The 112,332-nt window shown below is 41.6% G+C and overlaps 7 protein-coding genes and 1 long non-coding RNA gene across 17 annotated transcripts in view; 5 read left to right on the forward strand and 3 right to left on the reverse strand.

Moving 5' to 3' along the window:
- iqsec2b (IQ motif and Sec7 domain ArfGEF 2b) overlaps positions 1–15,620 on the forward strand; it is a 25,558-nt gene extending 9,938 nt beyond the window's left edge. Inside the window, exons 2-14 of one of the 2 annotated variants that reach the window (XM_039800152.1) lie at positions 8,052–8,349; positions 8,511–8,828; positions 9,132–10,186; positions 10,303–10,464; positions 10,802–10,924; positions 11,014–11,180; positions 12,533–12,657; positions 12,754–12,879; positions 12,988–13,087; positions 13,182–13,343; positions 13,536–13,727; positions 13,934–13,983; positions 14,302–15,620. In XM_039800152.1, coding sequence (XP_039656086.1) covers positions 8,052–8,349; positions 8,511–8,828; positions 9,132–10,186; positions 10,303–10,464; positions 10,802–10,924; positions 11,014–11,180; positions 12,533–12,657; positions 12,754–12,879; positions 12,988–13,087; positions 13,182–13,343; positions 13,536–13,727; positions 13,934–13,983; positions 14,302–15,486 — 4,063 coding nt within the window. In that variant the 3' untranslated portion in view covers positions 15,487–15,620. Of the gene's footprint in view, positions 1–8,051; positions 8,350–8,510; positions 8,829–9,131; positions 10,187–10,302; positions 10,465–10,801; positions 10,925–11,013; positions 11,181–12,532; positions 12,673–12,753; positions 12,880–12,987; positions 13,088–13,181; positions 13,344–13,535; positions 13,728–13,933; positions 13,984–14,301 lie in introns of both variants that reach the window. The other variant, XM_039800154.1, reaches the window with a different exon arrangement.
- Positions 15,621–19,158: 3,538 nt separating this feature from the next.
- kdm5c (lysine (K)-specific demethylase 5C) lies at positions 19,159–39,420 on the forward strand. 3 transcript variants are annotated; one of them, XM_039800095.1, is made up of 29 exons: positions 19,159–19,509; positions 21,265–21,412; positions 22,412–22,489; positions 22,599–22,721; positions 22,828–22,998; positions 23,204–23,338; positions 25,148–25,204; positions 28,568–28,691; positions 28,915–29,195; positions 29,778–29,936; positions 30,062–30,181; positions 30,283–30,441; positions 31,199–31,380; positions 31,574–31,736; positions 31,827–31,946; positions 32,031–32,225; positions 32,405–32,586; positions 32,684–32,808; positions 32,906–33,053; positions 33,128–33,218; positions 33,381–33,763; positions 33,886–34,024; positions 34,766–34,945; positions 35,133–35,261; positions 35,362–36,111; positions 36,308–36,350; positions 36,453–36,652; positions 38,069–38,257; positions 38,389–39,420. In XM_039800095.1, the coding sequence occupies exons 2-29, from the start codon at positions 21,269–21,271 to the stop codon at positions 38,395–38,397; spliced, it is 4,779 nt and encodes a 1,592-aa protein (XP_039656029.1). In that variant the 5' UTR covers positions 19,159–19,509; positions 21,265–21,268; the 3' UTR covers positions 38,398–39,420. The 3 variants fall into 3 exon arrangements, with proteins under 3 accessions (XP_039656029.1, XP_039656031.1, XP_039656030.1); XM_039800096.1 differs by having other exon boundaries at positions 19,160–19,286; XM_039800097.1 differs by lacking the exon at positions 25,148–25,204.
- Positions 39,421–43,192: 3,772 nt separating this feature from the next.
- LOC120558830 (PDZ domain-containing protein 4-like) lies at positions 43,193–63,802 on the reverse strand. Of its 2 annotated transcripts, XM_039800098.1 has the most exons (8): positions 60,959–63,802; positions 52,394–52,447; positions 49,485–49,795; positions 49,247–49,334; positions 49,056–49,154; positions 48,911–48,973; positions 48,368–48,469; positions 43,193–45,472 (listed from the first exon to the last, which is right to left on the reverse strand). In XM_039800098.1, exons 1-8 carry the CDS (start codon positions 61,016–61,018, stop codon positions 43,430–43,432), a joined length of 2,820 nt encoding a protein of 939 aa, XP_039656032.1. In that variant the 5' UTR covers positions 61,019–63,802; the 3' UTR covers positions 43,193–43,429. The 2 variants fall into 2 exon arrangements, with proteins under 2 accessions (XP_039656032.1, XP_039656034.1); XM_039800100.1 differs by lacking the exon at positions 52,394–52,447.
- Positions 63,803–74,787: 10,985 nt separating this feature from the next.
- Positions 74,788–79,027, forward strand: LOC120559891 (zinc finger protein OZF-like). 2 transcript variants are annotated; one of them, XM_039801969.1, is made up of 4 exons: positions 74,788–75,082; positions 75,226–75,313; positions 76,588–76,744; positions 76,875–79,027. In XM_039801969.1, exons 1-4 carry the CDS (start codon positions 74,884–74,886, stop codon positions 77,760–77,762), a joined length of 1,332 nt encoding a protein of 443 aa, XP_039657903.1. In that variant the 5' UTR covers positions 74,788–74,883; the 3' UTR covers positions 77,763–79,027. The 2 variants fall into 2 exon arrangements, with proteins under 2 accessions (XP_039657903.1, XP_039657904.1); XM_039801970.1 differs by having other exon boundaries at positions 76,600–76,744.
- A 1,608-nt stretch (positions 79,028–80,635) lies between these two features.
- LOC120558314 (protein-serine O-palmitoleoyltransferase porcupine-like) lies at positions 80,636–86,560 on the forward strand. Of its 4 annotated transcripts, none has more exons than XM_039799238.1 (15): positions 80,636–80,847; positions 81,591–81,733; positions 81,837–82,029; positions 82,179–82,222; positions 82,379–82,560; positions 82,687–82,817; positions 82,922–82,942; positions 83,280–83,294; positions 83,395–83,520; positions 83,607–83,707; positions 83,843–83,919; positions 84,027–84,090; positions 84,297–84,382; positions 85,609–85,719; positions 86,017–86,560. In XM_039799238.1, the coding sequence occupies exons 2-15, from the start codon at positions 81,598–81,600 to the stop codon at positions 86,116–86,118; spliced, it is 1,389 nt and encodes a 462-aa protein (XP_039655172.1). In that variant the 5' UTR covers positions 80,636–80,847; positions 81,591–81,597; the 3' UTR covers positions 86,119–86,560. The 4 variants fall into 4 exon arrangements, 3 of the variants coding, with proteins under 3 accessions (XP_039655172.1, XP_039655173.1, XP_039655171.1); XM_039799239.1 differs by having other exon boundaries at positions 81,596–81,733; XM_039799237.1 differs by lacking the exon at positions 80,636–80,847 and adding an exon at positions 80,863–81,081.
- A 2,143-nt stretch (positions 86,561–88,703) lies between these two features.
- On the reverse strand, positions 88,704–89,494 carry LOC120558434. Its single transcript, XR_005639121.1, has 4 exons — positions 89,350–89,494; positions 89,154–89,185; positions 88,984–89,053; positions 88,704–88,780 (listed from the first exon to the last, which is right to left on the reverse strand). It is a non-coding gene; the product is annotated as an uncharacterized LOC120558434 (long non-coding RNA).
- A 1,232-nt stretch (positions 89,495–90,726) lies between these two features.
- Positions 90,727–98,646, forward strand: wdr13 (WD repeat domain 13). The gene is made up of 10 exons (XM_039799438.1): positions 90,727–90,854; positions 91,373–91,460; positions 91,588–91,819; positions 92,219–92,328; positions 92,595–92,725; positions 92,844–93,151; positions 94,781–94,961; positions 95,084–95,225; positions 96,579–96,697; positions 97,835–98,646. The coding sequence occupies exons 2-10, from the start codon at positions 91,420–91,422 to the stop codon at positions 98,017–98,019; spliced, it is 1,449 nt and encodes a 482-aa protein (XP_039655372.1). The 5' UTR covers positions 90,727–90,854; positions 91,373–91,419; the 3' UTR covers positions 98,020–98,646.
- A 3,992-nt stretch (positions 98,647–102,638) lies between these two features.
- LOC120558433 (probable G-protein coupled receptor 173) lies at positions 102,639–107,917 on the reverse strand. Of its 2 annotated transcripts, none has more exons than XM_039799439.1 (2): positions 106,899–107,917; positions 102,639–105,853 (listed from the first exon to the last, which is right to left on the reverse strand). In XM_039799439.1, exon 2 carries the CDS (start codon positions 105,680–105,682, stop codon positions 104,468–104,470), a length of 1,215 nt encoding a protein of 404 aa, XP_039655373.1. In that variant the 5' UTR covers positions 105,683–105,853; positions 106,899–107,917; the 3' UTR covers positions 102,639–104,467. The 2 variants fall into 2 exon arrangements, with proteins under 2 accessions (XP_039655373.1, XP_039655374.1); XM_039799440.1 differs by lacking the exon at positions 106,899–107,917 and adding an exon at positions 105,948–106,827.
- Between the last annotated feature and the right edge of the window lie 4,415 nt (positions 107,918–112,332).

Genomic DNA, 112,332 nt, shown 5'->3' on the forward strand with positions numbered 1-112,332 from the left:
GTGGTTTCACATTTTCATGATGATCCACAGAAGAACCCCGCAGTAGACCAGTATAGAGGCTTTATGTAATCCATCAGAGCGTGGTTGGAAGTATCTCGCACAAAATTCTCGTTTAATAACTCTGGCTGTGAGAATTGTTTTCTTTCTTGATCTTGGCCTGAACTCTTCTTACACCTTAAGACACCGAATGTAAGCTATCTGCCAGGAGTTGATTTCAACAAAATCCGCGGTGTTTGTGACAATACATCTCTGGAAGATGATAGTCACCTTGCTGTCATCAGAGTCTGTCACACATCTACCTTCCTTTTCTCCTTTTAAATGTGTCATTCATTGTACTACCATTGACGCTGTATGATTTGCCACTATCAATGTGCAGCTTCAAATCAGTGCGCTCTCTTTCACCCTCTTGTTTTGTCTATCTTTCTGCTTTGCCACTGGCTGATTGTTTGTGTGTCTGTTTCTCTGCTTTCTCCATGTCTCTATGTGTGTGTCGTCCGTCTCTGGTCCTTCCTGTCAAGTGTCCGGCCGCTGTCTTTCTCAGGGCAGCCCATCTCGGCTCCCACCACTCCCACGCCAGCAGGCAGCGCCGTCTATGCTACTCTGTTCCCCACCAGTCTGACCGTTAACAGCTTCGTCCGTCTCCATCAGTACTGCTGCCCCTCTACTGACCAAAACTTACAGCAGGAGGACAGGTAAGGGCCCCTGCAGGGCCTAAGTACAGTGAGTACGGCACATTAGGAATAAAAAAAACAACTTCAATCTCCATAAGAAGTCTTGCAAGTCACCTGCAAGAACCTCCAGATCTCTCTCTCTCACACACAGTCACCATCACTAGCTTTACATTTCATTCTTCTCTGCTTTACCTTTCTATCCCCGCCCCCTCTTAATCTAAGCGCCTGTGCTTCAGTCTCCCACCACTCCCAGGTGTGACTAATAGCTGGAGTTAGGTCCCTTTTTACCGGCTTGAAAAACACATAGCTCCTTCACAGAGAGCAAGAGGATAGCAGTCATCATCTTCTATAAGCTATGGGACCTAGGTGGACTGAGTCACAAGTGACCCTGGTGAATTCTCACCCTCTTTTCTCTCCTTCCCTTCATTTATCCTCAACCTGATGCTGTTCTCAGACACATCAGCGCATGATGCTCCAACACTGCCATCTAATGGCATTTGACAGCTGTGTGATGTCCACACACTCAGTGTATGGTAAACACAATTTATTTTTTAAATAAAGATGCCTGTTAAGTCCCCCCTTTTAGCTAAGAAATGCACCCCGATTTATGCTTTTCTAGTTTCTTTTTTTTCTAGTTTGCTTTCTGCTTTCTTTTTATGTCACATGCTGTTTTTCACTCAGTCCTCCTCTTTCTTTTTCTCTCTGTCTTGTCTGTCTGCCTTTCTTGTGTTTCTTTCTGTGTTTTGACTCGTCCCGTGTTGCTTTCCAAGAGAGGAGGGTGAGGATGAGGGTGCCCATCAGTTCTGTTGTGCTGCCTCAGGCTGCAGTAGCCCCTCCTCTCGCTGAGCTGAGGTGTGACTGTCCGTGCAACGACTCACTCGCCCATTTGCTTGTGAAAAGACTATCACAGTTTATGCTGCCAGAAAAACTGATATCTCACTGTGTACCAAAAAGGCAAAGACTTGCTGCATTTTAGTAGGACAAAATAGAAATGCATGAAACTTGTAGTCATTGTGACATTGTGTTATGTACAGTATGTGCTATCATTGATTTATTCATGTATCACATGGTTTGTGCATTCATTTACATTCTAAGGAATCTTTTGATGTTGTCTTCTCTCTGTATTCTTTGCAATGTATTTCTTTTCTTGGAGCCATAACAAGATGTCAGAACGCATCACCATCGTGTGCTCATTACTGTCGCTCTCATGCTTATCTTGGATCCACTAGTTGAGTCATGTCGGTTCGAATGTGCTCAGTAGTCACCCTTTGTTATCTGTGCAAATAGCTTTAAAGTCCCGTCATGCAGTGTCAGAGAAGCTAGCCTCCTATGTGATTTAAAGACATTAATTGTATGCAGTCTGTTTAACATGCTCGTTTGATGTATTCCTTAACATCTGATAATCAGTCTTATTGATAGTAACATTAGTCATGAAGATATTGGTTTAATTCTCAACAAAATAAAGATCTCTAGTTTTGGAAGACACTTCATTTCTGTCTTTTTAAAATGTCTGAAGGTGAAATATGTGTTGCTGTAATTGCTTTGTGTTATTTCAGTCATGCTGGAATGCTGCTCGTACACACCTACCTTACTCATCTCCACCTGGAGCGCAATGCACTCGTCCACAGGCAGAAATTACTTATAGAAATTCTATTTTCAGTTTTATATTATTTGGTGCACATAATCGTTGAATGATAATGCTCGTTCCTAGCGAACACAGTATCTGTTTAGCCAAATGTTGTAACATTTTCTGTGTGTGTGTGTGTGTGTGTGTGTGTCTTTCATTTGTAGGTCAATCTTAAATACTTTTGCAGTTGTTGTTTCTCAGGACATTTACTTTCTGTGTACACTGTAATATGAACTACTGAACCACAAAGAGCGTCATTTATTTTTATCTAGAGTTCATGATACTTGCATATTACAGAAGATTTTTTTGGACAATATTTTCAATGTTAGTTTTATAGTGCATCTTTAAAAATACTCCTGGTCAATTCCATCCACATTGATTATGTCTCATTTTCCGACTAAAAGCCGTGTCGTCTATCTCAGGTGCTTTAACGCATTAAGGGTCACCATGTGTCCTTACTTTCAGCTGCATCCATGTTGACAACCCAGACGTCAAGGTTAACCACTACAGTGGGATATGAAAGCAGAAGGGAAAACAAACAAACATTTCTTATATTTCACCTTCCATTTTGTTTGTTTTTTCAATAAATGAATGCACTTCTTCTATGTGTCTCTTCATCTGTTCCTATTGTTGCTGTGGCGTGTTTTTGGTATGTTTGGTGTTGTGTAATAAAAGTGACTGCATGTGTCAGTGATCTGGCACACATAGGAGGGTGGAGGGAAGTTCATAGCTGTCAAAAGACTTGTCAAGAATGTAGCTTGTACAGCTTTGCAGGGCGAACATGAGCCACTTTGGAAGTGTGTGTGTGTGTGTGTGTGTGTGTGTGTGTGTGTGTGTGTGTGTGTGTGTGTGTGTGTGTGTGTGTGTGTGTGTATGAAAGCGTGCAAAAGAGTGAGAGTGTCAGAGAGAGGGTGTGTTATATTACGGTGCTCCAGTTAGTGCGGGACCTTTCTATGACAGTAGCAGCCTGGTAAGAACTCAGCTTTTTCCACTTTTATTTCGCAAACTGTCACAAAAGAGCATTTAGTTTGGCACCAGTGAGAGATGACATTACTTGTTACACCGGCGTGTTTGTATGGTGGCCCACGCTGCAGTGATGTAGTGTCTATGACATGCGGTTTGTGCTGTAGATCACCAGTCTGTGTGTCATATGTTTTTAAAAGAAATAACTGTTTTGTGAAGAAACTGACACACAACTGGAGAGGTACCTGTGTGTGTGTGTGTGTGTGTGTGTGTGTGTGTGTGTGTGTGTGTGACAGAGCGTACATGCTGTTCAGATGACAGATCACATACCTTTTAAAGTCTGGATGTGCCAGCCGTAACTGTCATGGATGTCACTACAACGCATGCACAGCATACAGAAGTGCAACAATTAACAAATTGCTTCTTGGAAAATGTTTGTCATGACAGTTTGAATTAGGAGGATTTTTAAACTACGCAAGAACAAGCTCTGGAGAGGACAGACAAAAACCTGGAAGTGAATCGGTCAAAACATGTCAAGATTATGCATTGGGAACATTGTCAAAAATAGTGGATGTCAAACACAGACAAATTATCAGTGCGCAGAGAAAGGAGAAGTAACTTTCTAATATCTACTTTGTCTACCTGCCTGTTTAGACAAGACTCCATCTCGTCATTCCTTCATGCTCTGTGTGCCAGAGATTATCTGATAAATTTATGCTTACAAAAGACTTTTTTCCAAGCTACATCACTCTGTGGCCCTGCAAACAATACAGTTGTACAAGGCTTTTTATCTCTTTTTTTTCACTAACTGGATTCAACATGAAGTGGCATTCTTTGCTGACAAAACCACAGAGCCTTTTTGAGCTTTGAACCAGAGGATGGTGTGTATTTGTATTGTATTTGTGTGTGTGTGTGTGTGTGTGTGTGTGTGTGTGTGTGTGTGTGTGTGTGTGTGTGTGTGTGTGTGTGTGTGTGTGATGGGAAGCTTACAGCGAAGTGGCAGAAGAGTGTTGGCGGTGGAGGAATGCTCCAATCTGACCCATGAATGATTTGATTGTTTCTTTTCAGTTTGGCCATTTGAAAGAATGGTAATCACATGTGACAAAGAGAATACAGATTGTTCCGCTGGTAGATTTATTCTCATGATGGAAACCATTACTTACATCTCTTTTTATCTCGTTAAGCCCTGACATTGATTGTAATTATCACGTCACCAAAGTAGTTAGCAGAGATCTTGCTGTAGGCCTTTCTGCTCCTTTAATCATTCAGAGTCCATATTTGTGTCACAGGGGTTATTTATATTGGCTGGTAAGCTTTGGAACAAATGGCAGAATTGACACAAAAGTTTAAGATGAAGAGATTAGAGAGGATATGACATAACTAAACTGAGTCAATGCCCAAGTGGAAATGAGTCAACAGACAGATCGATGCAATAATTCGCTCCTCCATGGCAGGCAGGCATGAGAGGTTAATCCCCCAGCCTCCTTGTCTTGCTGCGGGTTCGACGCACACACCACGCTCTTTCATACACACACATACACGCACGTCAACATATCAATATTATATGAGCGAGGGACAGGAGGCAGGGGACTGCAGTTGACATTTTACTTCATTGCGCAAACCCCTATTCACTTTCATTTTCTCTCACTGGAGCTCTTGTCAATTTCTGCCCACGTCTTTTATTCTCATAACACTATCAGCGATCACTTTCCTGTTTATTATATTCCAACCATCTGTTTCAGCGCCAATTAAATGGTTGGAGGTAGTGAAACTCTGGGCTGGTCTTTATGATCGAGCCTCGAGAGAGAACCTCTCTCTGGCACTGTAACAGGAATACAGGCTTTCTTACATAAGTAATGAGGTGCAGATGCCAGCTGCGATATGGCCACACTCATGTTTTATACAACAAACTTTTTACTCGTATATCATCCTCACCTTGTCTCTCGCTGCATATTACCGCCTGCCTCTCGCTGCGGGCAAAACCAAATGATAGTCTTGTTTAATGCATGCACACGTGCAGGTCATGCTGATTGATTGCAAATCAATGCTGAAACCGAATTGATTTTTATTTCAAATACTTCACCAAATTTGAAGAGTTTTAATTGGCATTCCTCAACTTGAAAATCTTCCTCCTAAAGCTCAAAAGAAGAAATTCAAATCTGTGACATTTGCACAGATCTTGCTGCGTATAGACTGTGGAGATGAGAACCACTGTGGATACTGTCAAATAACGCATACAGTTGATTTCTTTGGTGGCAGCTGCAGAAAATATCCATCTTGTCTGAAGTATTTAGATTTTCCTTCTTCATGAGATATGAACAGATGACAGCTGAAGTTCATAACGATTATTATGGAGGTTTAAAATCAATCCAAGGGACAGCTGAGAATATTCAGAGACAAATTCATGAGAGTGACTCCCTAATGTCATGTTGCATGTATTTTAGGTTTCTGTCACTCAGTCTAATGAAAATGCCATCTGCTCCTGCTGATGTGCATGACAGGAAGCTACAGTGAAGCTGAGTCCCTGCTTATGTCTACCTGTTGGCACTGTGCAGAGGCACTCATGTGGCTAGTTTCCATTCCTTAAAAGGAGCAGTTTTAAGCATCTCTGAAGAAGACCGAACTTTCTATTCATACAGTTTGGACAATGTGTAAATAGGTACTAAGAGTAGATGATTAATTCAGGCTTCCATTTTTAATAAACTAACATGTTGAGACAATGCTGTATTTGCATGGTTCACTGCGCAGATATATTCTGTTATTCTATTCTTTTTCAAGATGACTATTATGCAGACTGTCATTCACAACCTGTGGAGCATCTTCAACACCCACATCAATGGTGATAACAGTCAATACATTGCCATGGCAACTACGCTTCTCATCCTAACAACTGCCTCACCGCCCACAATGGTCCCACAGCAACCGTCACCAAGCAACCCCCTCCCGCTTCTCAGTTTCTCTATTTAAGGAGCAGAGGAGGAATGATAAATGATGCTGCAAAGAGAGAAAAAAAAAAACACTTTTCAAGAGGAGATTGGAGTTGTGCGCAACAACTTGTTGCTCATAATTAATTTGTTCGAAATAGAAACAAAGCACAGCTTGTTAATGTTGTGATGAATTCCCTGCAAACAGAAATATGTGGCGTTGCTGTTGAATATTTACAACTTAGCCTAGCTGCGGTGATATGTGTTTTCCTGCAGATGTCAGGCTTGTGTCTATTTATCAGTGGGCTTTTGCATGACTCTTGTGTTATGCAACGTAATGGAGTTGTCCTCAGCGTTGCTGCTGGACTCGACGATAATTTAGCAAGTGTTGCTTGAAAGCACAGGATGTCCTGCTGTAAGACGCGGCTGCATTGTACAGCGTTTCCCCTTCTGTCCACGCCAAAGATCCTCTTAGAGTTTTAGTATAGGAACTGACATGCGGTGTGTTTCAACACCTACAAGCTCAAGACTAACAAATTAAAATACCTACCTAAGTCATTTCCCTGTTCCCTGAGAAGCCTTTTCCTTCTTGTCCTGTTTTTACCAACTAAACACCAACACAGGAAGCGTCTACAATCCAGTGGAACAGTGAGAACACAATGAGGGAGGGAAGAGGACATTAGCTGACCCACTCAAAGCAAAAATGGTTATAGTCAACAAGGCACCATTTCAGTCCCTTTTTGTCATCTGCATTAATGTGTGATACAGAGCCTAAATTATGCAAAAGGTAGAAACAACATGAGCAATTCAAGATTCGCATTTTGATTTGATTTCATGTGCTGAATGTAATGCTCCCACACATCCCTGACCCTGGCTCTTTACTCACTCTCTGCCTGGTAATGGAACAGCTGACAGAAGGGGGTGTGGCTAACACAGAGAGGAAATGTAGGCAGGAGAATGTGACTGTAGCTGTTGTCCCAAACACAGACTAACTTATTGACTTGGAGTGGATTTTGTCTGGGCAAACGTGCGCAACAGGACACTTGAGGATCTTTGGACTTACTTGAACCCTGATAAGTTGTGTGGTTTTTGTTTTGCTGACTGCAAATAGGATTGTTTCCATTTGAATCCAGCTAAACTTTGTTGGTAGCTGCTGGCTTTTGTGCTTTTGAGGAGATGTGCTTTGTCATATGTTTTGTCTCACGATATTCCACGGTGTGCTGAAGTCATAGTATAGTTTGTGTGGCAGCAGTTTTTTACTTTCACTTTGTCTTGTTGCATTTTACACCTGCTGCTAACATTACTATGTGGTCTTTCCTGTCAATATGGTGTCGCTCGTATGTGGCAGCGGAGGAGTGCGTTTCAGTGGTTGATGCCTCCTCAAAATGTGCTGTCACTGTTGTGTTTGTCAGACAATGATACACTGAGAGCAAGACAGAGACTGAAAGAGGGAACAAGAAAGTTAGAAGCAGACAAAGCCAGTGCATAAACACTAGTAGGCTTGGCTAAATGTAGTAGTATATTAACTCATCCTTGTGACTCAATAAAGGAAGGAGATAGAGGGCAGAGATCTTTTTGGTCTATTGCATCATCAACTCTCAATGTAGACAAGGAATGTTGTCAGATCTCAGGCTTTGCAATTGGAATTAACAAGTGATATAAGTTCACCATGAGTTCCACTAAGAGATGGTTAACTTCTCGCCGCTCTAAACTTTACACGTAAGTCCTTTTACGTAAGCTCTTCAATACTATTCCACATAATTTAGTGACGCTGTCTATATTTTGCACTTAACACACTTCAAAGTGTTTGGTGTAATATTTTGTCAATGAATTATTCTAAAAGCTTCTGCTCATTCTCTCCTGTAGTGTGGAGGGGGATTCCCAGTGTCCAGAGACGGGCACCCACAAAGACAGCTCATTCAGCCAGACATCTTACCTGCGCGGCTCAGAGCGCTACACTGACAGCAGCACCAGCGGCGCACCCTCCGCATCCAGGGACCCTTCATGCGTGTCGGCCTCCAGTTCAGCCAGCCTGGCCTGGGCACTGCGAACTCGCCACCAACCTGCGAGTCTGGCCCTCCGCAAGCAAGAGGAAGAGGAGAACAAGAGATGCAAGGCGCTTTCAGACAGCTATGAACTCTCAACCGATCTGCAGGATAAGAAGGTATCAATGCTGAGGATACTGTTGTCAGATAACTTGTGTTGCAAATGTTTGTGTTCTTTGGGGTTTCCTAGAAGCCACGGGCACTAGCAAGCATTATGTAGGTGATGGATTCCTTTCATTAATCTGTCTTCTTTGTTCTTCTTTTGCCCACTTTTTGCCAGGTGGAGATGCTGGAGAGAAAGTACGGTGGCTCCTTTGTAAGTCGCAGAGCAGCTAGGACCATTCAGACGGCTTTCAGACAGTATCGCATGAACAAGAACTTTGAGCGCCTCAGAAGCTCGGCGTCAGAGAGCCGCATGACACGCCGCATCATCCTGTCCAACATGAGACTGCAGTATTCCTTTGATGAGCGACAGCCTCAGCAGCAGGCCCAGACACAGACGAATTTCACCCACAATGTGGCAATAGGGCCTCCTCATTCCCCTATCCCAGAACGCCCAGGAGACTACACCCACTTAGAGGACTCCTTCTCCAAACAGGTAACGGTGTTCATTTATTTATATTACTCTTTATGACATGAAAGTATCAAAGGTCTTTACAGTGACCGAAAGAAACACACAAAGAAGATTAGTAAAACTTTAACAACTCGTTAATGAACTAGACAAAGCAAAACTAAAAGACATATCTGATTTTGTCCGGTTTACCACAGCCTTAGACCCTCAAAGCATGCTGTAGACACTGAATTTTATGTTTAAGATCTGTAACAAATTTACTATAATAACAAGTTCTACTTTCTGACAAGAAGGATGCTGAACTCCTACCCCACTTTGTGTTCCCTCCAGGTCAAGTCCCTAGCTGACTCCATAGACGACGCCCTTACCTGCCGCGCGGGTCGCGATGACTCCCAGGAGGGCAGCAGGGAGGGTGGAGGGATTAGTGAAGACTTTGGGGAGTGCGTGTGGAGCAGCAGCAGCAATCCCTCCTCCCAAAGAGGTTTGGGAGAACGAGCCAGGGGAGCTGGGGGAGGACTCAGTATGCATGGCGACAGTACCGCCACCTCGTACAGTGACGTCACCCTTTACATGGATGATGGCATTCCGTCATCCCCGCTGTCCCTGGATCGGGCACCCAGCAGCACAGACACAGAGTACTGGGGCCCCGGGGGTGGTGTCGGAGGGCGCGAGGACAGCAGGGATACTGAGGGAGGGGGCAGCAGTAACAGTCGGCGCAGCACCCCGTGTACCGAGTGCAGGGACTACCGTCTAAGGGGCGCACATCTGCCTCTCCTCACCATTGAGCCGCCCAGTGACAGCTCAGTGGACACGAGTGACCGCTCAGATCGTGGCTCTCTGAGCAGACAGCTGGTCTATGAGCAGGAGCCTGGGGTAGGGGCTGGCTCCCCTCAGGGAACCCTAAAACACTCCCCCAACACAGGCGCCCGCCCTACCTCCACAGCAGCGGCCCAGGGTCAGACCCGGGCCCCTGGCCGACCCATACCCACACACATCCCTCATCAGGTGGCTGCGCTCCACCACCATCACCACCACCCTATCCACCACCATCAGTACCCTGACACACCGTCGTCGTCGTCCTCCCCCCAGCAGCCCCCCACCACCCCTCTGTCCTCCTCCTCCTCCACAGCTCTGCCCCCTGGTGGTCTGGAGCAGCCCTGCTGCTCGGACGGAGACAACGACTCACTCAACTCCACCACCAACTCCAACGAGACAGTCAACTGCAGCTCCGGCTCCTCGTCTCAGGACAGCCTACGGGAGCCTCTGCCACCTCTGGGAAAGCAGACCTACCAGAGAGAAAGCCGCCATAGCTGGGACTCGCCGCCCTTCAACAGTGACGTGGTGCAGAGACGCCAGTACCGCATAGGTCTCAACCTCTTCAACAAGTAAGATGCTCGTAGTATAAAATATACAGAAGTGCCAATGAGAGACCATTTTTATGGTGATCATACAATGAAACTGGTGAAGTTGTAGTGAGCAAGTTCTTTTTCGTTGACTATAGGAAGCCAGAGAAAGGGATCCAGTACCTGATAGAGAGAGGTTTTGTATCGGACACTCCAGTTGGGATTGCTCGCTTCATCCTGGAGAGGAAGGGCCTCAGCAGGCAGATGATTGGAGAGTTCCTGGGAAACCGACAGAAACAATTCAACAAAGATGTTTTAGAGTGAGTATGGGAATAGAAAGCACAGAAGAGGTCATGAGCAGGTTTTTCGTTTTTAGAAGGACAGTTGTCATAGATCAGAAAATGTAAGACAAACATTTAAAAAAGTTGAATATATATCTGTATCTTCAGAAGGGAGAAACAATTAAAGTTAGTTTGAACACAGTTGAGCAGGAGTGCACACCACATATTAGAAGTCTGAATGGATGCAACCTTGAGGTAAACCCTCCCCACACACACAGACATGGTATTCAATAATATGTGACTTGGCGAATGTTACTGAGTTTGCAGGCGTGCGTTAGGCGAGGTTAGACTGTGTCCTCTGCTGTGTGTGTTTCAGCTGTGTCGTGGATGAGATGGACTTCTCAGGAATGGACCTGGATGACGCTCTCAGGAAGTTCCAGGCTCAGATTAAAGTTCAAGGAGAAGCCCAAAAAGTGGAGCGGCTCATAGAGGCTTTTAGGTTTGTATATTTTGGATGAGGGGTTAGGGTTGTAAATGTAAATGTTTGAACGTGTTGTTTCAAACATGTTGTTTCTGTCCCTTATGCAGTCAGAGATACTGTGTGTGTAATCCAACGCTGGTTCGGCAGTTCCAGAACCCGGACACCATCTTCATCTTGGCCTTTGCCATCATCCTCCTCAACACAGACATGTACAGTCCCAACATCAAAGCTGAGAGGAAGATGAAACTAGAGGATTTCATCAAGAATTTGAGAGGTGCGGACACAACAGAAAAGACACATACCCTTGATACACAACACGTATTAGGCAGTAAAAGTAGTTAATGTCTTTCCAACATGCTGTCTTTATGGACACTATGAGCAACAACGGGACAAAACATTTTAAAACATGTTAGTATGCATTAGATTAGTAAAAAGGGGTGTTTGAAGTCCAACACAATTTAAATTGCATTATTTGTCTGTTAGAGCATACATATCATAGAAACCAAAAGGGATTTTTATTTTTGTTTCATGATGGCGCCCTCTGGTTTTGCATTAATTCGACAGAATACCATTCCGGTATCCATCTACGTAGATGGATATCTTATTTTGATTGAGCAAATGAACTCACGCTGAGCAAGACAGCAGCCTGCCACACAACACAAGAGCCACAGACTCAGAACAGCAGTCCTCATTAGTCTTACTGCTATAGCGTCGTTGCTATTTAACTTACAAACATGACCACACGTCTTCTCCTGCACCTTAGCTTGTTGAGCGGCATCCAAACAAACATTCACTGTGGAAAAGTGTCAGTTTGCAGGCTAGATAGCTAAATAACGGCTCAGCAGCAGCACATTAAACCACTGGTTCTTAAACTTTTTTCAATAATGTACCCGCTTCAAAATATTTTTTCAGTAGTACCCCCTTACCAGTGTAAAACATTTTTGGTAGGGAAAAACAGCCTATTTAAACAGGTAGAGAAAACACATAAATGATATTTAAAAAAAAATCTAAATTAATTCATTCGAGTATTTTAGTAATTATGCATGACTGATATTTTTTTTTTACATTTAAAAGAAATCTTATGTAGCCCCAGTACTCCAAAGTACCCCTAGGGGTACGCGTACCCCCACTTGAGAAACACTGCATTAATTAACATGTTTGGTGTGATGTGGTCCTTACTCTTTCATATCACATCAACACGCTGTCTGCCCATGACATGTAGGCTACAGCGCAATATAGTTTACTTTGTCTCTTCTCTCCTACGACGCTCAACAGACGCAGATACCAGTACAGCCCTCCAGCCTTCTGAGGAGTATTTCTAATATTTCCCCCCAAAAAAACCTTTTTCTTCCTTTTCATAATAAGAATACAATAAATAATACATTTAAAAACACTGTTTTTAAAACTAGAAACAGGGGTGACTAAATGTGATTTCAATTAGACTTTGAGTGGTGTTTATTTTTTGTCAGCAGCTTTGAAACACGTCTTGCTGCCTCTTGTGTGTGAAAGCGATACATATCACAAGACTTTCTGCATCAGATACGCTGTATCATTTAGTGATTTATACAGTGCAGTTTTAATGAACATCATTTCCTAAAACCCTCCCTTTCCCTGTCTCCACCCAAGGCGTAGACAATGGTCAGGATATACCCAGGGACCTGCTGGTTGGGATCTACCAACGGATACAGAAATGGGAGCTACGGACCAATGATGACCACGTGTCCCAAGTGCAAGCAGTGGAGAGAGTCATTGTGGGCAAGAAGCCTGTGAGCAAAATACAGGACTTTGTAATATGTTGCCACTACTAGTTAAAAGTTTATTCATTTGTACTGTATTCGTCTGTGTAGGTGCTGTCCCTTCCCCATCGTAGACTGGTGTGTTGCTGCCAGCTCTATGAGGTCCCTGACCCCAACAGACCTCAGAGGACAGGAGTGCACCAACGAGAAGTCTTCCTCTTTAATGACCTTCTGGTGGTAAGACTCCCAGTCATCACTTTTTAAGACATGGCAGACAATAAAATCTATTCCATTTAAAAAAAAAAAAATAAAATAAAAAAAAATCCCATCTGTCTGTCCCATCAGGTGACCAAAATCTTCCAAAAGAAGAAAACCTCAGTGACTTATAGTTTCAGACAATCTTTCCCTTTGGTTGAGATGCAAGTACACATGTTCCAGAACTCGTGTAAGAAGCCCTTTTTCCTTTTGCACACTCTAACTATTCCTAATTACCCTGTATGATTATTAAGTATTTTATTTCTCTCTTTTGCATCTCTTAGACTACCCTCACGGTATCCGCCTGACCTCAGCAGTCCTAGGCGGAGAGATGAAGGTTCTCATTGTCTTTATGGCACCCAGTCAGCAAGACCGCACCCGCTTCGTTAGCGACCTCAGGGAGAGTATTGCTGAAGTGCAAGAGATGGAGAAATATAGAGTGGAATGTAAGTACCCCATCTACTGGCCATTACTGTGAACTATAACTTTAGTGGGTGGAATGATTGTACAGCTTTTAACAATGGCACATTTGATCAAGAAATGGAGTGCTGGTGGCACCAGTATATGGCTTAGTCTTCCCCATACAGAGTCTCCCCCCTCATTTTAAATTCCCCTGTACCCTTTGTGTTAATTTACAGCGGAGTTGGAGAAACAGAAAGGTGTGATGCGGCCCAGCTTGCTCACTGGAGGTGTGGTTGGAGGCGTAGGTGTGAAGAGCGATGTTGTGAATGGCACCATGGGAAGGACAAGTTTTGATGACAACTGCTCAGTGGGTGAGGGTCTCAAACGCACGGCACTCAGCTCATCTCTCAGGGACCTATCGGACACAGGTGAGAAAACAGCACCTCAGAGGCGGGGTTCAATTCCATTTCCTTCCAGTCAGCGGGGGTTGAATTGGGTAGCACAGCTTCTACGATGATTTTGTTTTCTGTCTCTATTACTACATCGTGTTCCTCTTCCACACTGACGCACACATGTGAACAAACTTTCCAATCTTCCACTCTTTGCTAACCTGACTCTTCCTGGTGGGGTGCAGGGAAACGTGGTCGCAGGAACAGTGTTGGTTCTCTGGACAGTACCATGGAAGTAAGTCTCAAAGACTAGATATTGACCTGTTACCTTTTAATAGACCTACATTTCCCCCTTACTGGTGCTTCATCTTCGCGAGCACGCTCCGTGTGTGTACAGTGTACATATAGAGGGTGTGACCGTGTACATGCATGTGCGTGTGTCCACATGTACCTTTCCTTCCCTTTGCATGGCAGTGTGTGTTCATTCTTGCCCAAGCATGTCCTTCACCTCCAGATACAAATATGTCCTGTGTGTGGTGATGTACAGTAAGTGTGGCTTTAGTGCAATCCTTCAGTGATTTTATTAAAACATGATGATGCTTTATTCTCCCAGGGCTCTATCATTAGCAGCCCACAGCCTCACCAGCGCTATCAAGTGCCAGGCGTGGTACCTGGCTGCTACACAACAGAAGACTTCCGGCCTCACCGCCCCATCCTGAGCCCCGGATCGGGGGTGGGGGGTGGGCCGGGGCAGCAACATACCACTGCTGGGACAGGAGTTGGGGGAGTCTCCAGCAGTGTAGAGAGAGCAGGAGCGGGGAGCGGCCCTGGGGGGAGCAGCAGCAGCAACAACAACAGCGGCTCCTTCCTGGGCTCCCTATTCGGCAGCAAGCGTGCCAAACCACCAGGGCCCCTTATTCCACCGGGGCCACCCTACCCCGCACCTGTACCCCCACCGACTACGGGAGGGCCCCCTCCTCACTCCCCTTCATCGCTGTGCCAGTTGGACGGGGGGCCTTCCAAGATCCAGGCGCTGCACGCACAGTACTGTCACATGGGCACCGTGCAGCCTCCACCACCTTACTACCATCACCATCGCTACCACGTCCAAACTGTCCCTCCTCCTTTGCAAGGGGTGCCCCCTCATACCATACAGAGAGGCCCGCTACCCTGTCGTCCACCGTTCGGCCCCCCACACGGCCAGCACCCGCAGCTGGCCCATCTCTCCCAGCTCTCCCAGCATGGGCTTCCGGGTCGTTACGCCAACATGGTGGTGGGATGTCCCCCCCCCCTTTCTCCTCTCTCCCAACATTCCCAGAACCCACAGTTCGCCCTGTACCATGCGCAGCCTACACACTCCATCAGAGGGGTCGGCGTCCCTGGTACCAAACTTCCATTAACCATGTCTCTCTCCCACCCGCACCCCCACGCACACTCCCAAACCCACCCCGGACACGTGCACACACCACACCCAGCCAGCCACTCAACCCACCAAACACATTTTATATTCGGCACTCTGCCCCACAACCTACCCTCCGCCTCCATCAATGCGCATCACGCAGCAGCCGGCGGCCAGTATCTGCCCCAGTACCCTCCTCTTTCTTCTATCCCCCCCCCCCACCACACTCCCCTTTACCCCCCTTTGTCCCCCCTTACCCCGCTTACACCTCTCTCCCCTCTCCCCCCCCAGCACCCCGGGCAGCCTCAGCAGGGGCCGCAGGTGACGGGGGCTGGAGCAACAGGTACAGGGGGCAGCTCGAAATCCAAGCCTATCAACCGGATAAGTACCGTGGTGTGAGCAAGATGTGGGGCCCCAGGGGTCAGAGGTCAGATGATAAAGTGGAAGAGGTTGGCAGAGCTAGGTCTAGGACTAAGTCTGCCAGGACAGAAACCAACAGCAGCAGCGCTAGTGACAAGAAGAAACGCAGTTTGCTTCGTCTCTGTTACTTTCACCTCCGTTTCCCACATATGTAGGTGGAGATAAACAGCACAGCTAGAGTTAAATAGCATGTGCATACAGCTTTGAAACCTGCACACAGAAACAAACACATATGCACATCCATAACACTCCACACACAATATCAGAAAAGTCTATAGCCATATAATTTAAGATGAAACTAAATCTATATGTTGATATATTGCCTGAGTCTGTATGAGACTATTTACATGTACAGTACCAAGATGTGATAATATGACACTGGAAAAAAAACGGAGACCATATTTATCCAGCTGCTAAAATGGGGATGTAAATAATTACTAAACCACCAAATGCATTCTAGTGGAGTTTGGCATTAAAAATGGAAGAGAGTTGCAAAAAAGTGTCCCTTGACTTTGCAATAATTTACTTGGCTTCATAATGTCTCTGTCCATATTTGCAGGTTCCGCTTTGCTGACAGGCATCTTTTTTTCTAAAGAAGACCTCAGATATGTTGCTTTGTCTTAAACTTCTAAAACCAGTGCACGGTTTCCTGACAGTCTTTTGCTTAATGGTCTTTTACATGTCAACAGGAGCCACCTGGCTTTCTAATGCATTCCTTGTGGGGTATGGGAAATTAATGATACAATCAATAATATATTTTGAATGTTTCTGAAGCTTCTTGCTGTTTTATCGATATTATAATATACCTGCTATGAGTATGATGAATATTGTAAGATAATTGTTTTGATCAGTGATTAATTATATCAGCTGATGTTTGTACATGGTTATAGAGACTATATGCACATATACATTCTCTCAGTTTGCCATAACCAATAGAGGGTGTTCCAATATGTGAAATCTGATTTATTCCGTACTACCATGCTTTCTATTGAGTTCATCTTTTTAATAATTAGTATTATTGGTTGTTGAAAATAATGAATGAGGTTTAGTTTTGTTCAAAATGATTTGAACACCAACAATATTCCTCCTTTTCTGTTTTGTTTGATGTGAGCAAACAGGGGCACAATTTCTCAAATGGGATATATGTTGATATAAATATATAAATATATATATATATATATAATGAGGCTCCCAGTATTGGAAAAAAAGCTTAAACATGGTTGTGGAAATTGAAAAAATTCCCTCATATTTATATAGGGCACCTGTGCTCACTTCCTCGCAGTCATCGGATTTAGTCATTGTATGTGTTTTCTATGTTTTCAAGAAGCACGCTTTTACATGAGGTTTTGTGGTTTTGCACAAGTGATGTCTTAAGTCAGAAATGGCCTTCTAATCCTCCCTCTTCTGCCACTTTTAGAAATCCCTTATTACATTTTCTGATGCCATGGCATCCTGCTGAGGGCTTCTTGTTCAAAAACATAACAAGAGTCAAGAATGTAAAATAGCCTACAGGTACACAATGTATTTCCCCTTTTTTTTCTGTGGGCCTCGTGTAAGTGTTACCCCTTTTGCTACTGCAATTTTTGAGGACGTAATTGAGCGCTGATGTTGTTTACCTTCAGTGCCATTGATTACCAAGGGAAAACTACAAATATTCTGATTTAGGAGAGGATGAATGGGTGAGAACAAAGTAAAGAAGTCTATGAAACAAACTACTGACAGAGGTGGCAAAGTTTAACAAGGTCTAAATCCTCAACAAAAGGATTTTAATGAGGTTTGGAGAAGGTCAAAAATCTCGGATGAAGATTTTATAAGTATGTGTTGGCTAGCCTTTTCTTTTTATTGTGTCCTTTTTTGACTGTTCTTGCATGAATATATCTGCACTTATTGAATAGATTGTACTGTATAAATCAGAGTGTACATATAATACTATACATAGGCTTCTTATCATAACTATGGGATGAAATACTCCCATTCTGTATTCAGGTGCGTGCATGTGAGTGCCACTAAGTATGTACATAAAAAAGATGGACAGAGAAAGGAGATGTTGGCCACAGGAATGTTGACTTCTTTTTCTTTTCCTATTATTTCTGAGAAGAAGGTGAGAGAATGAGTTACCATGATATAAATTAAAAGCCTAAAAAAAAGTTAATATGTCAGTGCACTTACTGATATCATTTAAATCTAATGATTTCAATTTTTTTCTTTGTGTATGTATTATGTGTACTGAAAGAATAGAGAATTGAGATGTGAATATTTATTGCTTCTGATAAATTAAAGTGTCCTTGCAGTGACTGGTCTGTGTGTACTTTTTATACAGCTTAACATGTGCTTGCACCATTAAATTGCCCTAAACAACGAATGGTTTATAACATAATTACCTAAATTTAAAAAATAAGAAAAGAGTATGACACATTAAAGATCTTTGATGAGATGTAGGCTACTTTGCATATTAACTCTTCACAGAAGATAGAAAAAATAAGATGATAATATTAAGTGACATTGCAAATGTAGCAAATACCAAAAAACTTCAGGAGACCTTACATTTATAAGGGACTCCTTACTCTGTAACCTCATCACAACATGCATGTGCCAATGGATAAAGGGTATATCCCACAGGAGGCTATTTATTTACTTTTTTTTATTGTGTACAAAAAATTAAAGTTAATTAAAGCTGCATGTCAGCGGTGCTAGTGGGATGATGGTTGTGTCAGACAATGTGCACATTAGTCAGACTGTATGAATTCTTTTTTTGCAGTCTATGATCAGACTGTATTTCCTGCATGGAGTGTGTGGCATTATGAATTGTGTACTACTTCCTGTGTCCATAAGTGTTCCTGGTAAAAAAAAACTCTGCTGAGTGCAATGATGCTTCTTACAAGATTCTAAGACAAACGGTTCATGAATTATGAAAGAAGGGTTGGCTAAAGTAGGGGCGGGGCAAACCATTACCAATAAAGAAGGGACCCTGCTGAGTGCAAAGATGCCTTCCACAAGTGTCTAAGACAAAGAATTCCTGAGTTATGCAAGCGGCATGGTATAGGGGGCGACATATGAGATACGCATTTTGATAATCAATATAAAGTGTAGCCCACACATTGTAATATTCATGGATAACAATAGGCCCCTGGCACTTTCGTGCTTGGGCTCTAATCAAAAAATAAAATGGTTTATCACGCTATACTGTCCACTGCTACCAAACTAACTTATTATCAAATTTGGAGGGATAAAAAAATATAAAACTGTGGAACATTGCCAATTAGGCATGCAGTGTTAATAAATATTTAATGCAATTTAAAGAAAGGGAAATATTGTGCTTTTCAATTAACATTGATATAGCAACCAAACAGTATGTACATACGATAATAATAATAATAATAATAATAATAATAATAACAATAATAATAATAACAATAATAATACGAAAAGGGACACGTTTCTTTTAATACTATATGTATTATTATTTTTTCAATTAAATTATTAGCATTTAAAAAAATATTTTCAACGTTGGGGCATTGCTTATTTTACTTACGCAAAGGCTGCACCGCTCATAGATATATAGTGCACGGTTCTGCTGTAGTTGCATGACTTGAATTGGCGTACGTGGGTACTACTTTCAGGGAGTAAATGTGAGGGACGTGATGTGAAGATTTGAGGCTGTGCTTCGGTCGTGAGAAAAAAACTAAGATGGCGTCTCATCAAGAAAGATAGGAATAGGATGGCTTGAAGAGAGTGATGATGTTGGTCGGAAAATGATTGATAGCCACATAATTGATAAGGTTTGAGACTCTCGCTTACAATTAAACGAACCTGTGTGTTTGACACAACGGAGTATATGGAGTACTAAGGCTGAAAAACGGGTCAACTTTGCTAGCCGCGTCAGCTAGCCAACTGGAACAAGCACAGCTGGCCAACGTTAGCTAACTACCAGTCATCACAACAACAGAGGAAGGAGAACGGCCACCAGCCCTATCATACCCCGGGACATCGAGGTGTCTTCGGGTCAGTTACGGGAATGAAACGAAACATTGTAACGTTAGTGTAAAGGGTCAACAAATAACCGCTTGTGGCATTTCTTCTTGCACATACATCTAACGTTAGTTGAATCAATCAACTAGCTAGCTAACATTAACGTTAGCTAGTTGTTCGCGTCAATTTGAGTGTGCATTGTTTGCGGTTATATTGATGACTTTTTCCTCAGCCACCCAGTCAACGTTAGCTAGCTAGTTATCTGAAGCCGTGGGAGGCTATGGGACTGTGAAAAAGTGAAGGCCTCGATGCTAACGTTAGCTGCAAGCGGCTTTATCGCCACTTATAGCTTAACAATGGACACAAATAGATTCCATGATTGCCTGAAGAAAATAAATAAATGACACGTAGCTAGCTAACCCACTAGAAGTGATTTATTGGAGACATTTTCTTATTCTTTTGTTATGGTTGTCACTGGACGGTTAGGTTAGTTTTAACGCCAGTTCGCTCAAGTTTAGTAGCTAACGTTAGTAGTTAGCTAACAGTTGCCAGCTAATGTATTATTTAGTAATGTTAACAAGATGTACATCGACATTGAAATTTAACCATTTGGCTTCTGCAATCTAGTGATTGTGTATTTGTTTTCTTATTAATGAATCTAGCCCAGCCCACTTGCGAGTACTGCTGCCTATACCTTAGGGTTCATGGCCTCCACGCCATTGTTTGTCTGAAGGCCTTTAGAGAATCAGATAGATAGCTAGGACACTTGTCACTGAAGTCCCAGAATCAAGTTTTGTTGATTTAATGTTTTTGTTTTTTTAATGAGGAATACCCCAGGACAAAATTCATATAAGACTATTCTATTAACACTCTTATGGTAACAAATTCCATGTATCAATGCTTATTGCTTAAGTGCATACAGACATCTTGCTATCACTTCTGTAATCAAATCATTTAATTGTTTCTCTGTAATGCGACTGATTAAGCATCACTTAAAACTTTTGCCCTTTTTCACACTGGGCCTTGTTAATTCAGCAGAGCATGGCATTTGTTTTGTTGTGTCCATCTGATGTTGGGGGAGGGGATTTTAACAAGGACTATTTTGGGGACAAAATAAATCCTCATCCTGGGATTATCCATGTCTCTTGTTATTGACTATTATGTAAAGTTTGAGGGGCAATAATAAACTGTGAAACATGTAGAGGAACTAACTGCTATATAGTAAGATGACAATATTACAATTCCCTGCTAGACCAGGAAGTAGTAAGAGCATAAGTAAACTAATGCCGTGACCTTTTGCGGTAGCTGTATAATATGCTTTTTATTTTCTCATACACTGGTCCATTTTACTCATCATTAAATTAAGATGACATGTTAACTTTACATTGCCTTTTGTTAAATTTGTTTCAGTTGACTGTCATTGGGAACATTTATTGAGATAAGTGTGTTATGTAAATGTCTTTTCTGAAGACAAAATGTTGGCCAGTGAACATAAGTTTGTCAAAATTATAAGTTTCCCACAACTTTGTGTCCTTGCAGCACTCTGACCTGTCCTAGAGTACCGGGAGGTCATACAGAAAATGCATATAAATTCAGAAAAACAAAATGCTTTAAATTGTCTTTTAAAACTATGCAAGGTGTTAGGGTTTTACATTTTCCTCTACAAATTAAACAAGACTTGTGTACATAAAATGCTTTTTGGGATGCCGTATTGATGCTGTCCTGCCCATTAGTGAGTCTGCCAGAGTTCATTAACTTGTTTTGCATTGTCGATCTTCCTGTTGTCAGGGCAATGGAAGGGGAAGAGTTTATACCTCCTCCGGAGTGTCCCGTATTTGAGCCATCATGGGAGGAGTTTCAGGACCCCCTGGGCTACATCGCCAAGATACGTCCAATCGCGGAGAAATCTGGAATCTGCAAAATTCGTCCTCCACCAGTAAATATTTGCTTATGCTTGGATTTTGTTAAAGAAATGACATGGTCACTGTGTGCTATGTGCAACATTTGTTCAAATTGGCACTGGGTTTAAAGTGTTTTATAAGTACTAAGTAAAAGGCACATGGACTCACAGTTTTAGTATAACCAAAAAAGAGCAGCATGTTGAAATGAGATCAAATGACTGATTCCCATTGGGGTGTGTGTTGTTGCAAAGGCAAAAATAAAGATTCAGAAGGGTTAAATGTGTAAAATATTTAACCAAAAATGAGCTATAAAACGGCTATAACAAGTAATTTTCTTGTTATAGCCGTTTAACAAGACATACTCCCCCATTTACACTTATGTTCAGTTTGTTACATAGATTAAATGTTGTGCTTTTTTCATAAATACTATAATAAGTTATGTTTAACAAATTCAACTAGTAAGGAATTAAGAGTTACATTACAGAATAAAATATTTTAACAAAAGTAAAGCTGTTTTTGCAGTAGAGGATAAGGTAGGAGTACTGGAGGAAAACTGCAAATGGTGCAAGTGTGTAAATGAAAGCCTCATCACTGCTCATCTTAAGGGCTTGGTGGACATAATAATGCAGTTATACATATAGTTGTTCTACTAAATGCTGGCCACATTACTTAGGGTGCAGTTTTTCTATTAGTTTTGTCAAGATCTTGTAAGAATTATAATTTCTTCGGGAATGATTGGTGAGAATGCAGGCCTTTGATTGTTGATAGTTTGAGCTTCACCTGCTCTTGAGTATGTGACCTTAGTTATCCTTCCTGGTTAAAGCTGGGTCAAGTTCTTGAGCCTGAAAGCCAGAATTAAACCCAATTAAAGTCCATTCTAATCTCACTATCTCAGTAATCTCCCATGTCAATGTTTATTTTTTGTTTTTAAGTTCCTTGAATGATAAAAGTCACCATCAAAGCAGGAATTACCCAAGTTGTAGTTTTAGCATACAGGTTTACAAGTTTAATTGCATATCTTTGCTCCCAAATAGGACTGGCAACCCCCGTTTTCAGTGGAGCTGGATACCTTCCGCTTCACACCCCGCATCCAGAGGCTTAATGAGTTGGAGGTAAGTTCTTCTCTTTTCCCTCAAAGCTGTATATTGTTGACATATAATTGAAGTCGTTGTTGGAACTGGCCATGGTAATCATGGTGGTCCCTCATGCGTCTCATTTTAGGCAGAGACCAGAGTGAAGCTTAATTATTTGGACCGCATCGCCAGGTTTTGGGAGATCCAGGCATCCTCCTTGAAAATCCCACATATTGAAAGACGCATCCTTGATCTTTTCAGCCTATCAAGGGTAGATATACATTGAACTGTTTGTACTTAGTGCATTTTGAAGTTATTTTTTGGTTCTCACCTATGGTTTCTAAACTTGAAAATTAAAAAATGCTTTTCTGTTTCAGATTGTGACAGATGAAGGAGGTTTTGAGATGATCTGTAAGGAACGGCGCTGGGCTCGTGTGGCCCAGAGGCTTGGCTACCCTCCAGGCAAGAACATTGGTTCTCTGCTGCGCTCGCACTACGAGAGGATCGTCTATCCCTTTGAAATGTTCCAGTCTGGTGCCAGATTGCCGGTATCACATTCTCTTCTCTCCTTTTTGTGTTACCAGGGGTGATCAGTTAATAGAAAGCATTCAAAATGAGTCCATCGGCGAAAAGTAGCTTAATCACTATATGATGCATTATACACTTCCTTTTGGTTAGAATCAAAATTATTACGGTAGATCATCTGTATATTTACATCTTTTCATGTAAACTCTCTTTTTACATCATTTCTAGCATTGCAAGCCGAAGCACTATGATGGTGAGGATGTGGATAAGGAGTACAAGCCCCACTCCATCCCTCTGCGACAGTCTGTGCAGCCATCCAAAATAAGCAGTTACGGACGCAGGGCCAACCGCGGCCAGCCTGATGTGAGTGAGAGTTCCTATCCTTACTAAATTTGCATACCTATATGACCAGTAACCCTATACTGAACCCGTACTTTGGGCACTTTTTGGATCACATTTCCATATGTGCCTTGCCTTGTTTATACATCTGCTTTTCAAGACCATAGAAATTGGATTGGTTTTGTGCAACTGATCTAAGGAATTTGTTTCAGTGTGGCACTGTTTGAATTTCAACCTGCAAATTAATTTAACTACCAGGTATCCAGGCTTTCCTGCCCTATGATTACTATATCAGTGATGGTTTCCCACAGGACTTAGACCACACATCAAAATTTGTAACACTGATGGTATTATCTGTATTTGTTGTTTTAGTAATTCCAGACTTGTAATCACAGTTTCATCTTACAAACAGTGAAGTTCCACTAATTAATGTGCAAACTACAGTGTGTTTTTATGTTGCAATTGAAAGAAATCTGCAAATCTGGGGTGAACAGCAAATGTACAAGGCTGTCAGCCTCTTACCATGTATGCTAACATGTATGTAAGTTTTAGTGTACCTTCTGTTATCTGCCAACTGATTAGCCAAATAAATAACAGCAAAGCTTCCATCATTACAGGCAAACAGAAAGTCAAGCCAACAGTGTACTCAAGTGTTTGTCCCATGCTGTCGTGTTAATAACTTTTCTGTGCTTATCCACGTGCCCTTTTGCATCGGTTACAGTGTAGTGTCTGGAAGATGTGACACATGACCGCGCTTACTCTCCATCCCACCATGCTGCTGTGCTTAACTCTGCTGTTTATGCTCTCTGCTCCATGGCTTATTTGGCTTTCTGCTTTGTTTCCGCCACTTTCTTCCATCTCACTGGTAGACGCACAACTGTTTGTTTCATAAGTCACATTGCTACACAATCTTTTTGTATATATTATTATTATTACCAATATACAGTACAACTTTTGGACTGGCCATCATTCTGTTATCTCATGCTTGTTACGTGCAACCTTACCTAAGCTTCACTTTCTACCCTAACACCCCCTCCCCCTCCCTCAATCATACATTGAGTAAGTAATGCTTGCCAGTGGATTTGAGTTTTTTCATTTATTATGCTGGAATACATCTTTTGTTTTGCATATTTAGTTATTTATTTAATTTATAGGAACAAAACTAAGCTTGGTGCAGATTTTTGACAAAAAAGGTTTGCATCAGATGATTGAGGTGATAGAGAATGGGCTTTTTCATGAAAACCAGTACATTTGGTATTGCTTTATTTTAACTCAATTTAAGATCCAGTAGATATATTTTCTATTATGTAGCTGGACTACAAGAATTGTCCATGATAACAAAACTTGTCAGCAAAATTACATTCCCAAACACCTTCCCAACCCCATTTCTTTTTGATGCCAAAGCTGTCCCATTTAGATTATATAAATGATGTTAGTATGTCAGCTGAGTTACCTGCCAGTTGTTGGCAGCAACTTGTAAAGTCAGTGATGAGATAACAGAAATAGGGTTGTCTCAAATAGTATGCTTTTTATAAAATTTCAGCTTGTATTAAACTGAAGTTTATGCAGCCCTGTCCAAAACATTACTAGATGTACCAAACATTCAAAAAGATAAACTTTAATGTTGCTTTTGAGAGAGAAAATTGAATATCTAGATCCACACCATTTCCTGTTTGGCCGTTATAGGTCCTACATTAAATGTGACCATTGTCTCATAATGTGTCCCAGTGACAACTAGTGGCTCTGTTCTTTCCAGGCTCTCTCCCTTCCTCTTTCATCTCCTTCTTGCCTCTTGTCTTAGTTTATTGTTGCTGTTGTTGTCTCCCCTTGCAGGGTCCAGAGGATCTGGCCCCCCATCCTCTCACCACTGGTTCTCAACTCATCTCTGCGGTACTGCCTCTTGAGCATATGAGCTCACCTTCCGCCCCCGCTTTCTTCCTGCCTCTTTTCCTAGACCACCTCACCCTTACTGAAGTTGTCTAGATGTTTTGTTTTTTCATTTTAACTAACCACTAAAACATTTTCATGCAATCATACTCCTAAACCCATCATAGTCACATAACTGTTTCAGACATAAAAAGCCATAAAAACTCTCTGTGGCATTACAATAATAGTTGGTGCAAGTTATTAAATTAGCATCATTCTAGACCAGACAATGAACACAGAGAGAAATATTTCCCTGGCTGGTTACTTCTGTTTTTATTTAAGCAGTTTAGTGTTTTGTCAACATGCTCTAGGACTGTTAGTAAAATTAGCCATTTTGTCTTATGTTGGACAAAGGTGTTTAGCGGCCTTGTCTGTGTTTTTAGGCATTATATTACAGATTTGAAAAATCTGCAAATGTATGCAAGTTTGGATCCCTGTGACATTGTTGTTGAGAACTAATGTTTCAGATGGCCTTGATGGCACAGTTCACCATAGGCCTCTGAAGAAACTTTCACTCCATCTCCAATTGCCAAACACACTTTTCTAGTTTAGTTGTCAGGTTGATGCACTCTCTAGCTTTCTCTCTTTCACCCATGCGCTTTCTCTGTGGTCGCACTTGGCTTGAAATGCTTTGTCCCTGGGCTGTCTGTGTGCCTTCTGCTGTGTTGCCTTGCCGTGTGCTCACTACAGCAGCTAACAGTGTGGCTGCATGCATTCTCTTTTGAGTGCACTCACAGAAAAATACTTAGTGGGTTTAAAGCTGCAGTAGGTAAGATTGTGAAGAGCCAGGACTTTGCCAACAAATTTGAACATCGACAACTTCTCAGTCCCTCCTCCCTTTCTGCTGCAGCCCAAACCGTCTCCTAAGCCCCTCCCACACAACGGAGTTTGACAGAACTGCCGGCATGTCAGACATGTTCAATAACTAAACACCAATACAACGTTAACTTTACTCACCAACAGTAAAACGATGCTAACTAGTAGGCTACCGTTAGCCATTTCAGCATCATATCAGACCGACCACTGTGCTAACGTTACTATCATCATCACCAATGTAGCTTTGTGGACTTTTGACTATTAATAACAAAGTGAAAGATAAATCACTCATGGTAATTATTTTACCTGTCGAGAAGAAATGTGGCCACATCTGCATCGTTCTTCAGATCTTTAAAATCCTGCAGCCACGCCACCTCTGAAAAGCCACTCCATTATTCACGGAGTTTTGGAAAACCTTTCTGCAGCTCGTGCGCGGGGAGGGGAGAACGCTATATATGCGTGTACCTGAGCAGTGATTGACAGGCAGATAGACCACCCCCTGTGGCCCTGATTGGAGAAAATCGAGCGGGAGCGGTGGAATTTTGCCAATGGCACTACAGGCTGTAGAAGGTGCCAGAGGAGCTGTCTTTTTTTTCTTTTTCTTTTTTTATACATAATTCATGTAGTTCTACTGGAACATAGGGTCAGTTTCAGCAAATATGACAGAAAGTTAGTTTTATAAGACTTACCTACTGCATCTTTAATTTAATAAGGTTTCACTTGCAGAGCACCATAATCTGAGGAACAGTAAAGTATTGGAGTCTTAATTCTTATGACCCTTTTTGAACATGTAATTGTTGTTAGCCTTTAAGTCTCTCTAGGTTTGCTTGTTTGATTGCCCTCTACTGTCAAAGCCCTGCTTATCTGCTGTGTTGTCCACTGCTTCCAATCCCTGTCCCACTTGTAAAGTCCAATTGATCTACAATGTTGGGGTGCCAGAAAAAGGTGCCTGTTTTTTTTTATCTACACTGATAATATACAACAATGTATGGGCAGCTGGAGTTAAATTTTCATGACTGAAGGGAGTACAATTGCATACAGGTGGTAAAGTCAAAAACAAATGTTCTTCTTCCATAACCTTGAGTCTTGAAAGAAGGAGAAGAAAAAAAAGACTTAAATGGTCTCTTTTTATGGTATTGTATCTGTCCAGTTGTTGTGCCATGAATGACACTAACGTCGTTGTCATGACTGTCTTGTGGGAATACTGGTTGCGTTCTGACTGCACACAGACTACTGATTTCTTTGTGCACACATGAGTAGAAGCCAAACCTCTCCCAGATTAGGACTAAACTGCCATTGTGAGGAAAAAAAATATATATATATATATATATATATATATATATATATATATATATATATATATATATATATATATATATATATATATATATATATATATATATATATATATATATATTAATTATATATATATATATATTAATTATATATATATATATATTAATTATATATATTAATTATATTAATTATATATATATGAACTGTGAAAGTCCTGCTTTTATGTGCTTTTTAGATCTACTGACTGGTTATTGAAAGTGACGTTAAGACCTACTGTGTTTCTGTCATTGCTGATTACACGTGACTTGTGTGTGTACTGTTTGTAATCATACGGCAGACTGGAAATAGTGCCCAAAGGTGTGGCACAAATAATAATTAGCTCAAGAGCAAATGGAGGGCAAGACCATGTTAAAACAAAAAAAAAGGGTACCTACCTATTCAATATTCTGTATACTGTTGTCTAGAAATTATAAATGTCTGGTCTCAGGCTACTCAGAATCCGCTACTGCTAACACGTCCAACTAGGGCTGGGCGATATGACGATATATATCGTCAGAATGATATAAAATGTCTATTGTGTATATATTGTTTCTATTGCGATGTCCAAAAACCAGCTGCCAAACTGTGTTACGATAATATAACAATTTACGTTCTGATCCTTGCACGTTAGTTCTGAATAAAATGAGAAAATACTCGCTACTTTAAAGTGTTTAATTCCCACAGGAGTATGCAAAAATAGGCTTTACCATGTGGTTACTATATAGACTATTGAATTACCAAAAAAACATGCTATATTGTGTTATGAAATGAATTGCCTATATCGATAGCAACATTTTTATGTATTTTTTTTAATGTTTGACAAATTACAGCGTAAATTAACTTAAAAATACTTTTTTGTAATATGCTTATAACATTATCCAAGGATTTGATAAAAACAAGACTCATAATTACTTAAAATACCCTTCTCTGACTGTATGGTTGCAACTGCTGGTGATTGTGTGTTCTGGTGATGGGTCTTAACGTTCAAGCTTTCACTGTGATGTAGGCTAACTTTTCCTTACTTTCTAACCAAGCACAATCCCTTCTTGTGATGGTATTATGCTTTCATGTTTTAACTGTTTGTTCTGCATTTGGCATAGACCCTTTGGCTCTTTGTGCTGTGGAGAGTAGTTGTCTGTCTTTGCCTTCATGAGGAAAATGTACTTTCATCCACAGCCTGAACCCACAGAGGAAGACATAGAGAAGAACCCAGAACTGAAGAAGCTACAGATCTATGGCGCAGGGCCTAAGATGATGGGACTTGGGCTGGTGGCCAGGGACAAAGGCATCCGGAAGAAAGGTAAGTGCCATAGCCACAACCTCATTTAAACACATTCTCAGACACACAGTTAAACCTATAACGTCATTAGGTCTGCCAACAATAATGTTGAGAAACCTGGACATTTGGAGGCAACGCTGCATCAGAACAATTAGTTTTGCAAGTAAAGCAATTACTTGAGAAAGAGGCAAGTCCTAAATTAATAACTGGCTAACTCTGATTCTGAACACATCTTACTTTTTAGATGAACTGCCTCAAACCGTTACCATCAAGGACAGCGTATCTCCTGGTTCTGGTGATACGTCAGTCAAAGCGGAGCCGCTGGAGCATAAAGAGAAGCAGAGTGATGGGAGTACATCTAGCCATATACTGCCTCCTCCTACCATCACAGTTAAGACAGAAGTGAAGAAAGAAGAACCAGAGGAAGAGGGTGGGAAAGGGAAAGTGGAGGAGGAAGAAGATACAGATGGACCTTGTACCAAAATGACCATGAGGCTAAGACGCAACCTCGGCAACTCGCAGTGTGTAAGTAGACCAAAGAATGCACCCACGTGGCAGTCAAAGTTAAGATGAACGTTACATATTTGAATATTAAATGTCACGGCATAACCACAACCCTGGGAAAACTTGATACTATCGTTACGTCTAGGGCTTCCAGAGTTTTGTTAGCCCGTGCAAATGAAACTACAGAGCTAAGCACTAGCCCGCCTGGCTGAAGGTAAAGGTGAAAGGCCTACCTCTCGTAGACAGGGCTCACTTCTTGGTCTGGCGTTAATCAGCGTCGACGCTCCGTTGACGGACAAAACACAACTTGATGGGGAACCATTGGGTCGGGAGTGACTAATAGATGGATTTGTGCTGTGATACAAACTACCATGAGAAGTCGAATGATTGTACAAGGCCTGTAAACACAATGCACTTTGCTCTTTATCTTTGACAAAGTAGTGACTCCTATTCCCCACAATCTAATATTTTGTTTAATTTTTCATCTTCCGTGTTTAATAGGCCACCGTGGTTGTCTGCTCCAGTTAAACGTGAGCCTCACTCATCTGGCTCCAAGCCCTAGAATGAACGTTTTGTACTTTTCTTTGTCCCACTTTTTCAAAGGTGGATTCTTTTGTATGTCGGATGTGTGGTCGGGGAGATGACGACGAGAAGCTCTTGCTGTGTGATGGCTGTGATGATAATTACCACACCTACTGTCTACTACCCCCACTCACTGATCCTCCAAAAGGCAACTGGCGATGCCCTAAGTGTGTGGCAGAGGTTAGTAAAAATGTTTGGAAGCACTTGTTTATGTCTGTAATACTCGTGGCATGTTTTGTTGGATTTCTTTGAACCCCCAAGACTAATCTTTGTTTGGATTCTCCTCAATGTGTAACTTTTTGTAGGAGTGCAAGAAACCTGCAGAAGCATTTGGCTTTGAACAGGCTACACGAGAGTACACTCTGCAGAGTTTTGGGGAAATGGCAGATGCCTTCAAGGCAGATTACTTCAACATGCCTGTCCATGTAAGCGCAACCACACAAGACATCACCTCTTCATTATAAAGCACCCTGCCCCGACTAAAGCGGGAGACTAATCTCAAGCCTGTGTGTTGTTGTTGGTGTAGATGGTTCCCACTGAGCTTGTGGAGAGAGAATTCTGGAGGTTAGTCAGTAGTATCGAGGAAGACGTGGTTGTTGAATACGGTGCAGACATACACTCCAAGGAGTTTGGCAGCGGCTTCCCGATGAACAATGGCAAAAAGAAGCTCACAAAGGAGGAGGAGGTATGCACGTTGTTTTCTTTTGTAACAGTATATATATATATATATATATATATATATATATATATATATACAACAGACAGACAGACAGACAGACAGACAGACAGACAGACAGACAGACAGACAGACAGACAGACAGACAGACAGACAGACTACGGTATCATGACTGTAAAAGACCAATTTGGCATTCTGACCATTACGATAAGAATGTACTCTACAAACTAATCCCTACTCAATTCAGCGGTGCTCTTGACAATAACATGTTTGCATTAACAAACTATTCACTGCACAGTTTTGATTACAGTGCTAAATGAGATGAGAGAACAGCGAGTTTGCCAACTGTCTGGTTGTTATGGAGATAAGTAGGCTCTTGGTTGGCATGACAATAATCCCAATACCTCTAGAATGTATGACAAATGGCAGTTTATGGCAGCCAAATCTGCTGAAAAATAAATCAGAATTTTGTTTACTTAAAAAAAATATGTCAAATCAATCTGAATTTATAAGTAGAAATCTAAACAAACTCCAGAAAAGTAGTTTAAAATGAACGTGGGCCTTAGCAGCATAACTATGGGTTACTCTGTAATTCAGAATGTTGAATTGAGAGAAATATTTCAGCAAATGGTATTGATTTTATAATGTTCTCATAAAAGTACTAGTGTAGTTTAGATGGTACCTGTAATTAGGGTTATTTATAGACCTTTTAATAATCATAGTCCAGTGCTTATTTTCAGTGCAGTCCCTTTTCTTTGTTGGTCAGGAATATGCCTGCAGTGGCTGGAATTTGAATGTGATGCCCGTGCTGGAGCAGTCACTCCTGTGTCACATTAATGGAGACATCTCTGGGATGAAGGTGCCCTGGCTTTACGTAGGCATGGTGTTCTCAGCTTTCTGCTGGCACATCGAGGATCACTGGAGCTACTCCATCAACTACCTGCACTGGTACAGAATGCTTTTTTTGTGTATTGTTGTGGGTTTGTTTGGCATTATAGTAGTCAAAGGTTTAATCAATTGCAGCTTTTAACATAGAGAATATGATAATGTCATGTGCAAGGGTACTTTGACTGAAATACTATAACTTTCCCTCTCTGTTCTCCACTTCCCTATTCTCTCTTTTATGTATTCTATTCTGCAGGGGGGAACCCAAGACTTGGTATGGGGTTCCCTCTGTGGCAGCTGAGCGACTTGAGGAAGTAATGAAGAAGCTGACGCCAGAGCTGTTTGAGTTTCAACCTGACCTCCTGCACCAGCTGGTCACCATCATGAACCCCAATATCCTCATGTCTCACGGTGTACCGGTCCGTCTCACATAAACACGCATGCACACAGCAGAAATATCGTTTGTGAAAATAAATTCTTTGATTGACTTCTGTGTTTCCGATTGGCAGGTTGTACGTACCAACCAGTGTGCTGGGGAGTTTGTCATCACCTTCCCCAGAGCCTACCACAGTGGCTTCAATCAGGGGTATAACTTTGCTGAAGCTGTTAACTTCTGCACTGCAGACTGGGTACGTCCGTTTACACTGTCTGTCTCGAGTTCTCATTTCCGATCGTTCACAATAATCAACATCGCTCTTCTCTTTCCCTCTCAGCTGCCTGCCGGCCGTTCCTGTATTGAGCACTACCGGCGTCTGAGAAGGTATTGCGTGTTCTCCCACGAGGAGCTCACCTGTAAAATGGCTGCCACCCCAGAGAAACTAGACCTTAACCTGGCAGCAGCTACACACCGGGAAATGTTCATCATTGTTCAGGAGGAGAGGAAGCTGCGGAAGGGTCTGATGGAAAGGGTGAGACACAGAAATAGATCTTAGACATTTTTTGTTTCTCTATTTATTTATTCAGTCTATATGTGTAAGTGAATAATAGTTTAGTTTGGTACCGTTCGGAATTTGTCTGATATTGTAATGTTCTGATGAGAATATGGGAAATCTGTTTGTCTAATGAAATCTGTGTTGTGTACCTGCAGGGCATTACTGAAGCAGAGCGCGAGGCCTTTGAGCTGCTGCCTGATGATGAGAGACAGTGTGATAAATGTAAGACCACGTGCTTCCTTTCTGCCCTGGCATGCTCAAACTGTCCAGAGAGACTGGTATGTCTCTACCACACTCAGGATCTGTGCAACTGCCCCACTGAAAAACTCTACCTCAGGTATTTATCTCTTGTGTAGCTGTCATTGTTTGTGTATGCTTTGCAGTGATGTACTGGGTGAAAAGTGGCTGTGTTAATCCTCCCCTTCACTTTGCAGATACAGATATACCCTGGATGAGCTGTTAGCCATGTTACACCGATTAAAGGTTCGGTCGGAGTCTTTTGATTCCTGGGCCAACAGAGTGAAAGAGGCACTTGAGCAGGAAGAGGGAAACAAAATAGGTGGGAAATCAACATAAATGTATCCCATGAACTTGGTTTCAACAGAATATTATGATCTTAAAAGACACTGGAAGACCAAATGGTTATTGAATTGCAGGAATTAATGACCTGGAAATGCTGAAGACGGAAGCAGCGGAAAAAAAGTTTCCTGACAACGAACTTCTGCGGAAACTCAACACTGTTCTTAAAGACATCGAACGCTGCCAGCAGACAAGTGTTGAACTCCTCAGTAACTCAAGGACCAGGTAAAATAGAACACATACTTAACATTTACACTAACTGTTCTGTTACATGCACTTACAAATTTCCATCTTTTTAGTGAAAGTAAGATGACGTTGGCAGAGCTGAAATCCTTGGTAGAGACGATGCAAAACCTGCCCTGTGTGATCAGCCAGTTGGAGGAAGTGCAGGTAAGTGGTTATGTTACACTAAGCAAACTAGCTTTTATTTTTGTCATATCCTTCCAAAACTAATAAAAACACTGTATAAATGTGTTACAATTTTCTCACCTTAAAAGTTGTACCCCCACTTGGTGCACTGACGGTCTACCTCTGTACCATCTGGTTTTCAAGGCGGTTCTGCGGACAGTGGAGGATTTCCAGAGCCGGGCTCAAGTACTGGCCAATGACAGGGACTGGAGGAGGGACTCTCAAACACCTGAGCAGTTGCAGACTTTGTTGGAGCAGGGGGCCAAGCTGCTTGTTGTGGTGCCAGAGTATAATTTACTCCAGGGCCTTAAGGAGCAGGGCCATTGGCTGGCAGAGGTGAGACGCACCCTGGGCACAGAAGGAGGGGAGAGGCAGGAGGTGATGTTGGATGTTTTGAGAAACCTGATGGAAGCCGGCTGCAACGTGCCCCAGAGTGTGTCTGTGGAGACGGCCATGGCAGAGCTTCAGGAGCTGCTCACAATTGCAGAACGTTGGGAGGAGAAAGCACAGATCTGCCTAGAACAAAGGTAAGACAAACCAGTCAAACCATACAACATTTCAGCTGCCGCAGGTTTTTTTTTTTTTTTCTCACTAGTTTATCGTGTTGCAAAAATGTCAACGTTTCTTTGTCATGGTTTTGTTCTTCCAGGCAAAAGCACCCTCTTTCTACTCTGGAGGCAATAGTAAATGAAGCCCAGCTGATTCCAGTCAAGCTGCCCAACATTCTGGCTCTACAGGGCTGCCTCACTCGGGCACGGGCCTGGGTAACAGATCTAGAGGAAATCCAGGTAATAAAATAAATACAAATAATTATCCTCTCTGGTGTCTTTTAGCCCCTTGACACCTGAATTTATTCACAATTATATAAACAAAATATTATGTGTGTTTCTGGCTCCAAGCTGATGCTAAATTAAGTTGAGATTGTTAATTTGTCTATAGCATATGGAATAGATATAAATTTAGGTATGATGCAAATTAGCGACAACAGGCATTATGGTAAAATTCTTTACAAAACAGTAAAATTAATAAAACACATAGTAGATTTCATTCATGTCACAAAGTTGTTAGAACTTCTAAACTGTAATTGACAAATACATGGATCTTGACAACGGCAAGAAAGAAAACACTCTCCTACTCCCTAACATTGACAGTAGTTTCTTTAGGGGTAGGGTTAGGTGTAGGGGCAGGGTTAGGGGTAGGGGTAGGGTTAGGTTTAATTTCGCTTCCGTGAACCGGATGTATCTCCCACTCCGACCGGTCCTACAAGAAACCAGTGCATGTAAAAGGTTCCGAGGTATGTATCGCATGTAAACAAACCGGCATTGGGGGGAATACACACGCTATCTCGCCTGCAGTCGGAATGGAAGGGGTTTGATGCAAATTAGCGACAGTCGGCGTTAAGGGGTTAGACATCCATTTTTATTCTAACCCCTCTGTAATGTTGTTATTTGAAATAAATTGAAATACCCTGTAATTGCAAAATATGCTGTCATGTTATTTATTATTATTCAATATTTTATTTGTTGTAGAATGGGGAGCATTACCCATGCCTGGATGACCTAGAGGGCCTGGTGGCTATTGGAAGGGACTTGCCAGTCTTCATGCAGGAGTTAAGACAGCTGGAACTGCAGGTAGCCAGCGCTCACTCTTGGAGGGACAAGGCCACCAAGACCTTCCTGAAGAAGAGCAGTCAGCACAGTCTGCTAGAGGTGGGCAACTCGAAGGAAATCGGAAATTATTTTAAAACTTAAATAGATTGAATTTCTGTCAACAATAGGCAACGAGATAAGTTACCTGTATACTTGTATCAGTACGGCATTTCACTTTAGGAGCCAAGCAAGTAAGTAAGGCAACCTTTTATGAAAGCAAGCACTCAACTCCAGTGTTGCCCTGCAGGTATTATGTCCGTGTGCAAAGAGAAGAGAGAGCCGAGATGAGATGGAGACGTTAGATGAGCCTTTAGATGATTCTGATACCAACACTCTGGGCCTCTCTGCTCAGGACCTGAGGGACCCTGCCGCTATTGTGAGTTTATTTAGCGTGTCGTTGTTGTTGTTTTTTGTTCTGTCTTTTTACATAAATACTAGTTCTGTATGTGAACTTGATTTGTGAACTTTGTCTCTAGGTGATGGCATTCAAAGAAGGGGAGCACCAGGAGAAGGAGGCACTACTGAGGTTACAGAAATTGAACATGTGTAAATCTGGACTTAACGCTGCAAGTTGCAAGGAGAACGGGAGGTGGGAGGATGCCATGGAGACGGACACATCCATCCACTCAGAGAACTCTGTAAAAGAGAACGGTAACAGTAACCACACCTGCACCACCCCTCCTCAGTCAGTGTGCGTGTGCGCTGGTCAGCCTCGTGCCCCTCAGCTTCGCTGTCATCTGTGTAAGGACTGGTTCCATGGGGGCTGTGTTCCTTTCCCCTCCCTGCTCTCCTCCTCTGGACCACCAGAGAACCCCCTCTGCTGGTGGGACTGGGACTCGCGCTTTTTGTGTCCGCGGTGCCAGCGGTCACGGCGCCCACGCCTGGAGACTATCCTGGCATTACTGGTTGCCCTGCAGAGGCTACCAGTGCGTCTGCCTGAAGGAGAAGCGCTGCAGTGTCTCACAGAGAGGGCCATCACCTGGCAGGGCCGAGCCAAGGAGGCCCTGGAGACGCCAGAGCTGCAGCAGACACTTCAGAGGCTGCAAGAACTCAAAGAGACTCTCCATTGTGAAACGGAGAAAGCAGGAGACATGGGAAAGGAGACAGAAGGGAGTTCAGTGATTGTCTTATCAGACTCTGAGGGAGGTGAGGGAGAGGAAGGAGTCATTGATCTGACAGACGAGAATTCACCTAAAAAGAACACCAAGGAAAGCAACGGCACTCAGGTTAACGTCTTATTCTGACTTTGTTTTAATACTAAACCACATATAGACTAACTGTAAACTGCAACTGACTCAAATAATTATTCGATTTTATTTTATCTTCTGTATAGTAATAATTGATAGAATAATTGCTACTTCACACTTTCTTATTATACTGTATCCAACCTGCCCTTTTAACACAATGATTGTTTGTCCCCAGGCTGGATGTGAAAATGGCATCAGCAAGAAGTCAAATGTTACAGGTAAGATGGAGTGTCTGTTTCAGAGTAACCGCCGACTTGTGCAAAGCGTCACACAAGATACCAGTCCTCACAAAGTTTTCCTTCCGCTGCTCACTTTTTCAGGGGTGGGGTCTTTGCTGCCCCTGCTGCCTTTGCTGAAAGGCCAGGTAGTGGAGCTTTTACCAGCCACCAGGGTCCAGCTGGAGGAGCTGCAGCTGGAAGGAGATCTGCTAGAGGTGTCCTTGGACCAGACACTCATCATCCACAGAGTCCTGCAAGCTGCCTCTGTTCCACCCAGAGAAACACTGCACACGCTTATTCAGGTCAGGAAAATAAAGTGTGTGTGTGTGTGTGTGTGTGTGTGTGTGTGTGTGTGTGTGTGTGTGTGTGTGTGTGTGTGTGTGTGTGTGTGTGTGTGTGTGTGTGTGTGTGTGTGTGTGTGTGTGTGTGTGTGTGTGTGTGTGTGTGTGTGAGAAAAGACATGTACCACTAAATTGAACAATATAATATTAAAGCCAAAACTACATTAGTGTAATCTAACCCAAAAAATAAATAGCCACAGTCATCAATACAACATACTAATAACTCTAGACCTTTAATTTTTACTATGTTGAAAAAATGTGCAACAGCTGGAAACTTATCAAACAGAGTTTCCGCTGAGTCTTAAAAGTCTAACATTTCTAAATCAACATGGAAGGCCTTAAAAGTATTGTGTTCTACGTCTTAAATAATCTGTAATAGCTTTTAATTTTCCTACCTCTAAAGCTAAAGCTATTCTGTGGGGTTGTAGTTCTTTCTGATGCTATTCCAAATATAATTTGCTGTATAAGGACTACAAATGAGACAAACATGCAACTTATTTTGCAGCCAATCTAGACACCAGTCCTATAAAGCCAATGAGGAAATCAGGGAATTGTTTCAGGCAATATTTCCAGACTCTGACATCAGACTTTTTTATTTTTATTTTTTTTATGTTGTGATATTGGTCTTAAATTTCATTCATCTTAAAAAGGTCTTTAACAGTCTTAAATTTGACTTGGTGAAACCTGTAGAAACTTTACAGTGCCATGCGTGTATACTTAAAGGTTCCCTGTGGAGTTTTCTTGTAAATATATGTTCTATTTACATTCAGTGTTAATTCACCAAAACACACTGTGTGTATCCTTAAGGCATAGCAAACATTTTGAATGCATTTCCTTCCTCATAAAACATTTGCAAAGCTAATTTTATCATCAAAGTTCAAAACCTGCATTGTTTACATCCATTTTTCCTTTTGTAGCAGTCTTCTTCTTCTCTGCTTTTGCTGGTATATTGCTGCAGTTCATGGCACATTACTGCCACTTCAGTCAGATTAGTGAAATGGTGTGAAACCATAAATGTGTACCTAGACTCCACAGGGTACTTGTAATATAGATCACATTGGTGGTAATAGAAGACTGCCAGTGTCGCCCGTTTTAATTATGATTGATATTATGAATTCCAGATGTATTAGGAAGTCTGTTTAAAAGTCCTTAACTATAATTAATTGAGTGCTGTTTTATGATCGGATTATGTACAAATATACAAGAATGTTTTTCTGTTGTATCAAGAACAAAAGTCTGACTGATAGAACTGATAGCCGTTTTTATTTAGGAAGAAATTGGAAAATGGGCTGCTTTATCTATCGCCTGTATCGCCCCTGTCCACCTCAACGGCTTCCTCTCTGATCTTCTTGTCCTCTCCTTCTCTCTCTCTCTCAGATCGAGCTTGAAGAGCAGAGACGAACGAGCCGCGGACGAGCCAAGGACTCCAAAAGGAAGCGAAAGAGCCACCGAGGCGGCAGTGGGGAAGGGGCGGGAGAAAGGTCTCTGGATGCCTCGGAGTCAAAGAAAACCTGTCCCATCAGCCACAGCCTGTCCCCTCAGTTACCTGTCCAGACCTATCCACAGGTAACCGCCCCATGTAGCCTGCTTTTGCTTTAGGCTTATTTTTTTATTCATTGTCTCGAAATTGTAGTTTCAATGCTTTGACTTAAGCTTCATTTGAGATTAACATTTTTGCTGTTTTCCTTTTTTGACAGATTTTGTGATATATTCAACGCTGTAGCTCTGTTTAAGCGGATTGGCCGGAGGAATTGAAGGGACAGAGCATTCTGTGCCAGAAGACAGTGTCAAGTTCTAACAAGACGCAGGACTTCCCCAGGCCTGTGTCCTACGTCCCTTCTCATCCCTCATTCACACATTCAGACACTAACCGTGCGATGACTCTTCTTCTACACTCCACCGTCTCATCCTAAACTCAGCCATATCTCACCCGTCATGATTTTTATTTTATTTTTCTTCAGACTCGCTGTCTTAACCAAACTTTATTCTCCTCCTCCCCTGGACCCATTTTTGTCCTGTGAACATGGTAAGACTGTGTTGAACCGATGTGGGACTTGCCGCAGTAGGAGTGTTTTTGGTCTAGAGTTGTCTCTGAGGTCAATCAGTATGCTACGTTATCCCCACCGTATTAAATGTTAGTTCAGCTGAAGCCTGTCTCAGCACCAGCTGTTGCAGTTTCACTTCACTTGAGCCCACTCGTTGAAGTTGGATAAGCTATGGAGTTCATTTAGACCGTTGTATTCGGGCATGAATCCTGAACCTGAGGTACAGCCGAGGGTTTTGACTGCTGATCTTAGACTACAGCACCGTGGTTCCACTTTTTTTTTAGTTGTATTGAATCTTGTGTTTGATGCTGTTTTGAGGGGACATGCATTTTGAATAAACTGAGTAGATTTTGGGAAGTGTTAAAAACAAGCATTAATGTTTTTGGTGCTACTTTCCCAAAATGGATATCTGTACCTCTTTGGCTTGTTTCTCCGCCCTTCCCTCGATGCCTTTATTTTCTTTTTCTTTTTTTTTTTAAAAGCGCTCATCCTTTTGACTCCATATTGTATTCCTTTTCAATTTTTCCCTCTTTTCCCTCTCCCTCATTCTCTTGCAAATTAAGGTAACTTCACTGTATCTCACTTTGTCACAATTTATTTTGTTAAAATATGGGTGGGTAAAAATATTATTGATATTGCAGACACACAGTTGTCGTGAGTTTCTGTATAAACTTATCATTTTAATGTTGCCTTTGTTTCTTTTCACTCTTGTTAGAAAAATAAAGGTTTAGAATTGTTTAGGATATGTTGACTCATTATTTCTTATCTTGAAAAGCTTTAGTCTAAAGATCTATAATGAATTTTCTCACAATGCACTTAGCAGCAATTCCATACTGCCAAAAACAAATGTCATGATCACAGCATTTATTTAGAAAAGCTTTTACTGTAAAATGACAGACACAGAACAGACATCACAATATTGAACAAGTACACCATGTTTTCTTTAACTATGCTAGAGTTTTAAGCAAGTTCATAGACACATCCACAATTACAGTATGTTAAAGGCTTTTAGTCGTAAAGTAAATGGGTGGGGGACACAGGACATTTATGCGTCAATATCAAACATGCATGTAAGCCAAAGGAAGAATCTGCTTTTGTTCACAAGGTTTTATAAACACCCTGTTCTGTCATTATAGGTACTTTAGCTGGATAATTGTCCAGAGGCTAGTTCTGAGAGCACATAATAAACAAGTGAAAACCTCTGAATCAAGTTTGGGAATGACATCTGACAGGAAATGAATAGAAAACCCCACTGTTAGCTGCAGACCCAATTAACAGAGATTCTTTTGTAGCTAAGAATAATCTTCATTTGCAATGAAATAGCCTTGTTCACAGTCAACATTGAAATAAATTATATTGCATACTGGCCAAAACTTGGTCCAGAAAAAGTATTTTGCAGTTTTGAAATAGCAAACAGAGAAAATCTTATTTGATATTTTATTAATTTAAATGGCAAATGATGCCTTTCTGAATGAAACCACATCAGATGGTTGCTGTGCTTTTGTACGACAAAATGCGCAACGTGCCCTTCTTCATAAAACATTGAGCCCGTCGGTGGCTCTGTGCTTTAGTGTTTAACTTCTCAGCTACGGTAGTTCAGCCTTTTTGTATTGTGCTATACAGTCAAGTCTGCCTGAAAGGAAGGCACCGCTCAGCTCCTCGTTATCAAAAAAAGCGTCTGTGGTCTGACAATGATGTTGTATTTCCTGTATCAAAACAAAGGAGCATTTGTACATGAACACGACAAGAATGCAACAAAAAAATGTCGTCACTACATTAACTGGCACACAATTTTTGAAAATTCCCTTCAACAAAAGTCTGTTATGGACACTAAATATACAGTTTTATGGCACAGAAGTGGCTTTTTCTCATAATATTTTCAGAGCTGCATGGTTCTTACACTTCCTTGTCCTTTATAAAAATGTAGAGGCCTGCAAAGATTACTATTGTGCACCAGTCCTCTAATGGCTAAACAGCAGGTGGTGCCATGCTGTCTCTCCTTTATGTGAGAAGACAGAACTCTAGTGGTGATGCATTTCTAAATGGACTCCCTCTGAATTGTATTGTTTCAAAAATGCCATTCTTCATGTTTGTAGGTCTGTCATCTTGTCCAACTGCACACAGTTATTTTTTTTAATCTTGTGCATTGAATGTGACGTCCGGATTTTTAAATCGGACAAGCTGGTGCAGGTTTCTGTAGAAGGTGTTAGGGGTAAAGCATTATGGAAATGGCAGGTTTAGGTCCATTCAACCAGAGGAAGTGAAAGAGGGGATTCAGTGTATTTAAATTATACTTCAGTATATGTGAGACATGTATGACTTGTAAATCTGCATTTGTGATAGCTTCAATTTGACAATTGTGTAAATGTATGCATTGTCTTTCTGTTCAGGGCGATATGGTTAAACAAACCATGGCAGTCTCATGAGCTTTTCTCCATCTTAAAGGTCCCATGACATGGTGCTCTTTGGATGCTTTTATATAGGCCTTAGTGGTCCCATAATGCTGTATCTGAAGTCTCTTTTATATAGACCTTAGTGGTCCCATAATGCTGTATCTGAAGTCTCTTTTATATAGACCTTAGTGGTCCCATAATGCTGTATCTGAAGTCTCTTTTATATAGACCTTAGTGGTACCCTAATACTGTATCTGAAGTCTCTTTCCCGAAATTGAGCTTTGGTGCAGAATTACAGCCACTAGAGCCAGTCCCACAATGAGCTTTCCTTAGTACAGTGCCTTGCGAAAGTATTCGGCCCCCTTGAACGTTTCGACCTTTTGCCACATTTCAGGCCTCAAACATAAAGATATAAAACTGTAATTTTTTGTGAAGAATCAACAACAAGTGGGTCCCAATTATGAAGTGGAACGAAATTCATTGGCTATTTCAAACTTTTTTAACAAATAAAAAACTGAAAAAGTGGGCGTGCAAAATTATTCAGCCCCTTTACTTTCAGTGCAGCAAACTCTCTCCAGAAGTTCAGTGAGGATCTCTGAATGATCCAATGTTGACCTAAATGACAAATGATGATAAATAGAATCCACCTGTGTGTGTAATCAAGTCTCCGTATAAATGCACCTGCTCTGTGATGGTCTCAGAGGTCCGTGTAAAGCGCAGAGCATCATGAAGAACAAGGAACACACCAGGCAGGTCCGAGATACTGTTGTGGAGAAGTTTAAAGCCGGATTTGGATACAAAAAGATTTCCCAAGCTTTAAACATCCCAAGGAGCACTGTGCAAGCGATAATATTGAAATGGAAGGAGTATCAGACCACTGCAAATCTACGAAGACCCGGCCGTCCCTCTAAACTTTCAGCTCATACAAGGAGAAGACTGATCAGAGATGCAGCCAAGAGGCCCATGATCACTCTGGATGAACTTCAGAGATCTACAGCTGAGGTGGGAGACTCTGTCCATAGGACAACAATCAGTCGTATACTGCACAAATCTGGCCTTTATGGAAGAGTGGCAAGAAGAAAGCCATTTCTTAAAGATATCCATAAAAAGTGTCGTTTAAAGTTTGCCAAAAGCCACCTGGGAGACACACCAAACATGTGGAAGAAGGTGCTGTGGTCAGATGAAACCAAAATCGAACTTTTTGGCAACAATGCAAAACGTTATGTTTGGCGTAAAAGCAACACAGCTCATCACCCTGAACACCCCATCCCCACTGTCAAACATGGTGGTGGCAGCATCATGGTTTGGGCCTGCTTTTCTTCAGCAGGGACAGGGAAGATGGTTAAAATTGATGGGAAGATGGATGGAGCCAAATACAGGACCATTCTGGAAGAAAACCTGATGGAGTCTGCAAAAGACCTGAGACTGGGACGGAGATTTGTCTTCCAACAAGACAATGATCCAAAACATAAAGCAAAATCTACAATGGAATGGTTCACAAATAAACATATCCAGGTGTTAGAATGGACAAGTAAAAGTCCAGACCTGAATCCAATCGAGAATCTGTGGAAAGAACTGAAAACTGCTGTTCACAAACGCTCTCCATCCAACCTCACTGAGCTCGAGCTGTTTTGCAAGGAGGAATGGGCAAAAATGTCAGTCTCTCGATGTGCAAAACTGATAGAGACATACGCCAGCGACTCGCACTGCGTAATCGCAGCAAGAGTGTCGCTGCAAAGTATTAACTTAAGGGGGCTGAATAATTTTGCACGCCCAATATTTCAGTTTTTTATTTGTTTAAAAGGTTTGAAATATCCAATAAATTTTGTTCCACTTCATGATTGTGTCCCAGTTGTTGTTGATTCTTCACAAAAAATTACAGTTTTATATCTTTATGTTTGAGGCCTGAAATGTGGCAAAAGGTCGAAAAGTTCAAGGGGGCCGAATACTTTCGCAAGGCACTGTATGTGCCATTTCTGTGTATGTAGCTGTTGAGGAGGAGAGGAGGGGAGCAAAGTTTTACACCTATCGCCATTTCTATCCACTAGGGGAACATAGGCAGGCTGGGGGAACTCATATTAATGTTAAAAAAACCTCATAAAGTGAAATGTTCATGCCATGGGACCTTTGACATTTTAGCTTGGTGCCTAAGGTATATTACCATCATGGACTTCGTGTTTCAGAGTGTTGCTGCATTCCTGCTGACAAATATTTGTGTACTAAAGCATCTTGTGATATCCTATAGGCCCTATCAAAACCCTTTCTTATCTCTCCCCAAACTCTCTGCTTCCCATCTTATCTCAGACTGTGGTGACGGACAGCAGGGGGTTATATACTTTCTTCCCATCAGCAGACCTGGTCCCATGGGCCAGTAGCTCTTGTATGGTGATCCAGTTGTCCAGGATTCTGCGACTCCGCTTCTTCATGCTCCTCCGGTGGCACAGCTCCAGGATGGAGGTGGGTTCCTGCTGCTGCGTGGTCCCCTGCTGTCCTCCGCCGCTGCCGCCCTGCTCCCGCTCCCGCTCTCTCAAACAGTCGAGACGGCTCTGCATCATGAACTCCCTGCGACGCCGCTGCTCTCGGGCCTTCAGCAGCTGCTGCTTGCGCTCCTCTTTGCTCCAGTAACGGCCCATCTTCATTTCACTCACAGCATCGTCATCCGTTGTCATGCCGCTGCGCTCCTCTCTGATCTTCATGGCGCGTGCCTTCAGGAGGCGATCCCTCACAGGCCGCTTGGCCACGTAGCGCGAGCCATCGCTGCGGATCTTCACCTTCCACTCCATACGAGGGGAGGCAGGCAGCAATGGAGGGGACATAGGTACAGCTCCTGGGGCTTGGGCGACATCTTTACATGTGCTACCCAAGCTCATGGGGCTGGCGTCGCCCCAAGTCTCCATGCTGCCCTCTCTGGCAGCATCTCTGAGTCCACCAAGCCGCTCAGAGGCGGAGGGAGACCTCAGCTGCATGCAGCTCAGGTAGTGCTGAGGCGGCTTTGTGTCAGTCTGACGGCGGGACAGGTAAGGGCTGTTGTCTGCACTGTATCCCCCGGCCCTCTCAGCTGTCCCATTGGCTTTGGGGTTACGTCTCACCTCTCCGTCTGAGCCCCGCCTGGTTCCTCTGTCCCGGGACAGGGACCTAACCTTAGCTCCGGGGCTGGATGTCTTCGCCTCGGCTCGTCTCCTGTGACTGTGGGGAGAGTAGGGCTGGTTGAGGTTGGCTTGGGTCCTGTCCCCTCTTTCGGCCCTGGTCCCTCTCTCTCTCTGTCTAGTGGAGGTTGGTAGCTGCATACCTGCTGGGAGAAGGGGTTCTCCTCCCTCCAGGCTCTGTGAAGAGGGTGAAGGATACTGTTCATTGACCAGAGGGGTGCTCCTGCAACTTTCCCCTCCAGTGTTGTAGGCACTCGTGCTGTCCTTATCTGAGCGCTCCCTTTCTGGGAGCTCGTTGATATCCGACAAAGCGTGGTGACAGGAGTCCTCGCTGACCAAAGTGCCGCTGATGTCTAAGCGTCCAGCTCCTACTCCAGCCCCTGCACTCGCTCCATTCTTCTCCTCGAGAGGCCAAGCCTTCAGACAACGCTCCCTCAGCTGCTGCATCTTCTGTGCCCTCAGGATGTTGCGACACTTGAACTCCAAGTGGCGCAGTTCTTCTTCCAGAAGGGCCATCTCATGCTGCGTCAAGCTCTCATTCCTGTTCACATCCAGTGAGACGCCGCCTTCCTCTTCTGCCGGCCCCTGACCTTCCAGCAGCATCAGAGCATTACTGTTCTTCTCATAGTAACACTTGATTTCCAGGAGCTCTTTGTACCTCTCACACTCCTCCTCGGTCAGCCCAGGCATCATCATCATCCTCACAGGATCGGCCGCGTAGGCCCTCTCCAATCGCTCCACCTGTTCCAGCCCTCCTCCATAAACACAGTCCAGCCCTAAGAGAGAGTCCGTGCTGAACTGGAGGTCCTGGGAGTGCAGCAAGGGCGGAGTGTCCCCTCGGCTGGACAGAAACTTGCGCATGCTGCCAGGCGTGTTGGTGGCGTTGGTATTGGAGGCACTGGTGTGGTCGTCTCCCAGAAGGTCATGTTCTGAAGACTCCTCGTAACGTGTGCTTTCATCTGTACGGCCCACCCCGCTGTCCAGCTCCTGGCTGTTGCTCAGCACCGTCTGGAGCAAATCAGGTGAATCCCTGTTCATGGAGCGGCCATTGCTGCCAAGTACACCCCCGCCAGCAACACTGCCCGGTCCAGCACCCAGGACGGAGGTGCCGTTCCACACTCTGTGGCTGCTGGACAGATGAACAGCGTTGTCCAGTGGCTCCAACTCCAACTCGTCTGGGTCCAGCTGGTTGTCATTCTGACAGGTGAAGGTGTGTCAGGCACAGGTTGTTGAATTTAGTTGATGGCATTGTAGTGGAGGTGTGAAGTTGTTGAAGAGACAGAAAGCACAAGTATGTGTTAGAATGTTGCTGTACATTTGAAATCTTAAAGGCTCCATTCACTCAAAAATGGGTTTTGCTTGTTGGCCTACTTGGATGTTTGAGCTTTACTGTGCAGAATAAATGAATGTCCATGCTTACCTTACAACATGTCTGGATAGGATCTTTAATATTTATTATAATAATGTTTTAAGCTTTTAAAGACATTTAAAAAAAACATGTATAAACCTGCATTTATTGACATGTTTGGCCACTTGGGGGCAGGGGGGACAAGCGCTAAACACAACATTGACATATCATCACCCTTACGTTGATATGGTGAACTTATAAGCAAACTGTTGCCGATTTACACATTCTGTAGATGTGGAGCAATATTAGTATTAATTTGGAGTCGTAAACAATGGAAGAACTGGCAGCAGCATTGACGTCAATGTTGACAGTAGCTAAGATGATATTGGAGTCAATGGATGAGGAAGAACAGCTGCTTTTGAGCCTGCTAGCAAAAACACGAAGAAAAAGAAGGTGGAATGTTCGTCCTTTGAATCACGCCAGACATAAATATGGTAGGTTCAATATCCTCGTGAAACAAATGAAGATGATAGACGAAGAGAAGCACTTTGAATACTTCAGAATGTCTGCACAACGATTCGATGATCCAAAGATCCAAAACAGTAAAGTTGCTTGCCAGAAAATAAAAAAATAAAACAATTAACTAAACACTAAAAGGCCTTATAGAGTTGAGGGGAACTGATAAATCTTCATCACAACCATTAAGCCCAGTCATTTGAGTCATTGCGTGAACATATGTATATATTATAGCAGCTTTGATGTTGAGTGCAGCACATTTGAGTAGTGCTTCTTTCTGTCAACTAGATGGAGCCGGTACTGTGTGAGATTTTAACATGTCATTACTCTGCTGTTGCATTTGGTTTCCATTGAGTCATTTGTCTATAGAGAAAAACAAACACTCATAGCTCATGTCTAGACTACATCTAAACATGAGCTACGAAGGAAACAGATTTTTCATAGTTAAGTATTCAGTATTAGATGATGAATGCCCATCCAAAATGATTTGATCTTTAGAGATGAATAATACTTAATATTTCATAAGAACTGTTGTTGTTTCTGAGCCGTTTACTCTGCTGTTTTGATTGGCATCTGTCTCAAAAGCTGATCAAATATAAAGTGAATACCTGTGCTTGTATAAGTAAACAGTTACCTCTTCGGAGCACAGTTGATCTTGGCTAATTGGTTTGATTTGAATGTGAGTTGCATGCAGACTACAGACCAAAGTATTGATTATCTTCATTCTTATTCTTCGACAGCCCCTTCACTTCTCTCACTTTCTCCCTCAAGACAACAGATCGAGCTTTTACATCTGCTTGTGCATTTCCCTCTCCGTGCAACCCCTCGCTCACTTGAATCTTAATGTGGGACCATGCCTTCGCAATATAAATCTTGTCAGCCTTTCACAGGTAATACCTATGCTCATCTCTCTGAATACAAGGATGTTTAAACAGAGGAGAGGTGTGTGTGTGTGTGTGTGTGTGTGTGTGTGTGTGTGTGTGAGAGAGAGAGAGAGCGCCATTTGACCATTTTAATGAGTGCCTTTTAAATCTGCCCTTTAGCTCCTTCTGCACAAATGCAGCCAGCATACAGATTTTCGTATTCTCGCAGATACTGCCTCTAGCTCGCAGCTCGTTTGTTTTACAGTGGTATGCAGTGAAAATCCATTTGGTTGCGTCGACATGTGTCAAGTTGTGTTTTTACGAGCCATTTGGCAGAGGTGTGTTATTGAGGGGCATCCGGTGTGTGCTACAATGTCCTCATATCTGCTAGAAGAGTAACCTTGAAGGGAAGCAAAGCGGGGGCCACATTAGCACCGAGAGTACAAGCACGATTTGTCTTTGCCTCTCTCGTCACACAATCTGTGTACTCATCGTGTTTTTGCACCTCTTCGCTTTTCTGCCTCCGTACAGCTTGCAGGATAGAACAAAGCTCTTTCTTGTGTCCTCAGCTTCTTTTCTTTCTCTTCTGAATCTCATAGTTTTATGTTTACATGCAGCACTACCTTCATATAGAGCTGGGCAATATATCCATATTATATCGATATCGTGATATGAGACTAGATATCGTCTTAGATTTTGGATATTGTAATATCGTAATATGGCATAAATGTTGTCTTTTCCTGGTTTTAAAGGCTACATTACAGTAAAGTGATGTCATTTTCTGAACTTACCAGACTGTTCTAGCTGTTCTATTATTTGCCTTTACCCACTTAGTCATTATATCCACATTACTGATGATTATTTATCTAAAATCTCATTGTGTAAATATTTTGTGAAAGCACCAATAGTCATCACTACAACATCGTTGCGGTATCGATATCGAGGTATTTGGTCAAAAATATCGTGATATTTGATTTTCTCCATATCGCCCAGCCCTACCTTCATATACCCAGGCATGTAAACTCATTTCTTTTGGTTACACTTTACTTGAAGGTATCTACATAAGAGTGACATGACACTGTCATGAACGTGTCATACACATTATAAACAAGTCATAAACGTTTATGACATAACGCTTCTTTTAGTAAGTGTCATTCGGTTTTTGTCATGACAAGTTATGATTAGGGGTTAGGGTTTGAGTTAGGGTTAGGGTTAGGGTTCATGTGTCATGACTGTGTCATGTGTTCATGACAGTGTCATGTCACTCTTATGTAGTTACCTTCAAGTAAAGTGTTACCTTTCTTTTTAGGTCAGTATTCAGACTTGCAGCGCACTCCCCCAAGACTGCATATCCAATTTCCTCACCTCTATTTCAGGTCGTGCAAGGAGCAGAGAGACATTAGTGCTGTCCTCTCTGGTGAGAATAGCTACTGCCTCCTCTCTGTCCTGGATGTCCACTCCATTTATCTAAGAGAGAAAAAAGAGGAGAACCAAATTGAGCTAATGCCAGATAACAAAAGAGCCTTTCCACCAAGGCTAGATTCAATGAAATTACTCAATTTAAGAAATAGTCAGGAAATAAATCTCTCTTTAGCGTAGTAGCAGAAGCAATGATATTCAACCTCTTATTATATCATTAAGAAAAAATGCTGCACTATTAGCAATTTCCTTTAATATGTGAATAAGGCTGGATTAAAAAGGACTCCAGCTCTACTGTGGACCAGGGGGTATCTAAGACTTTGGTGTCATGCAACCCTGCAGTATTGATAACATCAATATATGTTGACCTTGCACTTTGAGCTACTTGCACATTTTTTCCAATGTGGGTTACACTGCAAATGGCTAATAAAGTGAATCTGAATCTGAATCTGGATTAAGGAATACAAACCCCCAGTGTGAAACCTGTACCTGCAGTATTCTGTCTCCCTTGCGAATGCGTCCATCTATTGCAGCGATACTGTTTGGGTTCAACTTGGGGAGAAAAAGAAGGATTTGTTTAGGAGTGTAAAGAAATGGGAAAGATATATTGAACATTTCATTTCCCAACACTTACCTCTCCTACATATATTCCCAGGTCCTCCTCCTCATCGGTTCTGTAACACACTGTCAGCCCGAGTTTATCCTGCTGCCGAGACTTATACAACTCCACCTCCTGAAGCAGTTAGAGAAAAGTTTGAGGACGTCAGAGAGAGAAGAGCGGGGCAGCTTTCTGTGCCAGAGTTTGAGTAGCTAAATGGCTCTCACCTCATATTCCAGCTCATCCTGCCTGTCCACTTCATGATGAGTGATATCAAAGTAGTCAGTGGGGTCGTAGTATACAGGCTCTATAAAGCTGAGGATGATAATCATATTTCAATAACTGGGGTAGCTTCAAACTTCACATGTGTGAACAGAATGGCATGGACTAGAACCAAGACGGCAGATGAGCTCTGGTCTGACAGTTGGACATGCAGCAGAGGCCTATTATACTACTCGCACTCACAGTTCATTGAGTAAATATGGCTCCAGTAACGGCGGCAGTGGAGGCGACGGCGGAGGGTCGGGTGGGGGTGGAGCTCCACAGGGATGCTGGCTGCTCTTGCCCAGAGTCAACATATGCTGGAAGCTGATGTCTGTTTGGGTGCAGCTGTCTACACAGTCGGCCATGCCCATGGTCACTGGCACTAACCCTCCAGGGGCTCCCGCTAGGCCTGCGCGTCTGCGGGCCCCCCGCCTCAGTATGTTGGACAGCACGGGGTCCCGTATGTCCAGGGTGGGATCCCCGGAAAGGCAGGACAGATCCTTTCCATTCACCTGGAAAACACAGAGTCAAGATCAAATGGTGGAGGAGCAGGAGGAGAAGAGGAAGAGAAAAAGAGAAGAGGGGCAAATAGAATTGAAGAGGGATTGGTGCAGGGATAAAAATAAAAGAAACCAGGTGTAAAATGAGTGATTTTCAAAATCTTTTTTTTTTCTTCTACGTAGAACACAGAGGAACCACAAGAAACAGACAAAGATTTGGAAAATAGGCAGCAAACGGAGTTGTAGATAGTGAAAAGATAAACTACATAGATGCTGACATGAATAACAGCAAGGCAGTGATGGAAAGTACATCTACACAAGTACTGTACTTAAGTTAATTTTGAGGTACTTGTACTGTATTTGAGTAATTCCATTTTGTGCTGTACTTTATACTTCTACTTCACTACATTTCAGAGGGAAACTTTTTTTTTTACAACTTTTTACATTTGTCTGACAGCTTAAAGACTCTAAACACCCACACAGGTGATTTTATTATTATTTTATTATCATTATTATTATTAGACCTCTGCTCAGGCTGAAGGTGGGCCGGCGCTCAGATGGGAATTTATTAAGTCACGTCTTTTTTTCTTTTTACCAATAGACCTTTTTCACGGCAGACATGTTGACATGTCATGGTAGGAAAAGCAAAGGTGTATTCAAAGGATAGGATAGACATTATTAATCCCACACTGCACTGCACTGCACTGATGGCTGCATTAGTGATGGCTGCATTCCACCTAGGAGAGGCCCTGGTATTGTGTATGCCAGAGAATGTCTAATAAGGGGAGAACTTCCACTCTCGGGAAAATTCCAGGTTGGTACAATGGGGCTTATAGGGAGTGAGATAGGGAGTGAACAGGCTCTCCATAGACAGGCTCTGTGTATGCTGACTGACTCACTGAAATAGCTTACTGGTACACTTGATGGAATTGAGCCATCGTTAAGGTTATCAATTTCAGCTGTGCTTTTCCTACTATGACAAGTCAAAATGTCTGCTGTGAAAAAGGGCCATAAGAATGATAAAGGTGTCATTTGTCCCACCCTCATAGGTGCAACAAAGCTAACAGGAGACTCTGGAAGATGTCAGTCCATCAGTCTAAACACACCCACGCAGTCCTGGGAAGAGGTCCAATCCAGCCAGGTTCAATGAAAACACCTGTATTGGTGTTCAGGGCCTTTAAAGGTGCTCTAAGTGATGTGACGCGTTTTTTAGGCTATAACATTTTTCGTCACATACAGCAAACATCTCACTATCCGCGAGCTGCCTGTCCCCTGAACACACTGTAAAAAAACAGTCTCTAAAGACAGCTCAGGCTCCACAAATGGCAACATAAACAAAGTGGTCCAACCTGCCCCACGAACCATAACAAACAGTGTTCCAGCCAATAACCGACAGGAAGGAGCTGGTTGAGCCATTACTGCAGCAGCGTTAGCACGTAGGCTACTTCCACAGTGCATATTCATAACTCAACCAACTCGTTCTTGTCGGTTATTGGTTGGAACACTGTTTGTTATGGTTCGTGGGGCAGGTTGGCACAGTTTGTTTTTGTTGCCGTTTGTGGAGCCTGGGCTGTCTACAGTGTGTTCAGGGGACAGGCAGCTAGCGGATAGTGAGGAGATGTTTGCTGTATGTGACAAAAAAATGTTGTAGCCTAAAAAATGTGTCACATCACTTAGAGCACCTTTAAGTTACTTTGCAAATTAAAGTCTCTGTCTGCACATCCACACAGGTGTTTTCAATCACCTTAGCTGATTAAACCTCTGCTCAGGTGTTTGTTGGAGATGACGATCAAGTGCAGTCCTAATGAGGCAAGGGAAAACTATTGGTGTGCAGGGCCTTTCTAACACTGTGGTATTACTACTTTTACTCGAGTAAAATCATACTTCTTCCACCACTGCAGGAGGGGAGGGAGACAGACATGAGGATGGACAGACCCACATCAGCAGTTTTATCAACCAGGCAAGGTTAGTTCACAGACATAATAGCCCTTTTTCACGGCTGACACGTTGACATGTCATAATAGGAAAAGCACAGGTGTGTTCAAAACCATTAATTATGGCTGCATGCCACTTAGGAGAGGCCCTGGTATTGTGCATGCTGACTCACTGAAATAACTTGATGGAATACTGGTGGACTGATGGACACTTGATGGAAGTGAGCCATAGTTATGGTTATCAGTTTCAGCTGTGCTTTTCCTGCTATGACAAGTCAGAAATGACTGCTGTAACAAAGGTCCATAACGCTGCCTCACGAAAACACAGAGAACAGGAGGGGGAACTACAGCTACACACAGCACACGCACACACACACACACACACACACACACACACACACACGCACACACACCCCGAAAGAAAGAAAGAAAGAAAGAAAGAAAGAAAGAAAGAAAGAAAGAAAGAAAGAACTAGAAAGATACACTACAGCAGACATATAAGGTTATTTTAACTGTCACACAGCTGATAGTGTTCCTTCAAACACACACACACACACACACACACACACACACACACACACACACACACACACAAAAAAAACAATGGCTTTGTATCTAAAAGGTTTCGACGCCACATCACACAAAAGCAGCAAAGCAGGAAGCTTTGTACAGAGACCTTTAATCGACCGTCAGCGTCAAAAGAGCACAACATGTTGTTTATGTGACCCTTCTGTGGAGAGAGGGAAAGAAAGCAGGAACATGGTGGAGTTAGAAAGTAATTACAGGTGTGAAGGCTTAGGAAATGGCGAGCTCTTCTTGAGATAAAGGAGAGAAGCAGAGGTGGAAAAAATATATTCAAGTTAACTGTCACAGAGATAAAAATGAGTTTCTTTAGTACATTAGTTTTGTGCGCTCTGGTCCTCCTGAACACTCTTGTACAAAACACTGTTATCTTTCCTTTGTGTGAATCAGTTTCACTCTGCAAATATATAACAAAACGTAATCATATTCTGGAGAAACTAAATCAATTTCCCCCTCCTTTTTTTGAGCAAGGGGAGCTTGACTAAGAAATTATTATAATGTAATTTCTGCTGGAATGTCACGCTTTCAAACATTTTGATTTGGAGAAATAGAACACGCTCCAGAGCTCTCTCCCTCTATTTGTGGACATTTAAATAGTTGTCATATTTAAATAGTCGTCATAGTATATAAAAGTAGAATCACAAATCACAATATGTGTCCTGGACCAGTGGTGCAATGTAACTAAGGACATTTACTCAAGTACTGTACTTCGTTTCGTGCCACTTTCTACTTCTACTCCGCTACATTTCAGAGAGAAATATTGTTCTTTTTACTCCACTACATTAATCTGACAGCTTTAGATACTAGTTACTTTACAATTTAAGATTTTTGCACACAAAACACATGTAGTTTATTAAATACGATGTTTTATTATAGATTAAACTACCCAACAATATAACGGCCAACAAGACTAGCTGAAATGATTGGACCATTAAACACACAACCGTTTGGATCGTTTCCAGTTCCTAAAATGGGAGGATTTTTCTGCATTTAGTACTTTTTAATTCTTTAAGTACATTTTCCTCATGATACTTACATACTTTTACTTAAGTAACATTTTCAATGCAGGACTTTTACTTGTAACAGAGTATTTTTACAGTGTGGTATTAGTACTTTTACTTAAATATTAGTAGTACTTTTACTTGAATACTTCTTCCACCACTGGTCCTGACTCTCTGGGGCTGTAGAAGGCTGAATCATGTGGTGTATGAAACCTCTCCCCTTTCTCCCACCACGGCTGAGAGGGCTATTAATAATGAAAGATTATTGAAAATAAATGTGGAGAATGAATCAAAACAGGGATTTGACTTCAGGGTTACTGAACCAAAACATTCCTGGCCAAATCGAGCAGGACAGCCCACAAACCGTGAGAAGGAAGATTCATTCAGCATTCATACCTGCTTCAGTATTTCTAGCAGTGTTTAGCTGCTAGCGGTGGGACTCCATATCAAAGTCTGTCTTTCTGACGGTCAACCGCTTTGATCCAGACTGAGATATTTATTTTAAAAATCTACCGGATGAATTGCCATGAAATTTGGTGTATACAGTCGTGGTCCCCAGAGGATGAATCCTAACGACTTTGTTGATCCCCCTGGCTTTTCCTCTAGCGCCACCAGCAGGTCAGAATGTGCACTTATCCAGTGAAATATCTTAACATCAACTAGATATGCTGCCACCAAATCTTTTGCAGGCATTCATGTGGTGTAATAACCCCGGTGCCACCCTTCTAGTGCCACCAGCCGGTCAAAGTTGTAAATTGTTCAATTATTTGGTTTATGACAAAAACTAATGAGCAGGCCCATATGGAATCTGCAGATTTTTATTTTTGATATCTGCTGAAAACCTGTGGGAAATTCTGCATCCACAGATTCCACGTGGCCATGCTAATGACTATTTGACATATAGGCTATTGTAGTACTGTCTGTTTTTTTTTTTTTGTTGTCTGTGTACAATCACTTGTTTTTATCTTGGCCAGGACTTCCTTGAAAAAAGAAAAGACATTTCCATCAGCCTCAGCTGTACTTTGTGTTTAGTGCTCATTTGCAAATGTGAGCATGTTAGCAAAGTAAACTACTTTGATAGTGAACACGGTATACCTTAAGTTTAAAGCACTGCTGTGTTTAAGTAAATCCTCACAGAGCCGCTAGCATGGCTGTAGACTGTTGTTTAATCTTGAATAGGATCATTTAAATTAAGACATTTTCAAATAAACTCACAAAGACAAATTCCATTCTCCTGATTTCATTACACGAGACAGACGGCAACATGATGATGTAGGCAGCCAGTTACTGAGCCAGACAGCCTTTGGAGAGTGTCACTCATGCTGCACTCAGTCACTGACCTTGGCTGTCTGCGGCTCTCTACATCTTTTCTTGCTTCATTCTCTCTCTCTCTCTCTCTCTCTCTCTCTCTCTCTCTCTCTCTCTCTCTCTCTCTCTCTCTCTCTCTCTCTCTCTCTCGCCTCTTGTCCCCTTCCAGTAATTGCATGTCAAATCAATGTTCGCCTGTGCAGCCAAGCACAAAAATGTTCTTGCCACACTCAGCCCCTGCTCCCTTTGGTTCTCTCCCAACACCACCACCACTACTATCACCACTACTACTACCACCACCCATCTAGTCGATCTTTCCTGCTTTGCCATTGTGTTTTCATGCTCATATTCCTTTCCCTTTCTCTTCTCTTCCTCCATACCCTACCCATATCCACTCCTGCTTCTTCGCCCTCCTGTCTTCTCCACACTCTGGTTTTCTTACGGCGCGCTGCCTCAGCAGTTCTGTCTTCTCTGTCCCTTCCCTGGAGATGACAACTCACCCTCCTCCCACTCCTCTATTTCCGTCTATTTCAGCCGGTCCATCTCCTGGTGTGCGTTTTGTCCTTCCTCACACTAATGTTCCTTCATAAATCTTTTCTGTCTCTCTTAATGATCCTCTTCGCTTTAAAACAAATAAGAGGTTTCCTCCCTACATGGCCTGTCGATAATAAAGGAATTTACACGGTGTGGTTTGCATGTTAGATTGGAGGGAAAATGCCCTTTGACATTCTTCAGCAAAGTGCATTTTTATTTCTCACCTCATGATCTTTTTCCCTCTTTCTAAACAGCAGGAGGTATCTATTGTTTCTGTGCTCGTGACCACACGGTCCAGCTCTCCAGGATCAGAAAGAAACTATTAGGAAACAGCTCCGTGATCATGAGTGACGGGTATGAATACTGAGAGAGAGGGGGGAGAGGGGGACTTCTCATTCATTATCAATGAGAGGTGCTGAGATTGCTTTGAAGATGACTTCATGCAGGGTAATGGTTGTTGTGTGTTAGACCTGCTTTGATGGAGAATCCATTACACTCTCATGTTCTGTTCTCTTATTATTTCTGGGTTAGTGGATCGTTACATACATCTGCTGTTTATAAGCGACACGAGCAATGCAAATAATGAAACCTCGGGTGCACACCCACCCCCCACAATCCATCCTTATTCTGTGTTTTTGTGTTAAAAAACTAGAATTGAAATTCAGGAAAAATAACAGTCTGCACAATTCACAGTAGGGGGTGGGCGGTGGTGGTATCAGCGGCGGCTGGGGATGGGGATGGGGATGGGGTGATGTGGGGAGAGATGAAAGAAATGCAAAGAGTTCAAAGTGTAGAAAGGGAGAGCAAAGGCAGAGAGACACTGAAGGAGTGCAGGGTGGAGCAAGGAGGAAGGTAGGTGAGGGTAATGATGCCGGAGAAATGTAGAAAACAAGCTTTCCAGGAATTGCCGGGTGAATGTAAATAGTGAGCGAGCCTGGCTCTGGGTTTGTATGTAAACACACACACACACACACACACACACACACACACGCACACACAATGGAAGCTCATGGGAAATTACTAAGTGGTTGATGCATAATTAGTTTTTATCTGAAAGCCCTTTCAAAGAGCAAATGAATCTAATGTGCTGAACAACAGGCTGAGATAAAAAGAAAAGAAAAGAGGGGGACAACTAACTCCACATGAATGCACGTTATCCTAAACACAGTGTGTGGAAAAATACAGAAACAATTGCACGTCTTAATCTGAAGTGTGCGCCTTCAGACACCGCCTACCAAGAGCCTGGGTCTGTCCGAGGTTTCTTCCCAAGAGGGAGTTTTTCCTCGCCACTGTCGCACTGCTTGCTCTTGAGGGAATTACTGGAATTGTTGGAATTGTTGGGGCTTTGTGAATTATAGAGTGTGGTCTAGACCTACTCTATCTGTAAAGTGTCTCGAGATAACTCGTGTTATGATTTGATACTATAAATAAAATTGAATTGAATTGAATTTGGTAACTCTCAAACATGGATTGATGTGCATTTCCACAGAGTTCATGCAAACGCTCCTGTCTGACTGATACCTGCCCCGCCCTCCTTTATATATTGAATTCCACTTGTTCTGTAATAGATTTTTCTCATCTTCCATGCTTTGAAGGCTGGAGCGGGCACCTCCTCACAAAATCAATTAATCTAGAGACGGAGTTGACCTACTCCGGCTATAACCCCTGTTGTTTGATATCACTGAGCTAATTTAAATGAACAAGCAGGCCTATTATATACTGATACCACTGAGAAGATATTGATTTAAAGCATTCTTTAAAATTATTGCGATGGAGCTAACAAGCCTCAGCGGGAGTGTGAGCTATAGGACTATACATAATTTATCAATATATTCATCAGATAGAACAAAAGATGAATTATGGGCAGGGTGTTTTTTTTTTTTTTTTTAAATGTATTTATTGATAGTGGTGGATGAACCGCAGCAAGTAGGTCTGTAAAACATATCATAGGCTATATGTCCTTACAATAATGCATTTTTCTGTCACTCTTGTCCTATTAAATGGAACATCCTCTCCATATTCTGTCTCGTGTCCATGTCAGACACATGCTCGAGAAGTCTGCGGGGGAAAGAGCAGGAACCTGACAGACATGCACTTGTGCACAGACACATAGTATATATTATGAAACCCTAGCCTGCCCTTCACCTGAGAAAACCGAGCAGTCTGTCAGGTGTTGTGATTAACTTGCGCTAAGTTTTTTTGCAGCACCATTTGCATCATTTTTAAATTACACAGACAACAGTCATAAATAAAAATACATATATAGCAGAATATACACAAATTTAATAAATGGTTCATAATACACTATAATTAATCAGATAAAATGTATTTGTTAAGAGTTTATTGATGCAGTTGTCAACAACTTTAACTCCTCCTACAGCCTCCCTAACTTGATGCTGGTGGATAAACCTATAATTAATGGCAATATAATATATAACCCGTTATTACATATACAATTTCTTCATAGGTGAAGTTATAATTGTTGAAAATATTATACATTAACAAACATGTCAACATGTCCTTATCTGCTATTAACCCCATTATGTGTTATAAATGATTTATTATATTTTATATTTTTTAGTTTATTGACTGCTTATAGATGCTAAATATGGGGTGTTAAAGTAAAGTTACTGACGGAGCTCCCTATCGACATCAGGATGGCCGAAAGCCTACACATCTTCCGCCGAAGGCTAAAAACACATCTCTTCCGACTACACTTCGGATAAACATAAAAAAACTTGCTTGAACCTGCACTTTCATATGCCTCTTTGTAGTTTTGCTTATTTAAAGCTAATATGCTTGCACTTACTACTTGTTGTCTGGACTTTGAACCTTCAGAGTTGAAAGCACTTAATTGTAAGTCGCTTTGGATAAAAGCGTCTGCTAAATAACATGTAATGGAATGTAATGGAATGTAATGGAATGTATTGGAATGTAATGGAATTGGGGGAAAACAAGATTTGTCAAAAGTGCAGTGACAGTATTAATGTCAAATACTGTAGGGTGGACAAGACAATATGACAGACATGTCAATATAATGCAATCTAACAATTTAATCTAACGGTATAATGTGTTTGATGAGACACAAGCTTATGGTGCTCTCATCACATTGTATTGTCAGGTGTGCCTTTTATTTTGTCCACCTCCAGTATGCATGTCCATGTGTGAGTATCCCTATCATTCACACGTGCACGTGGGCATGAACGCAGCCGTGCATTTACTCAGCTCCAGCTTTTGTCAGCTGGTCATTGGGTATGTATTGATTGTCATCCGTTTGCCTCTTGTGGCTGTCAGCATGTTTCTCTGTGTCATTGTGAATAAAAGAACATTTGGGCACATTGTTTGTTTAATGACGCTGGTTGCCATGGAAACAGCCTCCCGCTTTACAGTGATGGAGGAGAGAAAGGGAAGGGAGCGGCTGAACGGCTCGTGTGTGTGTGTGTGTGTTACAATTTAGTCCGGGCTATAGGAGGCTGAATTGATCAGAAACATGCCATAGGGTGTGTACCAACCACCACTGCGCAGCGTATGTGTAACAGAGTCCCAATGTATAATGCATGGGTTTTATTCCTTTGGCAAGAGAAGCAAGTGTTTTGATAAAGTCAAATTTCACAGCCTGGTTTTCCTGCCTATAAGCTGTTTAATGCTGTATTGATTGTCTTAAGACAGTTACTCAGTAACTGCATCTAATTTGAAGGTGTAATTATACATGTTAGTTAAGGAAAACAGCTCAAAGCTGAAAACCTCTGAAGGGAAACTCTATGAAGTGTGCGGGGAAATGTAATTACGTTTCCTCTTTTATGATGTTTTTTTTATGATTGGACACAGTATACCTACCATCTTTTGCTTGGCATGATCTTTGGATTAATCAGCCATCTGCACAGCAAGAATTGCTGTTTGTAATCATTACATGTAATAAATGAGATTTAATTAAATTGAGAAAAAAAACAGCATGCAGTCTGTTTGGCTGCCTTTTAGTATTTTGGATTGTTTGATTTGTACTTTTTTTGCTTTGCAGTTAACAGACCTCTGTGTTTCATTGAATATGTTCTCATTGCAATGTGCTAGTCAGCCTCTGAAAGCCAAAGGCTGTGACTCTGGTTCAGTACTCCATCTGAGTTTGTTCCTCTGCTCCCAGGGTTAGGGTTACCTAACCTAGGCTCACCAGACCACAATATATGTAGACCTGCTGCTCCCAACACCTCACAATATCTGCTCTACTTACACAAGTACCATCCACACAAAACATTTGCATGACAACTGCTCTGCATGCTCCAAATCATACAACATATCTCCTGCCATCTCTCCCGCTCCACTCATCGCCACGCCCGTCTGGAAACCACGTGCAGATACTCTGTCAGACAGAGCTGGGAGGGTTTCTTCTGTAGGGACACAACGTGCAGCTACAATTGACCTCACATTGCCAGATCAGTGGAATTATTAGATTACTACTTTCAAAGATGTTAACCTGCATGCGGTCAGTGTCATTACTGCTGACCCCGGTTAGATATGGTCACTTATTATGGAATGCTCTGAATTTATGATCACATCCCAGACTGTACACCACCTCTCTCCTCATCTTCTAGTACTTTACCCCAGGGGCTTTGTGAAGTCACTCGAGCCTTTTCTATTCACCCCTGCTTCATGAAGAGCTTAAATCAATTACTCTAAGGGCAAACTTATTATCGTGCCTCTGTTTGGACTCCGCCTCCCTCCATGTTTTCCTCTTTTCTTGGCATCGCCTCTGGCACCAGCTACAGCCCAGTTAACTGGCCCAGACCCTAACATGCTAAAGAGACCTCGCTGATCCTTCTGGTGCCACAGATACTAAAAGTGTTGCGCTGCATACCCATGAGTGCTGAGCGTCTTCATGCTTAGTAAGCATGGGACTTATTTTGGTCACCGCATGTATCATCGTTACCGAGCAGAAGCTTCCTTAGGTACTGCACAGCCAGATGAGCTTACTCACATATAGTCCGTGGTCCCAGTTGGCAGGTGGTGCTGAGGCTGTAACCGTGGCAACCTCCTTGCTCCCATAACACTTTAGCCCGGCTTTAACAACCCATTCATCCTGCTGCCTCCGTGGCTCTGCACCACTCTACTTCACCCCACACCAGCGTCTCTCTATCTTACGCAATTTAGCTTTGCTCTCTCTGATCGTAATCATTGTAATCACAGTCAAGTATCATTATCATAATTATCGGTATTATGGTCACTAAATTACTAATAAATAAATAGCCTTGCTCAAGAGATTTACACAGCTTTTTTTCTGGGTTAATTTAGGTATGTAAAATCTACACAAAAGGCATACAAGTCCAGGAAAAATGGGAAAGATGTGTTACATGATCTGGAACTTATATTACATGAATTTGCCTGATTGATTTTAATGCTGAATGAACTGTAATGCAATTATCATGTTTTATTTAATTGATATTATGGTGTTAATATCTTTTGAATCATTCATATATTTGCTTGACATTTCCATCAATAAAATAACTGGTTGATATATGCTAAATTTATTTCGGATTCAAAACTGGTTATTAGGAATTTAATATTTTAATTATCTGGGTTAAATGAGTCTGTCAACATGATGAGCTTCTGTTTATTTTTACTGCAGATGGAGGACCAATGACATTTTCAACAGTGCTGTTTTGATTGTCACTCATCATCTGCGCCGCAAAAAGAAAGGGCCAACTTAAGGCAGAATAACAATGAAAACTTTAAGGACACACAGAGGGATGCTTTTGTCTGAAGAAATGAAAAAAGAAAATGAAATGAAAACAAGGCAGAAAGAGAGAAAGAAGAAAGGGCCTCACCTGGAACATGACCTTGTATTGTTCCTCAGGCTTTTGAACCACGCACATGTTACACCCCATTGTGACTTTTGACACTGTGCCGGACTGTGCCGGTCCAAAACTGCACCACTTGACCAGTTCTCACACCAGGACTCTCTTTATCAAAGTCTTTGTCTGTGGCAGTAGGAGAGCCCCACCCTCATTCGCAGGCTTGTGGTATACTACACTACTCCTCCTCAGAGTAACACACAACACATCCCTGCCGGGGACAGATAGACAGACAGTTTGTTTGGCTGTGTCACCGTTCTCCTCTTCTTGTTCACAATTCAAGTGTTATAATCCAGAGGAAATTCAAATGTGGAGATAGTTTCAGAGCTGCAAGACCATGTGTTTGTTTCTGTCTCCATCGCAGGCAAAAAGGTTGCTTGTTTAAGTTCTTGTGCTTGTTGTCGATCATCCAGTTTCACTTGTAATCTTGGATGTGGAGAAAAGATGTTTTTAAGAGTCCTGCTGCTTTTGTGCTTGTGTCATTTAATAGATTAAGCAGTTGTTTCAGACAAATCAATGCTGATCCAGTGACTTGTCAAAGGTGATCATGCAGTATACATGCAGTACCCTGCCTGTTTTTTTCTTCAGTGTTGAAGTCTGCAGTATAGAGCAGGTTTTCCCAGCAGAACTCTCACTAAACTCCCCCACTCTGTTCCTCAGTTTTTTTCCCTCCAAACAGCACACTTTCAGCAATGCTCTTTGAACAATGTACATACAAACAATACAGCTATCAAAGAACTTGCCTCAGTCCTGTTTTTTTTTTTTTCTTCTCGTCACTCCCACAGCGAGTTTCCCACCTGCTCTGCTTTCCCGGATCGCTGAAGGATTGCTGAGTGTGGCTGCTGAGATAACTTCTCCTCCTGAAAGCCCTGTCAGGACTGCCCTGCTCTCGTCCTCCACTTCAGGATCAATGCATTGTTAAAGGTATTTCCTAATTTAACTTTTAAGTGAAGCAAGTTGAGTGATGCGTATTACCAGGATCTTTGAGCCTTTGCTGTGCAGCTAAGATAAGCTGTACGCCAGGGATACAAGCCCAAAAAACATGCACACCTGCACACGCATCAAGACAGGCAACAACAGACGCTTCTTTCAACTACAAGCACACAAGCTGCCAAATTTTCTATAACTGTCAGCAGAACACAGAGCATTTATCATACTGCCTCTCTAAATAACACAAGACACTAAAACGACACATGCCGAAACTGTGAGATTGTTAAAGTAGACTGCAGCAGCTTCTCTGGTCTGTTGTCAGATATTAGGCAAATATTAGACCATTGATTCTGTATGCTACAGCATACTCAGCACCGACTACTCTCTAGGGTGAGAGCAAATGACGGATTATAATTAAATTAGTGACCTTTCAAGCAGAGATCAGACAAGACTCTCTCCTGACTGTGTAGAGAAATCAATATCAAACCAACTCATGGATCAATTGGATTTTGTGCTTGCTGGGTTATTGGGGAAATCAAGATTGTTTATTACAAGTACCATAGATGTTTGTCTTTTACATATCCAATGATTTTATTCATTTAGGAAGTTTTTTTTTTTTTTACCAGTCTGTGGATATACACATTCTCTCATTCCTAACTAGTTTAATCGTCCTTGACCAATTGCTATAATTGTCCTCAGTCTATTGATATGGAACTCCCACTCGCTTTAAGATTAGCCTCAGTCAAGGTGCCTGAATTAGAAATGTAACAAAATCTCAATATAACTTTCTCAACTGTCTTCCAGTCCCCGTCCTTGCCCTCGGAGTCTCATCACGTTGGTTAAACCTTTATCTTTAACCCTCCAGTGAGACTTAAGAGTCTTGTCTGAAAGGTCCATCGCCCTGTGTGCTGCCAGCGACAAGGTGTTAGAGCTGCTAATCCTCATTCAAGGCTCCACTACACCTGTATCCATTCCAGAGGCAATGTAATCCCAAACTCTGGCTCCTAGCACAAACCACACTCACTCACTCACTCACTCACTCACTCACTCACGGTTATATACTCGTACACACGAGCACACTGGGAAGCAATCTCCACTCAGTGGAAAGCACGATAACTTGGGAAAAGACAACCTGATAGTCTGGAGAGCAGGCGCTAATCGAGCTACAGCGAGGTGTCAGACATGTTCAGCAGGCAGGTGTGCTCCAACTGTCATCCCCTCTCTCCATCGCCATCTCTTGTCCATCCCTATATACCTCTATGTACCTGAGTATCAGTCCTACATGATTATTGCAGTGGAGTGTCTACAATCGTCCCCTGCCTGCCATCCTTTCAGAATAAATTCTGATATGAAATATGACAAATAATTCAGAACAAAATGCCTATATTCTTCGATCAAAGCATTCAGTATGGAAGGATTTTCTCATTTGGTACAAATGCACCCATAAAAGTTAGTCCATCTTCTGTCTGCAGTAGGAAGAAAAAGGAAATTCAAGAATGGCAGTCAGTAAGTCCATTTTAATCCTCCTTTTGTCCTCTGGTCATTCTATTTGAAATATCCACAGGAGGGTATTTGTGTTTAAGAAAAGAAATAAAAAAAACCATGGTGGAGTATTCCAGGTGGTTGGGGTGTTAAAGCAGAGTGCAGCGCTTGTCTCAGGTCAGTGATAAATCACCATCAGCAGCCCCACAAGATGAGAGAAATCACTAACGGCTGATTGGAGGATACTTCTAGGCTTCTCCCCTTGGGCGCGACGGTAAATGCACTCCCCCACTGCAGCGGGGGGAATACAAAAGGCGGTTGTTCCCCAGCGGTGAAGGAGCCTGCTGATCTGGATGCTGCACTACAACTAAAGCTGAATTCGCATGGATTTTACACTGTATAAATTCTCTCTCTCTCTCTCTCTCTGTCTCTCTCTCTCTCTCTCTCTCTCTGTCTCTCCATCCCTACCAGGGCTGGGCCACTGCTCTCTTTTCTAGTCCCCCATAATTTTTACCCACACCTCATTTGCTACCCTCTCCCTCCTCCTTACTCCCTTCTCTCCCCTGCCTCTCTCTGCTTGTCTGCAGGCAAGAGAGCAAGCCCTGGAAAGCCTATGCATACTGTTAGAGCAGGACAGCACAAGATAACCACCAAAAGCTACATAAAAGTGAATGAAATATCAAAGTATGCATGCCCGGCACTATCAAGACACGCTGACAAGCAGGGAATAGGTTCATTCATCTCATGGCATGTAAGCAATTCTGTGTCACCTTGAGTTGTTTTTAGACTGTATTAGAAAGAAAACAATGATTGCACTTTTTCAAACCAGTAAAAAATGCCCAAAGCAACATAGTTATGCTTGATCTCTCTACAGCAAGGATTAACAAAGCCAAGTCATCGACTATAGACCTACGGAGAAACGCAGCAGCACCGGTATCGGTCCTGGTGACCTCAACACCACAAGAATTAGAAGAGAGCGACTAGGGGTGGGTGAGGGTTTTGGTTCCTGTTCGATTGTATTTGTTTGTTCTGTATGTTGTGTGTTCAAAAATATAAAAATAATAAAGAATTAATCATAAAAAAAAAAAAAAATGCCCAAAGCAGGTAGAGAGCTAGTGACTGGCTGTGCATTTAGATGAGGTTCTGCGCTGCCACAAAGAAGGAGGGAAAAGAAACACTGGGGGGAAAAACAAGTGAATAACAGGTGTGACTGTATAAATTGAAAGATATGGAAGAGTGCCAAGAGAAAAAAATGCAAATGACTGTGTGGGAGATCAGCGAAGAAGCTGAGATGGGTTGGAACAACGGTTTTCTGCAGTAATCAGAATGACCTGCTGAGGAAGAGATGGAGGAGGGGGGGGAGAGATTTCTGCCCAGCCTGGGAGATATTTTATTGTGAGTACAATTCCTCTCTACTGTTCTCCCAGTGAAACTACACACAATCATAGCACCACTCGCTATTTTCAATTTTCAATTTAAAAAAGCCTTTACGGACACATTTACTGCAGTGCCACTGCCAGCTCAGGGCTGGAGATGGGAGACAGCCCACAAGGCAGAAAGGATTAGAGTCACTGATACAAACACGCTAAAATCATTTTATTTACAGTACACAACCACACTCAGGGTTGACCTTTCTATGGGAATACTGTCGTTTTCCACCTGTCAGTTTCCTATTTTTCCATTTTTGTGTGCTTGGGACTCTCTCTCTGCTACATCAGAGAGTCATTCATCAGCTGCCAAAACATAAAGAACAACTTCTAAGCGTGCAGTGCCATGTCACTTATTATGTGTTTATCTGCTGCTCTCTCCCTCTCTCTCTCTCTCATACACACATTTTTAACATCCTGTCTTGCGATATTTGCTGTTTGAAATTCATGTTGGCTGTTAGTTCAACAGGCTGACACATATTTTAGCCCTCAGAATGCTGCAGAGCCACTAATACTGGATGCACCCCATATACACACAAAGACACACACACACACACACACACACACACACACACACACACACACACACACACACACACACACACACACACACACACACACACACACACACACACACAAGCAGATATCTCTATTGTCTTGTTATCTGTTGCATCACTCAGCCCCAATATGTCTGCTTTAGATCTTCATCCCCAACACAAAAGGTCAGTGTGTTATGTGGAAATACTCTGAAATATCAACTGCCCTTTCAACAAGACAGGAAAAAGTAGAGATCATCACATTTAAACGGACAGATCTGCCTTGTACACCTCATGTCATGATCTGTTTCCGGCTTAAATACTAGCGCCTGTCATCTCACATTATCCACTACTGATTCTTGCACTTCTTTCTCTCCTATCTGACTAAAGGGCAGGTAGCCTGGAGGATGACACCCTTCTATTTCTCCACTAAACTCTACCTTTTACCTAGTATACCTCCACGGATCTCAACTCTGCATGAGTAACGAACACAAATACACAGAGCAAAAGCTGACAGACATTCACGTCTTTCTGTAATATTCCACGAGACAATGTGCCATGTTCTGCAAGTTATGCATCGCCAAAGTGATAAGGGAAAAATTGTGAGCTTCTGTCTCATACATTTTTTTTATGTATACATGAGTAAAAGAAAAAGAGAAGTAGCAAGAGCTAAGTTTTTCATGATGAGTAAAAATGGAAAAGGACAGGTGAAGGAGCTGGAGAGAGGGGTGAACAGTGGGGAGATTAAAGCAAAAGGAATAAAAACATTTTAAAGGAAAAGCAGACTCTTTCTTTCAAGCGAGGCCTTCCTTTTCTTTAGAGAGAGGCAAAGCAGGGAGGCACGGGGCTGATAGCAGCAGAGCAATACTGGCAGAATTTTAACAGTGTTCTCATTATTTATTTACTGCTCTGAGGAAAAGACTGCCAGTACATAATACAGCTGTGCAAGAACCATATTTTGTTTTAGTTATTCATATAAATGATGTGTGTGTGTGCATGCTTGCGTCTCTTCACGTGACGTGATTGCCATATCATAGTAAGGGTTATGATTGACACTGATAGTGGAGAATGAACCCTCAGCAGCAGCTTCATTCACATTCTGGAGAAGTCACCGTGAAAGCTATTTCATAGAGGAAAATGATGCGGGCCAGCCGCCTTAAAGCGGCACTGAGATGGCGACTTAGATAGACTGTGAAGAGATGGATAAATGAAAGAATGGAAGAAAGGGTAAGCCAGTGTGTGGGCTGAGGGGAGAGGATGCTCTACGGTTGGTAACTGTGTCTTATCGTAGCTGAGTGGAGGAAACTTTGGTCAGCAGAAGTATGGACTTGTTAATTAACTAGCTCAGGAAATAGACTCAAGGCAGAAGTCAACACAGTTCAAGGGAATACATGAGAGCAGACATTGTGCTGCTATCTGAGTCATTGTTGCTAGTTATCCCCAATATATTTGTGAATTTTGGTTGCTTTCAAACTGTTGGTTTCAAATTAAAAGTCACCAAATGGTTGATAAAGGTGTCCCACAAGGATCAATATTAGGCCCCCTGCTATTCATTATATACATAAAAATATTTATTTTTCAACTCAACACTGCAATGTTCATATAAATGCTGACAATACTATATTGTGTACCATGTTCTTTGCCTCAAACTAGGCATTCTCTGTATATTACAGTCTGCATTTAACCTCTAGTCCTCTTTTATTAATTTAAAGTTTGTTCTTATCTTTAAAAAGACAAATATTTTATATTTGGTGTTCCTACTCAAATCCATCCCCTCAATGTTTATCTTGTAGATAGAGTACAGCATTAGAATTAGTTAGGAATTTGATAGCAGATTGCCCACGACAACACCTCACTCTAAAACAAAGAATTCAAATTGGATTCTTAAAGAGGGACAAAGTTGATTTCTGCCTTCAAAACAGAAAACACATTATACAGGTCACTGCTACTTTGGATATTTTCTGTATGCTCATGTTGCTGCCAGTGCCACTATACACTAAACCATTTACCACACTGCCATTCAATTCACTACTAGGAATAGCTACATTGATAACTATAATCAAAGTAAACAAACATGACTTCAGTTCACAGAAAAGCTTTAAAGGTTCCTTGTACAAACTCAACTGGTTTCCAGCACTACAGTTTGCACCTTACTGCTTGAATGAACTACAAAACAAATTGAAGTCACATACAGTCCTCTGAAGGACTTTAAAGGTCTGCTTACTGATATTTTTAATAATTGTTGTCATTGTTTTAATTAGTGTGTGTGTGTGTGTGTGTGTGTGTGTGTGTGTGTGTGTGTGTGTGTGTGTGTGTGTGTGTGTGTGTGTGTGTGTGTGTGTGTGTGTGTGTGTGTGTGTGATGATTTTCTTTGTGCGACTGAGTCTAATTGCTGTGATCTTTTGTTCTCAGGTCTCTATTGCAAGAAGAAAAAAAGATCTTGATCTCAGGGGCTCAGGGACAACTCAGAAATAAATCAGGCTTAGCTAACTAATGTAAGAATGTAGAAGCCATGCAGTGGAGATTTTGAATTTGAGCATTATGATTTAAAGGGAGATGTAACACCATATAAACATCCATGTAAATAGCACAGATTATTTTTAATGAAAGGGGAGAGAAGAGAGACAGAAACAAGCAGACACACTTGAGAGTTTTTATGCAGTATAAAGAATTGAATTATCTGTCTATCATAAGAGGCTGACTGGCATGTGGGACATGTATATCCAAATTAATGGCTTTTCATGGCAGTCAGGGAGATAGGGCGAGGGGCGTTATTCCCTAATGTCAAACCATCACTGTTCTCAAATCTTCACTCATCACAACTCTATATCCTCTATTCCCAATTCTCGTCTCGCTCTGCTGCTGTGTCACAGCACACTTAACACAGAGCAGGGATGGGGCGGAAAGAGGAGAAGGGGAAAGCAAAGGGGATTTGAGGGGTAAAGGAGGGAGGGAGTTAAGGGATTGGCTTTGACCAACACCATCTCACCTGTAAAGAAGGAGTAAATGTGAGGCAGACTGAGACCAAAGATATTTCAGAGCATGTAATTGGCTACAGGACAACCTTAATAAGGATCCTGCTGGGAGCTGCTTGTGGCATTTTTGCAATAAACGAGAAAAAGATGAGCAAATGGAGAAAATGAGAGAGCAGGAGAGAAAGTTGGGTGGAGAAGGAGAGGTGAAGCAGCAGGTTTACAGAAACAAAGGAATACACAAAACAAGAGCAGTGGGCGTCGAATTTTCCAAAGGGAAAGGTGATTACCACGGTACCATAGGGGAGGAGGAAGGCTTAGTGAGAGTGCCTAATTAATTTGAGTGCTAATGTACAAACTACAATATAGAGTCTTCATCCCCTACACCTCACTCCAACCCCCTGCTCAGCCCGCACAGTACTACACAGGAAATTCACATTGAACTAATATATTACATCAGATTTTAAATCTGTAATCCTGCTGGCTGTAAAACGCCCCTGTTTCCCCTGATTCCAGGTTATTTCCAAGCAGTTTTCCTACCATGATGCTTTATCTCCACTGACGCTTCAGATCAATAGACTATATCATTCACCCAGCAATGTATTTAATGATCAATATCAACATCTTTCACAGACGTGCCTACAAGGACACATGTGCGTGGACACATACACACACACCTTGATGCATTATGTAGAGAAAATGTCCACCCCATCCCTCCCTCTCCCCCCTTAGTGATCTCGCTTAATGTGATCCCCAGTGGCTGTCCGCTGTCTAAATGCCTGCTTTTATAGCCAGAAGCTTTGATATTATTCTTGTCTGTCCAACTCTGGCGGACAGCTGAGCTATCATGTTTCTAACATAAAAAAACAGTTACGCTTTCCTTTAAATTGCTCTTAAGATGCAAGTGCTGCGATACAAACGTTGAAATGTGAGTGGTTTTTTTTGTGCAAACACGCATAAGCCTTGCTCAGATAGTCGAAGATGTTTACTAAATGTGCCTCTCTTTCCGTCAGTAGGAGCACAATAAACAAAACTTATCCCACCCAGGTGTTTTACGACATCTGCAAGCTGTGGCTCTCCTCCTCCCACATACTCCTACTTATTTGCCCCAGGCTCATCCAAATCAATATACCATTAGCCAGTCTCTCCACTCACCCCCGACCCCCCCACCCCCCCACCCCCTTACCTTACCTCCCTCCCACTCAGCTCTTTTTACTCTTATCCTCCCCTCACATTTCACACTATTTCATGCTGTTTTTTCCTCCCTTTACCTCGTACCTCATCTTCACCCCTTTGGCCTCCACCTCCCCACTCTCGCTCCAGCTCTGCTTCTATCCTTTGTGTATTTCTCTGAACCCCGCCACTGATGTGGAAGAGAGTGTGAAAGAGGGGTAAAATGAAAGAGAGAAGTTAGGGTTAAAGGTGTAAGGGAGGCATTTGAGCCATATCGGGTAGAGATGGAGACGGTGGTTGGGCTGGCGGAGAAATATGAAGGGGGATAAGAAAGAGCAGAGCAAAGCAGGGAGGAGATGGGGAGCCTGAGGGGGGAGGGGAGTCTCACTGGCTGGCTGGCTGTGTGGGTGAAATGAATGTGTAATTGCGTTGTAGTGGCTCAACCCTTCACCAGAGTGATGGCAGGAGCGACAGCCACAACACTCCCCGCTGGAAGTGGCTGAGCCTGTGGGTTGCTGTGCATGTTGGGTAAAGAGAAAAGCATGTCAATAGCAGTGTACAGGCACCAGCACCACCAGGAAGCAACACGCCCATACCCTGCTGCAACGTGTCAGACATGGCAAGTGATGAGTGATACATGGGTCAGGAATGCTTGAAGCCAGAAGGAATACTGTCAGTTTGTTTAGTGGAAGAAAAAGTGTATACACAGGGGATTTTTAAATGTATATGTTTAGCTGTTAAAATAGGGACTGAATTATTGGCCCATTTGTGGACAAAAACAGTGAGGGGTTGGCTTGCATCTCCCCATCACTGTCTCTTCTCTCTCCTCTGCCTTCACCCAAAACAGGCCACATATTCACTCACAACCCACCCCGCCCTTCTCACATTTGTTTTTATATTCTCTCCTCAATCTCTTCTTTATTCCCCCCCCCCACCTCCTCTTTCCCTGCACTTAGAATGACGCGAGGAGGGGTGAAGAACAGGGTAATTAAAATGAGGATGCTGTGCAGTGAAATGAAGCGCAGTACAAAGACACACCTCATCCACGAAGAGATGGTATGAAAATATGAATGGAATAAAACCACTCGAGGGCGTGCTACAGATATAGGTAAACAGTACACCTCATATGTTATTTTCATCAAAATAAGAGTAGAAATAGCCGACTCTGATGACCCAGCTGCCCCTCTCTCGCACGCTTACACACACACACACACACACACACACACACACACACAAGGAACAAAGCAGCAGCACAGAGCTTTGATTGATATGCATAGCTCCAGGACAACTAAGGAAACAGGTGAGATAGTGACACCTCACAGAAAGAAGAGGGAAATCAGATCCCAGTAAGTGTACCATGGTTACTGCAGAGAGAGGGATTGGCAAGACCAGGGAGGGTGCAGATGGAGGAGTCACCTTGAGTGAGAAGAGGGGGGGGGGAGAAGGGAGAGAAGGGACACAGTGGCGATGCCAATTTATTTCTTTTCAGGTCATAAGCTTGTAGATATTAGGAAACACAATTGATGAGCAATTAAACTGTATCCTGAAGTTGAGTATGGGATTTATGATTGTACAAAAAGGATAATATAAGATGTGATAACTACAGGAGAAAATTAGCCTAATCCTGAGAAAAGCTTCACAGGTGTCCGCTACTGTTTGCATTCATGTCTGTTCGTGGTACAAAACACTGCCAGTCTGTTCAATGGTGACTAAACACAGGAGTCAATGGAACTCTGGTTTGTCTCTCACTCTCACTAGAGGTGTGGGTGGAAAAAAAATAGTATTGATTGCACTCTCAGACGCAGCTTTATAGATTGATTTTTCAAACCGGAATATGAGTGCACTCCATGAGACGTCAAAGTAGCGTTTATCCACAACATTGGCGTCCTTAAGCCCACCTGGTTTACTGTTTATCACAGCTACAAATTTAGGTTTGAGCTCCGTAGTGAGATGTTTTAGAAGGACTCAAACAGGCAAAGTAAGTGGGGAGGATTAATACGTTTTGTGAAGTCACATGATATCAAATTTTGAAATAAATTACCAGTTTGTTTCAAATGGTTCTTTTTAAAATGTTATCTTACTGTTGTTTTGAAATCCTGAAACAACAACAGTGACATCTGTTGGTGGAGTACTGACACAGAAAAGATAAGTGATATTCTGTATTTTTCTTATTCCAGTGACAAAGACCAAAACGAAGAATGAATTAAGCTGTGTAGCCAAAGCCACTTCACCTTCAAAAACTATTAATAAACAGATCAATGAGCCACAATGAGCCACACCATAGCAGTAGGTGACATGTTCATTCATTACCATGAACACAGGCTCTGTGGTTTATTAAGAGTCAGTGCACATGCATCGTCCTGCTGCCAGAAATACTCACAAGTAAACCGCAGATGAAAATAGTCCCAACAAATACACCATTTATTCGTATAGGTAGCTTTTGCTAAAAACTAAAGTGTCCAGCTGTTAATGGGACATTTTTTTTTTTTAAGATTTACATTTTCAGTAAGAACAAATGGGCTGAGAGCAACAGAGAAGCTGGGGAAGTCAGAAAATACTGAGAAACGGACTAATACACTTTTGGTTTTAGTATTATCATTAGATTTGTTGAAAATAAGAAAAATACACAAAATCTTGAGCTTTATCCTTTAACTTTACTTAATCTAGGGAATAATTACATGAGCAATCTTGCTTGTTTAAATGATTTTTTTAAAAGCATGTATTGTTGTGGAAGATGCCAAAAAAAATCAATGGATGAACAACAATCACCATAGGCCTTATTCACCGCAGGCATTTGGACTTGTCATGGTAGTAAAAGCACAGGCGTTACTAATAACATTAATGATGGCCCTGTTCTATCCAAATGTCCCATTAAGCATCATTAATTATATTATTTTACACTTTTATGCTTTTACTGCTGTGACAAATCAAAATGTCTTCCGTGTAAAATTGCCCATGCATTAAATGGCAAAGCCTGCCATGTATCCATCATTGTCACACGAAACATAAGAATCTGAACAGAATTGTAGAAATGGACAGCGTAACGCTTAACAATAAGATTCACAAAACCCTGAACAGTAAAGAATGAGTAAGGAATCAAACTGAATAACTCATGAATTAAGGACTAGTTAATATGAGTTACTTAAAAAGAGAAGGCTACTACATTGAAGAACTAGTGTCTATGACATGCTTGATATGTACAGTATGCATAATGACCACTTTTTAATGCATCATTCGTGACTGACTCTCAGTTAGTTTCTGTGTGCTGTCTCACCAATTAAGGCAGTGCATTGTACTGAGAGTTTACTAAGAATGTATCATCATTTCATGATTACCGCTCCATTATTTCTTACATTACTTTGATCATCCATTCTGAGTAATTCAGGAGCTAATTGTTATATGCTTGCTAATCAATTTCTAGTTTATTCATTATTAATTAATTGATTACTATTCATGATTATGTGTACCCTCATTGTAAAGTGTTTGGGAAAGGTAAAAAGGAAAAAGCTCAATGCGTGCTAATGCCAATATCAGAAAGCCAATGTGTACCAACAATAACTAAGAATGGAGCATCCTTGATGTTTCTGAAAAAGGTTTTAGTTAAGAAATAAATTGTATATGCAAAACGGTGTTTTGAACTAAATTAAACTCGAGGGCAATTTAGTTTTTTTTTTTGTTTCTGAATGACAACTGGAATGAAGCTGCTGAATATAAAAACAGAAATCCTAGTTGGACAGAGAAAAAGTACCAGCCAGGGCACAATGGGCTACACAAATACACCTAAGACAGAAGCTGTGGGAGTATTAGGAATGTGTTTAAGGTGTGGCTCTGCAGAGAAAATATTTGAATGTTGAAATGCTTCATGTTTTAAAGTGCCCCCCAGACTATATTTGTAAAGATGCACTAGATTTGCTGCACTTATTATTAGACATTATGTCTGTACCAGACCAAGGACACTCCACTTCTTGTGAGTGCTGACAAATGAAACACACATTTACCCAGTGTTCATTTTAGTACACACATATACAGACTGCACTTATCTATTGTATTAAAGTAGGCCTACCTCTAGAGAATTAAAATTATAGCTTAAAGTAAGCTGTGTGTTCTACAAAACAATTTTAGTCCACAAATTGGCACATAAAAGCATGCTTATTTGTTTGATTTTTGTCATCATTGACCTGTGTCACACAGTGAAGCCATAGGTTAATGTGTGCACAGTAGATAATGCATTAACTAATCAAAAACATTTTCACTTAACAACATTCTAATTTTCTCCAGATTTACTCCAGATCTGAGCCAGTGCCTTGATCAAGGGCACTGACTGGAGAACCATGGAGCTCATGGATGGTGGGGGAAACCGGAGCACCCGGAGGAAACCCACGCAAACATGGGGAGAACATACAAAACTCCACACAGAAAGGCCCGGAACGACCTGGATATCGAACCCAGAACCTTCTTGCTCTGAGACCACAGTGCTAACCATTGGGCACCATGCTGCTGTAGTTTAGACATTAGTACATCAATAATTATAAACCAGTGATAAAATATACATTATTCTAAAATAGGCCATTCTGCCTAATGAGCACTTTTGGGACTTGAAGTATATTTTATGGTAATACTTTTGAACTTTTACTCAAATAAAATGTCAATGCATGGCTTTTACTAGAGTATTTACATCTGAGTGCTTCTTCCACCACCTCCACCAGGGGGCCTCAGTGCACCGTGTGGATGTGGTCACTGTGCCAAAACAGACAGACGGGCTCAACAAAACTCTTAAGCTTGAATACCCACACACCATCACCCATAAACTTTCATTGTATGCAGTATAGAGGTGGATGAATAATGTCTTTTTCATCATGTATGTTTGTTTTGTTAATGCATATATCACCATTATGTGTACCTTTTAATTTATAGTGAATGAGTGCTGTATGACTGCTGGCTGTCTCTATGTTAGTCATATGTCACCTCACCTGCCTAGGGACTGCAGATGAAAAGTAGTTTTTTTTTACTAATTCTGGCATATTTACATGGTGTTTTTATACAACAGTGTTCATAAATATGCATGGTCCCTATCAAATAAAAATTAAATAAATATCAAACAGTCCGCCAAGACCGACGTTTTTACCTGGACAGTAATGTAGTGTTGTTTATAGCGGTTGTTTAACGTCAACCGTTCAAACAAACTGCCGTGTGTTACCACCATTATGTATTAAGCATAGACAGTTTATAAGAGAACGGAGTTCACAAACCAAGATATTCTGATTCATGAGAGTGCGCGCGCGTCTTGGCAACGGAAGTTGAACATTGTTGTTGCTGCCAAGAACTTCCTTGACCGAAGCTAACGTTAACCAGCTGAATCCAAACAGTTTTGAAGTAAAATGTCGTCCTGTTGCGTGCCTGGGTGTAAAAATCGACATTCCTCAACGAGCAAACTGAAATTTTACAGAATACCGTCTGGATCTCGGCCGTTTCAGGCCAACCGGAGACGTTTATGGCTACAAGCAATCCAACAAGCGAACGGCAGCACCGAGGTGCTCAAAGGAAATGCTCGTATTTGTGGCGCTCATTTTAAGTCACGTAAGATAAACGCGCTTTCATTTTACAGCATGTTATACCAGCTAGCTTACTGACTTATTGGTTGAGGTATATAGCTAGCTAGCTATGTTTGGCAGAAGATTCTGAAGTTGTCTAAAAACGTGTGTTTTGTTTATGTTTTATAGAGGAAGCGTCCATGGACCACGACAGTCCAGACTTTGTGCCTTCTTTGTTTACATACGCTAAACAGACCCCCAAGAAAAAAGTGAAAAGGTAAGAAATGTAAATGTAAAGCTAATTTTGTTAGCTATATAGCTAGCAAGTTGTTTAAGTTACAATTGTATGGAGTGTGCTAGCCCCAGTCTGTGCCTCTCTCAGTAGCTAATATATGAGAGACACAAATGGGGCTAGCAGTGTAACGTTAACGCTAACGTTACTGGCTAGCAAACCAGCAACAACAAAACATGACAAAGTCTTACTCTACGCAAAAATGATTTCATATTTTCATTTTATGTGTTATTGTTACTTAAGCCTTGCTCCTTGTCTTTTGATTGGGGAGGACATTTGACTTCAAGACATAGCTAGCTAGTCTAGCCTAGATTTGTGGAAGACTTCGGTGCACGTAGGCGGAGGGTTTGTGGTCCTCCCTCAATAAAATATTAGCCTATTTTTTCCAATAAGAAAATATGCAATTTCACACCATTTTGGACCATTATTATTACTACCATATCTGTGTATAAGTTGGAAAAGCTAGAGCAGATAATACATAAACAACACTCAAAAGCTTAAAGACAAAAGTAGCTAAAGTCCACTGGGGACCAGCTACAACCATTAGATCTGAGAAAAGTAATTTAGTTAGTTTTGATGCTCACATTGATTTTGACCCTGCAAAAGGGTTCTCGACTGTTGTAGAAAGAAGTGGCTGATCTTTAATGCAATATCTACATTGCCCATTATCAGCAACTATTCATCCAATGTTCCAAAGGCACATTCTGTTTACTAATCTGATATCATTTTAAAAGGCTAACTGAGAAAACATTGGAGAACCCTTTTGCAATTATGTAAGCACATAATGTCATCTGAAAACTGCTGCCCTGGTTAAAAACACAATGCAACTGATCTCAGCTGGTATTCTCTCTATAATTGAGTGGAATGGAAATTTCTATGTGACCCCAAAGCTTTGACAGGTAGTGTAAATTATGAAATCATGCCAACAATTATTTTAATAGCTTAGTATTAGCTATGCACTAAAAAGGTATGCGTAAAGGCTTTAGGCTGCCCTACACATTATTGTAGGCCCCGTTTAATATGCAGCTTAATTTTATATATAAAATATCTGTAGTGGGTGGGGGGGGGTCCGTCTCTCTTTTAGTTAAGGGGTCCTGGGCTTACAAAACGTTTAAGACCCCTGTTTTAGTGCCTTGCTGCACTAATGTCTCTCGCACCACAAGCTGTTAATGCTCACCATCTTTATTGCATTTGAAAAGTGCAAATTTTTACTATTCCACTTTGACGAGTAGATATATGTGACACACTTATTTTCTCAGTTTTGTTCAAAGGTTTTACGGTCGTAGAAAAAGGCGACGCCGTACAGACAAAACGGCTGAAACCGAGGAAAAAACAACTCCACCCAGAGTTGATTCTCCTGTGGACCTCCAGTCCTCTGTTTTGATGGGGGAAATACAGACACCATCAGTGCCAAAGGTAGCAGCCACTACTTGTTTTTTTTCTGCATTCATTTGTTGCTTTTAGAAAATCAGTATATTTAATTTTGTGTTGTTATTGTGTTAAGAAGGCATAAAGGTTCACTCTCTTCTGTTTGTGTGTTTCCTAGGAAGGAGAAACCTTAACTAAAGAGGCTGAGACTGAAAGTGAAACCACAACAATCAAATCAAAAACACCCAGCCCAAACAAGACATCACCATCATTTAAAGTACCACCAGGCATCCTACATCTTGACAAAAGGAGTCCCATTGTGTGCCTAAAACATGTATTTGTACCAGCAGGTGGGTATCAGTGTGAGCAGTGCAATCAGTACTTCACCAATGTACCGCAGCTTATGAAACACAAACGGGAGCATGAAGAAGAAAGCTCCTTTATCTGCGACATTTGTGAAAAGCATTTCACAAGTCAGGCAGATTTTACGGCGCACCAGTGTGTCCGCGAGCCTTCCTTTCCGTGCAACGTGTGTGATCGATCTTTCACTACAAGCCATAACCTCAAGCGTCATAAACTGCTGCATGTCAAAGATGGCAGGAAGTGCGCCAAGTGTGGCGTACTGTTCTGCCAGCGTCATAACCACATTTTATTCCTGCCGTTGGCTGAGTCTGTAACCGAGTATGAAGAGGATTCCACCAATATCAAGCGTCGACATTTCGACAGTAAGTTGATGCCAGAAAGCCAGCTGGAGAAGCCTGAGCCAAGCCAGACTGCTGACCTGATCTCTATACCATTGTTTCTAAAACCTTCCTCTGTGTCACGTCTACCTCCGCCAGTTCCCAGGCTCTCAAGGAACCTGCACAACTATCCTGCAACCTCCGTTCAGCCCCTTCCCCCCCAACATCCAGAACTACCCCCCGCACTAAAGCTCTTTTCACCACAGTACCTCACCTCAGCATTACTTGAGGTTAAAAGAAATTATGAATATATTTTAAGCAAACCAAGTGATTGTAAGAAGAAGAATATTGTGAAGGAGGAACAATCCTCTGATTTCTCCAGTTGAGCAAAGCGTTGAGCACATCAAAAAGGAAAGAATTGCTTACGACCTGGAGATTGTGCTCTGATCTAAATAGTTTGACCTCATATGTCAAACTAGCACGTTTGCCTCAGCTGTAATGTTTCACATTTCCTTACTACTTATACCAATATCATCATGAAGCTAATAGCACATTCTGTAAAAACAAACCCATTATTTATATATATACTTTATATATATATATATATATATATATATATATATATATATATATATACATACATACATACATACATACATACATACATACATACTGTGAATGTATTGCTGCACACTTCTCTTCAATGTCTATTTTCTTTGGTTGGTAGGCATAATCTGGTTCAGCACATCGATATTTTTTTATGCAAGTGACTGAACTCGTAATGCTGCTATTTTATAGTCATAATCATTTGTTTTACCACTGTTGTTTGGTTAATAACACTGTTCTGTAAGTAAGCAGAATCTGTTACTGATTGTGAAACTGCACCAGGTAGCATTTGGACTGCAGACTATATTCTGTACATTTATAACCAGTTTGTTAGTCTGTGGGCAAATGCACATTGCTATTGATATCATGGATCTCGTTATCTAGCATCATATTTGACAAGAATTGCCATTTAATTCAGTTTTCTCATCTACCTCAGCTACTGAGAAACCACATAGACATATTGTCTGTTGTTTTATATATAGAAATGTATTTGCACATAAAGTTATGTTTTTTTTTTAAGACGTGTATGTAAATTTGGGATAAACAAGTAGGCTATTACATTTTTGAGTTTGCTTGTATGAACTAAAATCTGAAAGTGACTGAAAGCAAGGCATATTGATAGAGGAAACTGCTGTTTAGAGACTTGTTTTTGCCATAAAAGCAAGAACCTAACCTGCTAAACTGTAAGTGAGAGAGACATATTTCCCTAGCTGCTGCAGGGCTGCTGGTCTGTAGCTGACACTGACCCCCAAGGCTCTGTGAACGGAGACAAGTTAAACATTTAGCATTATATTCACATTACTGGATACAACACACTCACTGACTCTGAAGCTACAGGTTTTAAAACGGTTGTTAACACAGCAGCTTGCTGGAAGTCCTGTTTTTGTGTACATTTTTTAAATGAACTTCATATTAGTTTAAGTCACTACAGTCACTATATGACAATTTTATACCAAAACATGTTTTCTTTGCCTCATGCCATGACTACTGTCATAGCGTTTGGGCCTTGTAACACTGACATTAAAAACTCTCAATTAAAACCAAACCAAATTTTCTCTACCCCCTTTTTTTTTTAAAAACACACCCCCCACCACCAAAAACCACCCAGCACCCCTAGCATTGTGTCCACATGAGGCTGATTCTCACTTAGACACAAAGAAATAAAATCTCTAAATGAAAATATAATCTGTATATAACAATATATACAGAAATAAAAGGACTGTACTATATTTGCTGGACATACTTTTTACTTATGGAATTGAGTAGGGGGGAGGGTTCTGTGTCTAATAGTGCATTCAGATTTGTCCTGATGGTGGTACTAGAGAGATTGGTAAATTGACCCAGAACTGTCTTCCTGCTTGTCTTGGACCGGCCTCTGTTTCAGTATGTCATATTACATTAGAATGGGCCGCTTATTCTGTAAGATGCAATCCCATTGCAGAAAAAAGCCCACAGTACAATAACAGTAAGGTGGCTTCACGCCTTCATTCGTTGGGCCTTTTTGTCACTATTTACTTTTGTTTCCCAAAGGGTACTTTTACTTCTACTACTACAGCATGGTTTAGAAGTAAAACACAATGAGGTGTTTAGGTTTATTTGTTTGCACAGGTCATAGTAATTATTTCAGAGGTTTATTGGTGTTGGTGGGTGTTTTTTTTCTAGCTATGTTTCTTATAAGGCTCCATTTATACACTTATCAGAAACTAATACTTAATTGATCTGTTAGCATTTTGTAAGAAAAACATTTGGGTTGCCAGGTAGTGATACATTTCTGGCATGTGATCTTACCCCTTCTGGAACTAAATAATTCAACATTTTGCAGACTTGATGGTTTATTGCTGCAACATTATTATTATTATTAACAGAAACAGCAACTTGATTACACTTTATTAATGACATTTAAAAGTGCAGAATTGATGGTTTATGACACTAGGGACCTTTTACAAACATTTGTAGCTGCAGAATTAGAAAGTGGGAAATTCATGACACTTTATTGGTGACTGTTAACATTTATAACTGCAGAATTGATTAATTATTCAAATGAAAGATCCATTAACCTTTATTAATGACGAAGAGAAACAATAGCCAAAGAATAGTTTCACAACCTGGCAACCCAAACATTGTTCTTATTAACAGCTTAATTATTACTGATCTGTATAGCATTGGTAAATGCATTTTAAACGAAGTCATTAGTTACAACTTCACCTTAAAAAGTATGACTTTTTGCTTGCATTAGCCTACATAAAATTATAGTTTAGCATTTTAACAAACTCCCTAAACACAGAACTGCGGTTTTACATGTTTTGATAAAAACTAAATACAAGTATGCACATAGAGTCACGTTGCTATTTGCTTTTCTGAGATGTTTTTAAATTAAAAATTGAATTCTGTTCTTTGGCCAAAGAATGTTCCCAAAAGAAAAAGTAGATTAAGTGTATATTGATTTTATTATTCATACCCACAGTTCATCCCTCCAAAACCTCTTGTACCACATCTCCGAGCCAGATGCCAGTTCACGGGCTTCCATCTGCACGCTGTTACATCCTATTGGTCAGAAGGCACCGGTAATGGTGGACGATTATTCTGATTGGCCGAATTGGCTGTTACTTAAAGCCAACGACAGCTATGATTGGCTGACGTGCCTAGACCTAAGCAGCACATTGGTTGATATGATTCCGCCTGGCTGCCTAGATGACAGTCAAGTGGTGCTGATGCTGTGACAATGGGAGTCATCCAGATAAGCATCATCTGGACCGAGTGTGCTTGAAACACAGCGGTAGAACACACGCTTCACTCACAGTAAAGGGACGGGAAAGCAGCTGGGTAGAAACACGGGGAGGAACCTCCAGCTGCTGCCCAGAAAGGGTAAGTCTAACCCCTGGAAAATACTGCCCTGCCCGGGGCGTCCAGTTAGCTGTTCCTGACGTGGGGGGCTGGGGAACCGCTCTCAAGTACGTTGGTAGCATGACTGTAAATCCCGCTGGCTAGGTGAAGCAAGGTTAACGATCTTTACAAGCTAACAAGATGCTCTGCTTTCTGGCAAGTCGCCCAGCGCTGAACATACTGTGCAGTCAATGCAGCGGTTGTAGTCATGCAGCTGTGAGTCAACTCATCCCCTTGGTCGACTGCATTGCGGAGAGAGCATGCCTTGCAGAATAGCATGTGTCTACTATTTTTCATACTGCCCTGTAGCCTAAATAAGTCTTCACTTCCCCAATACAGCGCTAAATAATTCAAAATTGTATTGTGCTACTGTGTGCATGTTGAGATTTCTTTGTGACAGTTCCAGTTTGATGCATTTGATGCGAAATTAAGACATGCATTATTATACATTTAGATACCAAAAATGAGCATGAGCATATTTTTTTTTGCCATCATCAAAACTTTGACAGCCATTGCATGGATTTGCACAGATTTGTAATGAGGTGCTGTGCATGCTGGGATTTGAAGTGTGAGGTTGTGTGTGTCTGTTGACAGTGAGTGAGTGGTTTAGTGGTCAGCTGTGCTTGCTTTATAGCCGTAGATGTATATGTATGCTGACATTGGTAATATAGAAACCATTTTTGTTGCTGTAAAAATGGCTTCCCTCTGCTTTTTTTTTTTTTAAGTCTAGTCATGGGAGCATTCAGCCGACAGAAGTTTTTCCAAGAGCTTGCTCATGGCTGCCTGCTGCCTACAGCTCAGCAGGGCCTGGAGCAAGTATGGCAGCTGCTGGTTATCTGCCTGCTGTGTCGGCTTCTCTGGATGTTGGGTGAGAGTCCAGTTACTTTGTGCCCACTCGGTGTATTTCACCCTTTATACAGCATAGCTCGCATCATCATAATCGCCTATATATATTTATCTTGCTACGTCAGGCCTCCCCTCTTTTGTGAAACACCTGGGCACAGTCGCAGGAGGTTTCTACACTCTCTACCTGTTCTTTGAGCTTCATATGATCTGGGTGGTCCTCCTCAGCCTTCTCTGCTACCTCTTCCTCTTCCTGTGCCGCCACTCTACCATGCGAGGCACCTTCCTCTCCATCACTGTGCTCATCTACCTGCTGCTGGGGTAAGAGAGTCCTCCTCTGATACCTGACAGCTCAAAGTCTGTCTTTGAAGTGAACACTTTGCAAAGTCAGCGCTGCAGTGATGTTTTACTATATATATAAACTATAGGCCTACATCAAAACTGAAGCTATTCTTATCCAATTTTATCAGCGAGCTGCACATGATGGACACCACCAACTGGCACAAGATGAGAGGTAGGCCAGGAATGTTTTCTGTAGGCAGCAACATTGGACACATTTCTGATAGATGAAAGCAATGCATGTGCTTGTTCTCGTTTTACCTTCATATTCAGCTTTGATAATGGTCTAACGTTGGAATCTAGTGACTAAGTGCTGTTTGCTGCTGACTAGGTTCGCAGATGGTGGTTGCCATGAAAGCCATCTCTCTGGCCTTCGATCTGGACAGAGGTGTCGTGGCCAGTGTACCCTCACCCATTGAGTTCATGGGCTATATTTACTTTGTGGGCACAGTCATCTTTGGTCCCTGGATCAGCTTCAACAGCTACAAAGACGCTTTAGAAGGACGTAAGCTGGTAAGTGTGATACAGTATCTCTTAAGCACGGAAGAGGGTGTGGGGGCTGGGTGAGGATTAATTAAAAGATTTATCCCGAGACAAACCTGCTAACTGTTGAAATATTTGGTTCTTTCTTCTCCTCAGAGCTTTTCGTGGCTTTTAAAAGTGTCTGTTAGCTGGGTGAAGAGCCAGGTCTGCCTTGTTATTTCCAACTGCGTGGCACCATACCTTTTCCCTTATTTCATACCGGTCTATGGAGACAAGTTACTACGAGGGTGAGTGTAACATAGAGATAAAAAATAAATAAAATCGACATCCCTGTTTATTGGCTGGCTTGGATTGACACCGGCTTAAATGATTTCTTCTACTTTGTTTACAGCAAAAAGAGAAGAAAGATCAGGTAATGAACTGTCCACCTCAGTGATTCTGATACTCAACATTGTAGGCATGCCCTCCACATATTTTGTATACTTTTTAACGCATGCTCATTTCCTGTTTACCATTTGTGCAACGCATTTTCCTGCACACATGTATCCACATCATTCCCCCCTCTCTGTGCAGCCATGTGCACCAGGACACCCGTCTCACCCTCTCATTTACCACCACTGTTCCACCATCTTGAAAAACGTAGTGAGACGTAGATCATCGCATGGCAAGTCAACAAAACATTTAAATGGATTTAATCACTAACTAACATTAACTGTTACACCTTCTCTCTTTATTCTGTTGCTTGTCAGAGGTACACCGGCAAAGTATGTATTTTAGTGTTGTGTAGGGATTAATTAGGTCCAAATGAACCTGACATTTGCGTGTAACATCGATGTGTTTCTTCTTTTAATGTCATTGCATCAGGTGGATGCTGGCGTATGAGAACACAATGTCTTTCCACTTCAGCAACTATTTTGTTGGTTATTTGAGCGAGACTACTACTACTCTGGCTGGAGCAGGCTTTACAGAGGAGAAGGAAAACCTCAAATGGTCAGAACTGCACTTGCAGTATGAACGTGACGTGTATTTGTCTTTATTGACATTTTAAAACGGCCCCTTCATCTCTGGTTCTGTAGGGATATGACTGTATCCAAGCCGCTGAATATAGAGTTTCCCCGGTCGATGGTGGAGGTGGTAACGTCGTGGAATCTGCCCATGTCTCGCTTTCTGCACACCTGTGAGTCATAATGTTAACAGTGATTGCTTGATGGCATCAGCTGTTTCTGTTTTTCGATCTCATTATGAACGGCATCGTAATGGCTCATACAAACAGACACTGTCTCTCAAGCAAGCTGATGCTCTCGTCTCACAGATGTTTTTAAGAGCGCGCTCAAATTTGGGACGTTCTCCGCCATCATGGTGACGTATACAGCCAGCGCCCTTCTGCATGTGAGTACTTTGTGGACGTCTTACATAAGCAATTATACCTCGCACTCTGCACTGTTTCTCCTTTTTAATGAGAGGATTGTTTAGATTCTAACTATTGTGCCTGGCAGGGTTTGAGTTTTCACCTGGGTGCAGTGCTTCTGTCTCTTGGGTTCATCACGTACATTGAGCATGGTGAGAGTCTGCCCAGTGTTGTCTCTTTTCCACATTAGAACCTTTCCATTTAAAGAAGGTGCTTAGCTTTGCAGTAATGGTTAATTGCACCCGCTGTTACACACTGTTTCTGTTCACTGCAGTGCTTGTAATTTACCTCTTATGGCTAAAAAAGGAACTCTTCCTCTGGCTTCATTTTAATGCTTTGGTCTTGTTTTGTGTTTCAGTGTTGCGGAAGAGGCTTGCAGCCATTTTCAATGCCTGTGTGCTGTCAAAGAAATGTCAGCCAAACTGTACTCACAGGAACAAAAAGGTAGAACCTTGCTCGTCCTTTTCAGAGAGGGGGTCCTTTGTTACCAGTCATTTATTATTACTTCAGCAGCTTTTGTTTAAGTAAAAGTTAGACATTTAAAAAACATATGTACAGTATATATATATATATATATATATATATATATATACATATATATATTATATACACATATATATATATATATATATGTATATATATATATATATATATGTATATGTATATATATATATATATGTATATATATATATATATATATGTATATATATATATATATATATATATATATTATTTGCAAATTTGTGGTTTCTTTTAGTTTTGTTTCTGTTTTTGTTCAATTAATGCTTCATACTGCACAAATAGAAATGCCTATTCCAACCACAGGCCTGTGGTGTCTTGTACATATCCTGGTTTTCTTCCAACTATTTCATCTGTGCAAATGGCCAGTGCACTGGCATTGCTGGCACTTCCTTACAGAGCAGGAGGTGCGCAAAGGGGGCCTACCCAGTAGATCTTCTGGCCTAGTTAGCATTCATAAAAAAATGTGCTTTCTATTTTTACTCTGCATATATTTGAAAATGTGAAAACTAAGCTCCTTATAATTCCCCCTTTGATTTAGCCTATAATAAGAATAATGATAAACGTCCTCAGCAGGCAAATTGGCTATCATATTAGAAAACACAAGAAATAGTATAATCATTAAAAAGATACATCTAATGTATAACTGAAGTAGTGTGTACATGATCAGGTTTTAATGCCAGAAAAAAACACAACTGCTGCGGTTAAAATACAGCAGAACCGTGGTCTGCCATGCGCTTTCAGTTGACTGGCTAGCGCCCAGCAAAAATCCCTTATGTTAAATTGGTTACACACAGCAAGAGCAGCAGGGAGGGGGGAATAATGATTTATACCGAGAAAAAGCAGCCTGCATGGACTGTAACATAGTGCTGATCACAATTTAGGCAATGATACATTAAAGTATACATTAAAGTATTTCTCTATAACTTGAAATATTCATGATAACAATCAAAGTTAACGTTTGGTAGAAGAAGTTAGTATTTCACAAACACTTGGCTAATCTGCTTCATCAGGAGTGTGTAAGAAAGCAGATTGGGAGAATAGGTTCAAGAGAAAGAGAGAAAAACCCACACACACGATACAATAATGCAAAATATGTATAAAAGACAAGTCTTTTGTTCTTACACGATGCCTTGTTTCTCCCTCTGCAGAAGCTGTGGGTGTATTTGATTAACATAGCATTCAGCGCTCTGGCAATACTCCACCTGACGTACCTGGGCTCAGTGTTCAACTCCAGTGTCGACTACATGGAGGAGGATGAGGTATGGTCACAACACGTTTAGACGAATGTATGCGACTATATTCATACGCCCTTTACTCGTAAAATGGCAGCACACTATGTGACATGCGGTATTTATAGTTTAAAGGAGAGGCGTGAACTGTCATATAAATCATTTTTTTGTATAAGTATGTATTTTATATTCTGTTCATAAAGTAAAAATAAATGAATGCTTAATCACTTTTTTGTAAAAATGTTTTTATGGAGCTTGTAAATAAGTAAAGGTTTGTGTATATTCATTGTCCCATTGAGCTCAAATAGCATGTGCTGCCCCCTGCAGGACGATGTAAGCCATCATACTATTCAGAAGTGGTCCGAGCTGAGCTGGACAAGCCACTGGGTCACATTTGGATGCTGGATATTGTACCGCCTCATTCTCTAATAATGAGAGACGGAGAAAGTGAAGCAATAAGGAGAGATGTATGGCTGGTTCTCCACTTCTGCACTGTGACTTTATTCCGCCTCAGACCGAAGAGAGCAGACTCAACCTGTATACAACAATAAACCAACGCCCAGTGTTCAGATTGCGCCGCATGTTGGCTGGGTAATCTATTATTCTAACCTGCCGGGGGACTAGTTTTGATATCCATGGAATGATAGCCCACTCCTCCCTCCTTTTCTCCGTATCGCATCCTTTTTTATCCGAGCCGCAGTTGTCAACCCTCATGTTGTGACAGCAGTTACCGACGTCTCACTGTGAGTCACAATCAATACCTATCAGCATGGTGGAGATTGGCTGCTCCTTTCTGTGGACACATGATAGAGCCCACTATCTAGGTGTTTTCAGGGTCGACTGCGGCAGATGTCCTCCAGACGTGGTTTCCCCACCCTCACCTCAAAGTGTTTTACAATCGTATGTTTAGGTTTGAAGGATTAGGCTGGTGATATTCTATGGCTTTCTTATTTTCAACAAATCCCATGGAAAGACCAACAATACGTTTGCCCGTCTCTCAATACTTTCTGACCTCCCCAGCCTGTCTGTGGCTCTCAGCCCTAATCCTATTCTATACACTTCATTTAAAAAAAAAGAAGGCTTAATTATTTTCTAAAACCTGTGGGCACGTAGATTTTGGCAAATATTTCTCAAACAAGAGTTAAACAGTACATTTGTTTGGATCTTTTTTAAGCAGCGAAAGAATACACATGTTGAGCTCTACTGAGTGTGTGTGTATATATATATATATATATATATATATATATATATATATATTTTTAGTGTCAATCCACATACACTGTCATGCTGCTAAAAATATATATATATATATATATATATATATATATATATATATATATATAGCAGCATGACAGTGTATGTGGATTGATTAAAATATATATATATATATATAGCATATATAGAGCAACATATATATATATATATATATATATATATATATATATATATATATATATAGCAGCATGACAGTGTATGTGGGATTGACACAAAATAAAATGCAGTGCCCACGTTCATTGCAATCAAGGAACATGTCACCCAGGTCCAGGGCAACAGTGTGACATACATTTTGGACAACAACAGAAGTCAATGACACAGAAGAATAAGCTGCATGAGGCTCTGGCTACAGAGGCAACACTTAGTTAGTAGAATACATTAATGAATGGTTTGGGTCTTTTCATGGGATTTGTTGGCAATAAGAAAAATGTAGAATATCGCAACCAGACGTATCCTTTCACAGAGCTTGTGTCTCGAGCATGTGTAAGACAACACAGAGTTTCCTTTTGAATGAAAAGAGCACATGTTATGGTTACGAGGCAGCAATTACAATGTATAATGAATTCCCCTTTTTGTGAATTTTAGATAAAGAAAATGAATCAGTAAATCTATGAACTAACTTTTGTGGTGACATTTGCTAATGCGGTTTGTATTTTGTTTTGTGTTATTTTGATAATTTCCTTTACATTTAGTTATTTGCCTTTGCTTAGAAAAGGTCTTATTAGTATTTATGTATTACATTTGAACAACTCTTTCACTCTTCAGTATTGAAAATAAAGGTTTAGAATCAGGGTATTTCACACGTTACTGTAGGGGAAAATGTTTAAACTTCTCTTCCAATAGTAGGTGGAATTCTGAAGTTCACTATATTAAATATTTATCCTTAAGTACAGATTTGTATTACACTGCTGCTTTTAAAGGTGCATTCATGTAACTGATGATTAACTGAGGAAAGAATCAAATGAGCGTCTGTATCAGATTGTGTTCACGTTCTGTCTATATATCTTTCTTAAATCTGGACTGTCAAAAGGATTTGCTTCTTGACTAAGATGTAGTGTTTTAGATTAGAGCCCGAATGTTTGTTCATGCCTGAGAACAAGCGCTCAGTCTCTTAGAACCTAATACCACTCAATCCGACAGTATTTTAAATATTATTCTGATATTAACTTTAAGCCGACTTTTTCTCCCTGTAAATGTGAAGGCACTGATACATCTGTGATATTTTTATAAAATTTTACATCAAACCTGGATTGCTGTCTGCTCAATTCAATGTGGGAATAAGCCTGAGAAGATGTGAACATGTTAGAATATTAGGAACACATAGAAGTCAGATACACATGGACTGCGGTAAGAAATAGTTGTTTTAATTATTATTTACAAGAAGGATGTATGGACTGTTAGACAGTCGATCGTGGCATGAGGGTGAGTTAGGGAAGGATTGCAATGGGATGACAAAATTATTTTTTCGCTCAAAGCAATGGTCCGGTTTAACCTGGAGTCTATTTTTGAGCATCTAATAAGCCAGAGTGGACAGTGTGGGGAAGGGGGCAGAAAAAGGTTGGGAGGGTGGGTTGAACAACAGATGGTGATGGATGGAGATCAGGTTCACTTTCTGCCTCTGTGAGAGGTGAGCAGATGCTGTATTATAAGGCTGCACAACAGCCTAGTCTGCAGGCTCGGAAAGTGCAGAAGGAAGGTGCACTCAGCCCTGTTTGCCCCGGGGGCTCCCATGTTTACGACGGCAGGACCCAAGCAGTGTCTCCAAAGCCATCTTCACAAATGCCTGGAAGTTATTGCTTCTCTCCCTTCGGCTGTCCTGCGAGGGGATGAAACACAGACAGATACCTTCACTGGGGACACGGCAACCACAGCATCTCATTTCTACTCCATGTGGCAAAATATCTTTTGGTGTCCTAAACCACTGAAGGTTTATATCAATCTTTTTTTTCTACTTGGAAATCACAATTCACAGGGTTAAGACAACATGCTGACCAAATGTAGCTTCATATAAATGCTTACCTCCTTGCTTCTTGTTATCATCTCCTTTCTGATCAGCTTTCTTCGGCTGCTCTTTAGGACTCTGAGGTTGCTGGGAAAGTAAAGCAAATATTAATAAAGTGAAGCAACAAAGAATTACAGATTAAGAAGAAAATTAGTATTTTAGACAAGTATAGTAATGGTTTTCCTACCTTGGTAGCTGACTTCTTGTCCGACTTATTACCTGAAAATAGTGGAAACATTCACATTTATGTCAAACATTTGGAAACAAAGTCACTTTTACGACAAAAAAAAAAGAAGAAGAGTACTTTAACATACAGCTCTTCTGGTATCCAGATAAATTAAACAATATATTTTAGACATTAACGTTTGTTTCACATTGCTTACCTTTTGTTCCTGGCATTTTGGCTGTGCTCCAGTCAGTTCAGATTTCTGAGAATGCAGTGCTTAATGTGGTGTTCAACTCGGTCATTTATGGCCCGTGCTTGTGAATGGCTCTGTCACTGGGGCCCCTTCGAGAAAGAGCACCATGAACAAGCAAAGAGCCCCGTCAGCTGAGCAGCATGACCCGCAGCTCTGCAGGTCTTTGCTGAGCCAGGCGAAACCTCCGAGCTGACCTTGTCATACTGCCATTGTGAACCCACTGGAACTGTGTGTTCACCTATTGTTCATGACAAGAAAGCATTTTAGTCATGTTACCGGCACCATGAGAGTTTGTTTTATTATTTAAAAAAGAAAATGGGCTACTAGTTCGGGGATCACTTTTTTTCTAAATGTTGAGCAGACACTTGATAGAGAATTAAGATTTTGTCCTCAGAAACCCAAATGAGAATATTTTGTTGCTCAAATTTGCCATCCTTCTCCATTTTTCATTGTGGACCTTTCAGTTGTGGAAGTACATTTCCTCAAGTACTGTATTTAAGTACAATTTTGAGGTACTTGTACTTGAGTATTTCCATTTTATGCTACTTTATACTTCTACTCCACTACATTTTGGAAGCCAATATTGTACTTAATACTCCACTACATGTATTTGACAAGTTACTAGCAGATTAAGAAGAATAATACAACATAGGCTATAAATCAATTTATACATCATTATTATAATTATTAATATATAAAGTATTTACAATTATCCCAACCTTTACTAGCTGCAATGCTTATATTATTTTTTATATATTGAATACATTGAATTATGGAGAAGGGGTGGGAGTGTATACTTCTTTCCAGTCCTTTTCGGACATGTCAAAAAAAAACAAATCATGTATTTGTTTTTCAGGTATCTCTATGCTTTCTAGTTTGTGTAATATTGTTATTTTCTATTTCTTTTACATGTTCGAAATCAATTTCAATCAATCAATATATTATTCTGAAATGGGTCATTTTACAATTTCCATAATGAGTAGCCTACTTTCACTCTTGGTACTTTAAGTAGGCTATATATTGATTCTAATACTTGCATAATTTTATTAAGATTTTCAATGCAGGACTTTAACTTATAACAGTATTTTTACACTGTGGTTGCTACTTTTAGTTAAGTAAAAGGCTGGTAACATATTGCTGATATTAACTAATTGATTATTTTGCCAGTTGTCCCTGAAGGCCCCACTCCTAACATGTAAATGTTACATTGTTATTAGCCTACTTTGTGCTTGTGAGTGTTAAAAAGAAATGTCATTACTATCCAATGAAACCATGCTGTTGAAAATCAAGCAGTGTCTATTTCTGCTCGTTATATTTTGCATGCTCTAATCCTCATCACATTGGATCAAACAATAAATCACGTAAATGCTGTGAATCATCATCATCGTCATGTAGCTCCACATCAGGAGGTTGGACACCGTGTCATGTGAGTTGACAGTAAAAGCAGCGATGGAGAAAAGCTAAGGAAGGTGAGCCGTTTCCACACGTATTCCTCCGTGTTTCTGTGCTTTGTTATAAAAATGCAATGTCCCGTACTCTGTATACAAACCTGCTAACTGGTAGACTATCTGTGTACATTGAAGAATGAGTGGAAAAATAGATTTTCATGCGAGGACATATAGTGTTGTGGCTAACTTGCTAATTGCTAGCTAACGTTGGTTAGCTTTGCGACGTTAGCTGTCAGTTAGCTGGCCTGCTTTTGGTGCTACTTCCTATCCGCATGCTAAAACATGCACAGCCCATTTATTCTTTAGCTGCATGTGACTATTTCAGTACACTTCAACAATTATGTTCTGGTGTCAAACTCACGTAGCAAATAATAGCTCGATATCTGTGGTGCCAATAGATTATGCATCATCACCTGATTCAACACTGCGGTGACACTCATGTTAGCAAAGCTGTATTCTCACACAGTGGCATTAAATGTAACGATTATTAGTTAAAGTAGCTAAACAATATGAACTGAGTGTTGTGTGTATATTGACAGGTATCTGCCCTGGCAGTGGCTTCCTTTCTACCCAGAGTGCTTGTGGAATGGCAGCAGTTTGGCAGCAGGTTTTGGCAGTGGACGCAAGGTGAGACTCAATCATGCAGCAGGCTTTTAATAGTCTAAAACTGATGAAGAAGCTATTCAGACGTGTAATTGCTTATGGATCACTTGTAAGTTATTGTGTGTGCTGTGTCACTTCTTTTTCTCCCCAGGTACAATGCTTACCGCACGCCTACGTTCCCACAGTTCCGAACTCAGTACATCCGCCGACGCAGCCAGCTGCTCAGAGAGAACGCCAAGTGTGGCTTTGAGCCGGGGCTGCGCAGGCAGTACCTGAAGCTGCGCAGTCAGCTGCTGGCCCTGCGCTACGGGCCCCTGTCTGAGCAGAGCAGCTTCAGGGCCAGCAGTGTGCGCAGCTCCCGCACCACACTGGACCGCATGGAGGTCAGACCCAAATAAACCGAAAGGGAGGGGAACATATAAGAGAGAGAATAGGAGGGAGGGGTGGGGGTGTCTGTACTAATTTGGAAAATAAGATATAAAAATATCTGAGAGTTGGAAAGAAAATATAGGATTCAACATATGAGAGCCATTCATTAATTAGCTGCATAGCCAAGGAACACTTTGGTTGCCCATACATATTAAGCTGAGCAGCTCGGTTGAAACGGCTGGCAGTGCCCCTGTATATTGGCAATACTTAAAATGCATGGTAATTTCAATATGCTTTCAAGAATTATTGATGGTTACTTTAGGATTATTTGTGGTCACAAGTAAGTTCGGTCTTTACTTGCACTCACTCCTACGAGGTTCTGTCTTCCTCTCCTTTCCTCTCCTCTCGGGCAGGACTTCGAGGAGGACCCCCGCACCCAAGGGGCTCGTGGTCACCGCCGCTCTGTCAGCAGAGGCTCCTACCAGCTCCAGGCCCAGATGAACAGAGCCGTTTATGATGAGAGGTACCCAGAAGAACGCTACACACGGCGGTCCTCAACTTGCATTCAGCTTATTGTCTTATCACCTTCAGAAATTTAATTTTCTTTGATTCTGCTTTGAGCCATTGTGTTTTGTTGGATTTGCTGGCTGTAATTCTGGTTTGTTTGCACTGAGTAATGATCAGATTGCTTATATTGAGTTGTCATCAGTACGAAAGGGTTGCGAGGTGTGTTGTAATTATTATATGCTTACATAGTGTTTATTTTATTTTATTTTTTTCTGGCTGCAGGCCTCCAGGCAGTTTGGTGCCCACCTCAGTGGCAGAGGCCAGTCGTGCCATGGCAGGGGACACAACTTTGAGTGAAAATTATGCTTTTGCTGGCATGCACCACATATTTGACCAACATGTAGACTCTGCTGGTAAGTAAACATTTTTTTTTGTTGAACTGATTCTTCTTTTAAATAATTCATTTGTATACATTAAGCTTCAACATTTATTTCACTGTCGTCGCCCCCCCCCCCCTCCATGTTCTTTTAGTCCCACGGTTGCAGTTTGCCAATGATGACAAGCACCTACTTGCTTGCTGCTCCCTGGATGGCACCCTGTCCATCATGACGTTGTCCCCCTCTCCTCCCAGTGTTAAGGTGACACTGAAAGGTCACGGAGGTCCTGTCACAGACTTTGCTTGGTCTCTGAGCAATGACATCATTGTGTCGACATCACTAGATGGGACTCTGCGTATCTGGAACACGGGAGATGGCCGGTGCATCCGAGAAGTCAGAGACCCAGAATCCAGCGAGTTGCTCTGCTGCACCTTCCAGCCGATGAATAACAACCTCACTGTGGTAAGTTGTTTTTCTATTCTCCTGTACTAATTCCCTAGTGGGACAAAAACTTGCACAAGGGGATTTGTACTCATTTACATGACATTGAAAAACACCTAAGAACCTAAAGGTATCCTATGCGATGCTTTTCCTCAAAAAACAATGTATAGACTTGACAAAAGTAATCCCTCTCAATCATCACTCATGACTTACTAGAAGTGCGTGGTGGTGTCTGTACCTGCAGAGACCCTGCCCTCTGCCTGTATTTTCTCTTTTATTTTTTTTTATTTTGCGGAGTGCGGGACGTTTGGAGGTGTCAACGAAGAGCCTTTGGGCCCCACGTGGGTGTGTAACCCCCAGCCAATAACAGCATTCTAATTTCCAACAGCTGCTTTGCCCCTCGCGTCTCATACCGACACACAACTGACACAGAAACAGACAAGATGAAGCTCTGCATTTACTTATTGTGTGTTTTTTTGTGCTTTTTAGAACATACCCGCTGCGAGACAATGAGAAAATAATTTCACTGCCACTTTAATCTGGATCGCACTGTGTATCGGGATGAAGGATTGGACACCTGTTGGCCATTTACTGCTTATTAAAATGAGGCGATGCTGGTCTTACAGGGAGGTGTGTTCAGGTGAATTCTTGGCGTATTGCTATCTTGAGGCAGCGGGAAGTGATCGCGCCATTGACCAACAAAAACCTGGTCTAAAGTCAATAGCGCAGCATTTCATTGTTATTTTAACAGCGCATTATTAAAATGCGCCTAGACTCGGGATAGCGCGAGCCTAGGCGCACGTACAGGGACGCGCAGCAGCACGCAAACTTGCAAAAGATTAAAAATCAAAATATTACAATGTGAAATCGTATTATGATGTGATCTGCTCGTGCGCTTTCATTTCACGCACGAGCAGATCGGTTTCTTCTCTCCTTCCTGCTCAGCAAATCCGTGTAGAACTAATTAATCATCATGCATCTTATTTTACACGGAACGTTGACTCATTTTTGTGGATAACGTAGATTCATAAAACAATAAAGCATGCAGAGACAAATCCTCTCAAAAATAGCTTATTATCTCATTCCCAATAACTGGATGCTTATTTACACCATGCAGACATTAATTAAAATTTTTAAATTGAATATCATCTTATGTTACCAAAACAAAAGTGGCAAATGTCCTGGATCATTTTGTTTTTACTCTGCTTTTTCACTGGCAAACACTTGAATTGATGAGCAGAATGTAAAATGAAAGCAGAGTTGCCATTTACGGCTCATTAAACGGAACATGAGGGAAATGGAGATTTGTTTTTAACCGACAGTCGGTACCAACAACAAGCAACAACATTATGAGAGGAAGAAATGGGTTTTTCTGGTTTGAACAGGTTTAACTGGTCTGTCTGGTCAGGGCATCCCTGTGTTGGTCTCATCTGCCTGAACACAAGACGACAGTAGCTTTCCGTTGGATTACACAGTGTTAGACCTCCAAAGAAACATTATATATTTTACAAAGATCAACCTGTGCTGGTTTTCACTAGTCTAACTGCACCAAGCCCCAACACTACAACCAGTGTTTTCCCCAGTCAGTTCATCAGTGCTGCCTTGTGGAAATAAATAATGAAGGTCCTCACACCCAGTTCTGTGTTGCAGGTGGGAAACAGCAAGCACCACCTGCAGGTGGTGAACATCTCCACTGGGAAGAAGGTGAAGGGGGGCTCCAGTAAGCTGACAGGCCGCGTGCTGTCTCTTTCCTTTGATGCTCCAGGGAGGATCCTTTGGGCTGGTGATGACAGGGGGAGCATCTTTTCCTTCCTCTTTGACATGGCCACAGGTACACTCCCAACGTTTCCATTTGGCAGAGGGCAAAGTGTGCAATGACTGAATCACAAATTATAGTTTAGTGTTTTGAGTCATGCACTGAATCATGCACTGAATGTTGTCTCTTCCCCACAGGGAAGCTGACCAAAGCCAAGCGTCTGGTGGTGAGTGAAGGCAGCTCCATCTGCAGCATCTCTGCCCGGTCCTGGATTAGCCGAGAGGCCAGAGACCCCTCCCTGCTGATCAACGCCTGTGTCAATAAGCTGCTGCTGTACAGGTGAGTCTGGAAGGGCACGTCACTGTTTATTAACGGGCAGTTTTGTCTAGGGACGCAGGGATCAACCGATGTCACTATTAACCGCGCTTTAAAACGTCACGGTTAATTAGTCGCAAAGGCTCCGCTACACCGAGTGTTAACTGACTGCACGTAATGTGTAGCAGAGTGTGTAGTTCTTATTAAACCTCCTTCACATTATAAACGCACACACACACGGCACATAGCTAGACATGTGAAATCAGACGCCGGTCATAGCGAGTATTGACTGTCAGAGTGATGTACAGTGGTGTCCCGTGTTGGGATACTGCTGCAAATTCTTTAATGTTACATCAAGTAAGCAAACCGCAGGAAAACGCAGAGCAGAACCAGCCCCTGAACCACCAGCACCTGACCTCATGACAGCTGCATCTGCATCGGGGAATTAAACCCAAGTTGGTGAGCTTGCTAGGGACTTTATTGTTTAACGTTGTTGTTTGTTAGCTTGTTAACGTTACCAGTTAGCTAGCGTTAGCCTGACAAATGTTAACGGGAGCTTTTCAGTTGTATTTACAGTGAGCGAGCTGACGATAACGTTAAAGCGTTGCGTTAAGAGTCAAAACTCTGCAACAGCTCAAATCCTGTAACTGATGTTACCACTTAACGTGACTTACTTTCTCCTCTTCATCCCCTAGGGTACATAAGGCTCAGGGCTGAGCAATGTTGGAAAATAATCTAATTGCGATCTTTTTTTGTGATTTATTTTTATGCTCTTTATCTGCTGTATTATATTATTATTTCAGCACCGCTGTGTGTGATCTGTTTACATTTTTTTGTGTAGCTCCGGTATGGCGACCTGGCTTAAATATGTGCAGGAGGGCATGTTGTACCGCTTATCCCGTGTATTTATTAAAGCCGTCGTTTTACTGAGGTGCATCATATCTTTTGCGATAAAATCTGTTAACTGCTTGAGTAATTTCCACATTCCGTTTGGAAAAAGATATCTCTCCCATCGCATTTCGTCCTTGGCAACATGCTGCATGTCCGGCAGCTCCTCCAACTTTTAGACGCACCAGCAAGCAGGGCCGCTTGTAGCTTTTTGGGGGCCCTGTACAAACTTGTATAGGGCACCCAAAAAGGGCCAACTTCTTCTTAAGAAGGACAAAGATATTTACATGAAAAGGGCGACGATCGATCATATAGCCTAATCGTTTTCATAACATTCCATTCAAAACTGTTAGTTATTTCTGTTTCAAAAGGCAGCAATAAATAGCACATTACAATCTAGTTTTCATGTGAATTTATACATTAATAGTGTTATGATGCCATCCTCATTGGTGTAGCATGTATATGAATATGTATTTACATTGTTGGCAGGGTGGTGGACAATGATGGTACTCTACAGCTAAAGAGGAGCTTCCCTATCCAGCATGGTTCCCAGCACGTTCATAGCATCTTCTGCCCCCTCATGTCTTTCAGACAGGGGGCCTGTGTGGGTAAGAAGTCTCTTCTGTGTTCCTGCTGTGATATTTGAATAGAAAATTAGACCACAGTTCAATATATGCTGCAGGCTATGTAGTGTGAAAAAGAGATGCTTTTGGATTAAAAGAAAAACCAAAATAGCAACCTCCTCAGCAAATAACCTACCTTTTTGTTAGCTTGAATGTATTTTTGAGTGAATTATTATATTGGCTTTGTAAAAGAACTCCTCTACCAAAAGGCTGTAGAATTTCGGTATATAACCAATTGTTTAAAGTTATACAGCATGCTGTTTGCGTAATATTTGACACCGCTCTACCTCAGAGCTTCACCTGTTTTTTTTTTTTTTTTTCTTTTGCTTTCCTCACCTTTTATAATTTCCTAACAATCAACAGTTAATTTCATTCAAGGCTTGTCGGTGTTTAAATTATCAGGTTTGTGTCTCCAATTACCAGAAGCATCTCACTCATAAATATACCCTTGAGAATCCTCAGTTAGGGATGTGTTGTAATTTCCTTTCAGCCACTGATGTTTTGCGACATGGTTGCTTACATTATTTCAATAAGGACATGAACTGGCAGAGAAGTGGCCTCATCTGTATCTGTGGAGTGTTGCTAGAAATGTATTTAAAATTTAAAAGACAGTTTTTTGTGTGCTTACAAGTGATTTTAATACTGTCTCTTGAGATTGTTTAGGAGCAGGAGTGTAAACTATTGAGATACCCATTTTGAATCCCAAATTAATTGTTATATTATATGTTATAGTATTATGTGTATAATAGGGGTGTGCAAAAAAAAAATCGATTGACATTCGTATCGCGATTCAAGCTCTACCGATTCAAAATCGATTCATAGAATTCCAAAAATCTATTCTTTTAAAAAAAATAATTGTATGTCTACTGCAATCACATGGGAAAAGTATTTACATACTGTGAATCGTTTTTTTTTTTTTTTTTAAATCGAGAATCGTTTTTGAATCAAATCGATTTTGAATTGAATCTTGAGCCTAAAAATCGATATTGAATCGAATCGTGACATTTTCTGAATCGTGCACCTCTAGTGTATAAGCCCTTCATCATTTATTTATCTAGTTGTCCTTGTGTTTTCTCTTCACCCTTTTAAATTCTTGACCTTCTGATTTCCCCTCCGACACAGTGACTGGCAGCGAGGATGCCTGTGTCTACTTCTTCGACGTTGAACGCAATACCAAGGCAATAGTGAACAAGTTACAAGGTCACGGGGGACCAGTGCTGGATGTCAGCTTCAACTGTGACGAGAGTTTACTGGCATCCGCCGATTCCACCGGCATGGTCATCATCTGGAGGCGGGAGCAAAAGTGACTGATCCACAAACGCTTCCATCCACTCCGGCCGTGCCGCTCCTTAACCGTCCAATAACAAGTCTGTAGATTTTCACTGGAATGTAACAGGCCTCGTTAAACATTTAATGTAATGATAACTCAAGTGCAAGTGCAATCAGATAGTGTGTGTGTCTGTGTGTGTGTCTGTGTGTGTGTGTCTGTGTGTGTCTGTGTGTGTGTGTGTGTCTGTGCGCCTGCGCGCGTGTGCGCTCTCCGACAGTTGCATCTGAGAAATTGCTTTTTAACAAAGAAAAAAAGAACACTACACCCATGCATGTGTCATGGCTTACCTCTGAATTGAAATGTAATCTTGCAGAGAAAACAGGTCCAACTCTTTGTATCACACTGATAGTCCCTGTGGCATAGATCTAGTTCACTATTTATGTAACTGTTAACTCAAGCAGTGTAAGTGTAGTAATATCGTCTTAGCTTTCAATTCTGCAATTGCCTGTTTGCATTTAAGACCATGTGCATGACATTGAACTCTGTGTGTGTGTGTGTGTGTGTGTGTGTGTGTGTGTGTGTGTGTGTGTGTGTGTGTGTGTGTGTGTTTCATATTCATATAATTTATTTAATGCACATACAAAATAAACTACTGTAACTGTCAGCAGTCTTTGTTTTCTTTTTTAACTAAATATCTTTGAAACAAAAGGAAATGGTAATAGCAGCTTAATGTAGTAGGGTGGTCAAACCTACAGTGTAGGAGAGGGTTATTCATCGTGTGGGTCTTCAAGATCTACACAGGATTCCCCCTACATCAATGACTAAAAGTCGTGTAAAAATGTACTGTTGCATTTGGAGCTGGGCGATCGATCTATAATTTTGTGTTATGAGATAAGATGTGGAATTTTTGGTTTTGAAATTGTGAAAGTATATGGTCTTAAAGGTTCAATGATATTTGACATTTTCAGTGTTCTGAGAAAAAAATATTCAATTCCTTTGCCTTATGTGGACATCATTTATAATAATCACACTGATAATTATGGTTTTAGGCGTGGCTCTATGGATGGCAATGACAGTCGGTCTGTTGGTCCACCACTTTGGTTCAGTCTAAAAAATGTCTTGCCAATACATCCAACTGTTTTTGAGATATTTCAGACAGTCATGTTCCCCAGAGGATGAATTCTCCTGACTTTGGTGGAGTTTCAAATTCACGGTTTTGAGTGAAACATCTTGGTCAAACATCAAGTCAAAATGTCCGATACTTTAGTTTATGAGCAAATGTTATGCAAACTTATGACATTCACATCAACCTCAACTGTACAGTTGAGGTAACTGTTAGTATAGCAATACTAAGACAGTGAACATGGTAAAAAAAATAATAGCATTTGCTCACTACGATTGGCCAGGTGTCTGTGCTCGTGCGAGGTAACGAAACCTGATTTGTTCAGGTCCTATTCCCTGACCAATCGACTATCCTGACCTTAACTCCTCGAGGTTAGTGCCTAACCTCAACCAATCGGGCTGCTTCGTAGGACACATCTTGACAAAAAAAGCTTGTTAGCATGCTAACGTTTAGCCCAAAGCATTACTGTTTAGTCTTGTTCGACAATTTGTTTTAGCGCCTGTCTCTTTAAGCCCCCCTCCCTAAAAGACCATTCTGCTCTGATTGGTCAGTGTTTCAGGGTCTTCCGCATCTGCGCTCTCAGCATCTGCGCTTCCGGGGAATGACTGTAGCAGTATTTTCTACCTCTATATAGTATAGTTGTGACATCACAACCGTATGGAAGTCCTGACGGCTTGTTTAAAGGCACCGTTTCTGAATAAGGGCTGTGTGCATTTCTCTGTGGATTGAGCATTTTGATACTTTTACAGTATTTATATGACACTTCAATTAAAAAAATACATGGAATCTCACTTTTTACAATATGGGACTTTAAATCCCCCAACAATCAAACCCCTTAATGTCCTCACACTGTCAATATTGAAGTTTAAAAAAAAAAGAAATATCCACAAACTATCAGAGGTTTGCAACCTTTTCGGACTGTGATCCCTTAAAATAAAGTCATGTCGACCTGTGGCCACTCATGGTCTTAGGGTGGATGAGTTCAACCATGGAGTAATTTCTCCTTTTTGCGATATTGTTTAATTTGAGTGATTTTTAGAGGCCGAAGAAGTCAAAGTATCTGGTATTTCACAAAAAAAATGGCAAAATCTGAAAAAAAAATATGCATGATTTTGTTTAGCAGAAGGGTCTGGTATTCCCTCAAATACTTCTCGAAACCCTTTGACGGGTCCTGACTTCCAGTTCAGGAACCACCGATAGCTCACACAACCGTACATTAAAGCTCCTTCACATGTAGACATTTCAGTTTCCTAGCCCCAGATCAGCTCTAAATATTAGACATTACTGTCATATTGTCAGACTCATGTATCATGACAATCATTTGCACTATTTGCACTGTCTCAGTGTAGGAGAAAGACATACAGTACATAATGAACTAAAAAGTGGTGGAAACAGGGTGGAAAAAAAAGTCACTGGTGTGCATGGGAATCTGTAATTTCATGTTAAAAGACATTATATACAGTATGATTAATGCACAAATGCAGCGCCTTCAGACTTCAGATTATTTTCCTCTCAAGGTTGGTGCTGATGAAGTATTGTGACGTTGAAATGTGGCTGTGTGGGTGTAAAGCACAGTGAATGGTTGCTGTCTGGGAAGGTGAGGACGAGGCTTTGTTTGAAACGAGCAGGAAAGGTGCTGATAATGATAAAAAAAAAGGAAAAAAAAAGGATTTCTATCCAAGAGCGACACAAAACCTCTCCTCTGGTGAACCCGAGTGCTCTAGGACAACGCAACAACTCTGCATCCTCAGAACGTACGGTGGGCAAGGATCGCAATGGGTATGACGGCCTTTTGTTGTGGCGTATCTTGGAAAGAAAACTAAACATAAGCGCTTTAGATGAATCTTCAGCGTCAGTTCTGGTGAGACTGAGGCGTAGTCGCATACAACCTGTTAAACCTGGGCTATTTCGAGACGATGTTCTCACAGTTGATACCGCTCACTATGGAAACATCTTTTTCATCAGCCACAGTCTAGGCGCACAAATAAAGACAATGAAAATCATCCCTCATTCAGATTCAAAATATAGGCTGATTGTTTATCGGGAGAATACACAGTCATACGATGGCTAGATTTCAATCAGGCCCTAATTAAGAGATTATATTATCCCCGCACTTCCCGTTTTATTTTATAATGTATAAAGCATAATTGGTTGGTTGCATAATGTTTGCTATACACGTGGAATCTGTGTGAGATTCAGGAGTATTTATGTGATTTATGTTCCTTATCATGCAGAGGAGTTAACCACGTTGAACATACTTTCTATTATCAGCACTAGTATGTTTTAAGATTTGGTTATTCTTCTGTTAGAGTGGAATCCAGATACTTGTTAAATCAACTTTTATTCATCCAGATATTGTACCACAAGCATTATGTGAGTTTGAAAGAATGAAATTTGTTTTTCTGGTCTATTGAGCGATTGGATACCGCCTTAAACCCATTTCTCGGTTTACACAAAAGATTCCACAGCTGCCGCTTGAAAAGCCTGGTACAGAGGAGCAGACAGTTATTTTCAATGACATTATTTTTTCAGTTGCAATGTCTTTTTGTGTTGTATCCAATTTTGTTTGCTGAGTTATATGACATCATGGATTTGCTAAAGCATCAATATTAAATGCTAGTTTTAAGGATAAATGTTAACAAACTTGACTACGTTTATGCTTGAGTCCTCTTTTGTGTGAAACTCACTTGAAGGACCTCGTAATATATTTGTTTTTGCTTTATAGTTTAAAGCGAGACTAGGTAACTTTAGTAAATATAACATAAGAGATTTCTTTGACAAATTAAAAGTTGAATTCATAAGAAATGAATACATAATACTATATAATACTAGTCAGACTCAGGTTTTGCTGCTACAGCCTCTCGGTCTGGTATGATGATCAGTAGCTTATGGTGACTAATGTTAGAGAACTTTAGATAGGTATTGCTTTATGACACTGCTTTATGACTCTACTCTATTTGAGTTACATTTCTCCTGTACATTTCATTCGTAGCCATCATTAGCAAAAGTTACATCATTTCACTTTTTTTTCTATTGCATGAAGGTTTAAATATATCAGACCATGAGCTTAAGAAACATACTTCAACCACATTTCTTAGTTCCCACATAGTTCAGGTCAAGCCTTGTATAACAATTCTAATTGGTTCTAACTCCTCAGTTTTTTGTGTATTTATACACCTGTCACCACAGGTTTGACAGATTGGTACTTCTGTAAGAAATCACAAACCATTTTGACTCTATAGCGGTTGTTGGTCAATGTTCAGTGGAGGGGAAAGTGTCAAGAAAACCTTTTCATTTCATGCAGTTAAGTGTACAAAGCTAGACTAATAATAATACACAAATGTACTTTTGTTGTATATATATATATATATATATATATATATATATATATATATATATATATATATATATATATATGTTCAGGAACTAAAATGCACACAGCATAGGATGTAATTTGCACTGTTAAGTGGTTTATTTCCTGTTAAGTGTTCTCCACAGGGATCCAGCAATGTCAATCATCCAGGCAGGCCATATCTCAGAATGCATCAAAAGTAGAGTCTTTATTGATGAGTGGGCAAAAGAACCACCTCAGTTAAACTGTACAGTTACAGAATATCATCTCGCGAAGGAATGCCAGACATAAAAATTATGGACTTCAGTTCCCGTTTTACTTTGTCTTTCCATATCAACATCTGTACAAATTGTAATCCCCAGTCTTGAATCTATGAAATGCAGTGGAATGCATGCTAATACAGTATGCTGTGCAAGTGTCCACATTTAGAAAATTGACAGCACAAATATATCTATGCCTAACGTACTGTAGGTCTGGCATTTGTCTTACATGAATCTTAATTTGGAAAGACAACGTCATGTACTTTAAGCCGGTTTCCACACACCAAACATCTCTGTGGTCCAGCCTGAAGACGTTTGGATTTTGAACTTCCTGTGATCCAGGACACTCAAATGGTGACATTTATGTTGGGAGGGAATTATAAGAGGGCCTGGTAACAATCAAGTTTCCTTCCCATTAAGTGCCACTTCATTTCTTCATTTTTTTGTATTCTGGTGAGAGCATAACAGTACTTTAAAAACATTCCCAAGATCATCATTTGCAAATAAATGTTCATTTGCTAATGATTTTTTTAAAACGACGTAATTTACATAATCTTTCAAGTCATTAAATCCTCTGGCCTGTTGTGTTGTTTTCTGATTATTATTTGGCCCTCTTTTTTTTTTATAATCCATCTGTACTTCACATTTTAAACAAATCAGACTACATGTCCAGTTACGGAAATCCATTTAAAGGATACATTTCCATACGAAGCATGATTTTAAGACTCCAAGATGAGGCTGCTTTCATATTGACTCAATATTACTGGAACCTATTCTATCATCATTATTTCTCTCATCTTTCTCCCTCCTCTCCTCTCCTCTCTGTCTACCTCTTCCTCTCTCTCTCTCCCACACACACACACACACACACACACACACACACACACACACACACACACACATGAATGCTATATAAAAACACACAAGCAGGAATATACATTCCTGTACAGTCTGTACAATATGAAATCAAGTCATATTTCAAAATAGTGTCATCTGCTTAACATGTATAGTTTACAAATGAAGGAAAACAGGCAATTTTTTATGATACAAAGAAACCTGACACACCCTAAATCAAGTCCAAAAAACCAAGCATGTTAGGGGCTTCTCGGGTTCACAACAGCTATTTAAATGTATCCAAGGTTATTGGGTCCATTCGATATTCTGCAGTCTCCTTTGAATTACATGAAAAGGCGTCCGGGGTGGTCTATCAATCCATTCAGACCCTGTAAGTTCCTTGATGTGTTTCAGAGTTAGTAACGCTCTGATCAACACTTTCTTTTCACATTCCGCAGCGCATTTTTTTCAAGGATTTCAACCCTCTGTGTGTCTGTTTTGTGCCTCATGTGACACAGGAACTCATTCTCAGTTGAAAGCTCTGGGGCGTGTCCCATTGAAATAAGGCAACATTATTTTAAAAATGGCATCCGTCACACTTTGTTGGAGTTGGAGCGGTGATAGTTGTGATTTTTTTTTATCACTATTTATTAATCATACAGTACATCATCAGAAATACAAACCATTAAAGTGTTACCAGGGCTTTTCTACTGCCCTGCTCAAACCTCTGCAACCGACACATATTCAAATATCAACATTCTTAATAAGCTGTGCCTGCATTTGTTTGGCGAAAAATTGATTTTGTTGTGCAAAACAACAAAACAGACACTTAACCAAGGTGCGTTACATCACTTCTACTCTCCAAATTCTCCCTTTAAAACATGAAACATTCCCTTCATTATGCTCATATATCTTATCACATGATGCAGTAGGCCTCATCCTGGGGAAGGTGTTGTTTAGTCCTCCAGTAGGTGGGCAGGTGAGCTCTCAGCACTTTCCTCAGGTCCTCGTTGAGCAGGAGACAGAAGATGGGGTTGACTCCGGCTTGGGCGAAGCTCATCCACACAGTGATGGAGAGGTACCGGTGAGGGATGCTGCAGGACTTGACGAACACCCTCCAGAAGCACGCCACGATGTAAGGAGCCCAGAGGACCAGGAAGAGCAGGGTGATGGTGTAGAACATCCTGCCCAGCCTCCTCTCTGACCTCACCTCTTCCATCCCGAGCAGCCGCCGGTGTTGATTGTGTAAATTTTGCCTGATGCCCAACAGAGTGGGTGGCATGGGGCCACGACCGAACCCTGCAATCCAGTTAGCTGCAGCCTGACCTGTGGCCCCAGGACCGTGGAAGGTCCAGTTCTGGCTGATCGCTGGCACGAGCTGGACAGGTTTCATCTTGCGGTGACGGTACTCAAACAGCAGCAGCTTGGCGTAGAAGCCGTGCGTGGCCAGGACCACCACAGCCAGCATGAGCATGAAGCCCAGGGTGTCGTTGGTCTTCAGGTAGCGGTGTTCAAAAATGCACTGATCCTCATCACGGATGAACTTGTATGTCCCCACATCGAAGACAGGTGGGAACGCCATGGCAACGGCCAGAGTCCACACCATGCAAATGATGGCGGCGCAGGTCCAGATGGTCATGCGCTTGGCGTAGAATCGGTGGTGGGCGATGGCAAGGTAGCGGGTGACAGCCACACAAAACAGCATGAAGGCAGCGTGAAAACAAAACAGCACAGCCATAAAAGCCACAACTTTACAACTCAAGGCACTGTAAGTCCAGACCGAGCTGTTGTGGATGGAAACCAGCACAAAGGGGAAGCAGGCGGCCGAGCGGACTGCATCTGCCAGGCACAGGTCCAGGAGAAAGAAGTAGGAGGCCTTGTGAAGTGTCCTGTCTCGTAGAACCAGCAGGGACACCAAGAGGTTGCCGACGAGGCTCACGCAGATGATCAAACCCAAGAAGACCAGCTTAAAGTAGGCAGACACATCTGTGGCAGAGATTCCTCCACTGTTGCCGCTGCCGTCGCTGCTGCTGCTGCTGCTGCTGCTGCCGCCTCTTGCCATTCCACTCTGCGAAGCCAGCACAGCCAGCAAACTGCCAGGGCCATCGATGGCAAAGCTCTGGTTAGCCATTCTATTACCTTCCACAAGAGCCCGCCTGGTTCGGCCTGGCCCTTTTATAAACACTACTGATCCTGCTACAGCCGTCGTCTCCCACGGCGCTCTCGTCTTTACAAGGAGAGGCCGTAAGGATCTTTTCTACATGACAGATTCATCTTTCCTCTTTGTCCACAACCTCACCACCTGTGAACAGAGACACATTTGGAGGAATGAAAAACAAGATGTCTGACCTGCTGGTTAGGTCTAAAACAGTCCACTAAACGCAAAGCAAACTTACATTTAGCAGCATGGATAAAGAAGTGATGTGTTGGGCAACACAGAGGAAATCTTTGCCTTCCTGTTTCTCTAAGGCTGGGATCAGATCAGCAGCTCTACAGCATGCCAGCTCCTTGGCTCTCTCAGTAATTACCTTGCCCGTTGCTAAGATACAACAGCTCACATACTTTGTGCAAGTGTGGGTGTTTGAGTGAATGCATGGGGGTGTACAGCAGGAGGGAGCAGACACAGTACAACCAAACACTGGGCATGTCCAACAAACAGAGATCTTGTAAATGAGCAAAGAACATTTTATGCTTTCTCTCTGCTGCTCTGTGCGTGCGTTTGTGCGTGACAGTCAGTTAAAGAGCAGAGGGTGTAATCTGTGCCATTCACAGCACTTAACAAATGGGAGAATATAATGGCAGAGCAGGCAGCCATTTGTGGTTGTTTTTTAAGCATAGGCCTATGTGTGTGAATTTTACTCAACAGGAGGAGCAAGTTATCATTGTGATTATCATGGCCTCAGTGTTTTAGCAAAGAGCCTACAACCAGCCATGTTTAAAGAAGACATGATTAAAAACATGAAAATTCAATTTAAAAAACACACAATTTCAAGGTGCAGCCTCTTCTGAAAACTCACGTATAGGCGTACGCTGTTAATAAAACATAGCTGTGTGCTTGTCTGGGTGGGCCTTGCCTATGTAGGCCATAAAACACAATATGATCTGCTGTAACTGGGGGCCTATTTTCATCCATACATAACAGCCCTCTGCCACCTTGACAAATAGCATTTCACCTGATTAGATGACTGCCAATGTCAGCTAGGCCTGACAGGCTGGAGTGAAAAACGGATAAACAGGTGTCAAAATCACCTCTGGTGTGTGTGTGTGTGTGTGTGTGTGTGTGTGTGTGTGTGTGTGTGTGCGTGCGCGCGCGTGTGTGTGAGAGAGGAAGAGAGATGATAACCTACCTTTCATCCCCTCATCTTTTTTGGATCTGTTCTTCTCTCAAGGCAAAAACCCAAAAATGATTCCAGTCGCTTTGTTTCACCGTTTGTTAAATCGAGAGAAAAACACATAATAAAGCCTCATGCTCGTGCTGTGCTCCTCGGGCTCAAACAACACCTGTTATGCATAAATCCATCGCGAGGAAATCGAATTCAGCAACATATAGCCTAATAAACACAAGACGGCAGAGGCTATCTAAAAAATTATCAACAGCTGATCAAGCAATCCAGGGTGAGGACTCCGCCACATTTAAGAGATATGTATTAAAAAAAAAAAAAAAAAAACATCCACCGCCACCCTTTTACAGTCTCATACAGAGGGATGTGTTCATTTGTGTCTCAATATCATCCGAAAAATTTTTTTTGTATGTTGCATCACGTCGAAGATAGATTTCCAGAAGGCTAGAAAGAGACGCGATAAAAAAACATATCTGGTTCTGTTCACATATATCCAAATGATGTCAGATTTCCAATGCTTATAATAACCCACCCACAAACGTTAGAGAGAAGGGGAAAAAAAGATCGCGCATCCCCTAAATGAATCGTCTTGGCATGTATATTGGCTAGTGGCACCAGCACAATTAGTCCACACAGACAACAGCCTCGATACGTCTCTCTCTCCCATCTTTCAGTCCCCCCCAAAAAAGGCGATGTATTTACCCTGAACTGTTAATATGCAGTCTTTGTTTTGCTGTCCAGCGAAGGTGGACTAGGCTACATTTTAAAAGTCCACAATAAAAAAAAAAAAACGCCTGCGTGACAGAACAAATACATTTCTGACAAATCCAGCGATGTCACGGGAGGGGGGGGGGGGGATTCACGGCTCCAAACGCTGTCGATATCACGATTTGGGAAAAGAAGAACAACAACGCGGCTGGATTAGGCGAATTATTCCTGAATAATCCCAATTATGGCTGCTTGCAAGGAGGCAGCTCGCACATTCGCGGAAACCGTCGGTTTTATTCGGAGAGAGAGAGAGAGAGAGAGAGAGAGAGAGAGAGAGAGAGAGAGAGAGAGAGAGAGAGAGAGAGAGAGGCGGATCTGTGCAGTATTGTGAGCTGAAGAAGGGATGTTGTGTTCTGACCGTCTCTCTCATGTATGACGCTGTCTGTCTGTCTGTCTGTCTGTCTGTCTGTGTGTCTGTCTGTGGCTGTAAACAAACTGTGTCTTTCATTGGTCTCGTGCTGCCCTTGGAGACACACTGGACTGACTGGACCCACCAATGGTACACACAGAACTGACAGGGCAGCAGCAAGGGATTGTGGGTCCTCTGGAGGAATATAGGGCCTCCTTTTCTAAGAGAATACAAGAATAAAACTGGAATTTACATTCTGTTTTCATTTTCTATTTCTGCTTTCTATTTTCATGTTTTTTAACATTTAGACATTTCTGCATTGTTAAAGCAGCTACAAGGAGTTTTGGGTTACAAAACAGTCTCAATTTAGTACTGATAGCTCGATATGACCTACATAAGCAAACGAGACCACCAGAGAGAAGATAGACTATGGGGCCTATCTTGCACCCGGCGCAGCGCAAAGCCCGACACAAGTGCTTGCTCTTGGGGGAATTATTAGAATTGTTGGGGCTTTGTAAATTATAGAGTGTGGTCTAGACCTACTCTATCTGTAAAGTGTCTCGAGATAACCTGTGTTATGATTTGATACTATAAATAAAATAAAATTGAATTGAATTGAAGTGTCTTTGCTAGTTTAAGACCGACGCAGGTGTCAATTTCCCGTCCAGCGCCTGCGTCATTTAAATAGCAAATGCACCTGCTCCCATCTTTGCGCCCAAGGGCGTGCTGGTCTTACAGGGAGGTGTGTTCAGGTGCATTCTTGGCGTATTGCTATCTTGAGGCAGCGGGAAGTGATCGTGCCATTGACCAACAAAAACATGATCTAAAGTCAAAAGTGCAGTATTTCATTGTTATTTTAACAGCAAATTAGTAAAATGCCCCTAGGCTCATGCACAGCACGCAAACACTATGCTTGTTACACACACACAGGGACGCACAGCAGCACACAAACAAAAGATTACAAATAAGAATATTACGGTGCAAATCCGCCCTCATAATAGCAATGCGCCAAGGTACAAACGCGCCTGGCTTTTAAAGGGAATGGGAGATGACACTCTGATTGGTTTATTGCATGTTACGCCCAGAACACACCTAGGAATTAATGAAGACACTAAGTACAACCCTTTTGAACCATGCGCCCGGCACACAGACCCTTTTTTACCGCCGTTAAACTAGCAAAAGTGGATTTGGAAACGCCCTATACGCACTTGCGCCATGCGCTTCACGCCGTGCGCTTAGATCATAAAAAATAGGGCCCTATGGCTTATGGTGCGTTCTTTTTGTCCACCGAAGTCGTTTTTAAGAGTTGTTTTCCGGAGTTACGACCCGGAAGTTGCAAAAAGAACGCCCCCGAGGTCGTATTTACGACTCGTCAAGTCGTCTGAACTCAGAGGACCCCGAGCTCACTTTCAAAGATGGCTACGTCGTGCATCACACGTAGTAAACATTGTGGTTATCTACAATTTTAAGCACTTTTGTCTTTGTTGTAACCAAATGAAGAAGTCGTACACATAGCGCTGTATACTGCTACCTATAGGCATGTCGCTACAGTCTTATTAGGAGTTAAATACCGCCTGATTAGTTATTTTGTAGCTTGTGCAGCTGAAATGGGCTAGGGCGCCGGTTGCTATATGACAACAATGGCTTTAAGCCGAGTCTTGAGCAGAAAGCAGAGCAGTAGCCTAACGTTAACGTTAATCAAAACGTAATTTTCATGTATCAAACTGTGAAATATATGTGTGTAATATGTCAATAACTGGGTGAATAGAATCCTAAATGTTACTAAAAATGTTACAAAAATCCATCTTTTCTCCGACTCGTAGTATTGTGTGACAAAAAGAACGCAACAACCCGCGGTTATTCGTTTTTCGACACGGATGTGACGTCACGCTCGAGCTACTAGTCGCGATTACAAGACAAAAAGAACGCACCATTAATGTTTCCATTAAATTTTCACATTAAATTCCCTGCCAAATCAGACGAAACGATTCATGGCACGCAGACCGGAAGACATATGTTTACATTGTCCTAGGCTAAGTTTTGCAGTGAGTCAGCCGTGAGTTTTAAAGGAAGCAGGAGGAGATTTTTCTTTAGAGAATTGTATTTTTGACGTTATACTTTGTGGTTTTGGTGAATACTAGGGCAGGATCAGCAAAAAGAAAACAAAAAAGAAATTTACTGAAGAACATATACGTATGAATGCTGTATTAGCCAGGCAGGTGGCGTTTGACCACTTTCATCCAAACTGAAATATCTCAACAACTATGGATAGAAATGACATTTGGTGCAGACATTCATGTTCCCCAGAGGATGCAGCCTAAAGACCTTTCTTCTTGCGTCACCATAAGGTTGACATTTGTGGTTTTGGGTGAATGAATCTTTTACACATTCATGACCCCCTCAGGATGAACAATATTGGTTAACCCCTAGATTATATCCTTGACGTTCCACTTCTGGGATTGCGCCGGTACCGCAGGAAATTCCACCGGATGCATGTATTTTCGCCAACGTCCGTTTCCTTCCGTGTTCTTTGTGTTGTAATATTAAACTCCGGCGGATTTATGAGGACTAACGGTTAACTGCTCCTCAGATCTCTGCAGGGTATATCCAGACAGCCAGCCAGACTATCTGTCCAATCTGAGTTTTCTCTCGCACAACTATTTTACTGAGAAGATGGCTTGTCTGATAAGCAGCAGGCCTACATTTTGTTCTGGTTTTAAAGTAAATGTTTTCAGGCATTATTCAATATTGACAGTGGAATAATATTAACTTCAGATTGTGTCAATTTGGATGGCTTGGGGATTGGACTAAACAGAACAAAATTTGGACTAAAACAAATGAAATGTGTGCTAAATGATGGCTGTGATGGATTACATGAAGCCATTAAACATCAATGACCATGGCTGCTAATTCCTTTTGAGTACTATGACATGTTGAAGGAGGGGTATTAATGTTTTCATTCTGTCAGAGATATTATTTAAGTAAAAGCTTTTTTAAACAGTTTCTTATGATGAAATAACTCCATTAGAACAAACTAAACTGAGTGGAAAGAGTGAGAAAATACCCCCTTAAACTGCTGTTTGGTAATAATGTCACAACACTCACAGAACCTCTTTTGAAATCACAGCTTAACACGGCTTTCAGTGGTGTATAGCTTAAAAAGGCATTCATTATTTCACAGTGAATGTCTGCTTTAGAATTCCCACTGATTATCCTTCTTGGGTCAGTTATAAGTCTGCTTACATTTTTAATACATTCCACACTCGAGCTATGTGACCATCACACAAATGAATCACTCCCCCAATCCCCCACACTCTCTTTTCCCTGCACAAGTCTATGAAATGCAAGTGTGCTCTAATTATTAATTTTGTTTTAAGGCCAAATACATAATCCACATAATCCATACCTGACATCCAAGGCCGTTTGTGGGTTTGAAGTGAATAAATTAATACAGGAGATTAATTTGGCAGAAAGTACTGAAGTAGTTTATACAACTTTTAAAGGAGACACTGCAGGTTAATAGGGAAATATTTTAACTACTATATATCACCATGAAACTTCCTCAATTGATCACTTACATTAAGTTTTCTTAAATAGTATGTTAAAATATGAATATTAGGCAATTATCTTGTTAAATATGCGCTGATATAATATTTCCAGAACAACAATCTGAACATTGGAGAAAGCCAGGTTCAAAATGATTGTTTCATTTTGTTGACATATTAAAATCAAAGGTTTTACACAGGAAATTTTGGATATCTCTTCTTATCACTAAATAAATCAGTAAATACTGTCAACAGCCATAACACAAATCTATATTCGCAATGTTTTTAGGTGTACAATGTTACATAAATCAGGCTGTGAATGATATCTGAACAAACCCCTGTGTAAAAACCTTCTGAATACAGATAGGAATGAAAGTGCAAAGTTTGGTGTATGGAAGTGCTATTGAAGTGGAGATCTCTGGCTCAGAGTATGCGAAAAACTCATTTTGAGAAATGAACGCCTTTTAAAGATATGGATTGTAAAATGCCATACATTTTGCAAGACATGTATGGGGTAAATCATTTTAACCAACAGATATCAACATGAAACTTTCCCAGTTGATTACACAGATTAAAGGGGCGCTATGCAGTTTTGCCTTTCTTCGCTGTTTTCTCGCAGGTTTCTCTATAGAGCTCCCCCTACAGCTTCGGAATAGATATTTGGCAGCTCCTATGTTTGCTTGTGTCTGACTCCTCGCTCGGTCAGTCTGCCGTTTCCTCTTTCTCTGTTCCTCCGACAATGCTTTCCTAGCTCTCTGCTTCTTTTTTGCCGGCTCAG

This window comes from Perca fluviatilis, chromosome 5 (assembly GCF_010015445.1).
Source record: "Perca fluviatilis chromosome 5, GENO_Pfluv_1.0, whole genome shotgun sequence".
Taxonomy (NCBI): Eukaryota; Metazoa; Chordata; class Actinopteri; order Perciformes; family Percidae; genus Perca; species Perca fluviatilis.

Bases quoted from the DNA above. Each gene is read 5' to 3' on its own strand.
- LOC120558830 (XM_039800098.1), bottom strand. From the start codon at position 61,018: ATGGGGTGTAACATGTGCGTGGTTCAAAAGCCTGAGGAACAATACAAG. The intron at 52,448-60,958 runs GTGAGGCCCTTT...CTCTCTCCACAG, and splicing joins AATACAAGGTCATGTTCCAG to AAGGGTCACATAAACAACAT. The intron at 49,155-49,246 runs GTGAGAGCCATT...TAACTGCTTCAG, and splicing joins AGGATGAGCTGGAATATGAG to GAGGTGGAGTTGTATAAGTC.
- LOC120559891 (XM_039801969.1), top strand. From the start codon at position 74,884: ATGTCGTCCTGTTGCGTGCCTGGGTGTAAAAATCGACATTCCTCAACG. The intron at 75,083-75,225 runs GTAAGATAAACG...TATGTTTTATAG, and splicing joins TGGCGCTCATTTTAAGTCAC to AGGAAGCGTCCATGGACCAC. The intron at 75,314-76,587 runs GTAAGAAATGTA...TTATTTTCTCAG, and splicing joins CCCAAGAAAAAAGTGAAAAG to TTTTGTTCAAAGGTTTTACG.
- wdr13 (XM_039799438.1), top strand. From the start codon at position 91,420: ATGGCAGCAGTTTGGCAGCAGGTTTTGGCAGTGGACGCAAG. The intron at 92,726-92,843 runs GTAAGTAAACAT...ATGTTCTTTTAG, and splicing joins CCAACATGTAGACTCTGCTG to TCCCACGGTTGCAGTTTGCC. The intron at 93,152-94,780 runs GTAAGTTGTTTT...TCTGTGTTGCAG, and splicing joins TGAATAACAACCTCACTGTG to GTGGGAAACAGCAAGCACCA.
- LOC120558433 (XM_039799439.1), bottom strand. From the start codon at position 105,682: ATGGCTAACCAGAGCTTTGCCATCGATGGCCCTGGCAGTTTGCTGGCT.
- LOC120558314 (XM_039799237.1), top strand. The intron at 82,030-82,178 runs GTAAGAGAGTCC...CAATTTTATCAG, and splicing joins CTCATCTACCTGCTGCTGGG to CGAGCTGCACATGATGGACA. The intron at 84,091-84,296 runs GTGAGAGTCTGC...TTTGTGTTTCAG, and splicing joins CATCACGTACATTGAGCATG to TGTTGCGGAAGAGGCTTGCA.
- kdm5c (XM_039800095.1), top strand. From the start codon at position 21,269: ATGGAAGGGGAAGAGTTTATACCTCCTCCGGAGTGTCCCGTATTTGAG. The intron at 28,692-28,914 runs GTAAGTGCCATA...CTTACTTTTTAG, and splicing joins CAAAGGCATCCGGAAGAAAG to ATGAACTGCCTCAAACCGTT. The intron at 31,947-32,030 runs GTACGTCCGTTT...TTTCCCTCTCAG, and splicing joins ACTTCTGCACTGCAGACTGG to CTGCCTGCCGGCCGTTCCTG.